The sequence below is a fragment of the Bombina bombina genome, chromosome 6 (genome assembly GCF_027579735.1).
Source record: "Bombina bombina isolate aBomBom1 chromosome 6, aBomBom1.pri, whole genome shotgun sequence".
NCBI lineage: Eukaryota > Metazoa > Chordata > Amphibia > Anura > Bombinatoridae > Bombina > Bombina bombina.
This window is the reverse complement of record NC_069504.1, coordinates 1150045177-1150189355: the sequence shown is the minus strand read 5'-3', so window position 1 is coordinate 1150189355 and position 144179 is coordinate 1150045177. Positions and strand designations below refer to the sequence as shown.

Below are 144179 nucleotides of genomic sequence, written 5' to 3'. Positions count from 1 at the left end.
ACATCATTCCCCACCTGGTTCATCCAGACCAGGTGGGTTTTATCAAAGGCAGGGAAGCCCCAGACAATATAAGAAAAGTTACCAACCTGATTCAGGTCCTAAGAGAGACACGAACGCCTTCTCTGCTCCTATCTTTGGATGCGGAGAAGGCGTTTGATCGAATAGATTGGGACTATATGTTCCTCACCTTACATAAGATGGGATTTGAGGGAGCTTTCATAAAGGCACTAAAAGTGATATACTCTTACCCAGAAGCACAGGTCTCAGCAATGGGATACAAATCACACTCCTTTCCAATTCGCAACGGTACAAGACAGGGGTGCCTCTTGTCTCCACTACTTTTTGCTCTTTGTGTGGAGCCTCTTGCGGTTGCCATCCGCTCGCAGGTGGATATACAGGGAGTAAAAATAGACACCTCAGAGTACAAGCTATACCTTTTCGCCGATGACGTCCTGTTAACTCTGACAAACCCATTAATATCTCTGCCCAATCTCTATCAAACAATAGAGAACTTTTCAATTACTTTGGGATTTAAAATAAACCCTGAAAAATGTGAAGCACTACCTATTGCAATAACCCGACAAACTCAGACATTATTAGAAACAAACTTTAACTTTAAATGGATGAAACACAATATAAAATATCTAGGAATACAAATCCCAACATGCCCCACACAATTATATAAAGCAAATTATACCCCACTATTTAGACAAATAAAACAGGATCTAGCGAAATGGAGGACATTCAAATTTTCATGGCTGGGTAGAGTGGCAGCTGTGAAGATGAATGCTATGCCAAGGATTTTATATTTATTTAGAGCTCTTCCCATCAAAGTCATAAAGGCAGACTTAGACGCAATGCAAAAAGAAATATTGATATTTATCAGAGGAGATAAAACAAATAGGATAGCAAAATCAACCTTAACCAGACATAGATCATTGGGGGGAATAGGAGTGCCAAACCTGATGGACTACTATAATTCAGCCAGACTAGCACAAGACACCCTACTCCTTAAAAGGTCCAGAGAAACTATATGGCCTACCCTAGAAGCAGAGATAGGTGGGGGGGAAGAGATAGACTCTATCATTTGGGACGCCGAGAGATCACAGAGAGAAAGGGAGAAATCCAAACCTTACACCACAAGCCTCTCGGTGGCATCTTGGAAACTAGCAAAAACAAAATACAAATTAATACAACAACACTCCATTTCTATTCCGATTAGATACATAGTACCAAGAGAAATCCTACCCCAACTCAAAAAATGGGAAAATAAGGGCTTATACAGAGTAGCAGACTACTTAACAGGAAAAAGCACACTCACATTTGGCCAACTACAGACAAAATTAGACCCGCTGAGATTACACTGGTATATATACCTCCAGATATCCTCAGCCATACAAACATACTTAAAACACTCAAGAAACGACACCGCCACACTATTAGAGACGCTTTGTAAAACAGAAGGCCGGGACAAACATACTATCTCCCTACTATATATAAACATACAAAGCACCCAAAATCCATCAAAAACCTCAACCATGCTAGCCTGGGAACAAGAATTGCTTATTAATAAAGACACAAAAGAATGGGAGCTACTATTTCAGAATGCTGGGAAGGGACTAATTAGTGTAGACCTCAAAGAAAATATTGATAAAACCATTCATCGATGGTACTTAACCCCCATGAGAACAGCCCACATGCATCCACAAGGTAGTAAATTATGCTACCGGGGCTGCGGAGAAACGGGGACTTACAGACACATGTGGTGGGATTGCAGAGAGATATCGGGAATATGGAAACAATTATATACTTTTCTCAGCCAGTCACTAGACGAAAATATCAACCTTACAATCCACCAAGCTCTGTTACATGAACGTATTAGTAAATTTAACAAACACATAAATACATTTATTAAGATCCTATGCACGGTTACGAGGATATGTATAGCCAGATACTGGAAAACAGGGACCCCGACCTGGACAGAGATACACAACAAAATCCAACACACATATACCATGTATGAAATAGCGTCACACACTCTAGACAACAAAGAAACGACTCAAGCAGTATGGTACTACTGGATAAGTAGAGGTTCCCTAACCCAATAGGACAATAGGAAAGCAAGACTTTACGTGGTCATTCAATTATGCAAATTCTAAACATATAGAAGTACATACAAGCTGACATAAGGAATGAAGTGTCGTCACACCCTTCTCCCCCCCTCTCCTCACCCTTATTACCCTACTTTACCCAAAGTTATTCAACCCTGTTTTCATCTAATAATGTGCTCTCTGATTTGAAAATATTTCTAAGTATGCAAGTCCATTTCCAGCCCGAGAACTTTGTTATCATGTATTTATGTAATATTTTAGAGAAACAAGATTTCAGAAAGAACGATACACCAAGGATTGGAGCTTATTGATGAAAACTATAATACTACAGTTAAGATGGAGCCCAAGAACCATCTTTAGTAAATATATATTTCTAGAAAACTGGATTGTAGCTAATTTATACTATGCTTAGGTGTAGTGGAGAGCACATTTGTTTGTTTGTTTATTTGTTTATCTGATTGTCATTTGTTTATCTGATTATCAACTGACTCTTTTTACTTTTTTTGTATCCTTATCTTTTCAAAATAATAAAAAATATTTAAACATAAAAATGACGAAATAGGTCTTAATAGTAAATAATGTGTATGTATAGATATACTGATGTATAGTTAAAACCTTCTGATAAATAAAATGTTGTCAGAACACACTAATGTTATCCATATGATAATATAGCTAAGTGATGCTTTCTTATTGTTACAAGTAATCACCATATCTAAGTTAAATAGACTAATGGATCCGTCTATATTATATATTGTGAGCTAATGGAGTGAGTCTGTATTGATACAAGAATGAAAGGATACGTATAGGATCTATCAGAGTGACGTAACAAAGTCCTAGGACCTTATTAATATATCTGAAAAGAGATTAGTAATGGAGTGTGGGTGTAAAGAACGAAGATAAATCAATAAACCAAATGTATAACTGTGATTCGTATAAAAGTGTAATATAAAAAACTGTGAAATGACTGCAGAGCTTAATGACAAAGCTCTGGTGTTAATATATATTAGTGTATTTAATTTGGTCTAAGTTATTAATGATTAGATCCTTCTAATAACGATAAGATGCTCATACCTAAATATCAATGTTAGAAAGATAAATGGTATCTAACTGGACCTAAAAGGGGTTACAAATTTGAAAGGAATAAGTGCAAAGCAGGAAATATTAAAATAATGGGCACGACTAAGAAATGTACTGGAATACTAAGGATAACCAATGTGTGTGTATTTATTTTAGGAAATTTAGTGTGTAGTAAATAATAATACCTAAAAAGGTAAAATATTTGACCCCGACTTATGAATGCCAGACTATAAAAAATAATGGATAATTATTTCAATTGAAGGCTGCTAAATCAAGATTAGCGTTCAAGCCTAATGGATAAAGAGTTTTAAGTTTGTATATCCAATAGGTCTCACGTTGTCTTAACTTTATTAGCCTGTTGTAATCTGAAGATTTGGGGATATGATCAATAGGCTGATATCTGAATATGTTTGAATTTCCATTGTGTTTATGTAAGCAGTGGTTAGGAATACTGTGTTTAATTTTGGTTTTCCTGCAATAGTGTTCGCCCCATCTGGTTCTAATGGTTCTGATATAACATTTTTGTCTGTAATGGATAGATTGTTGATAAATTGTAATAGATTAGAGCTATCCCTAATATATGATGGTAATGAGATTACAAATTTCTGCAGGAAATGGTCGATGTAGCTGGATAAATTGTATGTTAAGTTGTTAATACCAGCAATGAAGGGATGGCCCGGTGGGTTCTGTTTATTTTTATGAATTTTGGGTAGATGATAATAATGTGCTATTGTTGGGTTGGTAACTTTGAGATAATCTCTTTCGTGTTTGTTTAGAATACATAAATTTACCCCTTTTTCAATTAGTGCAGAGTAGGATTGGACAAATAGCATGGTGGGATCTCTAGGTAAGGTAATATAGTAATCTTCATCCCCCAATATTCTATCAGCCTCTTTTGTATAATCTTCGATATTCTGTATGATAATCCCTCCACCTTTGTCGGCATCGCAAATGATGATATTTTTATTTTTCTGTAAATTGAGTGAAGCTTTGTGATTATTATAATATAAATAACCTTTTTTGTGAGTGTGAGATTTAAACATAATGTCTAAGTCCTCTAATACCATGTTTTTATATAATTCTATGTATTCATTGGATGCGTTTGTAGGATTGAAGTTGGATTTGTTTTTAACAGGTGCATGTATATAATCATCAAAAAGATGATTAGTGAGGCCATCGATATAAGAAACAACACAGGGAGTGTTTCTGTCAGAAGACATATAATTAGTCAGTATTAGTTGTGATTCCCTAACTTCAATATTATTACTTTTGAGTTTTTTATTCGCAAAGTACTTCTGTAATGATCATTTTCGGAGAGATCCCATCCTTAAAAATATAGTACAAGAAAAACCCAAAATAATGTACAAGAGAGCACCGACCCTATATAATAAACTAGCTCCTAGTAAGAGAGTCAAACATGTTAACACTTCGAAGAGTACACATACTCCTAATACCAGAGGAATTTTTGGACTCCAAGGGGTCTACAAATGTGGCAAAATAGGTTGTGGTTCCTGCAAATTCATCAAATCTGGTGCAAAAACCTTTAGGTCCACAGTCACTAGTGAAACTTTCAACATTTCTGGCTTCCTAAATTGTGAATCCAATTATGTGGTCTATCTAATAGAATGCATTTGTGGCCTACAATATGTAGGCCGCACTATCAGAACCATTAGAACCAGATGGGGCGAACACTATCGTAACTGCAAAAATTGCAGGAAAACCAAAATTAAACACAGTATTCCTAACCACTGCTTACATAAACACAATGGAAATTCAAACATATTTAGATATCAGCCTATTGATCATATCCCCAAATCTTCAGATTACAACAGGCTAATAAAGTTAAGACAACGCGAGACCTATTGGATATACAAACTTAAAACTCTTTATCCATTAGGCTTGAACGCTAATCTTGATTTAGCAGCCTTCAATCGAAATAATTATCCATTATTGTTTATAGTCTGGCATTCATAAGTTGGGGCCAAATATTTCACCTTTTTAGCTACAAACTAAATTTCCTAAAATAAAAACACACACATTGGTTATCCTTAGTATTCCAGTACATTTCTTAACATCAGAGCTTTGTCATTAAGCTCTGCAGTCATTTCACAGTTTTTTATATTACACTTTTATACGAATCACAGTTATACATTTGGTTTATTGATTTATCTCCGTTCTTTACACCCACACTCCAAACACACTATATCACCTTACCTAGAGATCCCACCATGCTATTTGTCCAATCCTACTCTGCACTAATTGAAAAAGGGGTAAATTTATGTATTCTAAACAAACATGAAAGAGATTATCTCAAAGTTACCAACCCAACAATAGCACATTATTATCATCTACCCAAAATTCACAAAAATAAACAGAACCCACCGGGCCATCCCTTCATTGCTGGTATTAACAACTTAACATACAATTTATCCAGCTACATCGACCATTTCCTTCAGAAATTTGTAATCTCATTACCATCATATATTAGGGATAGCTCTCATCTATTACAATTTATCAACAATCTATCCATTACAGACAAAAATGTTATATGGATTACATGTGATGTTAGCTCCCTTTATTCCAACATTGCCCATGATCTGGGTTTATCAGCCGTAATATATTATTTAGAACAAGACCCTTACCTACCTGTTACACAAAGAACATTCATTTTGGAAAGCATACACTTTATATTAGATCATAATTATTTCATTTATCAAGACCGGTTTTATTTACAAGTCAAGGGTACGGCCATGGGGACCAAGTTCGCCCCGAGTTTTGCGAACCTTTTTATGGGTTATTTTAAAGAAAGATATATAATGAATAGTGATGTCGCGAACATAAAAATTTGGGTTCGCGAACGGCGAACGCGAACTTCCGCAAAAGTTCGCGAACGGGCGAACCGCCATAGACTTCAATAGGCAGGTGAATTTTAAAACCCACAGGGACTCTTTCTGGCCACAATAGTGATGGAAAAGTTGTTTCAAGGGTACTAACACCTGGACTGTGGCATGCCGTATGGGGATCCATGGCAAAACTCCCATGGAAAATTAAATCGTTGATGCAGAGTCTGGTTTTAATCCATAAAGGGCATAAATTACCTAACATTATAAAATATGAGGAAAAAATGGAAAAAAAACACACTTTTTCTAACTTTGACCCCCAAAATCTGTTACACATCTACAACCACCAAAAAACAACCATGCTAAATAGTTTCTAAATTTTGTCCTGAGTTTAGAAATACCCAATGTTAACATGTTCTTTGCTTTTTTTGCAAGTTATAGGGAATTAAATACAAGAAGCACTTTGCTATTTCAAAACCACTTTTTTTCAAAATGAGCGCTAGTTACATTGGAACCCTGATATCTGTCAGGAATACCTGAATATCCCTTGACATGTATATATTTTCTTTTAGAAGACATCCCAAAGTATTGATCTAGGCCCATTTTGGTATATTTCATGCCACCATTTCACCGCCAAATGCGATCAAATAAAAACAAATTGTTCACTTTTTCACAAACTTTAGGTTTCTCACAGAAATTATTTACAAACAACTTATGCAATTATGGCATAAATGGTTGTAAATGCTTCTCTGTGATCCCCTTTGTTCAGAAATAGCAAACTTATATGGCTTTGGCATTGCTTTTTGGTAATTAGAAGGCTGCTAAATGCCACTGCGCGCCACACGTGTTTTATGCCCAGCAGTGAAGGGGTTAATTAGGGAGCATGTAGGGAGCTTGTAGAGTTAATTTTAGCTTAAGTGTAGTGTAGTAGACAACCAAAAGTATTGATCTAGGCCCATTTTGGTATATTTAATGCCACCATTTCACCACCAAATGCGATCAAATAAAAAAAAATTGTTCACTTTTTCACAAACTTTAGGTTTCTCACTGAAATTATTTACAAACAGCTTGTGCAATTATGGCACAAATGGTTGTAAATGCTTTTTTGGGATCCCCTTTGTTCAGAAATAGCAGACATATATGACTTTGGCGTTGCTTTCTGGTAATTAGAAGGCCGCTAAATGCTGCTGCGCATCACATGTGTATTATGGCTAGCAGTGAAGGGGTTAATTAGGCAGTTTGTAGGGAGCTTGCAGGGTTAATTTTAGCTTTAGTGTAGAGATCAGCCTCCCACCTGACACATCAGACCCCCTGATCCCTCCCAAACAGCTCCCTTCCCTCCCCCACCCTACAATTGTCCCTGCCATCTTAAGTATGGGCAGAAAGTCTACCAGTACTAAAATAAAAGGTTTTTAATGGGGGTTTTTTTAAGCATATTTACATATGCTGTGGTGTAGCATCCCCCCTTAGCCCACAACCTCCCTGATCCCCCCAAAACAGCTCTCTAACCCTCCCCATCTGCATTATTGGTGGCCATCTTGGGTACTGGCAGCTGTCTGCTATTATTTCACAGTCAAAAAAGTGTTGTTTTTTTTTAGATGTACACCACTGTTACACCAGATATGAGTGGTGGCACTGGGCAAGTGGGCACAGTATACGCTGTGAGCCTGACACACACGCTGGCAGGCAGGCAACTGCAATTAGATTACACAGGGGAAAAAAAAAAAGCAGACTGATGTTCTAGCCCTAAAAAGGGCTTTTTGGGGTGCTGTCCTTACAGCAGAGATCAGATGAGTCCTTCAGGACTGTAGTGGACACTGAATACAATAGCCTAGCTATCGATTTCCCTATTAAATCAGCAGCAGCTACACTGTCCCTCCTCTCACTAAGAATGCAGCTTCAGAATGAATCTAAAATGGATGCTGTCCAAGAGGTGGGAGGGTCTGGGAGGGAGGGTCTGCTGCTGATTGGCTGGAATGTGTCTGCTGACTGTGAGGTACAGGGTCAAAGTTTACTCAATGATGACGAATAGGGGGCGGATCGAACATCGCATATGTTCGCCCGCCGCGGTGAACGCGAACAAGCTATGTTTGCCGGGAACTATTCGCCGGCGAACTATTTGCGACATCACTAATACTGAATGCTGGCTTTGGGGCGAACCTGGTCCTTATTTTCATTTGGGATGGTGATAGGGCATCAGCAGATCACTTTGCTTCCCATCTCAATTCCAACGATATGGATATTAATTTTATGGCAAATATTCAGTTACAAAGCATAGAATACCTAGATTTAATATTAAGCTTTGGGACCAATAAAACCATCACTTCAAAAACCTTTTTCAAAGATGTGGACAGTAACAGTTTCTTAGAATACAACAGCAATCACCATAAAAGTTGGATACATAACATACCTTTCAATCAATTTAGGAGAATCAAGAGAAATTGTACAGACTTTGATACCTTTAATGAACAAAGTCAAATACTTTGCAAAAAATTTATAGAAAAGGGTAATCCATCTTCCCTATTGGACAGAGCTCTCACTCGTACTAGAAACCTTGATAGATCTGAAATTTTACAAACTAATAAATCTACGACCCAACACAATTTGACACCCAATAATAAAGATATTTTATTTATAACTCAATACAATACCAATTATCAAAAAATTCAACAAATACTAAACAGACGCTGGCATGTCATTTTGAGAGATCCCATCCTTAAAAATATAGTACAAGAAAAACCCAAAATTGTGTACAGGAGAGCACCGACCCTACGTAATAAACTAGCTCCTAGAAAGAGAGTCAAACATGTTAACACTTCGAAGAGTACACATACTCCTAATACCAGAGGAATTTTTGGACTCCAAGGGGTCTACAAATGTGGCAAAATAGGTTGTGGTTCCTGCAAATTCATCAAATCTGGTGCAAAAACCTTTAGGTCCACAGTCACTAGTGAAACTTTCAACATTTCTGGCTTCCTAAATTGTGAATCCAATTAATTGGTCTATCTAATAGAATGCATTTGTGGCTTACAATATGTAGGCCGCACTATCAGAACCATTAGAACCAGATGGGGCGAACACTATCGTAACTGCAAAAATTGCAGGAAAACCAAAATTAAACACAGTATTCCTAACCACTGCTTGCATAAACACAATGGAAATTCAAACATATTCAGATATCAGCCTATTGATCATATCCCCAAATCTTCAGATTACAACAGGCTAATAAAGTTAAGACAACGCGAGACCTATTGGATATACAAAATTAAAACTCTTTATCCATTAGGCTTGAACGCTAATCTTGATTTAGCAGCCTTCAATTGAAATAATTATCCATTATTTTTTATAGTCTGGCATTCATAAGTCGGGGCTAAATATTTTACCTGTTTAGGTATTATTATTTACTACACACTAAATTTCCTAAAATAAATACACACACATTGGTTATCCTTAGTATTCCAGTACATTTCTTAGCCGTGCCCATTATTTTAATATTTCCTGCTTTGCACTTATTCCTATCAAATTTGTAACCCCTTTTAGGTCCAGTTAGATACCATTTATCTTTCTAACATTGATATTTAGGTATGAGCATCTTATCGTTATTAGAAGGATCTAATCATTAATAACTTAGACCCAATTAAATACACTAATATATATTAACACCAGAGCTTTGTCATTAAGCTCTGCAGTCATTTCACAGTTTTTTATATTACACTTTTATACGAATCACAGTTATACATTTAGTTTATTGATTTATCTCTGTTCTTTACACCCACACTCCATTACTAATCTCTTTTCAGATATATTAATAAGGCCCTAGGACTTTGTTACGTCACTCTGATAGATCCTATATGTATCCTTTCATTCTTGTATCAATACAGACTCACTCCATTAGCTCACAATGTATCATATAGACGGATCCATTAGTCTATTTAACTTAGATATGGTGATTACTTGTAACAATAAGAAAGCATCACTTAGCTATATTATCATATGGATAACATTAGTGTGTTCTGACAACATTTTATTTATCAGAAGTTTTTAACTATACATCAGTATATCTATACATACACATTATTTACTATTAAGACCTATTTCGTCATTTTTAAAGGTACATGTTACCATTCTAAAACTACATCTCAATTTTAAATTAATTTTTGTTTTTAAGCACATACGTGTAATTTTGATTTTATTTAGTATACACACACCTTAATACAAGCTTACAGTTGTCTAATAGAATTCTAGGTTTTACGATTTTACAGACCAGTATGCTAAAAATCATTTCAACCCCTTTGTGTTCTTTGGGACAGATGTAGATTTTCATCTCTTTTGAATGTGGTCAGTAACCACTTAATCGTCAAATTATTCTTTTTTATACACCCACTTTTTACACATACTTCATACACACATGTTTTTTATTTTACATCACATGCATTACACATATTTCAGCATACACTTCCTATCTTTATAGTACGTCCTTTGAGAAATCCTAGTACTCAATAGATAATTTCTCATAAAAAACAGAAATTACTCCTGTCGCCTTTAAGAGGCGATATTTTCCGTTAGATTTTCATTAGATTCATGATACTAACACATAGACTTACATCACTTTTTTAGTTATAAACAAGGATATAGACTAAGATATAATGTTTTAACCAAACCAATAGTACTTAATTATAGTACCGGTTGGTTTATTTCTGATTTTGATCAGGAGCTAAACACATTATCTAACGCTACTAAAAAGTTCAAAGAACATTCGTCTAGGTTATGATTTTTTATACAAAAGATTGTTTTTGTTTTTATTTATATTGATGATACTTGTTCGAGTATTTTGTGATATTGCGAAGTCTGACATTTGTAAACATATACAGTGGGGCAAAAAAGTATTTAGTCAGCCACCAATTATGCAAGTTCTCCCACTTAAGAAGATGAGAGAGTCCTGCAATTTTCATCATAGGTATACCTCAACTATGAGAGACAAAATGTGGAAACAAATCCAGACAATCACATTGTCTGATTTGGAAAGAATTTATTTGCAAATTATGGTGGAAAACATAATTTATGTAAGAACTTACCTGATAAATTCATTTCTTTCATATTAGCAAGAGTCCATGAGCTAGTGACGTATGGGATATACATTCCTACCAGGAGGGGCAAAGTTTCCCAAACCTCAAAATGCCTATAAATACACCCCTCACCACACCCACAATTCAGTTTAACGAATAGCCAAGAAGTGGGGTGATAAAAAAGTGCGAAAGCATATAAAATAAGGAATTGGAATAATTGTGCTTTATACAAAAATCATAACCACCCCAAAAAAAGGGCGGGCCTCATGGACTCTTGCTAATATGAAAGAAATGAATTTATCAGGTAAGTTCTTACATAAATTATGTTTTCTTTCATGTAATTAGCAAGAGTCCATGAGCTAGTGACGTATGGGATAATGATTACCCAAGATGTGGATCTTTCCACGCAAGAGTCACTAGAGAGGGAGGGATAAAATAAAGACAGCCAATTCCTGCTGAAAATAATCCACACCCAAAATAAAGTTTAATGAAAAACATAAGCAGAAGATTCAAACTGAAACCGCTGCCTGAAGTACTTTTCTACCAAAAACTGCTTCAGAAGAAGAAAATACATCAAAATGGTAGAATTTAGTAAAAGTATGCAAAGAGGACCAAGTTGCTGCTTTGCAAATCTGATCAATCGAAGCTTCATTCCTAAACGCCCAGGAAGTAGAAACTGACCTAGTAGAATGAGCTGTAATCCTTTGAGGCGGAGTTTTACCCGACTCAACATAGGCAAGATGAATTAAAGATTTCAACCAAGATGCCAAAGAAATGGCAGAAGCTTTCTGGCCTTTTCTAGAACCGGAAAAGATAACAAATAAACTAGAAGTCTTTCGGAAAGACTTAGTAGCTTCAACATAATATTTCAAAGCTCTAACAACATCCAAAGAATGCAATGATTTCTCCTTAGAATTCTTAGGATTAGGACATAATGAAGGAACCACAATTTCTCTACTAATGTTGTTAGAATTCACAACCTTAGGTAAAAATTCAAAAGAAGTTCGCAACACTGCCTTATCCTGATGAAAAATCAGAAAAGGAGACTCACAAGAAAGAGCAGATAATTCAGAAATTCTTCTGGCAGAAGAGATTGCCAAAAGGAACAAAACGTTCCAAGAAAGTAATTTAATGTCCAATGAATGCATAGGTTCAAACGGAGGAGCTTGAAGAGCCCCCAGAACCAAATTCAAACTCCAAGGAGGAGAAATTGACTTAATGACAGGTTTTATACGAACCAAAGCTTGTACAAAACAATGAATATCAGGAAGATTAGCAATCTTTCTGTGAAAAAGAACAGAAAGAGCAGAGATTTGTCCTTTCAAAGAACTTGCGGATAAACCTCGGAATTCTAAAAGAATGCCAAGAAAAATGATGAGAAAGACACCAAGAAATATAAGTCTTCCAGACTCTATAATATATCTCTCTGGATACAGATTTACGAGCCTGTAACATAGTATTAATCACAGAGTCAGAGAAACCTCTTTGACCAAGAATCAAGCGTTCAATCTCCATACCTTTAAATTTAAGGATTTGAGATCCTGATGGAAAAAAGGACCTTGCGACAGAAGGTCTGGTCGTAGCGGAAGAGTCCACGGATGGCAAGAGGCCATCCGGACAAGATCCGCATACCAAAACCTGTGAGGCCATGCCGGAGCTACCAGCAGAACAAACGAGCATTCCTTCAGAATCTTGGAGATTACTCTTGGAAGAAGAACTAGAGGCGGAAAGATATAAGCAGGATGATACTTCCAAGGAAGTGATAATGCATCCACTGCTTCCGCCTGAGGATCCCGGGATCTGGACAGATACCTGGGAAGTTTCTTGTTTGGATGAGACGCCATCAGATCTATTTCTGGAAGCTCCCACATTTGAACAATCTGAAGAAATACCTCTGGGTGAAGAGACCATTCGCCCGGATGCAACGTTTGGCGACTGAGATAATCCGCTTCCTAATTGTCTATACCTGGGATATGAACCGCAGATATTAGACAGGAGCTGGATTCCGCCCAAACCAGAATTCGAGATACTTCTTTCATAGCCAGAGGACTGTGAGTCCCTCCTTGATGATTGATGTATGCCACAGTAGTGACATTGTCTGTCTGAAAACAAATGAACGATTCTCTCTTCAGAAGAGGCCAAAACTGAAGAGCTCTGAAAATTGCACGGAGTTCCAAAATATTGATCGGTAATCTCACCTCCTGAGATTCCCAAACTCCTTGTGCTGTCAGAGATCCCCACACAGCTCCCCAACCTGTGAGACTTGCATCTGTTGAAATTACAGTCCAGGTCGGAAGCACAAAAGAAGCCCCCTGAATCAAACGATGGTGATCTGTCCACCACGTTAGAGAGTGTCGTACAATCGGTTTTAAAGATATTAATTGAGATATCTTTGTGTAATCCTTGCACCATTGATTCAGCATACAGAGCTGAAGAGGTCGCATGTGAAAACGAGCAAAGGGGATCGCGTCCGATGCAGCAGTCATAAGACCTAGAATTTCCATGCATAAGGCTACCGAAGGGAATGATTGTGACTGAAGGTTTCGACAAGCCAAAATCAATTTTAGACGTCTCTTGTCTGTTAAAGACAGAGTCATGGACACTGAATCTATCTGGAAACCCAGAAAGGTTACCCTTGTCTGAGGAATCAATGAACTTTTTGGTGAATTGATCCTCCAACCATGATCTTGAAGAAACAACACAAGTCGATTCGTATGAGATTCTGCTAAATGTAAAGACTGAGCAAGTACCAAGATATCGTCCAAATAAGGAAATACCACAATACCCTGTTCTCTGATTACAGACAGAAGGGCACCGAGAACCTTTGTAAAAATTCTTGGAGCTGTAGCTAGGCCAAACGGCAGAGCCACAAACTGGTAATGCTTGTCCAGAAAAGAGAATCTCAGGAACTGATAATGATCTGGATGAATCGGAATATGCAGATATGCATCCTGTAAATCTATTGTGGACATATAATGCCCTTGCTGAACAAAAGGCAAGATAGTCCTTACAGTTACCCTTTTGAATGTTGGTATCCTTACATAACGATTCAATATTTTTAGATCCAGAACTGGTCTGAAGGAATTCTCCTTCTTTGGTACAATGAAGAGATTTGAATAAAACCCCATCCCCTGTTCCAGAACTGGAACTGGCATAATTACTCCAGTCAACTCTAGATCTGAAACACAATTCAGAAATGCTTGAGCTTTCACTGGATTTACTGGGACACGGGAAAGAAAAAATCTCTTTGCAGGAGGTCTCATCTTGAAACCAATTCTGTACCCTTCTGAAACAATGTTCTGAATCCAAAGATTGTGAACAGAATTGATCCAAATTTCTTTGAAAAAACGTAACCTGCCCCCTACCAGCTGAGCTGGAATGAGGGCTGCACCTTCATGTGGACTTAGAAGCAGGCTTTGCCTTTCTAGAAGGCTTGGATTTATTCCAGACTGGAGATGGTTTCCAAACTGAAACTGCTCCTGAGGATGAAGGATCAGGCTTTTGTTCTTTGTTGAAACGAAAGGAACGAAAACGATTATTAGCCCTGTTTTTACCCTTAGATTTTTTATCCTAAAAAAGTTCCTTTCCCACCAGTAACAGTTGAGATAATAGAATCCAACTGAGAACCAAATAATTTGTTGCCCTGGAAAGAAATGGAAAGTAGAGTTGATTTAGAAGCCATATCAGCATTCCAAGTTTTAAGCCATAAAGCTCTTCTAGCTAGAATAGCTAGAGACATAAACCTGACATCAACTCTGATAAATATCAAAGATGGCATCACAGATAAAATTATTAGCATGCTGAAGAAGAATAATAATATTATGAGAATCATGATCTGTTACTTGTTGCGCTAAAGTCTCCAACCAAAAAGTTGAAGCTGCAGCAACATCAGCCAATGATATAGCAGGTCTAAGAAGATTACCTGAACACAGATAAGCTTTTCTTAGAAAGGATTCAATTTTCCTATCTAAAGGATCTTTAAACGAAGTACCATCCGACGTAGGAATAGTAGTACGTTTAGCAAGGGTAGAAATAGCCCCATCGACTTTAGGGATTTTGTCCCAAAATTCTAATCTGTCAGACGGCACAGGATATAATTGCTTAAAACGTTTAGAAGGAGTAAATGAATTACCCAATTTATCCCATTCTCTGGAAATTACTTCAGAAATAGCATTAGGAACAGGAAAAACTTCTGGAATAACCACAGGAGATTTAAATACCTTATCTAAACGTTTAGAATTAGTATCAAGAGGACCAGAATCCTCTATTTCTAAAGCAATTAGTACTTCTTTAAGTAAAGAACGAATAAATTCCATTTTAAATAAATATGAAGATTTATCAGCATCAATCTCTGAGACAGAATCCTCTGAACCAGAAGAGTCATCAGAATCAGAATGATGATGTTCATTTAAAAATTCATCTGTAGAGAGAGAAGTTTTAAAAGATTTTTTATGTTTACTAGAAGGAGAAATAACAGACATAGCCTTCTTGATGGATTCAGAAACAAAATCTCTTATGTTATCAGGAACATTCTGCACCTTAGATGTTGAAGGAACTGCAACAGGCAATGGTACATTACTAAAGGAAATATTATCTGCTTTAACAAGTTTGTCATGACAATTAATACAAACAACAGCCGGAGGAATAGCTACCAAAAGTTTACAGCAGATACACTTAGCTTTGGTAGTTCCAGCACTAGACAGCGATTTTCCTGAAGTATCTTCTGACTCAGATGCAACGTGAGACATCTTGCAATATGTAAGAGAAAAAACAACATATAAAGCAAAATTGATCAAATTCCTTAAATGACAGTTTCAGGAATGGGAAAAAATGCCAATAAACAAGCTTCTAGTAACCAGAAGCAAAGAAAAAATGAGACTGAAATAATGTGGAGACAAAAGCGACGCCCATATTTTTTGGCGCCAAATAAGACGCCCACATTATTTTGGCGCCTAAATGCTTTTTGGCGCCAAAAATGACGCCACATCCGGAACGCCGACATTTTTGGCGCAAAAGGACGTCAAAAAATGACGCAACTTCCGGCGACACGTATGACGCCGGAAACAGAAAAGATTTTTTGCGCCAAAAAAGTCCGCGCCAAGAATGACGCAATAAAATGAAGCATTTTCAGCCCCCGCGAGCCTAACAGCCCACAGGGAAAAAAAGTCAAATTTTTAAGGTAAGAAAAAATGATTGATTTAAATGCATTATCCCAAATATGAAACTGACTGTCTGAAAATAAGGAATGTTGAACATCCTGAGTCAAGGCAAATAAATGTTTGAATACATATATTTAGAACTTTATAAATAAAGTGCCCAACCATAGCTTAGAGTGTCACAGAAAATAAGATTTACTTACCCCAGGACACTCATCTACATGTTTGTAGAAAGCCAAACCAGTACTGAAACGAAAATCAGCAGAGGTAATGGTATATAAATAAGAGTATATTGTCGATCTGAAAAGGGAGGTAAGAGATGAATCTCTACGACCGATAACAGAGAACCTATGAAATAGACCCCGTAGAAGGAGATCACTGCATTCAAATAGGCAATACTCTCCTCACATCCCTCTGACATTCACTGCACGCTGAGAGGAAAACCGGGCTCCAACTTGCTGCGGAGCGCATATCAATGTAGAATCTAGCACAAACTTACTTCACCACCTCCATAGGAGGCAAAGTTTGTAAAACTGAATTGTGGGTGTGGTGAGGGGTGTATTTATAGGCATTTTGAGGTTTGGGAAACTTTGCCCCTCCTGGTAGGAATGTATATCCCATACGTCACTAGCTCATGGACTCTTGCTAATTATGGTGGAAAATAAGTATTTGGTCAATATCAAAAGTTCATCTCAATACTTTGTTATATATCCTTTGTTGGCAATGACAGAGGTTAAACGTTTTCCGTAAGTCTTCACAAGGTTGTCACACACTGTTGCTGGTATGTTGGCCCATTCCTGCATGCAGATCTCCTCTAGAGCAGTGATGTTTTGGGGCTGTCGCTGGGCAACACGGACTTTCAACTCCCTCCAAAGGTTTTCTATGGGGTTGAGATCTGGAGACTGGCTAGGCCACTTCAGGACCTTGAAATGCTTCTTACGAAGCCACTCCTTCGTTGCCCGGGTGGTGTGTTTGGGATCATTGTCATGCTGAAAGACCCAGCCACGTTTCATCTTCAATGGCCTTGCTGATGGAAGGAGGTTTGCACTCAAAATCTCACGATACATGGCCCCATTCATTCTTTCATGTACACGGATCAGTAGTCCTGTTCCCTTTGCAGAGAAACAGCCCCAAAGCATGGTGTTGCCACCCCCATGCTTCACAGTAGGTATGGTGTTCTTTGGTTGCAACTCAGCATTCTCTCTCCTTCAAACACGACGAGTTGTGTTTCTACCAAACAGTTCTACTTTGGTTTCATCTAACCATATGACATTCTCCCAATCCACTTCTGGATCATCCAAATGCTCTCTAGCATACTTCAGACGGGCCTGGACATGTACTGGCTTAAGCAGGGGGACACGTCTGGCACTGCAGGATCTGAGTCCCTGGCGGCGTAGTGTGTTACTGATGGTAGCCTTTGTTACGTTGGTCCCAGCTCTCTGCAGATCATTCACTAGGTCCCCCCGTGTGGTTCTGGGATGTTTGCTCACCGTTCTTGTGATCATTTTGACCCCACGGGGTGAGATCTTGCATGGAGCCCCAGATCGAGGGAGATTATCAGTGGTCTTGTATGTCTTCCATTTTCTAATTATTGCTCCCACAGTTGATTTCTTCATACCAAGCTGCTTGCCTATTGCAGATTCAGTCTTTCCAGCCTGGTGCAAGTCTACAATTTTGTTTCTGGTGTCCTTTCACAGCTCTTTGGTCTTCACCATAGTGGAGTTTGGAGAGTTTGAGGTTGTGGACAGGTGACTTTTATACTGATAACAAGTTCAAACAGGTGTGATACAGGTCTGAGAGAGCCAGAAATCTTGATTGTTTGTAGGTGACCAAATACTTATTTTCCACCATAATATGCCAATAAATTCTTTCCAAATCAGACAATGTTATTGTCTGGATTTGTTTCCACATTTTGTCTCTCATAGTTGAGGTATACCTATGATGAAAATTACAGGCCTCTCTCATCTTCTTAAATGGGAGAACTTGCACAATTGGTGGCTGACTAAATACTTTTTTGCCCCACTGTATTTTCCATATGTGGCCGTTCTTGTTTGCCAATTAAATTGCTTATATCATTTTGTACACCTTAACAGCTCTAATACGGTTACCTTTAGATCTTTTTGTTACCTTTGTTTTTATCCACCTCTGACAACTTCCGTTTTTAACCTTTCAAGGGAATTTAATCTTAGTAATTACTGTGGAGTTATAAAATCATGATTAGAATAAATTATAAAATCATGATTAGAATAAATATACAATTTCAAAGAAGAATTACACATTAATTATGTTCTTCATAGATAAAACATTTAGATATAAATTAAGATATAGAATATGGAATAAAGAGTTATAAATTAACTTAGATAGGATTAGTCAGAGTTTAGTTAGTAATGGGTTAAATGCTGTTTTTAGGACAATGTATTTAGAACTGTGACATCTACATTCAGTTGCTGTTGTCAATCAAAACACCTATACTGCTAGCTAGACATAGTATTATTAACACTCTAATGCACTGCGCATGAACAAGTTAAAATAGTATTTTCTATTTGTCAGCCAAAATTATAAAGTCTTTTAAGGAAGTTAAAATATACAAAGATAGCCTTTTCATTTATGGTATGCTTTGATTTCAATGGCTCAAAATTTGTATATAAGCTTTACATTTGTATGAGGCTATTGTTATCTTCTACCTTCAGATCTCAAGGTATGTATTAATCTTGTGATTAATAAATGATTTATGTCAATTAATACTTGATAAATATGAGTATTAATTTAATCTGTTAGATAACCCAGATTAAATATTTGTCTATAGTTAGGGTTTTCCTGTCTAACCAAGGCACATAATAAGTCATATTAAAGAATAATTCTTACAAGTATCTAATTTTTATCCTCTTTTGCGAGAATCATATATATATATACATCTGTTGCTAAAACACTCATTTAGTTACAGCCCTTAGACAGGAGGTATATACAACACTTTGGGGGCATCGTCCTTTTGGAATTTGAAACCCTTGGACCATAGTGCATTCTTAAGCTGGACTTTGAGCACTGTTATTTGTACTCTATTCGCTTTTTTTACCTGCCTGATGAAACGACTAGTTGTAGTCGAGAAACGCGTTGCATTCTATTAAAGCGTTTATATATTTTATCCTTGTGGAAGTTGTTGGATTTATTTGCAGCCGCAGTTGTATTTTCATGCAATCGAATTAACGACAAGCCGTATACCACAGTTGATCGTGGAACAGTGAACTAGCCGCTGTAAAGAGCTAGACTGCCAGAGAGAGCTGGTCACAGTACAGTGCATTAAAGTCCGGTAAGCCTTCATTCACCATACTCCTATATTCGTAGACATAGGATATATTACACTATGAGGCGCCCTCTTTTTGCTTTAATCTAATAGATCTACCTCACACCGGGTCAAGGGGAGCTGCCTAAGTCATTATCTCCGACACCGATCCTAAACTGAGATCCCTGCAATCAAACCGGATCCGTTGATTGGTGAAAAGAGACTTTATAGTAACATTTTTTAACCATATGTGAACATTGGTTCCCGCAATTTTATACATCCATTGTGCTTTATTTTATTTACATTCCTTTTACAGAGAGCGCACCTTTTCTGAGATCCCCTCCTGGGTTCTACATTCAACTTTAGTATAGTGGCGGCGACGTTGGGTGCGGCAGATTAGGTTTAAATAAATGTAGGTAGGTGTTGGCGATGTTAGGGACGGCAGATTAGGGGTTAATAATATTTAACTAATGTTTGCGAGGCGGGAGTGCGGTGGTTTAGGGGTTAATATATTTATTATAGTGGCGGAAATGTCCGGTTCGGCAGATTACGGGTTAAAAATTTTATTTTAGTGTTTGCGATGTGGGAGGGCCTCGGTTTAGGGGTTAATAGGTAGTTTATGGGTGTTAGTGTACTTTTTAGCACTTTAGTTAAGAGTTTTATGCTACGGCGTTGTAGTGTAAAACTCTTAACTGCTGACTTCAAAATGTGGTACCAGTGTTGACAGGAGAGGGTCTACCGCTCACTTTTTGGCAGACTCGTAATACCGGCGCTATGCAAGTCCCATTGAAAAAATAGGATACGCAATTTACGTAAGTGGATTTGCGGTATTTTCAAGTCTGGCCAAAAAAGTGAGCGGTAGACCTGTACCTGCAAGACTCGTAATACCAACGGCGTTAAGAAGCAGCGTTGGGACCGGCCAATGCTGCTTTTTAAGCCTATCTCAAGACTCGTAATCTAGCCGATAGTTATTACCAACAATGGATTATATTTCATATATCAGAGTATTATGTTATCTAGCGTTACATTATGTGAAGCTGTGCATTACATGAAACAAACACGCTTCATAGATAACAATATAGCACATACTCTATTTTTTTAAAAAGGAAATTTATGCTTACCTGATAAATTGATTTCTTCTACGATACGACGAGTCCACGGATTACATCCTTACTTGTGGGATATTATCCTCCTGCTAACAGGAAGTGGCAAAGAGCACCACAGCAGAACTGTATATATAGCTCCTCCCCTCCCCTCCACCTCCAGTCATTCGACTGAAGGTTATAGGAAGAGAAAGGAAAAGCTAAAAAGGTGCAGAGGTGACTGAAGTTGTAAATAATAAAAAATATAATCTGTCTAAAATTAACAGGGAGGGCCGTGGACTTGTCGTATCGTAGAAGAAATCAATTTATCAGGTAAGCATAAATTTCCTTTTCTTCTATAAGATACGACGAGTCCACGGATTTCATCCTTACTTGTGGGATAAAATACCAAAGCAACATGACACGGATGAAAGGGAGGGACAAGACAGAGACCTAAACGGAAGGCACCACTGCTTGAAGAACCTTTCTCCCAAAAACAGCATCAGAAGAAGCAAAAGTATCAAAAAAACGTGTAGTGTGCCTTTAAAAAATAAAAAGTGAACAATTTTTTCAAAAGTGAGCAAAAACGTTAATTTGTCTTCAAAATTAACACAATTCCAAATAAGGCTTCCAAAAATTATTGCACCCTAAATATGAAGGGAAGGATTAACTGCTAAACAGTATTTATAGCCATATATAATAAGTCAGCACAAAAATACCCTCTGCACCTCGCCACGGCTCTGCTGTGGCGCCTACCTGCCCCCAGGGTACTTCGAGAAGACTCGACAACAATCCGGAGAGGAAAGAACTGTTTAAGCCCCACCGGGGCTAAAGTCTGCTGCCTCCTAGCCAGAATACAGAGCGCATCTGAGCGTGCAAAAATAAGCCCCGCCCATCAGGGCCGATGACCGTGTAGGCCCAAACCACCGCATGGAGTAGCGGTTACAACACTAGCCATGTGGAAACGATTACCCCTCAAGCACAAGCTACGGTCATAATGTGTATACACTAACCGCAATAAACAACTCCCAGTGTCTAATAATGATCTTCCAGCAAACAGCCCTCTATCATTATAAGCTTGCCCACTAAAAATGTCAACATCATAAAATAAATAAATAAATAGGTTTCAGTAACACCCTTAAGATAAGTCCACTGCTTACCCCTTCCCTAACAGGGAATACATTTTCAGAAATTTTCTGACATACCAAGTCTCTGCAAAATAAAAAGGCTGCACATACCTCAATGCTGCTTGCAGCATGAAACGGTCTCCACACTGAAGATGTCTCCTGTATTACCTTCAGATCTGTGGTAACCAACATGGATCTTAGTTACAGCTGCTAAGATCATCAACCTCAGGGCAGAATTCTTCTTCCAAATACTCCTGAGGAAAACAGTACTCACCGGTACCATTTAAAATAAAAAACTTCTTGATTGAAGAAACTAACACTAACACCTCACTTTACCTCTTCCTAGTATAACACAGGCAAAGAGAATGACTGGAGGTGGAGGGGAGAGCTATATATACAGCTCTGCTGTGGTGCTCTTTGCCACTTCCTGTTAGCAGGAGGATAATATCCCACAAGTAAGGATGAAATCCGTGGACTCATATCTTGTAGAAGAAATATAACTATCGGCTAGATTTGGAGTTTTTTCGGTAACGACCCGAAAAACTAACGCCGGCTTTTTTCTGGCCGCACCATAAAAATAACTCTGGTATTGAGAGTCCACAGAATGGCTGCGTTAGGCTCCAAAAAAGGAGCGTAGAGCATTTTTAACGCAGCTTCAACTCTCGATACCAGAGTTGCTTACGCAAGCGGCCAGCCTCAAAAACGTGCTCGTGCACGATTCCCCCATAGGAAACAATGGAGCTGTTTGAGCTGAAAAAAAACCAAACACCTGCAAAAAAGCCGCGTTCAGCTCCTAACGCAGCCCCATTGTTTGCTATGCGGTAACCCTTCCTACGTCTGCACTTAACACTCTAACATGTACCCCGAGTCTAAACACCCCTAACCTTACACTTATTAACCCCTAATCTGCCGCCCCCGCTATCGCTGACCCCTGCATATTATTATTAACCCCTAATCTGCCGCTCCGTAAACCGCCACTACTTACATTATCCCTATGTACCCCTAATCTGCTGCCCTAACATCGCCAACCCCTATATTATATTTATTAACCCCTAATCTGCCCCCCACAACGTCGCCTCCACCTGCCTACACTTATTAACCCCTAATCTGCTGACCGGACCTGAGCGCTACTATAATAAAGTTATTAACCACTAATCCGCCTCACTAACCCTATAATAAATAGTATTAACCCCTAATCTGCCCTCCCTAACATCGTCGACACCTAACTTCAATTATTAACCCCTAATCTGCCGACTGGAGCTCACCGCTACTCTAATAAATGTATTAACCCCTAAAGCTAAGTCTAACCCTAACACTAACACCCCCCTAAGTTAAATATAATTTACATCTAACGAAATTAATTAACTCTTATTAAATAAATTATTCCTATTTAAAGATAAATACTTACCTGTAAAATAAATCCTAATATAGCTACAATATAAATTATAATTATATTATAGCTATTTTAGGATTAATATTTATTTTACAGGTAACTTTGTATTTATTTTAACCAGGTACAATAGCTATTAAATAGTTAAGAACTATTTAATAGCTAAAATAGTTAAAATAATTACAAATTTACCTGTAAAATAAATCCTAACCTAAGTTACAATTAAACCTAACACTACACTATCAATAAATTAATTAAATAAACTACCTACAATTACCTACAATTAACCTAACACTACACTATCAATAAATTAATTAAATACAATTCCTACAAATAAATACAAATAAATAAACTAGCTAAAGTACAAAAAATAAAAAAGAACTAAGTTACAAAAAATAAAAAAATATTTACAAACATAAGAAAAATATTACAACAATTTTAAACTAATTACACCTACTCTAAGCCCCCTAATAAAATAACAAAGCCCCCCAAAATAAAAAAATGCCCTACCCTATTCTAAATTACTAAAGTTCAAAGCTCTTTTACCTTACCAGCCCTGAACAGGGCCCTTTGCGGGGCATGCCCCAAAGAATTCAGCTCTTTTGCCTGAAAAAAAAAACATACAATCCCCCCTCCAACATTACAACCCACCACCCACATACCCCTAATCTAACCCAAACCCCCCTTAAATAAACCTAACACTAAGCCCCTGAAGATCATCCTACCTTGTCTTCACCTCACCAGGTATCACCGATCCGTCCTGGCTCCAAAATCTTCATCCAACCCAAGCGGGGGCTGGCGATCCATCATCCGGTGGCTGAAGAGGTCCAGAAGAGGCTCCAAAGTCTTCATCCTATCCGGGAAGAAGAGTAGATCCAGACTGGCAACCATCATCTTCCAAGCGGCATCTTCTATCTTCATCCGATGAGGACCGGCTCCATCCTGAAGACCTCCGACGCGGACCCATCTTCATCCGGCGAGGTCCAACTGAAGAATAAAGGTTCCTTTAAGGGACGTCATCCAAGATGGCGTCCCTCGAATTCCGATTGGCTGATAGGATTCTATCAGCCAATCGGAATTAAGGTAGGAATATTCTGATTGGCTGATGGAATCAGCCAATCAGAATCAAGATCAATCCGATTGGCTGATCCAATCAGCCAATCAGATTGAGCTTGCATTCTATTGGCTGATCGGAACAGCCAATAGAATGCAAGCTCAATCTGATTGGCTGATTGGATCAGCCAATCGGATTGAACTTGAATCTGATTGGCTGATTCCATCAGCCAATAAGAATTTTCCTACCTTAATTCCGATTGGCTGATAGAATCCTATCAGCCAATCGGAATTGAGGGGACGCCATCTTGGATGACGTCCCTTAAAGGAGCCTTCATTCGTCGTAGTCCGTCGGTGAAGAAGGAGGTTCTGCGTCGGTGGAAGGAAGATTCAAGACCCGGCTTGGAAGATGACATCGCCCGGATAGAAGATCTCTTCAGCGCCTCTTTGAAGATGACATCGGCCGGATCGAAGACTTTTCTTCAGCGCCGCCTGGATGATGACTTAATCGGATGGAAGATTTCTTCAGCGCCGCTTGGAGGATTAACTTCTTCCGCTCCGGATGTCCACTTCGGTTCCATCGCTGCTCGGCTGAGTGAAGACAAGGTAGGATGATCTTCAGGGGATTAGTGTTAGGTTTTTGTAAGGGGGGTTTGGGTTAGATTAGGGTTATGTGGGTGGTGGGTTTTAATGTTGGGGGGGGTTGTATTTTTCTTTTACAGGCAAAAGAGCTGTTTTCTTTGGGGCATGCCCCACAAATGGCCCTTTTAAGGGCTGGTAAGGTAAAAGAGCTTTGAACTTTATTTAATTTAGAATAGGGTAGGGCATTTTTTTATTTTGGGGGGGTTGTTATTTTATTAGGGGGCTTAGATTAGGTGTAAGTAGCTTAAAATTGTTGTAATATTTTTAACATGTTTGTAACTTATTTTTTTATTTTTTGTAACTTAGCTTTTTTTATTTTTTGTACTTTAGTTAGTTTATGTAATTGTATTTAATTGTAGTTATTTGTAGGTAGTTTATTTAATTAATTTAATGATAGTGTAGTGTTAGGTTTAATTGTAACTTAGGTTAGGATTTATTTTACAGGTAATTTTGTATTTCTTTTAGCTAGGTAGTTATTAAATAGTTAATAACTATTTAATAACTAGTCTAACTAGCTAAAATAAATACTAAGTTACCTGTAAAATAAATATAAATCCTAAGATAGCTACAATATAATTATTAATTATATTGTAGCTATATTAGGGTTTATTTTAAAGGTAAGTATTTAGTTTTAAATAGGATTCATTTAGTTAATAATAAAAATATTATTTAGATTTATTTAATTAATATTTAAGTTAGGGGGGCGTTAGGGTTAGGGTTAGACTTAGGTTTAGGGGTTAATAATTTTATTACAGTGGCGGCGGCGTAGTGGGGGGCAGGATAGGGGTTAATAAATTTATTATAGGTGGCGACGGTGTAGGGGGGCAGGATAGGGGTTAATAAATTTATTATAGGTGGCGACGGTGTAGGGGAGGCAGATTAGGGGTTAATAAATTTATTATAGGTGGCGACGGTGTAGGGGAGGCAGGATAGGGGTTAATAGGTTTAATATAGGTTGCGGCGGGTTCAGGGAGCGGTGGTTTAGGGCTTAAACTATTTATTTAGTTGCGGAGAGGTGCGGGATCAGCAGGATAGGGGTTAATACCTTTATAATAGAGGGCGACGGTTACTAGGTATACTGTAGGTGGCAGCGGTGTCCGGGAGCGGCGGTTTAGGGGTTAATACATTTATAAGACTTGCTGCGGGGTCTAGGAGCGGCGGTTTAGGGGTTAGTAACTTTATTGAGTTGCGGGAGGCTCCGGGGGCGCCGGTATAGGGATAGAACAGTGTAGTTTAGTGTGAGTGCTTAGTGACAGGCTAGCAATAAAGCTGGGAAAAAGCCGAAGGGCAGCGAGATTGGATGAGTGATAACTGTCACAGTCCGCTGCTCATCGCCCCGCGGCTTTTTGACAGCTTTATTTGATAACTTAGGCGTATTTTTTCAGGTCCGCGGCGGCGATGTGAGGCGAGCTTAGGCGGGCGTATTGGGCCGGCGAAGCCAGAAAAGTAGACGGCTTGATAACTACCCCCCTTGGAATGGGCTTTACAGCTATCTTTTCAATATAGATAACCCGATTTTCTTTGAAAGTGTTTAAAGCTTTTTCATATTGATTTTGATATCAGTATATGTTAATCTTGTGGTTTCTAGTAGTGCCTATTACATGCAGTTCTCTTAAAAAGATTGTATACTGTCCCTTTAATGCAAATGTTGATTGTTGTATCATGTATGAGTTCCACATTGGTTAATCTCCAAATATATTATTGTGAGCATATATTTGTTTAGTCACTCCTAAAAGGACTTTAAACCATATTCCTTGTTAAAACAAATGTCTTTCTAAAATAAATCAAACACAATAATGTCTCTTTAAGAAAATAGACTTTATTTAACACGTCAATAGAAATCTTTTTCCAATATTTCTTGTTTGAACAAGTACATGTAGATATACCAACAATCACCAAATATTAGTATATGTTAGCATATGTAATTTTTTAAAGGGAGAGTCTAGAAAACAAATAATGATTTGCATTATTAAAAAAGCAATTTTTGAAATAAAAATAATATCAAATGTTTCTCACCAATTAATCATTTTTCTCTGGTTATTTTTATTTGCTAGCTAAACCTATGAGGTTCGTGTGCTCATTTCTTAGAGCTTGAAGAGTGCATGTAATCAGAATGCATTTTGACCACTAGAGGGCATTTTGATAGCATTTGGATATTGAAAACCTTGAGCTCATACAGCATATTTACCCTGTATTGATCATTGATTGTCTAAAATGTTGTTATGTCAGAACAACAAATAAGTGGTTCTGTTTTCATAGGCATAGATACAAGGGTAAGCACATAAGTCACACGTATTTCTCCATGTTTTTGTTTCCAACTTGATAATGCGTAATAAAGTGTTTTCTTTGTAAACAATAATGTTCTGACTGTCCCTTTAAGCTGTGTTATTGTCATTCAAACAGTAATATGCCATCATGGATAATTGTAATGGTCATTTTGTTTGAGATTAGGGAAACAGTTTGGACATCACATCACAGAAACCAATCAATATCATGAACAAGGATAGGTATGTGATGATGTGGTGTGCACACACTTATAACCCACACTCTGCAAACAATCTGCCTCCATGGACCCGGTCCCATAGAAGCAGATTATATACAGAGTGTGGTCCACAAGTGTATGAAAACCACATCATCACATAGCTATCCATTACACATTAAATAAATACAAAACCAACATATCTCAACTAAATACTTACTTCCTCTTCCTTCCCCTCTTCCCATGAGGCTGAGGCTCTGGGAGGGGCAACTGCCCCCTCCGACGAGTTCTCATCGGAGACGTTGTGGGAAGAGTGGAAGGAGGAGTACTGGGATGACCAACTGAGGAGATGGCCCAGGAGGAGATGGCCCAGGAGGAGATGGCCCAGGAGGAGATGGCCCAGGAGGAGATGGCCCAGCAGGAGATGGGCCAGCAGGAGATGGCCCAGCAAGAGATGGGCAAGCAGGAGATGGCCCAGCAGGAGATGGCCCAGCAGGAGATGGCCCAGCAGCAGATGGCCCAGCAGCAGATGGCCCAGCATGCGCCTCCCGGAAGAAATTTAACATAGCTTCTTGTAGCTGTAAACTCCGGTTTTGTCCTTTTTCTATTCTTGTAAGGATCTCTATAATTTGTGTTTGTCCTTCTCTAATGCCACGAAACTCTTCGATAATCCGACTTCTCCCTTGGATATTTTCCATCCGGGAGGTACGCATCTGTTCAATGTAGTCGAGTAACACCCGCACCTCGGCTATCTCCTCCTGTTGTGCACGGCGGGCTGCCGTGCACGGCGGCCTGCTGGTGCACGGCAGCCTGCTGGTGCTTGAGGGGCCTCTTCCTCTGCTTCAGGGGCCTCTTCCTCTGCTTCAGGGGCCTCTTCCTCTGCTTCAGTTTGGGCCTCTGCTTCAGGGGGGGGGGCCTCTGCTTCTTGTGCAGGGGGGGCCTCTTCTCTCCGGGGTGGTGATTCATCCCCACCACTCTCATACCGGGGAAAAGGAGGAGCCTGTAGTTGGTGTGCTGCCTCCTCCCCAGACTCTGTATATTGCAAAAAGAAAGAAATGTATATATTAGCATATTTCAAAATAAAGATGTAAATTATTTTGCTTACGATACAATTACAAATGCAGCCTCATTAATCCACTTTGAAATCTAACAATCAATACGATTTCCGCATTTTCCAAACTGTGTTTGTGATATCTCTCTGGTCAATCTGGGACGCAACATTTCCTCCCATCGGGAGTACTCAACGGTCAGTGCAGGCCCGCCACCGGTTCCTGTGGCATGTTGGTACTCCCTGGTTATTTTTCTTTTTAAGCTCCATCTTGCAGTCCCCGTAGCGATGTTTAATAGAGTCCATATCTCTGTTCCGGCCCCCCACTGCATTAACTGCATCCCTTATCTCCCGCCAGAGCTTCCGCTTGTCACTCGGGGTGGTCTTCTTAGCCTGCAGCCTCCTATACCTGCCCATATAGGCTTCTACGAGGACCTCCTTCTCCTCCATAGTAAACCTCGCCTCCCTAGTCGCCTTGGCCTTCCCCTGTGATGATGCCCTCTGTTTCCCAGACTGTGAAGCCCTACTCTGTCCGCCACTGGGCCCAGCCACTTGTTCATCTTGAACAAAGTGGCTGGGTCCACCCACCGCTTCCACCCCCGCTTCCTGCCCCCTTCCTGTCCTGTTCCTCTCCCCCCCTCTCCCTCTCCTCCCCCCTCTACCTCTCCCCTGACTAATCTCCTGCCTGCCCTCCTCCTCCATCTCTTCCCTAAACTAAACCCCAACTAATCCAACAAAAAGTGAGTGTGCCCAAATGAAAGGGGGTCAAAATAAAGAACTAAAAAGAACAAAAAAGTGCTGAAAGTGTGAAAGGGATATAAATAAAAGAGGGTAAGGAGTATTTAATCAAACAAAATGTATAAGAAGACTAAAAGGAGGATATGTAAACTAAATGTAACTAGGGGATGGGATTAGAGGGAATGGGGTATGGGAATAGAGGAAATGGGATGAAAGGGAATGGGACTACAGGGAATGGGGTATGGAGTGTAGTATGAGAGGGTATGGGGTATGGAGTGTATGTAGTGTAATTGATAAGTGTATGTATGTATTGAATGTGTTTGCGTGTAAATGTGTTAAGTATACAGAAAAAGCACTCGCACACTTACCCAAACCAACTGTCGCTCACTAACGCTCCCACTAACTCACGCTCCAACTAACTCACGCTCCCACTAACTCACGCTACCACTAACTCACGCTACCACTAACTCACGCTACCACTAACTCACACTACCACTAACTGACTCTGTCACACTACCACTAACTCTGAATAACTCACACTACCACTAACTCCCACTAACTCACTCACGATAACACTAACTGACTCTCTCACACTAACACTAACTGACTCTCTCACACTACCACTAACTCTGAATAACTCACGCTACCACTAACTCACACTACCACTAACTCACACTAACTCACTCACGATAACACTAACTGACTCTCTCACACTAACACTAACTCACAATAAGGCACTAAATCTCTCTGTAATCTCCAAAAACCCACCAGCAACACAGTCAAAGAAGCCATGCTTGTGTGGTGCTTATATACCCTGTGTAAATGTTTAATGATGTACCGGTTTGCCTTGTAAATTATGTTCAGGTGTGCTTTATTAGCAATTAATATTATTGCAATGTGTATTAAGTGTGTGAATTTGCGCATGCTCATTTCGAGTTAGTATTTGTGGAATGTGTAGAATGCGATGATGTCATAGTGCTCGTTTTCTATAACATTGTCCAATAGTATTATGTGTTAATGTTAATTTGCGATGGTGTCGTATTTGTGAAGTGTTGTATATGTTTGTTTGTCCTAATATTTCGTAATGTTGAATGCGAGTATTTTGCTTGTGTATGAGTGTGCATTTATTTTTCCTTTTTTTTATTTTCCGTATTGCCGAATCGTAAAGTATATGCGTATTCCCTTTATTTATTTATTTTTTTTCCCCCCGCTTGTGAATGTGTAATGCATGTGTGCTTTGTTTTGTGATTGTTGTTCTGACATTTGCGGTGTGTTATTGTTGTGCATTATGTGGTATACGTCATATGACCGAGCAGTGTGTATTTCTCGCGAGATCGAGTGTTAGGTGAAAAAAGCGTGTTTGTTTGCTTTTCCATTGATCTCTATGGGAGACTGTCTAACGCGGGTGTGATTCCGCGTGTGAAATACACGCGTTAGGAGTATCGTTAGAAGGTTGTTTATAAACTCTAAATACCAGCATAAAAAACTCTGTGCGTTAGAAATAAACCATGCGTAGCTAACGCACCCCCTCTAACGCAAAACTCTAAATCTAGGCGTAAGAAAGAAAAAGAGAAAGAGAGAGAAAAAAAGAGAGAAAGAAAAAGAGGGAGAAAAAAAAAGAGAGAAAGAAAAAGAGAGAGAAAAAGAGAGAGAGAAAGAAAAAGAGAGAGAGAAAGAAAGAGAAAGAAAAAGAGAAAGAGAGAAAGAGATATTCTGTTATGTAAAGAAAGAATGTGAAATATTTACAGTAAATACACATTATTAAATATGAATATTACATAAATATGTTTTTTCATGTTTTCAGCTACTTAACTGTAAAGGGTTGCAAAGCACTTATATATATATGTGTGTGTGTGTGTGTGTCTATATATGTATACATATGTATTTATGTGTTTATATGTCTGTAAATACATACATACACATATAAATACATATGTATAATTATACAGACATATATAAACATACATAAACATCTGCAGATATAAACGTGTATGCATCTCTATGTTAAAGGTCGTTGAAGCCTTTTTTTTACTAACACCTGAGACCTCATCTCTTTGAGCCCTTATAACTTTTTTGTGCAAAATTTTGCTTGAATAATTTTATTAGACAGTGTTTCTATAAGGGTAACTGTACTTAGTATTATTGATGTGTTTTGTGACACTTATTTGTTTTGCAAAACAGTTAAAAAGAGCTCTGAGATCGCGGTAATCATTTTAGCATAAATAATGAGTGCGCTCAAGCATTCATGTTTACTTTCAACTTGTAATAACAGCAGTAAAATCGATATAAGCAAACACCAGTGATAAAGCCCTTTTCGCTTGCACGTAACTGTTAATGCGTAATCTGGCCATTATTAATTTAGTGTATCCTTGGTCTTTTATTTTACTTGTTTTCTTTATTTATTGAAAATGCACTAAAATCTATTGCCACTAGTCATAAATATTACATACATCAGCATCCATTATTATCTGAAATGTAAAAGGAAATAAATGTATATCTGTACCATAATGGCATATTATTAGTTATTAATAACATTTCAGCAATTTAGCACATCTGTTATAAGTAAATCACAGGATTTATTCATCTAAAATATTTCAAGATTGGAAAAAAAATATTAACAAGACAATATTTCAGCTTAAGAGTAAAAATTATTCTTTTTTTAATAACTAAAGAGATATAAAGAGTTTGCAACCCTCTGAGGCAAATAAAGAGTTAAAAGGCTTCATTAAGATTGCATTTATTTTCCTGTAATTGTTGGGAAAGTGTTTGCCCCTGTGTTATAAGGTCAAACTGTCCCCTCTCATTGTAATATGATAAATGTGTGCAGAGTGACAGAAAGGGAATCTCACCCTGGGAGCTTGCCCATTCTCACACACAGATCCTCCTGACGTCAGCCCTCACAGGTGCCAAGCTTTATAAGCTGCCGACTTCTCAGATATGAAGGGGATTCCGGAGAGCAGACGCCCAGAGGCACTGCCCTTAGAGCGAGCTACTGGGTGTTTCACATCTCAGCATCTCTGACAGTGACTTTGCTTACAAAAAGAAACTTCCTTGTCCCGGAGACTTGAACAATCCTCCACGTTCGGCACACAGGTAAATACTTTTTTCTATATCGCAGAGCTGAAGCAATTACATATAGCAAACATGTCACATTTCATTCCTTTAAATGTCTGCGTAAATGACACTTAGGAACCAGGCAATGCAATTAGTATTCACACATGTGCATCAGGTGCGTATTTTATTGTAGAAAATGAAATTATTGCTCTATCTTTCCTTCCAGCAGACTGTAAGACAAGGATGTGTCACTTACCTGCCCTCCTCCTCATTCTCTCAGTAACCGTGAGCTGCAGCGAAGCGGTGCCAATTCACAGGCAAGTGCCATGTTACTGTACTGACGTGTGGTGATAGTAATGTTTAGCTTACAGTTTTCTGTATTTTATAGATTGCATTCTGAGGACATTTCTCACTTCACACCTGCAAAGAGATGGAGTTTATCAACGCAAAGCAAGCAAATATTACTGGGACCCACACGTGAAATGTCACAGGTGCAAAGCCCAAACACACAAAGGTACCGTCTGCTTATTACTAGTGCTACATTTAAATACAGTTTTTTAACTTGTACAGTAGCAACACTGCTTAATCTGCTTACTTCTATGCTATTCTGTAAATAATATGCTTCTGTTACACATAGAATTTAATTCACAGTCAGAAAATGCAAACATAGCATATAGTAATCATACGGAAATATAGCAGCATGTAAAATAATAACACAGTGACATACACACCACATACAGTAATCACACAGTGACACACACAGTACATACAGTAATCACACAGTGACATACACACCACATACAGTAATCACACAGTGACACACACAGCACATACAGTAATCACACAGTGACACACACAGCATATACAGTAATCACACAGTGACACACACAGTACATACAGTAATCACACAGTGACATACACAGCACATACAGTAATCACATAGTGACATACACACCACATACAGTAATCACACAGTGACATACACACCACATACAGTAATCACATAGTGACATACACAGCACATACAGTAATCACATAGTGACATACACACCACATACAGTAATCACACAGTGACATACACACCACATACAGTAATCACAGTGACACACACAGCATATACAGTAATCACATAGTGACACACACAGTACATACAGTAATCAAAAAGTGACACACACAGCATATACAGTAATAACACAGTGACACACACAGTGACATACAGTAATCACACAGTGACATACACACCACATACAGTAATCACAGTGACACACACAGCACATACAGTAATCACATAGTGACACACACAGCACATACAGTAATCACACAGTGACACACACAGTACATACAGTAATCACACAGTGCATATACAGCACATACAGTAATCACACAGTGACATACACACCACATACAGTAATCACAGTGACACACACAGCACATACAGTAATCACATAGTGACACACAGAGCACATACAGTAATCACACAGTGACATACACAGCACATACAGTAATCACACAGTGACACACACAGTGACATACAGTAATCACACAGTGACATACACAGCACATACAGTAATCACACAGTGACACACACACAGTACATACAATAATCACACAGTGACACACACAGCACATACAGTAATCACACAGTGACATACACAGCCCATACAGTAATCACACAGTAACATACACAGCACATACAGTAATCACAGTTACATACACAGCACATAAAGTAATTACACAGTGACACACACAGCACATACAGTAATCACACAGTGACATACACAGCACATACAGTAATCACAGTGACATATACTACACATACAGTAATTACACAGTGACATACAAAGTACATACAATAATCACACAGTGACACACACAGCACATACAGTAATCACACAGTAACATACACAGCACATACAGTAATCACACAATGAAACACACAGCACATACAGTAATCACACAGTGACACGTACAACACATACAGTAATTATACAGTGACATACACAGCACATACAGTAATTACACAGTGACATGTACAGTACATACAGTAATCACACAGTGACACACACAGCACATACAGTAATCACAGTGACATACACAGCACATACATTAATAACACAGTGACATACACAGCACATACAGTAATTACACAGTGATACACACAGCACATACAGTAATCACAGTGACATACACAACACATACAGTAATCACACAGTGACATACACAGCACATACAGTAATCACACAGTGACATACACAGCACATACAGTAATCACACAGTGACACACAGTACATACAGTAATCACACAGTGACATACACAGCACATACACTAATCACACAGTAACATACACAGCACATACAGTAATCACACAATGACATACACAGCACATACAGTAATCACACAGTGACACACACAGCATATACAGTAATCACACAGTGACATACACAGCACATACAGTAATCACACAGTGACACACACAGTGACATACAGTAATCACACAGTGACATACACAGCACATACAGTAATCACACAGTGACACACACACAGTACATACAATAATCACACAGTGACACACACAGCACATACAGTAATCACACAGTGACATACACAGCCCATACAGTAATCACACAGTAACATACACAGCACATACAGTAATCACAGTTACATACACAGCACATAAAGTAATTACACAGTGACACACACAGCACATACAGTAATCACACAGTGACATACACAGCACATACAGTAATCACAGTGACATATACTACACATACAGTAATTACACAGTGACATACAAAGTACATACAATAATCACACAGTGACACACACAGCACATACAGTAATCACACAGTAACATACACAGCACATACAGTAATCACACAATGAAACACACAGCACATACAGTAATCACACAGTGACACGTACAACACATACAGTAATTATACAGTGACATACACAGCACATACAGTAATTACACAGTGACATGTACAGTACATACAGTAATCACACAGTGACACACACAGCACATACAGTAATCACAGTGACATACACAGCACATACATTAATAACACAGTGACATACACAGCACATACAGTAATTACACAGTGATACACACAGCACATACAGTAATCACAGTGACATACACAACACATACAGTAATCACACAGTGACATACACAGCACATACAGTAATCACACAGTGACATACACAGCACATACAGTAATCACACAGTGACACACAGTACATACAGTAATCACACAGTGACATACACAGCACATACACTAATCACACAGTAACATACACAGCACATACAGTAATCACACAATGACATACACAGCACATACAGTAATCACACAGTGACACACACAGCATATACAGTAATCACACAGTGACATACATAGCACATACTGTAATCACACAGTGACATACACAGCACAAACAGTAATCACACAGTAACATACACAGCACATACAGTAATCACACAGTAACATACACAGCACATACACTAATCACACAGTAACATACACAGCACATACAGTAATCACACAATGACATACACAGCACATACAGTAATCACACAGTGACACACACAGCATATACAGTAATCACACAGTGACATACACAGCATATACAGTAATCACACAGTGACACACACAGCATATACAGTAATCACATAGTGACACATACAGTAATCAAACAGTGACATACACAGCACATACAATAATCACACAGTGACATACACAGCACATACAGTAATCACACAATGACATACACAGCACATACAATAATCACACAGTGACATACACAGCACATACAGTAATCACACAATGACATACACAGCACATACAATAATCACACAGTGACATACACAGCACATGCAGTAATCACACAATGACACACACAGCACATACAGTAATCACCCAGTTACATACACAGCACATACAATAATCACACAGTGACATACACAGCACATACAGTAATCACACAATGACATACACAGCACATACAATAATCACACAGTGACATACACAGCACATACAGTAATCACACAATGACATACACAGCACATACAGTAATCACACAGTTACATACACAGCACATACAATAATCACAGTGACATACACAGCACATACAGTAATCACACAGTGACATACACAGCACATACAATATTCACAGTGACATACACAGCACATACAGTAATCACACAGTGACATATACAGTAATCACGCAGTAACATACACAGCACATACAGTAATCACACAGTAACACACACAGCACATACAGTAATCACACAATGACATACATAGCACATACTGTAATCACACAGTGACATACACAGCACATACAGTAATCACACAGTGACATATACAGTAATCACACAGTAACACACACAGCACATACAGTAATCACACAGTGACATACACAGCACATACAGTAATCACACAGTGACATATACAGTAATCACACAGTAACATACACAGCACATACAGTAATCACACAGTAACACACACAGCACATACAGTAATCACACAATGACATACATAGCACATACTGTAATCACACAGTGACATACACAGCACATACAGTAATCATACAGTGACATATACAGTAATCACACAGTAACATACACAGCACATACAGTAATCACACAGTAACACACACAGCACATACAGTAATCACAGTGACATAGACAGCACATACAGTAATAACACAGTGACACACACACAACACATACAGTAATCATAGAGTGATATATACAACACATACAGAAATCACACAGTCACATGTTTAGCACATACAGTAATCACACAGTGACATACACAGCACATACAGTAATTACACAGTAACATACACAGCACACAAACACAGGTGCTTCACTCCGTGTGTAGCCAGATAGCAAGCAAAGGTAGGCAGGGAAATAATCCACAATGTCAGATCAGCGATATTACACACAACAATCAGGAGCCGTACACAAACATATGCAGCGTCAGTGTTTTAGGATTAGACAGTAAAGCCCACTCACAGGGCACTCACCACTCAGGATCGGATGCCTCTATCTTGCGCTATCAGGCGTGAGGTCTTACCCGTACCGATGAGTCAATCGTCCTTTGTCTCCACAACACCTCCACAATTCGCAGACGCTGCTTCCAATGATAAATCCCGGTTCCGGTTGGTTACGCTGTCATGTACTTCCTAGGTGTATTTTCTCAGCCTGCCGCTCAGGGTCTACTAGGACCCAAATAGCGAGCTCCTCCTCGCTCACAAGAAGTAAATCGTAGAAAGAAACACAGGTCTGGTCCAGTAGATAAAATCAGTAGTAAACTTTATTCTTAACTTTTCCATAAAATAAGGAGAATACACACATAGTAATGGTGTATGCAGGTTTGGTCTTACGCATTTCGGCGGTAAACTTATGCCTTAATCATAGACCATACCTGAACCTCATATACCTGAAGCTTATAACAAGACGCTTATGCCCTCCCTCTTACTTTTCTTTTACTCAGAAATATCATGTTACAAAGCTCTTAAAGGGATATTTTCACCTGTTAATACTTCTTAAGGTTAATGTACATTTTTAACATATTTACTTGTCATATATTGTATTCCTTATTAGAAAACCATAAACCTTATAAGATAATAGTTTCATGAAGAAATCTCAATTTGTCACATTGTGAAACTTAGGTTTCAATTGTAAAACATTTTTTACATAATAGTTTTTCTGTCTACTATATCAAATATTTATCATTTCCTCAATCTATATATGTTGACACATATTATTAGAACAAAGATAGAAGGAGGAGAATGTCTACTCTGTTTTTTAGATACCAGATATATTTAAGAATTTCTTTACAGAATAGGGGATAAAAGGACATTGTTAAACTGGCTTTGTTGTAGATATAAATCATATTAATTGTGCTTTGATATAGATGTATTACACCAACAGGTATAAAAATATCTAAATAACAAGCAGCAACAATGATAAAAGGAAATCTGGTTGTAATAAACAGATTAGTGGTAGAGAACCTAAGCATAGGGTTATTTATTCTTTATGTTGTTTATGTAAACAGATATTATGACCAGCAGTTAATAATATCGTGTTCAGAATTAAACCCAAGTGGAACCAGAGTCTTGAACAGAAAGATCCAATAGGCTTCCTGTTTTTTCAGAATATTTAAGCGATCACCTCCTCTATGGGACCTTGGTATGTGTTCAATAGCAGACCAACTGAAAAAATGTAGTTCTTGATTATGCTCTTCAATGAAATGAGTAGCAAGAGCAGAGCAAGCAATATTTTTTTCAGTATTATACATATGTTCGCGAATGCGAGTTCTCACGTCCCTGGTGGTCATTCCAATATATCGTTTCCTGTGCTCTCTGCACTCAGTGAGATACACCACATGGTCAGTTGAACACTTGATGCATCCCTTAATATTGTATTCCATATCTGTCACATAAGATTTACATTTTTGAATGGTTTTAATATATCCACAGGCCCTACATCTTTTAATTCCACATTTATATGTGCCATTTGTCTGTAACCATGCACTTCTCTCTCTATCATCTTTCAGCTTATTTGTCTTTAACTCACTTGGGGATACAATATTAGCCAGTGACCTACCTTTCCTATATACAAATTTACAACCCTTTTCAACCACAGCTTTAATATTTCATCTCCATAGATTATTGGCAGATATTTTTTAACCATCTCACAGATCTTATTATATTGATTAGAATACTGGGTTATGAACATGGGTCTGTCATCCTTACAGATATCCTTTGGTTTATCAAGAAGAAGACTTGCTCTCTCTAGTCTATCACCTTTTTTACTGACACTCTTAATTTGATTAACATTATAACCCCTATTCTTCATTCTCTCGGTTAACTCAGTTTTTGCTCTCTCATAGCTGTCAGTCTTTGAACAGTTTCTTTTAGCACGGATCAGCTGACCCTTGATAATGCCTTTTGTAACATGTTTAGGGTGATTACTTTTTGAGTGCAACAATGCATTTCCAGCAATAGGTTTTCTATACAGATCTGTCTCTACTTTATAGTTTTCATCAGCTATTAGAACCAGATCCAAATAATTGATTTTTTCCAGATTCCAATCGGAGGTAAAACTCATACAGAAATCATTTTTATTTAGATATGATAAGAATAGGTCTTTCTCTTTTTCATCCCCATCCCCATCTATAAATCTCTTATAGAGTCGAATGTGTGGTCTGTATGGGTTATTATCATTGGTGATTATGGTCTTTTCAAGCCAACCCATAAAAAGGTTTGCATATGAGGGCGCAAACCGTGCCCCCATTGCAGTATGATTAAGGCATAAGTTTACCGCCGAAACGTGTAAGACCGAACCTGCATACACCATTACTATGTGTGTATTCTCCTTATTTATGGAAAAGTTAAGAATAAAGTTTACTACTGATTTTATCTACTGGACCAGACCTGTGTTTCTTTCTATGAGTAACATACACAGCACATACAGTAATCACACAGTGACATACATAGCACATACAGTAATCACACAGTGGTACACACAGCACATACAGTAATCGCACAATGACATACCCAGCACATACAGTAATCACACAGTGACATAGACAGCACATACAGTAATCACACAGTGACACATACAGTAATCACAGTGACATACACAGGATATACAGTAATCACACAGTGACATACACAGAACATACAGTAATCACACAGTGACACATACAGTAATAATACAGTGACATACACATCACATACAGTAATCACACATTGACACGTACATCACATACAGTAATTACACAGTGACATACACATCACACACAGTAATCACACAGGAACATACACAGCACATACAGTAATCGCACAGTGACATGTACAGCACATACAGTAATCACACAGTGACACATACAGCACATACAGTAATCACACAGTGACACACCCAGCACATACAGTAATCACACAGTGACACACACAGCACATACAGTAGTCACACAGTGACATACACAGCACATACAGTAATCACACAGTGATACACACAGCACATACTGTAGTCACACAGTGACATACAAAACACATACAGTAATCACAGAGTGACATACACAGCACATACAGTAATCACACAGTGACACACACAGCACATACAGTAATTGCACAGTGACATACACAGCACATACAGTAATCACACAGTGACACAATTAGCACGTACAGTAATCACACAGTGACATATACAGTAATCACACAGTGACACACAGTGCATGCTGTAATCACACAGTGACATACACAGCACATATAGTAATCACACTGACATACACAACATATACAGTAATCACACAGTGACACACACACAGTACATACAGTAATCACACTGACATACACAACATATACAGTAATCACACAGTGACACACACACAGCACATACAGTAATCACACAAAGACACACAGAGCACATACAGTAATCTCACAGTGACACACACAGCACATACAGTAATCACACAGTGACAAACACAGAACATACAGTAATCACACAGTGAATACACAGCACATACAGTAATCACACAGTGACATACACAGCACATACAGTAATCACTCAATGACACACACAGCACATACAGTAATTACACACTGAAACACACAGCACATACAGTAATTACACACTGAAACACACAGCACATACAGTAATCACACAGTGACATACACAGCACATACAGTAGTCACACAATGACACACACAGCACATACAGTAATCTCAAAGTGACACACACAGCACATACAGTAATCACACAATGACACACACAGCACATACAGTAATCTCACAGTGACACATACAGTAATCACACAGTGACACACACACAGCACATACAGTAATCACAGATTGACACACACAGCACATACAGTAATCACACAGTTACATACACAGCACATACAGTAATCACACAGTGACATACACAGCACATACAATATTCACAGTGACATACACAGCACATACAGTAATCACACAGTGACATATACAGTAATCACACAGTGACATACACAGCACATACAGTAGTCACACAACAACATACATAGCACATACAGTAATCACACAGTGACACACACAGCACATACAGTAATCACACAGTAACATACACAGCACATACAGTAATCACAGTACATACAGTAATCACACAGTGACAGGCACAGTACATACAATAATCACAGTGACACACACAGCACATACAGTAATCACACAGTGACAGACACAGCACATACAGTAATCACAGTGACACACACAGTACATACAGTAATCACACAGTGACAGACACAGCACATACAGTAATCACAGTGACACACACAGTACATACAGTAATCACACAGTGACAGACACAGCACATAAAGTAATCACACAATGACACACACAGCACATACAGTAATCTCACAGTGACACACACAGCACATACAGTAATCACACAATGACATAAACTTCACATACAATAATCACACAATGACACACACAGCATATACAGTAATCACACAGGGACACATGCAGTAATCACACAGTGACACACACACAGCACATACAGTAATCACACATTGACACACACAGTACATACAGTAATCACACAGTTATATACACAGGACATACAATAATCACACAGTGACTTACACAGCACATACAGTAATCACACAGTGACATACACAGCACATACAATATTCACAGTGACATACACAGCACATACAGTAATCACACAGTGACATATACATTAATCACACAGTGACATACACAGCACATACAGTAGTCACAAAGCAACATAAATAGCACATACAGTAATCACACAGTGACACACACAGCACATACAGTAATCACACAGTAACATACACAGCACATACAGTAATCACAGTGACACACACACACAGTACATACAGTAATCACACAGTGACAGACACAGTACATACAATAATCACAGTGACACACACAGCACATACAGTAATCACACAGTGACAGACACAGCACATACAGTAATCACACAGTGACACACACAGTACATACAGTAATCACACAGTGACAGACACAGCACATACATTAATCACACACTGAAACACACAGCACATACAGTAATCACACAGGGACACATACAGTAATCACACAGTGACACACACAGTACATACAGTAATCACACATTGACACACACAGCACATACAGTAATCACACAGTGACATACACAGCACATACAATATTCACAGTGACATACACAGCACATACAGTAGTCACACAACAACATACATAGCACATACAGTAATCACACAGTGACACACACAGCACATACAATAATCACACAGTAACATACACAGCACATACAGTAATCACAGTGACACACACAGTACATACAGTAATCACACAGTGACATACACAGAACATACAGTAGTCACAAAGCAACATTTATAGCACATACAGCAATCACACAGTGTCAGACACAGTACATACAATAATCACAGTGACACACACAGCACATACAGTAACCACACAGTGACAGACACAGCACATACAGTAATCACACAGTGACATATACAGTAATCACACAGTGACATACACAGCACATACAGTAGTCACACAACAACATACATAGCACATACAGTAATCACACAGTGACACACACAGCACATACAGTAATCACACAGTGACATACACAGCACATACAGTAGTCACAAAGCAACATACATAGCACACACAGTAATCACACAGTGACACACACAGCACATACAGTAATCACACAGTAACATACACAGCACATACAGTAATCACACAGTGATACACACAGCACATGCAGTAATCACACAGTGACATACACAGCACATACAGTAGTCACAAAGCAACATACATAGCACATACAGTAATCACACAGTGACACACACAGTACATACAGTAATCACACAGTGACATACACAGCACATACAGTAGTCACAAAGCAACATACATAGCACACACAGTAATCACACAGTGACAGACACAGTACATACAATAATCACAGTGACACACACAGCACATACAGTAATCACACAGTTACACACACAGCACATACAATAATCACACAGTGACACACACAGCACATACAGTAATCACGCAATGACAACCACAGCACACACAGTAATAACACAGTGACATACACAGCACATACAGTAATCCCACAGTGACATACACAGCACATACAATATTCACAGTGACATACACAGCACATACAGTAATCACACAGTGACATACACAGCACATACAGTAATCACACAGTGACATACACAGCACATACATTAGTCACACAACAACATACATAGCACATACAGTAATCACACAGTGACACACACAGCACATACAGTAATCACACAGTAACATACACAGCACATACAGTAATCACAGTGACACACACAGTACATACAGTAATCACACAGTGACAGACACAGTACATACAATAATCACAGTGACACACACACAGTACATACAGTAATCACACAGTGACAGACACAGTACATACAATAATCACAGTGACACACACAGCACATACAGTAATCACACAGTGACAGACACAGCACATACAGTAATCACAGTGACACACACACAGTACATACAGTAATCACACAGTGACATACACAGCACATACAGTAATAACACAGTGACACATACAGTAATCACACAGTGACATACACAGCACATACAGTAATCACACAATGACATACACAGCACATACAGTAATCAGACAATGACACACACAGCACATACAGTAATCACACAGTGACACACACAGCACATACAGTAATCACACAGTGACATACACAGCACATACAATAATCACACAATGACCCACACAGCACATACAGTAATCACACAGTGACATACACAGCACATACAGTAATCACAGTGACATACACAGCACATACGGTAATCACACAGTGACACACATAGTACTTACAGTAATCGCACAGTGACACACACAGTACATACAATAATCACAGTGACATACACAGCACATACAGTAATCACACAGTAACATACACATCACATAGAGTAATCACACAGTGACACACACAGCACATAGAGTAATCACACAGTGACACACACAGCATATACAGTAATCACGCAATGACATTCACAGCACATACAGTAATCAGACAATGACATACACAGCACATACAGTAGTCACACAGTGACATGTACAGCCCAAACAGTAATCACACAGTGACACATTTAGCACATACAGTAATCACACTGTGACACACACAACGCATACAGTAATCACACAGTACCATGTACAACACATTCAGTAATCACACAGTGACACATACAGCACATACAGTAATCACACAGTGACACACACAGCACATACAGTAATCGCACAGTGACACACACAGTATATACAGTAATCACACAGTGACATACACAGCACATACAGTAATCACACATTAACATACACAGCACATACAGTAGACACACAGTGACATGTACAACACATTCAGTAATCACACAGTGATACACACAGCACATACAGTAATCACACAGTGACACACACAGCACATACAGTAATCACACAGTGAATATACAGCACATACAGTAATCACACAGTGACACACACAGTACATACAGTAATCACACAGTGACATACACAGCATATAAAGTAATCACACAGTGACACACACAGCACATACAGTAGTCACACAGTGACACACACAGCACATACAGTAATCACACAGTGACACACACAGCACATACAGTAATCACACAGTGACACACACAGCACATACAGTAATCACACAGTGCATATACAGCACATGCAGTAATCAAACAGTGACACACACAGCACATACAGTAATCACACAGTGACACACACAGTACATACAGTAATCACACAGTGACACACACAGTACATACAGTAATCACACAGTGACAAACACAGTACATACAATAATCACAGTGACATACACAGCACATACAGTAATCACAGAGTAACATACACAGCACATAGAGTAATCACACAGTGACACACACAGCACATACAGTAATCACACAGTGACACACACAGTACATACAGTAATCACACAGTAACATACACAGCACATAGAGTAATCACACAGTGACACACACAGCACATACAGTAATCACACAGTGACACACACAGCACATACAGTAATCACACAGTGACATACACAGCACATACAGTAATCACACAGTGACACACACACAGTACATACAATAATCACACAGTGACACACACAGCACATACAGTAATCACACAGTGACACACACAGCACATACAGTAATCACACAGTAACATACACAGCACATAGAGTAATCACACAGTGACACACACAGCACATACAGTAATCACACAGTGACACACACAGCACATACAGTAATCACACAGTGCATATACAGCACATACAGTAATCACACAGTGACACATTTAGCACATCTAGTAATCACTCAGTGACACACATATCACACACAATAATCACACAGTAACATACAAAACACATACAATAATCACACAGTGACATGTACAACACATTCAGTAATCACAGTGACACACACAGCACATACAGTAATCACACAGTGACACACACAGTACATACAGTAATCACACTGACATACACAGCATAAACAGTAATCACACAGTGACACACACAGCACAAACAGTAATCACACAGTGACATAAACAGCACATACAGTAATCATACAGTTACACATAAGGGATTAAATGCCATATCCTCCTCTGTGGAAAGAATAACTTATAACTATATACATTCTTGGTTTAACATAAACTCAACTTAGTTTCTAAACGTAGAAATAAATAACACAACAAAATAACGACACAACAACTTTTTATGGTTAGAGAAAACCCGCAGGTCACGTTTATTGTGGCAACACAAGAACTAACGACCGTCTGAATAAACATGGCCCAGGGGGGCAGCAATCAGGTACTAGCTAAACGTAGTAACCCATGCTAACAAGATGGGCAGTACCAGGGCGCAGGAGAAGAAGCAGAGCGTAGCTCAATACTATAAAAACAGGGAATTCTCGGCATCGGAATCACACGGGCAGGGAACACCCCAGACGCGCGTCTGGGGACTTCACCCCTGGCCGGAAGTGCCGTCACTCTACCTCGATCACATCCTGCCCCCGGACACTGTCCACCCGCCAGCCCAGGGTGCAAACCACCACTCCGTACCAGTAAGGGCCAGGATCAAAAAGGTGCGTAAACCAGATTGAAATACCTGGGGAGCTGAAACTTAACGTCCTTGGACTTACAGAAATAGGCTGGTTAGCCCTCATCATGCCTTCGGATAGCCCTAGTCCCTGGGGACCACCATAAGGACGGATCCCCCTACTGATTGCAAAATAATAAACAAAGGGAGGGAAGGGTGGGGAAAAACTTTGAGAAAAACAGCAGAAAGAGGACATGTGCTTCCTGTACTGGGCTTAAAAAGGTAAGCTGGAACCCCTCCTCTCTTTCTGCAACATTGTTTCACACACACAACACAACACTCCCCTCCTCCGTCTTGGCCTTAACCCTTATGTGCATTCCAGGCAATTTGCCTTACATTTCCTCACATCACATACAGTAATCACAGAGTAACATACACAGCACAACAGTAATCACACAGTGACATAAACAGCACATATAGTAATCACACAGTTACACACACAGCACATACAGTAATCACACTGACATACAAGACATATACAGTAATCACACAGTGACATCTACAGCACATACAGTAATAACACAGTGACACACACAGCACATAAAGTAATCACACAGTTACACACACAGCACATACAGAAATCACAGTGACATACATAGCACATACAGTAATCACACAGTGACATACATAGCACATACAGTAATCACACAGTGACACACACAGTACATCTAGTAATCACACAGTGACACACACAGTACATCTAGTAATCACTCAGTGACACACACAGTACATCTAGTAATTACACAGTGACACACACAGTACATCTAGTAATCACTCAGTGACACACACATCACACACAGTAATCACACAGTAACATACAAAATGCATACAGTAATCACACAGTGACATGTACAACACTTTCAGTAATCAGAGTGACAAACACAGCACATACAGTAATCACACAGTGACACACACAGTACATACAGTATTCACACAGTGACACACACAGTACATACAGTAATCACACAGCACATACAGTAATCACACAGTGACACACACAGCACATACAGTAATCACACATTAACATACACAGCACATACAGTAATCACACAGTGACATACACAGCACATACAGTAATCACACATTAACATACACAGCACATACAGTAATCACACAGTAACATACACAGCACATAGAGTAATCACACAGTGACACACACAGCACATAGAGTAAGCAAACAGTGACACACACAGTACATACAGTAATCACACAGTGACATACACAGCACATACAGTAATCACATAGTAACATACACAACACATACAGTAGTCACACAGTGACACACACAGCACATACAGTAATCACACAGTAACACACACACAGCACATACAGTAATCACACAGTGCATATACAGCACATACAGTAATCACACAGTGACACATACAGTAATCACACAGTGACACACACAGTACATACAGTAATCACACAGTGACACACACAGTACATACAGTAAGCACACAGTGACACACACAGCACATACAGTAATCACACAGTGCATATACAGCACATACAGTAATCACACAGTGACACATTTAGCACATACAGTAATCACACAGTGACACACACAGTACATCTAGTAATCACACAGTGACAAACACAGTACATCTAGTAATCACTCAGTGACACACACATCACACACAGTAATCACACAGTAACATACAAAACGCATACAGTAATCACACAGTGACATGTACAACACATTCAGTAATCACAGTGACACAAACAGCACATACAGTAATCACACAGTGACACACACAGTACATACAGTATTCACACAGTGACACACACAGTACATACAGTAATCACACAGCACATACAGTAATCACACAGTGACATACACAGCACATACAGTAATCACACTGACATACACAGCATAAACAGTAATCACACAGTGACACACACAGCACATACAGTAATCACACAGTGACATAAACAGCACATGCAGTAATCATACAGTTACACACACAGCACATACAGTAATCACAGTGACACACACAGCACACACAGTAATCACACAGTGACACACACAGCACATACAGTAATCACACAGTGACATAAACAGCACATGCAGTAATCATACAGTTACACACACAGCACATACAGTAATCACACAGTGACACACACAGTACATACAGTATTCACACAGTGACACACACAGTACATACAGTAATCACACAGCACATACAGTAATCACACAGTGACATACACAGCACATACAGTAATCACACAGTGACATACACAGCACATACAGTAATCACACTGACATACACAGCATAAACAGTAATCACACAGTGACATAAACAGCACATACAGTAATCATACAGTTACACACACAGCACATACAGTAATCACAGAGTAACATACACAGCACAACAGTAATCACACAGTGACATCTACAGCACATACAGTAATAACACAGTTACACACACAGCACATACAGTAATAACACAGTTACACACACAGCACATACAGAAATCACAGTGACATACATAGCACATACAGTAATCACACAGTAACATACATAGCACATACAGTAATCACACAGTGACACACACAGTACATCTAGTAATCACACAGTGACACACACAGTACATCTAGTAATCACACAGTGACACACACAGTACATCTAGTAATCACACAGTGACACACACAGCACATACAGTAATCACAGAGTAACACACACACAGTACATCTAGTAATCACTCAGTGACACACACATCACACACAGTAATCACACAGTAACATACAAAACGCATACAGTAATCACACAGTGACATGTACAACACATTCAGTAATCACAGTGACACACACAGCACATACAGTAATCACACAGTGACACACACAGTACATACAGTATTCACACAGTGACACACACAGTACATACAGTAATCAGACAGCACATACAGTAATCACACAGCACATACAGTAATCACACAGTGACATACACAGCACATACAGTAATCACACTGACATACACAGCATGAACAGTAATCACACAGTGACACACACAGCACATACAGTAATCACACAGTAACATACACAGCACATACAGTAGTCACACAATGACATGTACAAAACCATTCAGTAATCACACAGTGACACACACAGCACATACAGTAATCAAACAGTGACACACACAGCACATACAGTAATCACACAGTAACATACACAGCACATACAGTAGTCACACAATGACATGTACAAAACCATTCAGTAATCACACAGTGACACACACAGCACATACAGTAATCAAACAGTGACACACACAGCACATACAGTAATCACACAGTGCATATACAGCACATACAGTAATAACACAGTGACACACACACAGTACATACAGTAATCACACAGTGACATACACAGCACATACAGTAATCACACAATGACATACACAGCACATACAGTAATCACACAGTGACAAGTACAACACATTCAGTAATCACAGTGACACACACAGCACATACAGTAATCACACAGTGACATACAAAACACATACAGTAATCACACAGTGCATATACAGCACATACAGTAATAACACAGTGACACACACACAGTACATACAGTAATCACACAGTGACATACACAGCACATACAGTAATCACACAGTAACATACACCGCACATACAGTAGTCACACAGTGACACACACAGCACATACAGTAATCACACAGTGACACACACAGCACATACAGTAATCACACAGTGCATATACAGCACATACAGTAATCGCACAGTGACACACACACAGCACATACAGTAATCACACAGTGACACACACAGCACATACAGTAATCACACAGTGCATATACAGCACATACAGTAATCACACAGTGACACATTTAGCACATGCAGTAATCACACAGTGACACACACAGTACATCTAGTAATCACACAGTGACTCGCACAGTACATCTAGTAATCACTCAGTGACACACACATCACACACAGTAATCACACAGTAACATACACAGCACATACAGTAATCACACAGTGACATACACAGCACATACAATAATCACACAATGACACACACAGCACATACAGTAATCACACAGTGACATGTACAACACATTCAGTAATCACACAGTGAGAGATTTAGCACATACAGTAATCACACTGTGACACACACAACGCATACAGTAATCACACAGTGACATGTACAACACATTCAGTAATCACACAGTGACACACAGCACATAAAGTAATCACACAGTGACATATACAGCACATACAGTTATCACAGAGTGAAATACACAGGATGTACTGTAATCACACCGTGACATACACAGCACATACAGTAATAACACAATTACACACACAGCACATACAGTAATCACACAGTAACACACACAGTACATACAATAATAACACAGTTACACACACAGCACATACAGTAATCACAGTGACATACACAGCACATGCAGTAATAACACAGTTACACACACAGCACATAAAGTAATCACACAGTGACATACATAGCACATACAGTAATCACACAGTGACACACACAGCACATACAGTAATAACACAGTGACACACACAGCACATACAGTAATCACACAGTGCATATACAGCACATACAGTAATCACACAGTGACACACACAGTACATTCAGTAATCACACAGTGACATACACAGCACATACAGTAATCACACAGTAACATACACAGCACATACAGTAGTCACACAGTGACACACACAGCACATACAGTAATCACACAGTGCATATACAGCACATACAGTAATCACACAGTGACACACACAGCACATACAGTAATCACACAGTGACACACACAGCACATACAGTAATCACACAGTGCATATACAGCACATACAGTAATCACGCAGTGCATATACAGCACATACAGTAATCACACAGTGACACACACAGTACATCTAGTAATCACTCAGTGACATACACAGTACATCTAGTAATCACTCAGTGACACACACAATGCATACAGTAATTACACAGTGACACACACAGCACATACAGTAATCACACAGTGACACACACAGCACATACAGTAATCACACAGTGACATGTACAACACATTCAGTAATCACACAGTGTCACACACAGCACATACAGTAATCACACTGTGACATAAACAGCACATACAGTAATCACACAGTGACATGTACAACACATTCAGTAATCACAGTGACACACACAGCACATACAGTAATCACACAGTGACATACACAGCACATACGGTAATCACACTGACATACACAGCATAAACACTAATAACACAGTGACACACACAGCACATACAGTAATCACAGAGTAACATACACAGCACAACAGTAATCACACAGTGACATAAACAGCACATACAGTAATCACACAGTTACACACACAGCACATACAGTAATCACAGTGACACACACAGCATATAAAGTAACCACACAGTGACATATACAGCACATACAGTAATCACACAGTGACACACACAGCACATACAGTAATAACACAGTGACACACACAGCACATAAAGTAATCACACAGTGACACACACAGCACATACAGTAATCACACAGTGACACATACAGCACATAAAATAATCACACAGTTACACACACAGCACATACAGTAGTCACAGTGATATACATAGCACATACAGTAATCACACAGTGACACACACAGCACATACAGTAATCACACAGTGACATACACAGCACATACAGTAATCACACAGTGACACATACAGTAATCACACAGTTACACACACAGCACATACTGTAATCACACAGTGACATCTACAGCACATACAGTAATAATACAGTAACACACACAGCACATACAGTAATCACACAGTGACATACATAGCACATACAGTAATAACACGGTTACACACACAGCACATACAGTAATCACACAGTGACACACACAGCACATAAAGTAATCACACAGTGACATACATAGCACATACAGTAATAACACGGTTACACACACAGCACATACAGTAATCACACAGTGACACACACAGTACATACAGTAATAACACAGTTACACACACAGCACATACAGTAATCACACAGTGACACACACAGTACATACAGTAATAACACAGTTACACACACAGCACATACAGTAATCACACAGTGACACACACAGTACATACAGTAATCACACAGTGACATACATAGCACATACTGTAATCACACAGTGACATACACAGCATATACAGTTATCACACAGTGACACACACAGTACATATAGTAATAACACAGTGACATACATAGCACATACAGTAATCACACAGTGACATACACAGCACATACAGTAAGAACACAGTGGCACACACAGCACATACAGTAATCACACAGTGACACACACAGCACATACAGTAATAACACAGTGACATACACAGCACATACAGTAAGAACACAGTGGCATACACAGCACATAAAGTAATCACACAGTGACATACACAGCACATACATTAATCACACAGTGACATACACAGCACATACAGTAATCACACAGTGACACACACAGCACATACAGTAAGAACACACTGACATACACAGCACATACAGTAATCACACAGTGACACACACAGCACATACAGTAATCACACAGTGACACACACAGCACATACAGTAAGAACACAGTGACATACACACCACATACAGTAATAACACAGTGACATACACAGTGACATAAAGTAATCACACAGTGACGTACACAGCACATACAGTAATCACAGTGACATACACAGCACATACAGTAATAACACAGTTACACACACAGCATATACAGTAATCACACAGTGACACACACAGCACATACAGTAATCACACAGTGACATACACAGCACATACGGTAATCACACAGTGACATACACAGCACATACAGTAATCACACAGTGACATACAAAACACATACAGTAATCACACAGTGACATGTACAACACATTCAGTAATCACACAGCACATACACACCACATACAGTAATCACACAGTGACATACAAAACACATACAGTAATCACACAGTGACATGTACAACACATTCAGTAATCACACAGTGACACACAGTACATACAGTAATCACACAGTGACACACACAGTACATACAGTAATCACACAGTGACATACACAGCACATACAGTAATCACACAGTGACACACACAGCACATACAGTAATAACACAGTGACACACACAGCATATAAAGTAATCACACAGTGACATACAGTAATCACACAGTGACATACATAGCACATACAGTAATCACACAGTGACACACACAGCACATACAGTAATAACACAGTGACACACACAGCATATAAAGTAATCACACAGTGACATATACAGCACATACAGTAATCACACAGTGACACACACAGCACATACAGTAATAACACAGTGACACACACAGCATATAAAGTAATCACACAGTGACACACACAGCACATACAGTAGACACACAGTGACATATACAGCACATACAATAATCATAGAGTGACATACACAGGACTTACTGTAATCACACAGTGATATATACAGCACATACAGTAATCACACACACCTAATCACACACACCTAGATTACGAGTTTTGCGTTAGAGGCTGTGCGGTGCTAACGAGCAGTTTCCCCCTCACCGCTCATTTACCTACAGCGCTGGTATTACGAGTTTTTAGAAACCCATCGTTAAAAGACAAGAAGTGAGCATTGAGCAACATTTTGCTCATTACCGCATTCCAATACCAGCGCGGCTTAAGTCATCGGTGAGCTGGTGCAACGTGCTCGTGCACGATTTCCCCATAGGAATCAAAGGGGAGAGCCGGCTGAAAAAAAGTCTAACACCTGCCAAAAAGCAGCGTAAAACTCCTTAACGCAGCCCCATTGATTCCTATGAGGAAATAAAAGTTATGTCTACACCTAACACCCTAACATGAACCCCGAGTCTAAACACCCCTAATCCTACACTTATTAACCCCTAATCTGCCGCCCCCGACATCGCCGACACTTGCATTATATTATTAACCCCTAATCTGCCGTTACGGACACTGCCGCCATCTACATTATATGTATTAACCCCTAATCTGCTGCCCCCAACTTCGCCGCCACCTACATTATATTTATTAACCCCTAATCTGTCGCCCTGATGTTGCCGCCACCTAACTACACTTATTAACCATTAATCTGCCGCCGCCAGTATAATAAACATATTAACCCCTAAACCACAGCACTCCCGCTTCGCAAACATTAGTTAAATATTATTAACCCCTAATCTGCCGTCCCTAACATCGCCGCCACCTACCTACATTTATTAACCCCTAATCTGCCGCCCCCACTATATTAAAGTTATTAACCCCTAAGTCTAACCCTAAACCTAACACCCCCCTAACTTAAATATAATTTAAATAAATCTAAATAAATATTCCAATCATTAACTAAATTATTCCTATTTAAAACTAAATACTTACCTATAAAATAAACCCTAAGATAGCTACAATATAACTAATAGTTACATTGTAGCTATTTTAGGATTTATTTTTATTTTACAGGCAAGTTTGTTTTTATTTTAACTAGGTAGAATAGTTATTAAATAGTTAACTATTTACTAACTACCTAGCTAAAATAAATACAAATTTACCTGTAAAATAAAACCTAACCTAAGTTACACTAACACCTAACACTACACTATAATTAAATAAATTAACTAAATTAAATACAATTACCTAAGTTAAATTAAATTAGCTAAAGTACAAAAAAAACAAACACTAAATTACAGAAAATAATAAACAAATTACAGATATTTAAACTAATTACACCTAATCTAATAGCCCTATTAAAATAAAAAAGCCGGGCAAAGTGGTCCTCCAGACGGGCAGAAGTCTTCATCCAAGCCAGGCAGAAGTGGTCCTCCAGACGGGCAGAAGTCTTCATCCAGACGGCATCTTCTATCTTCATCCATCCGGCGTGGAGCGGGTCCATCTTCAAGACATCCGACGCGGAGCATCCTCTTCTGTCGAGGACTAAAACAGAATGAAGGTACCTTTTAAGTGACGTCATCCAAGATGGCGTCCCTTAGATTCCGATTGGCTGATAGAATTCTATCAGCCAATCGGAATTAAGGTAGAAAAAATCCTATTGGCTGATGCAATCAGCCAATAGGATTGAACTTCAATCCTATTGGCTGATTGCATCAGCCAATAGGATTTTTTCTACCTTAATTCTGAATTGCTGATAGAATTCTATCAGCCAATCGGAATCTAAGGGACGCCATCTTGGATGACGTCACTTAAAGGTACCGTCATTCTGTTTTAGTCGTCGCCAGAAGAGGATGCTCCGCGTCGGATGTCTTGACGATGGACCCGCTCCGCACCGGATGGATGAAGATAGAAGATGCCGTCTGGATGAAGACTTCTGCCCGTCTGGAGGACCACTTCTGCCAGCTTGGATGAAGACTCCTGCCTGTCTGGAGGACCACTTCGCCAGGCTTAGATGAAGACGTCTCCCAGTAAGTCGATATTCAGGGGGTTAGTGTTAGGTTTTTTTAAGGGTGTATTGGGTGGGTTTTATTTTTTAGATTAGGGTTTGGGCGGCAAAAGAGCTAACTGCCCTTTTAAGGGCAATGCCCATCCAAATGCCCTTTTCAGGGCAATGGGAGCTTAGGTTTTTTTAGATACTATTTTATTTGGGAGGTTGGTTGTGTGGCTGGTGGGTTTTACTGTTGGGGGGGTTGTTTGTATTTTTTTTACAGGTAAAAGAGCTGATTACTTTGGGGCAATGCCCCGCAAAAGGCCCTTTTAAGGGCTATTGGTAGTTTAGTTTAGGCTAGGGGTTTTTTTTGTTTTTGGGGGGAGGTTATCTTAATAGGGCTATTAGATTAGGTGTAATTAGTTTAAATTTCTGTAATTTGTTTATTATTTTCAGTAATTTAGTGGGGGGGGGTTTTGTACTTAAGTTTTAAATAGGAATAATTTAGTTAATGATAGGAATATTTATTTAGATTTATTTAAATTATATTTAAGTTAGTGGGTGTTAGGTTTAGGGTTAGACTTAGGTTTTAGGGGTTAATAACTTTAATATAGTGGCGGCGACGTTGAGGGCAGCAGATTAGGGGTTAATAAATGTAGGTAGGTGGCATCGACATTGGGGGTGGCAGATTAGGGGTTAATAAATATAATGTAGGTGGCGGCAATGTTTGGGTCAGCAGATTAGGGGTTAATAATATTTAACTAATGTTTGCGAGGCGGGAGTGCTGCGGTTTAGGGGTTAAATATGTTTATTATAGTGACGCCGACATTGGGGGTGGCAGAATAGAGGTTAATAAGTGTAGGTAGGTGGCAGCGACATTGGGGGTGGCAGATTAGGGGTTAATAAATATAATGTAGGTGGCGGCAATGTTTGGGTCAGCAGATTAGGGGTTCATAAATATAATGTAGGTGGCGGCGGTGTTGGGGTCAGCAGATTAGGGGTTCATAGATATAATGTAGTCGGCGGCGGTGTCCGGAGCGGCAGATTTGGGGTTAACATATTTATTTTAGTATTTGTGATACGGGAGGGCCTCGGTTTAGGGGTTAACAGGTAGTTTATGGGTGTTAGTGTACTTTTTAGCACTTTAGTTATGAGTTTTACGTTACAGCGTTGTACCCTAAAACTCTTAACTACTGACTTTTAAATGCGTTAGGGATCTTGACAGGGTAGGGTGTACCGCTCACTTTTTGGCCTCCCAGGACAGACTCGTAATACCGGCGCTATGGAAGTCCCATAGAAAAAAACTTTACAAAGTTTACGTAAGTCGTTTTGTGGTAAGGCCAAAGAAGTGTGCGGTGACCCTAAACCTTCAAGACTCGTAATAGCAGCGGGCGTAAAAAAGCAGCGTTAGGACCTCTTAACGCTGCTTTTTTACCCTAACGCACAACTCGTAATCTAGCCGACAGTGACACACACAGTATATACTGTTACATAGCCAATACAACTTGAGTTTTTGATCAGATTTACATTAACTTGTATGTGTTGTGACAAAGAAATGTGTGAGCCAGCAATGTGCACCTAAGGCAAATATCTGATGTTAATTGCTCCATTTCTGGCATTAAAAAAGTTTTTCTGTGTTCTAGAACGTTTTTATGGACATTCTGAAAATCTAATAATGTTACCATGGGAAATGATAATTATAACATTTGTTTTATATTCACAGTGTAAAAAGTGTTGCATTTTAAGTGTTGCTTAAGATCATAATACAAATGATTAGCTACAGCCCAAATAACAGGTGATTTTTGTGCCACTTGGCGTGGTGATAGAATGTATATTCAGGATGGGCCTTTTTAGCTTATGTGAGTAGTTTAAGCAAATAGAAAGCTCTAGGGAAGAAGATTTGTATTAAAAGCTTGTTTGTGGACACATTTTATTAGCGATGTTGGAGGCCTCTTATGAATATATGAGAGGTAGGAGAGCGTGCTGGCATTGTTGTTTAAATCCCAATAATCGCAACGCATACATTTTCTGTGTCAATTTAACCTTTGTATGTAACATAAATAGTCTAAATGTTTGCTCTCTCTATATGAATGTTAGATCTATATTTAAACATGTATATGTAAGTAAATATACATTATAGCCCTTTGCAGTTATTAACCCTTAGACTTATATGAATCATTTTTATCGGATAGTGTTTGTTTGAATATAACTGTATTTTAAAATGTATTTATGTTGTGTTTTATGCAACTAACATTCGTGCTAATGAACACTGGCGACACGATAACACGCTGATAGAAACGTTAACAAACCATTTTTTTTTGCTTAAAGAGAGATAAACGTGTAATAAATATAAATATAGCATTTTGTTATTACACTACTGATTGCATAATATAACTACTGTAAGTATTAAATACCTGTAAAGTAGGTCATTTGAATGATAAAAACGTATATGATGTTACAGCTGAAGATGAGAACTTTCACAAACTCAGCAACACTAGAACATTTTTTTAACATCCAGTGCAGACACATTGGGGCATATGTATCAAGCTCTGTAAGGAGCTTGACGGCCCGTGTTTCTGGCGAGTCTTCAGACTCGCCAGAAACAGCAGTGATAAAGCAGCAGTCACAAAGACCGCTGCTCCATAACCTGTCCGCCTGCTCTGAGCAGGCGGACAGACTTCGCCGGAAATCAACCCGTTCGAGTACGATCTGGTTGATTGACAACCCCCTACTGGCGGCCGCGAGTCTGCAGGGGGCAGCGTTGCACCAGCAGCTCTTGTGAGCTGCTGGTGCAATGCTGAATATGGCGAGCGTATTGCTTGCCGTATTCAGCGAGGTCTGGCGGACCTGATCCGCATTGTCAGATCAGGTCCGCCAGACCTTGATAAATAGGGGCCATAGCATGTTTTTACTTTTAACATTCAGTGCAGACACATAGCATGTTGTTACTTTTAATATCCAGTGCAGACACATAGCATGTTGTTACTTTTAATATCCAGTGCAGACACATAGCATGTTGTTACTTTTAATATCCAGTGCAGACACATAGCATGTTGTTACTTTTAATATCCAGTGCAGACACATAGCATGTTTGTACTTTTAATATCCAGTGCAGACACATAGCATGTTTGTACTTTTAATATCCAGTGCAGACACATAGCATGTTTGTACTTTTAATATCCAGTGCAGACACATAGCATGTTTTTACTTTTAATATCCAGTGCAGACACATAGCATGTTTTTACTTTTAATATCCAGTGCAGACACATAGCATGTTGTTACTTTTAATATCCAGTGCAGACACATAGCATGTTGTTACTTTTAACATCCAGTGCAGACACATAGCATGTTGTTACTTTTAATATCCAGTGCAGACACATAGCATGTTTTTACTTTTAATATCCAGTGCAGACACATAGCATGTTTTTACTTTTAATATCCAGTGCAGACACATAGCATGTTTTTACTTTTAATATCCAGTGCAGACACATAGCATGTTTTTACTTTTAATATCCAGTGCAGACACATAGCATGTTTATACTTTTAACATCCAGTGCAGATACATAGCATGTTGTTACTTTTAATATCCAGTGCAGGCACATAGCATGTTTATACTTTTAATATCCAGTGCAGACACATAGCATGTTTTTACTTTTAATATCCAGTGCAGACACATAGCATGTTGTTACTTTTAATATCCAGTGCAGACACATAGCATGTTTTTACTTTTAATATCCAGTGCAGACATATAGCATGTTTTTACTTTTAATATCCAGTGCAGACACATAGCATGTTTTTACTTTTAATATCCAGTGCAGACACATAGCATGTTTATACTTTTAACATCCAGTGCAGATACATAGCATGTTGTTACTTTTAATATCCAGTGCAGACACATAGCATGTTGTTACTTTTAACATCCAGTGCAGACACATAGCATGTTTATACTTTTAATATCCAGTGCAGACACATAGCATGTTTTTACTTTTAATATCCAGTGCAGACACATAGCATGTTTTTACTTTTAATATCCAGTGCAGACACATAGCATGTTTTTACTTTTAATATCCAGTGCAGACACATAGCATGTTGTTACTTTTAACATCCAGTGCAGACACATAGCATGTTTATACTTTTAATTTCCAGTGCAGACACATAGCATGTTTTTACTTTTAATATCCAGTGCAGACACATAGCATGTTTTTACTTTTAATATCCAGTGCAGACACATAGCATGTTTTTACTTTTAATATCCAGTGCAAACACATAGCATGTTTTTACTTTTAATATCCAGTGCAGACACATAGCATGTTTTTACTTTTAATATCCAGTGCAGACACATAGCATGTTTTTACTTTTAATATCCAGTGCAGACACATAGCATGTTTATACTTTTAACATCCAGTGCAGATACATAGCATGTTGTTACTTTTAATATCCAGTGCAGGCACATAGCATGTTGTTACTTTTAACATCCAGTGCAGACACATAGCATGTTTATACTTTTAACATCCAGTGCAGACACATAGCATGTTGTTACTTTTAACATCCAGTGCAGACACATAGCATGTTGTTACTTTTAACATCAAGTGCAGACACATAGCATGTTTTTACTTTTAATATCCAGTGCAGACACATAGCATGTTTTTACTTTTAACATCCAGTGCAGACACATAGCATGTTTGTACTTTTAATATCCAGTGCAGACACATCGCATGTTTTTACTTTTAATATCCAGTGCAGACACATAGCATGTTGTTTCTTTTAATATCCAGTGCAGACACATAGCATGTTGTTACTTTTAACATCCAGTGCAGACACATAGCATGTTTTTACTTTTAACATCCAGTGCAGACACATAGCATGTTTGTACTTTTAATATCCAGTGCAGACACATCGCATGTTTTTACTTTTAATATCCAGTGCAGACACATAGCATGTTTATACTTTTAACATCCAGTGCAGACACATAGCATGTTTGTACTTTTAACATCCAGTGCAGACACATAGCATGTTTGTACTTTTAATATCCAGTGCAGACACATAGCATGTTTGTACTTTTAACATCCAGTGCAGACACATAGCATGTTGTTACTTTTAACATCCAGTGCAGACACATAGCATGTTGTTACTTTTAACATCAAGTGCAGACACATAGCATGTTTATACTTTTAACATCCAGTGCAGACACATAGCATGTTTGTACTTTTAATATCCAGTGCAGACACATAGCATGTTTGTACTTTTAATATCCAGTGCAGACACATAGCATGTTGTTACTTTTAACATTCAGTGCAGACACATAGCATGTTTGTACTTTTAACATTCAGTGCAGACACATAGCATGTTTGTACTTTTAACATCCAGTGCAGACACATAGCATGTTGTTACTTTTAACATCCAGTGCAGACACATAGCATGTTGTTACTTTTAACATCCAGTGCAGACACATAGCATGTTGTTACTTTTAACATCAAGTGCAGACACATAGCATGTTTATACTTTTAACATCCAGTGCAGACACATAGCATGTTTGTACTTTTAATATCCAGTGCAGACACATAGCATGTTTGTACTTTTAATATCCAGTGCAGACACATAGCATGTTGTTACTTTTAACATTCAGTGCAGACACATAGCATGTTTGTACTTTTAACATTCAGTGCAGACACATAGCATGTTTGTACTTTTAACATCCAGTGCAGACACATAGCATGTTGTTACTTTTAACATCCAGTGCAGACACATAGCATGTTGTTACTTTTAACATCAAGTGCAGACACATAGCATGTTTATACTTTTAACATCCAGTGCAGACACATAGCATGTTTGTACTTTTAATATCCAGTGCAGACACATAGCATGTTTGTACTTTTAATATCCAGTGCAGACACATAGCATGTTGTTACTTTTAACATTCAGTGCAGACACATAGCATGTTTGTACTTTTAACATTCAGTGCAGACACATAGCATGTTTTTACTTTTAACATTCAGTGCAGACACATAGCATGTTTTTACTTTTAACATTCAGTGCAGACACATAGCATGTTTGTACTTTTAATATCCAGTGCAGACACTCAGGCCTAGATTTAGAGTTCGGCGGTAAAAGGGCTGTTAACGCTCCGCGGGTTTTTTTCTGGCCGCACCATAAATTTAACTCTGGTATCGAGAGTTCAAACAAATGCTGCGTTAGGCTCCAAAAAAGGAGCGTAGAGCATTTTTACCGCAAATGCAACTCTCGATACCAGAGTTGCTTACGGACGCGGCCGGCCTCAAAAACGTGCTCGTGCACGATTCCCCCATAGGAAACAATGGGGCTGTTTGAGCTGAAAAAAAACCTAACACCTGCAAAAAAGCAGCGTTCAGCTCCTAACGCAGCCCCATTGATTCCTATGGGGAAACACTTCCTACGTCTGCACCTAACACCCTAACATGTACCCCGAGTCTAAACACCCCTAACCTTACACTTATTAACCCCTAATCTGCCGCCCCCCGCTATCGCTGACCCCTGCATATTTTTTTTAACCCCTAATCTGCCGCTCCGTAAACCGCCGCAACCTACGTTATCCCTATGTACCCCTAATCTGCTGCCCTAACATCGCCGACCCCTATGTTATATTTATTAACCCCTAATCTGCCCCCCACAACGTCGCCGACACCTACCTACACTTATTAACCCCTAATCTGCCGAGCGGACCTGAGCGCTACTATAATAAAGTTATTAACCCCTAATCCGCCTCACTAACCCTATCATAAATAGTATTAACCCCTAATCTGCCCTCCCTAACATCGCCGACACCTAACTTCAATTATTAACCCCTAAACTTCCGATCGGAGCTCACCGCTATTCTAATAAATGGATTAACCCCTAAAGCTAAGTCTAACCCTAACACTTACACCCCCCTAAGTTAAATATAATTTTTATCTAACGAAATAAATTAACTCTTATTAAATAACTTATTCCTATTTAAAGCTAAATACTTACCTGTAAAATAAATCCTAATATAGCTACAATATAAATTATAATTATATTATAGCTATTTTAGGATTAATATTTATTTTACAGGCAACTTTGTAATTATTTTAACCAGGTACAATAGCTATTAAATAGTTAAGAACTATTTAATAGTTACCTAGTTAAAATAATAACAAATTTACCTGTAAAATAAATCCTACCCTAAGATATAATTAAACCTAACACTACCCTATCAATAAAATAATTAAATAAACTACCTACAATTACCTACAATTAACCTAACACTACACTATCAATAAATTAATTAAACACAATTGCTACAAATAAATACAATTAAATAAACTAGCTAAAGTACAAAAAATAAAAAAGAACTAAGTTACAGAAAATAAAAAAATATTTACAAACATAATAAAAATATTACAACAATTTTAAACTAATTACACCTACTCTAAGCCCCCTAATAAAATAACAAAGCCCCCCAAAATAAAAAATTCCCTACCCTATTCTAAATTAAAAAAGTTACAAGCTCTTTTACCTTACCAGCCCTGAACAGGGCCCTTTGCGGGGCATGCCCCAAGAATTTCAGCTCTTTTGCCTGTAAAAAAAAACATACAATTACCCCCCCCCAACATTACAACCCACCACCCACATACCCCTAATCTAACCCAAACCCCCCTTAAATAAACCTAACACTAATCCCCTGAAGATCTTCCTACCTTGTCTTCACCATCCAGGTATCACCGATCCGTCCTGGCTCCAAGATCTTCATCCAACCCAAGCGGGGGTTGGCGATCCATAATCCGGTGCTCCAAAGTCTTCCTCCTATCCGGCAAGAAGAGGACATCCGGACCGGCAAACATCTTCTCCAAGCGGCATCTTCGATCTTCTTCCATCCGGTGCGGAGCGGGTCCATCTTGAAGCAGGCGACGCGGATCCATCCTCTTCTTCCGATGTCTCCCGACTAATGACGGTTCCTTTAAGGGACGTCATCCAAGATGGCGTCCCTCGAATTCCGATTGGCTGATAGGATTCTATCAGCCAATCGGAATTAAGGTAGGAATTTTCTGATTGGCTGATGGAATCAGCCAATCAGAATCTAGTTCAATCCGATTGGCCGATCCAATCAGCCAATCAGATTGAGCTCGCATTCTATTGGCTGATCGGAACAGCCAATAGAAGGCGAGCTCAATCTGATTGGCTGATTGGATCAGCCAATCGGATTGAACTTGATTCTGATTGGCTGATTCCATCAGCCAATCAGAAAATTCCTACCTTAATTCCGATTGGCTGATAGAATCCTATCAGCCAATCGGAATTCGAGGGACGCCATCTTGGATGACGTCCCTTAAAGGAACAGTCATTAGTCGGGAGACATCGGAAGAAGAGGATGGATCCGCGTCGCCTGCTTCAAGATGGACCCGCTCCGCACCGGATGGAAGAAGATCGAAGATGCCGCTTGGAGAAGATGTTTGCCGGTCCGGATGTCCTCTTCTTGCCGGATAGGAGGAAGACTTTGGAGCACCGGATTATGGATCGCCAACCTCCGCTTGGGTTGGATGAAGATCTTGGAGCCAGGACGGATCGGTGATACCTGGATGGTGAAGACAAGGTAGGAAGATCTTCAGGGGATTAGTGTTAGGTTTATTTAAGGGGGGTTTGGGTTAGATTAGGGGTATGTGGGTGGTGGGTTGTAATGTTGGGGGGGGTATTGTATGTTTTTTTTTACAGGCAAAAGAGCTGAAATTCTTGGGGCATGCCCCGCAAAGGGCCCTGTTCAGGGCTGGTAAGGTAAAAGAGCTTGTAACTTTTTTAATTTAGAATAGGGTAGGGAATTTTTTATTTTGGGGGGCTTTGTTATTTTATTAGGGGGCTTAGAGTAGGTGTAATTAGTTTAAAATTGTTGTAATATTTTTATTATGTTTGTAAATATTTTTTTATTTTCTGTAACTTAGTTCTTTTTTATTTTTTGTACTTTAGCTAGTTTATTTAATTGTATTTATTTGTAGCAATTGTGTTTAATTTATTTATTGATAGTGTAGTGTTAGGTTAATTGTAGGTAATTGTAGGTAGTTTATTTAATTAATTTATTGATAGGGTAGTGTTAGGTTTAATTATATCTTAGGGTAGGATTTATTTTACAGGTAAATTTGTTATTATTTTAACTAGGTAACTATTAAATAGTTCTTAACTATTTAATAGCTATTGTACCTGGTTAAAATAATTACAAAGTTGCCTGTAAAATAAATATTAATCCTAAAATAGCTATAATATAATTATAATTTATATTGTAGCTATATTAGGATTTATTTTACAGGTAAGTATTTAGCTTTAAATAGGAATAAGTTATTTAATAAGAGTTAATTTATTTCGTTAGATAAAAATTATATTTAACTTAGGGGGGTGTTAGTGTTAGGGTTAGACTTAGCTTTAGGGGTTAATCCATTTATTAGAATAGCGGTGAGCTCCGATCGGAAGTTTAGGGGTTAATAATTGAAGTTAGGTGTCGGCGATGTTAGGGAGGGCAGATTAGGGGTTAATACTATTTATGATAGGGTTAGTGAGGCGGGTTAGGGGTTAATAACTTTATTATAGTAGCGCTCAGGTCCGCTCGGCAGATTAGGGGTTAATAAGTGTAGGCAGGAGTCGGCGACGTTGAGGGGGGCAGATTAGGGGTTAATAAATATAATATAGGGGTCGGCGGTGTTAGGGGTAGCAGATTAGGGGTACATAGGGATAACGTAGGTGGCGGCGATTTGCGGTCGGAAGATTAGGGGTTAATTATTTTAAGTAGCTTGCGGCGACGTTGTGTGGGGCAAGTTTGGGGTTAATAAATATAATATAGGGGTCGGCGGGGTTAGGGGCAGCAGATTAGGGGTACATAAGGATAACGTAGGTGGCGGTCGGCAGATTAGGGGTTAAAAATTTTAATCGAGTGGCGGCGATGTGGGGGGAGCTCGGTTTAGGGGTACATAGGTAGTTTATGGGTGTTAGTGTACTTTAGGGTACAGTAGTTAAGAGCTTTATAAACCGGCATTAGCCCAGAAAGCTCTTAACTCCTGCTATTTTCAGGCGGCTGGAATTTTGTCGTTAGAGCTCTAACGCTCACTGCAGAAACGACTCTAAATACCGGCGTTAGAAAGATCCCATTGAAAAGATAGGCTACGCAAATGGCGTAGGGGGATCTGCGGTATGGAAAAGTCGCGGCTGAAAAGTGAGCGTTAGACCCTTTAATCACTGACTCCAAATACCAGCGGGCGCCCAAAACCAGCGTTAGGAGCCTCTAACGCTGGTTTTGACGGCTACCGCCGAACTCTAAATCTAGGCCATAGCATGTTGTTACTTTTAACATTCAGTGCAGACACATAGCATGTTTGTACTTTTAACATTCAGTGCAGACACATAGCATGATTGTACTTTTAACATTCAGTGCAGACACATAGCATGTTTTTACTTTTAACATTCAGTGCAGACACATAGCATGTTTTTACTTTTAACATTCAGTGCAGACACATAGCATGTTTTTACTTTTAACATTCAGTGCAGACACATAGCATGTTTGTACTTTTAACATTCAGTGCAGACACATAGCATGTTTTTACTTTTAACATTCAGTGCAGACACATAGCATGTTTGTACTTTTAACATTCAGTGCAGACACATAGCATGTTTTTACTTTTAACATTCAGTGCAGACACATAGCATGTTTTTACTTTTAACATTCAGTGCAGACACATAGCATGTTTGTACTTTTAACATTCAGTGCAGACACATAGCATGTTTTTACTTTTAACATTCAGTGCAGACACATAGCATGTTTGTACTTTTAACATTCAGTGCAGACACATAGCATGTTTTTACTTTTAACATTCAGTGCAGACACATAGCATGTTTGTACTTTTAACATTCAGTGCAGACACATAGCATGTTTTTACTTTTAACATTCAGTGCAGACACATAGCATGTTGTTACTTTTAACATTCAGTGCAGACACATAGCATGTTGTTACTTTTAATATCCAGTGCAGACACATAGCATGTTTTTACTTTTAATATCCAGTGCAGACACATAGCATGTTTGTACTTTTTTTTTTTTTTTTTCAAAATTGGCATACAAACAGTATAAATATGCAAAAAGAAAAGATGTCATATAGTTAGTTGCTACATAATATCCAAGGGAAAATATGCAATCCAGCTTAGTTTAACAACAATGAGATAAACCTTCTATATAATTCGTTAGAAAAATACTACACAGTTAGAGGCATCAAAGTTAATAAGTAGTGCCTATACAAAAGGGAACCTTCCCTAACCAACAAAAGAGGTCACTCTTGGACCTAAAACAAGGGAACATACAGGGAGTGCAGAATTATTAGGCAAATGAGTATTTTCACCACATCATCCTCTTTATGCATGTTGTCTTACTCCAAGCTGTATAGGCTCGAAAGCCTACTACCAATTAAGCATATTAGGTGATGTGCATCTCTGTAATGAGAAGGGGTGTGGTCTAATGACATCAACACCCTATATCAGGTGTGCATAATTATTAGGCAACTTCCTTTCCTTTGGCAAAATGGGTCAAAAGAAGGACTTGACAGGCTCAGAAAAGTAAAAAATAGTGAGATATCTTGCAGAGGTATGCAGCACTCTTAAAATTGCAAAGCTTCTGAAGCGTGATCATCGAACAATCAAGCGTTTCATTCAAAATAGTCAACAGGGTCGCAAGAAGCGTGTGGAAAAACCAAGGCGCAAAATAACTGCCCATGAACTGAGAAAAGTCAAGCGTGCAGCTGCCAAGATGCCACTTGCCACCAGTTTGGCCATATTTCAGAGCTGCAACATCACTGGAGTGCCCAAAAGCACAAGGTGTGCAATACTCTGAGACATGGCCAAGGTAAGAAAGGCTGAAAGACGACCACCACTGAACAAGACACACAAGCTGAAACGTCAAGACTGGGCCAATAAATATCTCAATACTGATTTTTCTAAGGTTTTATGGACTGATGAAATGAGAGTGAGTCTTGATGGGCCAGATGGATGGGCCCGTGGCTGGATTGGTAAAGGGCAGAGAGCTCCAGTCCAACTCAGACGCCAGCAAGGTGGAGGTGGAGTACTGGTTTGGGCTGGTATCATCAAAGATTAGCTTGTGGGGCCTTTTTGGGTTGAGGATGGAGTCAAGCTCAACTCCCAGTCCTACTGCCAGTTTCTGGAAGACACCTTCTTCAAGCAGTGGTACAGGAAGAAGTCTGCATCCTTCAAGAAAAACATGATTTTCATGCAGGACAATGCTCCATCACACGCGTCCAAGTACTCCACAGCGTGGCTGGCAAGAAAGGGTATAAAAGAAGAAAATCTAATGACATGGCCTCCTTGTTCACCTGATCTGAACCCCATTGAGAACCTGTGGTCCATCATCAAATGTGAGATTTACAAGGAGGGAAAACAGTACACATCTCTGAACAGTGTCTGGGAGGCTGTGGTTGCTGCTGCACGCAATGTTGATGGTGAACAGATCAAAACACTGACAGAATCCATGGATGGCAGGCTTTTGAGTGTCCTTGAAAGAAAGGTGGCTATATTGGTCACTGATTTGTTTTTGTTTTGTTTTTGAATGTCAGAAATGTATATTTGTGAATGTTGAGATGTTATATTGGTTTCACTGGTAAAAAAATAAATAATTGAAATGGGTATATATTTGTTTTTTGTTAAGTTGCCTAATAATTATGCACAGTAATAGTCACCTGCACACACAGATATCCCCCTAAAATAGCTATAACTAAAAACAAACTAAAAACTACTTCCAAAACTATTCAGCTTTGATATTAATGAGTTTTTTGGGTTCATTGAGAACATGGTTGTTGTTCAATAATAAAATTAATCCTCAAAAATACAACTTGCCTAATAATTCTGCACTCCCTGTATATGAAGGTAAGTGTAGGTAAGGTGAAATACAGAGACCACTCTTGGATCTCAGAATTATGACCTCAAATTTTATCATTTAGTTAGTAAATACTATTCAAGCAGACCTACTGGTCTGCGTAAAATAGGTGGATTCCATACTACGGTGTTATGTAAAGTAGGAGGAAATACTAAGGGAATGATGAAAAGAGCGGTATAGGTGAGAGAAACCGCTTATTTAGTTCTCCTATGACTAGGAGACATATTATAAAGAGGGGGGGGGGAGGTGGAAAAATGAATATGATGGGTAGAATAGATGCCAAAGGAAGCTTTTAAAGTGCAGGGTATCGATTATATACCAATGTGATGTTGAGGAGTAGACCGAGTGGAGCTGTAAAGAAGACAGGGTGTGTATAAGGGTTATAGTCTCAGCTGGCTAGTATTAGAGATCAGTCCTGCTGACCTGAATAGAGTAGGTGAGTCAGTGTTATGGAATTAAAAGTAAATACTGAGGGGGTAATTAGGTTGTGGCATAATCAAGAAGAACCACACATATAGTCCTCCTGAACTGAAAGATTCAATCTGTCTGCTAAGGGGGAGAGAGAGGTAGTGGGTCTTTGAGAGCGGTGGGATATTAGAATTACTTTGCATCTAGGGTAAAAAGGATTTACTAGGGAGACTGTACCACTGATAAATGATTAGCCTATGTTACTAAATATAGACCTCATTAAGCTTTGGGGGGATCAAAGTCATTGTGGAGCAGAATTAAAGAACACTAAGAATTTTAGGTCTGGGAGTTAGTCTTATGGAACGCAGAATGAGAAGTTAATCTTTGTGGGGGAGCTAAAGGTTGTGTAAGTCATTCTGAGACCTTAAGATAGTGCATGATATTGGGAAGATATAATTGCATATATACAGTATTCTAAACAGTTTAAAACAAAAGTGCAATTATAATAACACTGCTTCTATGAGAATGTGGAATAGGGGCATAAATCAGCTTTTGTGGTAGTAATATTTCTTAATAACCTTGCCAATTGGACATGGGCCCTATATCCAACAACAGGTTGGTGTGTCAAAAAGTAGAAATCTACCATGTCGCAGAGCAACGCACATCACTTGGAATAAAGTTGATGAGACATTGAAAATAGTAAAAGTTTAACTACGTAATAAGATATTTATCGTATATGCTAACAAGTGAATGAGACAATAATCCCCCCCCCCCCCCCCGCTAGGCTGAATACTTCAGAATCTGTAAGGTACAAGATAATTATTTTCAGTGTGGAAATTAGTAGAGGTGGCTATAAGTTAGTTATCCCTTTCCTGTGTATATAATAGATGGGCAGCTATCAGTTTCTCTACATGTCTGTAGAATTTTAAAGCTTGCATGGTATAAGGTTTTAACTATTTAACTAAACATTACAGAGATAAAATGAACATTTATAACTAAGGCAACCTTGGTCTCAGCTCTCACACCCCCCAATAAGGTATATGTGGGATACCAGGACTAATCCCGCTACCCCACAAGTAGATCATAATACACTCCTACCCCCGTCACTACTTATGAGCACAAATAAGTAAAGCAAAAAATACTCAGCATTTAAAATGTCCTTTCTGCAAGTCGATGCAAGCTACTCCGTCCACACTAGAGGCCAAAATTAGTTAACTCTTAACTATGTACATAATTTTATGGGGAGCGACTGGTTGTTAGATACAGAAAATTTGAGGCATTAGAAGATAGTAAGTGCTATGCCCTGCAAATAAGATAGGATACAACAATACAGACCTAAGTCGCAGAGTTTTAACAATAACTCAGTTCAAATGTCTATAGAGACCAAACACGGTATTATTATGTCCTTAATTCATATGGAGGCTTCATAAGGTGTTCGCAGAATAGCTAGGATTGCGCATAAAGAAATAGACATTCCTCAGCCCAAAATCCGCTAGCTTGCAACTGTGAACATATTATGATAATAAGCGGCTAGCTGCTAAACATAAGACACCCGAGACATCATAAGACACAACAGTTTGCCATTGGTTCAGTACAAGCAGCTTAACAAGCATAACAATTATATAGTTCAGCTATATCAGTAAAATACTTAAGCATGTGTAACTTACGCCATTCACAGCAAGCTAATATATAGGTAAGCAGGGTTTGATAGATACTATGGGGCCTAGTTATCAAGCCGTCTACCTCAAATATGCTGGAATTCCGCAGCGTATTTGTGGCGAGGCTGATTTACCTTAGTTATCAAAGGCTACACACCGGCAAAAGTAGAATTTTGTGACGTAAGCTTCGATCCGCCGGACTCAGTCCGACACAGATCGATTGCGGCACAATCTGACTACTTTTGCTAGTTATCAAAAAACTAGCAGATACGCTCGGCACTTTTCCGGCCCAGCGTACCTGGTTTTCAATCCGCCGCCCTCAAGGCGGCGGATCCCATAGGAATCAATGGGAGTCTGACCATAGCGAAAGTACAAGTTCGCTGCTGCCAGACATCCCATTGATTTCTATGGGAAATGTCTGCACCTAACACCCTAACATGTACCCCGAGTCTAAACACCCCTAATCTGTCCCCCCCTACACCGCCGCAACTAAATAAAGTTATTACCCCCTAAACCGCCGCTCCCGGAGCCCACCGCAAGCTACTCTATACATATTAACCCCTAAACCGCCGCTCCCAGACCCCACCGCAACTATAATAAATGTATTAACCCCTAAACCGCCGCTCCCAGACCCCGCCGCCACCTACATGATACCTATTAACCCCTATCCTGCCCCCCCTATACCGCCGCCCTCTATAATAAAGTTATTAACCCCTATCCTGCTGATCCCGCACCTCGCCGCAACTAAATAAATAGTTTAACCCCTAGACCACCGCTCCAGGACATCGCCGCAACCTATATTAAACTTATTAACCCCTAATCTGCCCCCCCACACCTATAATACATTTATTAACCCCTATCCTGCCCCCCTACACCACCGCCACTGTAATAAAATGATTAACCCCCAAACCTAAGTCTAACACTAACCCTAAAACCCCCCTAACTTAAATATTCATTAAATAAATCTAATTAATTATAAGTTAATCCTATTTAAAACTAAATACTTACCTTTAAAATAAACCCTAATATAGCTACAATATAAATAATAATTATATTGTAGCTATCTTAGGATTTATTTTTATTTTACAGGTAACTTTCAATTTATTTTAACTAGGTACAATAGCTATTAAATAGTTATTAACTATTTAATAGCTACCTGTAAAATAAAAACTAACCTAAGTTACAATTACACCTAACACTACACTATACTTAAATAAATTATTCCTATTTAAAACTAAATACTTACCTGTAAAATAAACCCTAAGATAGCTACAATATAATTAATAATTACATTGTAGCTATTTTAGGATTTATATTTATTTTACAGGTAACTTTGTATTTATTTTAGCTAGTTAGAATAGTTATTAAATAGTTATTAACTATTTAATAACTACCTAGCTAAAAGAAATACAAAATTACCTGTAAAATAAATCCTAACCTAAGTTACAATTAAAACTAACACTACACTATCATTAAATTAATTAAATAAATTAACTACAAATAACTACAATTAAATACAATTACATAAACTAACTAAAGTACAAAAAATAAAAAAAGCTAAGTTACAAAAAATAACAAAAATAAGTTACAAACATTTAAAAAATATTACAACAATTTTAAGCTAATTACACCTAATCTAAGCCCCCTAATAAAATAACAAAGCCCCCCAAAACAAAAAAATTCCCTACCCTATTCTAAATTAAAAAAGTTCAAAGCTCTTTTACCTTACCAGCCCTTAAAAGGGCCTTTTGTGGGGCATGCCCCAAAGAAAACTGCTCTTTTGCCTGTAAAAGAAAAATACAACCCCCCCCAACATTAAAACCCACCACCCACATACCCCTAATCTAACCCAAACCCCCCTTAAATAAACCTAACACTAATCCCCTGAAGATCATCCTATCTTGAGTCGTCTTCACTCAGCCGACCCACCGATGGAGCCGAAGAGGAGATCCGGAGCGGCAGAAGTGATCCTCCAAGGGGCGCTGAAGAAGTCTTCCATCCGATGAAGTGATCCTCCAGGCGGCGCTGAAGAAGTCTTCCATCCGATGAAATGATCCTCCAGGCGGCGCTGAAGAAGTCTTCCATCCGAGCGATGTCATCTTCCAAGCGGTGCTGAAGAAGTCTTCCATCCGGGCGATGTCATCTTCCAAGCGGGGTCTTCAATCTTCTTTCTTCAGGATCCATCTTCAACGCGGAACATTCTTCTTTCCCGACGGACTACCGACGAATGAAGGCTCCTTTAAGGGACGTCATCCAAAATGGCGTCCCTTCAATTCCGATTGGCTGATAGGATTCTATCAGCCAATCGGAATTAAGGTAGGAAAAATCTGATTGGCTGATTGAATCAGCCAATCAGATTGAAGTTCAATCCGATTGGCTGATCCAATCAGCCAATCAGATTGAGCTCGCATTCTATTGGCTGTACGGATCAGGCAATAGAATGCGAGCTCAATCTGATTGGCTGATTCAATCAGCCAATCAGATTTTTCCTACCTTAATTCAGATTGGCTGATAGAATCCTATCAGCCAATCGGAATTGAAGGGACGCCATCTTGGATGACGTCCCTTAAAGGAGCCTTCATTCGTCGGTAGTCCGTCGGGAAAGAAGGATGTTCCGCGTCGGCGGGATGAAGATGGATCCTGAAGAAAGAAGATTGAAGACCCCGCTTGGAAGATGACATCGCCCGGATGGAAGACTTCTTCAGCGCAGCTTGGAAGATGACATCGACCGGATGGAAGACTTCTTCAGCGCCGCCTGGAGGATCACTTCATCGGATGGAAGACTTCTTCAGCGCCCCTTGGAGGATCACTTCTGCCGCTCCGGATCTCCTCTTCGGTTCCATCGGAGGGTCGGCTGGCTGAAGACAACTCAAGGTAGGATGATCTTCAGGGGGGTAGTGTTAGGTTTATTTAAGGGGGGTTTGGGTTAGATTAGGGGTATGTGGGTGGTGGGTTTTAATGTTGGGGGGGGTGTATTTTTCTTTTACAGGCAAAAGAGCTGTTTTCTTTGGGGCATGCCCCACAAAAGGCCCTTTTAAGGGCTGGTAAGGTAAAAGAGCTTTGAACTTTTTTAATTTAGAATAGGGTAGGGAATTTTTTTTATTTTGGGGGGCTTTGTTATTTTATTAGGGGGCTTAGATTAGGTGTAATTAGCTTAAAATTGTTGTAATATTTTTTAAATGTTTGTAGCTTATTTTTTTTTTATTTTTTGTACTTTAGTTAGTTTATGTAATTGTATTTAATTGTAGTTATTTGTAGTTAATTTATTTAATTAATTTAATGATAGTGTAGTGTTAGTTTTAATTGTAACTTAGGCTAGGATTTATTTTACAGGTAATTTTGTATTTCTTTTAGCTAGGTAGTTATTAAATAGTTAATAACTATTTAATAACTATTATAACTAGCTAAAATAAATACAAAGTTGCCTGTAAAATAAATATAAATCCTAAAATAGCTACAATGTAATTATCAATTATATTGTAGCTATCTTAGGGTTTATTTTACAGGTAAGTATTTAGTTTTAAATAAGAATAATTTATTAAAGTATAGCATAGTGTTAGGTGTAATTGTAACTTAGGTTAGTTTTTATTTTACAGGTAAATTTCTCTTGATTTTAGCTAGGTAAGCTATTAAATAGTTAATAACTATTTAAAGGGACAGTTCACCCAAAAACTTTCTCCCCTTTAAGTTATTCCCAATGATCCTTTTTACCTGCTAGAGTGTATTAAATTGGTTGCAAGTAGCTCCTTTACTCATATTTCAGCATTTGAAATAGCTGATTTAGCTTGTGGTTTCCCAACCTATACTGAAAGTTTTGATACTGGCGTATACGCTATTGACAAGCCTAAGTATACACAGTCAGCAGAAGAGATTACACTTCCAGTGGAATGCAGGATAGCTAAGTAATAAAATGATAATTTGCCATTGTTCTCTCTATGTATTGAGTTGGTGTTCCAGACAAATATAAGATAAGGAAGCAAGTCTGTGCACATAAAAGTGATAACATAATGAGATCTGATATTACCTGAAGCTCAACCCATTGTAATAGGCTGTGGTTTCAAAGCACAAAACCAGCTACTTCAGATACACAAATAAACCCGAAAATGCAATTTCTCAAATATTTTATACCCTGCAGTTGGTATAACAAGTCATTTAAAATACATTTATGGAAAAACAATTTTACAGTGTACTGTCCTTTTAATAGCTATTGTACCTAGTTAGAATAAATTGAAAGTTACCTGTAAAATAAAAATAAATCCTAAAATACCTACAATATAATTATTATTTATATTGTAGCTATATTAGGGTTTATTTTAAAGGTAAGTATTTAGTTTTAAATAGGATTAATTTAGTTAATAATAGAAATATTATTTAGATTTATTTAATTAATATTTAAGTTAGGGGGGTTTTAGGGTTAGTGTTAGACTTAGGTTTAGGGGTTAATAAATGTATTACAGTGGCGGCGGTGTAGTGGGGGGCAGGATAGGGGTTAATAAATGTATTATAGTTGGCGACGGTGTAGGGGGGCAGATTAGGGGTTAATAAGTTTAATATAGGTTGCGGCGGGGTCCGGGAGTGGCAGTTTAGGGGTTAATACATTTATAAGAGTTGCGGCGAGGTGCGGGATCAGCAGGATAGGGGTTAATAACTTTATTATAGAGGGCGACGGTATAGGGGGGGCAGGATAGGGGTTACTAGGTATAATGTAGGTTGCGGCGGTGTCCGGGAGTGGCGGTTTAGGGGTTAATACATTTATAAGAGTTACGGCGGGGTCTAGGAGCGGCGGTTTAGGGGTTACTAACTTTATTTAGTTGCGGGAGGCTCCGGGGGCACCGGTATAGGGGGTAGAACAGTGTAGTTTAGTGTGAGTGCTTAGTGACAGGCTAGCAATAAAGCTGTCAAAAAGCCGAAGAGCAGCGAGATCGAATGAGTGATAACTCTCACAGTCCGCTGCTCATCGCCCCATACTTGGTGCGCGGCTTTCTGACAGCTTTTTGATAACTTAGGCGAAATTTTGCAGGTCCGCAGCGGCGAAGGTAGGCGAACTTAGGCGGGCGTATTGGACCGGCGAAGGCAGGTAAAGTAGACGCGTTGATAACTAGGCCTCTATGTCTGTAACTCAAAATATAATCACTCAGTACATTTCAATGCTATGTGCCTGGCTCTAAGAATACAGTCACAAGGATTAACGGTGGCCTTAATAGCATGGGGCATTGTTGAAACGCAAATACTTGAAGTAGTAAAAGGAAAGTGAGTGGCATACAGTTCCAAAGCAGTGTTCTATGTTTTCACACTCTTTCCTTGAGGAAAACAGGGCAAAAAGAAGAGAAAAATGCTCCTAAAAAGAAACTGTCTGTTAGGGATTCAGTCAGATAGATACTTTAGATCAAGCTAGGTCCTTGCTATGAAGACCCCTTTGAGCTGTCATAGTAAATTCAACCGAGACCAGATTTATATAGTTCGTCTGAAGCAATTTTCTGCTGCAATGTACATACGGGAAGAGGCGACTGGACCACAAAGTATGGTAGAATCGCAAGACGTGGGGTCCACTTCCAAACATAAACGTCAGTATAGATTGTAGAATAATAACGGTAAGATAGTACTATAATAATCTTTGGGAGGCTACAGAACATATTGGAGGATAAGGGTGAGCAGGTAATGCAGAGGAATAAGGACATAGACATTTAAGTCAGCGAGGAGAGCATGAGTGGTATATAGTTCCAAAGCCATGATAAATAAGTTTACCCCACTCCGGTGGTCAATAATACAGAACAGTCTCTAGTCCTGTGAACCACAACTCCAGACTGTAAGGGCTCTCCAGTGTTTGTTTCTGCACAATCAGTTATTCTAAATTGGGATCCTGAAGGGGTTACCGCAAGGTGCCCCGCTCTGATGGTATCGCTGCTACAGTCGCCATTTGCTGAAGACGCAAGAAGATAGTATCTCACCGTATTGATTTCTCTGTAATCACTCTCCGGTTCACTGAATGCGGTCGTACCAGGTGAAGCCTCCACGCAATGCAGAGATAGGCTGTTAACAGGTGCTCGCTTTGTAGCTGCACCCTGCTCCGGTTCGAAATCAGCTTTGTCAGTTGTCTTCCCATCCATCTCTACATCCCCGGCTCTCAAAATTTGGTCAATCCTAGAAGCCTGCACGGTATGCTGCGTCTCTCGCACCCCCTGCAGTGTCCCTGCAGATGCGGCACCAACATCCTCTGTCTGCTGGAAAGGCAATGTAGTTATATTCTGCAGCGGTCGTAATAATAGGGCAGAAACCCACGAGGCAAGGTGTATCTCAAGGCTCTGGAAGTACTCGTCAATGAGCTGCCGCCCATGTCGTTCCCCGGCCTCCATATCAATGCTGCGTTAAAAGTGTAATAGGTGAATTACTTGTTAAGGGAGCCACCGCTGTTCTGAAAGCTGCAGAGTGACCATGGCTAAGTTGGCCCGTGTGACTGGGGAGGATAAATATTGTATTCCTCTGGATCCACATGCGATATTTGTCTCCACTGCCCCAGGGCTTAGCGATTAAAGTGGTAGTGTTCACCACATGGCTAGGTTGAGGAGCCAAAAATTTTATGTGCGACCCCTGTATAGAGCTCTCGCCTGCCTTGTGTCCTGAAGTGAATGACTCATCACTAGGATAGTAAAATAAGGGATTGGAGGGTAAAATTTCTAGGTATATCCCATGCTATAGTCTATATGCCAGGAGCTCTGCTCAGGCACGTCTGGTCTCTCCGGCAGTTGGCTCCGCCCCCCATGTTTGTACTTTTAACATTCAGTGCAGACACATAGCATGTTTGTACTTTTAACATCCAGTGCAGACACATAGCATGTTGTTACTTTTAATATCCAGTGCAGACACATAGCATGTTTGTACTTTTAATATCCAGTGCAGACACATAGCATGTTTGTACTTTTAACATTCAGTGCAGACACATAGCATGTTTGTACTTTTAACATTCAGTGCAGACACATAGCATGTTTGTACTTTTAACATCGAGTGCAGACACACAGCATGTTTGTACTTTTAACATCCAGTGCAGACACATAGCATGTTGTTACTTTTAACATCCAGTGCAGATAGATAGCATGTTTGTACTTTTAATATCCAGTGCAGATACATAGCATGTTTGTACTTTTAACATTCAGTGCAGACACATAGCATGTTTTTACTTTTAACATCCAGTGCAGACACATAGCATGTTTTTACTTTTAACATCCAGTGCAGACACATAGCATGTTGTTACTTTTAACATTCAGTGCAGACACATAGCATGTTTTTACTTTTAACATCCAGTGCAGACACATAGCATGTTTTTACTTTTAACATTCAGTGCAGACACATAGCATGTTTTTACTTTTAACATCAAGTGCAGACATATAGCATGTTTGTACTTTTAATATCCAGTGCAGACACATAGCATGTTTGTACTTTTAATATCCAGTGCAGGCACATAGCATGTTTTTACTTTTAACATCCAGTGCAGACACATAGCATGTTTTTACTTTTAACATCCAGTGCAGACACATCGCATGTTTTTACTTTTAACATCCAGTGCAGACACATAGCATGTTTGTACTTTTAATATCCAGTGCAGACACAGCATGTTTTTACTTTTAACATCCAGTGCAGACACATAGCATGTTTTTACTTTTAACATCCAGTGCAGACACATAGCATGTTTTTACTTTTAACATCCAGTGCAGACACATAGCATGTTTTTACTTTTAACATCCAGTGCAGACACATAGCATGTTTGTACTTTTAACATCCAGTGCAGACACATAGCATGTTTTTACTTTTAACATCCAGTGCAGACACATAGCATGTTTTTACTTTTAACATCCAGTGCAGACACATAGCATGTTTGCACTTTTAACATCCAGTGCAGACGCATAGCATGTTTGTACTTTTGATATCCAGTGCAGACACACAGCATGTTTGTACTTTTAACATCCAGTGCAGACACATAGCATGTTTGTACTTTTAACATCCAGTGCACAAATAGCATGTTGTTACTTTTAACATCCAGTGCAGATAGATAGCATGTTTGTACTTTTAATATCCAGTGCAGATACATAGCATGTTTGTACTTTTAACATCCAGTGCAGACACATAGCATGTTGTTACTTTTAACATCCAGTGCAGGCACATAGCATGTTTGTACTTTTAATATCCAGTGCAGATACATAGCATGTTTGTACTTTTAACATCCAGTGCAGACACATAGCATGTTGTTACTTTTAACATCCAGTGCAGGCACATAGCATGTTTGTACTTTTAATATCCAGTGCAGATACATAGCATGTTTGTACTTTTAATATCCAGTGCAAGCACATAGCATGTTGTTTCTTTTAATATCCAGTGCAGACACATAGCATGTTTTTACTTTTAACATCCAGTGCAGACATAGCATGTTGTTACTTTTAATATCCAGTGCAGATACATAGCATGTTGTTACTTTTAATATCCAGTGCAGATACATAGCATGTTGTTACTTTTAATATCCAGTGCAGACACATAGAATGTTGTTACTTTTAATATCCAGTGCAGATACATAGCATGTTTTTACTTTTAATATCCAGTGCAGACACATAGCATGTTTGTGCTTTTAACATCCAGTGCAGACACATAGCATGTTTTTACTTTTAATATCCAGTGCAGACACATAGCATGTTTTTACTTTTAATATCCAGTGCAGACACATAGCATGTTTTTACTTTTAATATCCAGTGCAGACACATAGCATGTTTTTACTTTTAATATCCAGTGCAGACACATAGCATGTTTGTGCTTTTAACATCCAGTGCAGACACATAGCATGTTTTTACTTTTAATATCCAGTGCAGACACATAGCATGTTTTAACTTTTAATATCCAGTGCAGACACATAGCATGTTGTTACTTTTAATATCCAGTGCAGATACATAGCATGTTGTTACTTTTAATATCCAGTGCAGATACATAGCATGTTTTTACTTTTAATATTCAGTGCAGATACATAGCATGTTTGTACTTTTAACATCCAGTGCAGACACATAGCATGTTGTTACTTTTAATATTCAGTGCAGATACATAGCATGTTTGTACTTTTAACATCCAGTGCAGACACATAGCATGTTGTTACTTTTAATATTCAGTGCAGATACATAGCATGTTTGTACTTTTAACATCCAGTGCAGACACATAGCATGTTTTTACTTTTAACATCCAGTGCAGGCACATAGCATGTTTGTACTTTTAATATCCAGTGCAGAAACATAGCATGTTTGTACTTTTAATATCCAGTGCAAGCACATAGCATGTTGTTTCTTTTAATATCCAGTGCAGACACATAGCATGTTTTTACTTTTAACATCCAGTGCAGGCACATAGCATGTTTTTACTTTTAATATCCAGTGCAGATACATAGCATGTTGTTACTTTTAATATCCAGTGAAGATACATAGCATGTTGTTACTTTTAATATCCAGTGCAGACACATAGCATGTTGTTACTTTTAATATCCAGTGCAGATACATAGCATGTTGTTACTTTTAATATCCAGTGCAGACACATAGCATGTTGTTACTTTTAATATCCAGTGCAGATACATAGCATGTTTTTACTTTTAATATCCAGTGCAGACACATAGCATGTTTGTGCTTTTAACATCCAGTGCAGACACATAGCATGTTTTTACTTTTAATATCCAGTGCAGACACATAGCATGTTTTTACTTTTAATATCCAGTGCAGACACATAGCATGTTTTTACTTTTAATATCCAGTGCAGACACATAGCATGTTTTTACTTTTAATATCCAGTGCAGACACATAGCATGTTGTTACTTTTAATATCCAGTGCAGACACATAGCATGTTTTTACTTTTAATATCCAGTGCAGATACATAGCATGTTTTTACTTTTAATATCCAGTGCAGACACATAGCATGTTTGTGCTTTTAACATCCAGTGCAGACACATAGCATGTTTGTACTTTTAATATCCAGTGCAGACACATAGCATGTTTTTACTTTTAATATCCAGTGCAGACACATAGCATGTTTTTACTTTTAATATCCAGTGCAGACACATAGCATGTTTGTGCTTTTAACATCCAGTGCAGACACATAGCATGTTTGTACTTTTAATATCCAGTGCAGACACATAGCATGTTTTTACTTTTAATATCCAGTGCAGACACATAGCATGTTTGTGCTTTTAACATCCAGTGCAGACACATAGCATGTTTGTACTTTTAATATCCAGTGCAGACACATAGCATGTTTTTACTTTTAATATCCAGTGCAGACACATAGCATGTTTTAACTTTTAATATCCAGTGCAGACACATAGCATGTTGTTACTTTTAATATCCAGTGCAGATACATAGCATGTTGTTACTTTTAATATCCAGTGCAGATACATAGCATGTTTTTACTTTTAATATTCAGTGCAGATACATAGCATGTTTGTACTTTTAACATCCAGTGCAGACACATAGCATGTTGTTACTTTTAATATTCAGTGCAGATACATAGCATGTTTGTACTTTTAACATCCAGTGCAGACACATAGCATGTTGTTACTTTTAATATTCAGTGCAGATACATAGCATGTTTGTACTTTTAACATCCAGTGCAGACACATAGCATGTTTTTACTTTTAACATCCAGTGCAGGCACATAGCATGTTTGTACTTTTAATATCCAGTGCAGAAACATAGCATGTTTGTACTTTTAATATCCAGTGCAAGCACATAGCATGTTGTTTCTTTTAATATCCAGTGCAGACACATAGCATGTTTTTACTTTTAACATCCAGTGCAGGCACATAGCATGTTTTTACTTTTAATATCCAGTGCAGATACATAGCATGTTGTTACTTTTAATATCCAGTGAAGATACATAGCATGTTGTTACTTTTAATATCCAGTGCAGACACATAGCATGTTGTTACTTTTAATATCCAGTGCAGATACATAGCATGTTGTTACTTTTAATATCCAGTGCAGACACATAGCATGTTGTTACTTTTAATATCCAGTGCAGATACATAGCATGTTTTTACTTTTAATATCCAGTGCAGACACATAGCATGTTTGTGCTTTTAACATCCAGTGCAGACACATAGCATGTTTTTACTTTTAATATCCAGTGCAGACACATAGCATGTTTTTACTTTTAATATCCAGTGCAGACACATAGCATGTTTTTACTTTTAATATCCAGTGCAGACACATAGCATGTTTTTACTTTTAATATCCAGTGCAGACACATAGCATGTTGTTACTTTTAATATCCAGTGCAGACACATAGCATGTTTTTACTTTTAATATCCAGTGCAGATACATAGCATGTTTTTACTTTTAATATCCAGTGCAGACACATAGCATGTTTGTGCTTTTAACATCCAGTGCAGACACATAGCATGTTTGTACTTTTAATATCCAGTGCAGACACATAGCATGTTTTTACTTTTAATATCCAGTGCAGACACATAGCATGTTTTTACTTTTAATATCCAGTGCAGACACATAGGCCTCTATTTATCAAAGTCTGGTGGACATGATCCGACAGTGCGGATCAGGCCCCCCCAGATCTCGCTGAAAACGGAGAGCAATACGCTCTCCATATTCAGCATTGCACCAGCAGCTCACAAGAGCTGCTGGTGCAACGCCGCCCCCTCCAGAATCAGCAGGGAGGTGTCAATCAACCCGATTGTACTCGATCGGGTTGAATTGCGACGATGTCTGTCTGCCTGCTCAGAGCAGGCGGACAGGTTATGGAGCAGTGGTCTTTAGACCGCTGCTTCATAACTGGTGTTTCTGGCGAGTCTGCAGGCTCACCAGAAACACAGGGCCTCAAGCTCTATCCGGAGCTTGATAGATATGCCCCATAGCATGTTTTTACTTTTAACATCCAGTGCAGGCACATAGCGGCCTAGATTTGGAGTTTGGCGGTAGCCGTGAAAACCAGCGTTAGAGGCTCCTAACGCTGGTTTTAGGCTACCGCCGGTATTTGGAGTCAGTCAGGAAAGGGTCTAACGCTCACTTTTCAGCCGCGACTTTTCCATACCGCAGATCCCCTTACGTCAATTGCGTATCCTATCTTTTCAATGGGATTTTTCTAACTCCGGTATTTAGAGTCGTGTCTGAAGTGAGCGTTAGACATCTAACGACAAAACTCCAGCCGCAGGAAAAAGTCAGTAGTTAAGAGCTTTCTGGGCTAACGCCGGTTCATAAAGCTCTTAACTACTGTACTCTAAAGTACACTAACACCCATAAACTACCTATGTACCCCTAAACCGAGGCCCCCCCACATCGCCGCCACTCGGTTCAATTTTTTTAACCCCTAATCTGCCGACCGCCACCTACATTATACTTATGTACCCCTAATCTGCTGCCCCTAACACCGCCGACCCCTATATTATATTTATTAACCCATAATCTGCCCCCCTCAACGTCGCCTCCGCCTGCCTACACTTATTAACCCCTAATCTGCTGAGCGGACCGCACCGCTACTATAATAAAGTTATTAACCCCTAATCTGCCTCACTCCCGCCTCAATAACCCTATAATAAATAGTATTAACCCTTAATCTGCCCTCCCTAACATCGCCGACACCTAACTTCAATTATTAACCCCTAATCTGCCGACTGGAGCTCACCGCTATTCTAATAAATGTATTAACCCCTAAAGCTAAGTCTAACCCTAACACTAACACCCCCCTAAATTAAATATAATTTTAATCTAACGAAATTAATTAACTCTTCTTAAATAAATTATTCCTATTTAAAGCTAAATACTTACCTGTAAAATAAATCCTAATATAGCTACAATATTAATTATAATTATATTATAGCTATTTTAGGATTAATATTTATTTTACAGGTAACTTTGTATTTATTTTAACCAGGTACAATAGCTATTAAATAGTTAAGAACTATTTAATAGCTAAAATAGTTAAAATAATTACAAATTTACCTGTAAAATAAACCTAACACTAGACTATCAATAAATTAATTAAATAAACTACCTGCAATTACCTACAATTAACCTACCACTACACTATCAATAAATTAATTAAATACAATTGCTACAAATAAATACAATTAAATAAACTAGCTAAAGTACAAAAAATAAAAAAGAACTAAGTTACAAAAAATAAAAAAATATTTACAAACATAAGAAAAATATTACAACAATTTTAAACTAATTACACCTACTCTAAGCCCCCTAATAAAATAACAAAGCCCCCCAAAATAAAAAAATCCAGCGCGGATCAATCTTCTTCCGACAACGTCCAACTGAAGAATGACGGTTCCTTTAAGGGACGTCATCCAAGATGGCGTCCCTCGAATTCCGATTTGCTGATAGGATTCTATCAGCCAATCGGAATTAAGGTAGGAAAATTCTGATTGGCTGATGGAATCAGCCAATCAGAATCAAGTTCAATCCGATTGGCTGATCCGATCAGCCAATCAGATTGAGCTCGCATTCTATTGGCTGTTCCGATCAGCCAATAGAATGCAAGCTCAATCTGATTGGCTGATCGGATCAGCCAATCGGATTGAACTTGATTCTGATTGGCTGATTCCATCAGCCAATCAGAATTTTCCTACCTTAATTCCGATTGGCTGATAGAATCCTATCAGCCAATCGGAATTTGAGGGACGCCATCTTGGATGATGTCCCTTAAAGGAACCGTCATTCTTCAGTTGGACGTCGTCGGAAGAAGATTGATCCGCGCTGGAGGTCTTCACGATGGAGCCGTTCCTCATCGGATGAAGATAGAAGATGCCGCTTGGATAAAGATGGTTGCCGGTGTGGATCGCCTCTTCTTCCTGGATAGGATGAAGACTTTGGAGCCTCTTCTGGACCTCTTCAGCCGCAGGATTATGGATCGCCAGCCCCCGCTTGGGTTGGATGAAGATTTTGGAGCCAGGACCGATCGGTGATACCCGGTGAGGTGAAGATAAGGTAGGAAGATCTTCAGGGGCTTAGTGTTAGGTTTATTTAAGGGGGGTTTGGGTTAGATTAGGGGTATGTGGGTGGTAGGTTGTAATGTTGGGGGGGTATTGTATGTGTTTTGTTACAGGCAAAAGAGCTGAATTTCTTGGGGCATGCCCCGCAAAGGGCCCTGTTCAGGGCTGGTAAGGTAAAAGAGCTTTGAACATTTTTAATTTAGAATAGGGTAGGGCATTTTTTTATTTTGGGGGGCTTTGTAATTTTATTAGGGGGCTTAGAGTAGGTGTAATTAGTTTAAAATTGTTGTAATATTTTTCTAATGTTTATAAATATTTTATTATTTTTTGTAACTTAGTTCTTTTTTATTTTTTGTACTTTAGTTAGTTTATTTAATTGTAGTTATTTGTAGGTATTGTATTTAATTTATTTATTGATAGTGTAGTGTTAGGTTTAATTGTAACTTAGGTTAGGATTTATTTTACAGGTAATTTTGTAATTATTTTAACTATTTTAGCTATTAAATAGTTCTTAACTATTTAATAGCTATTGTACCTGGTTAAAATAAATACAAAGTTACCTGTAAAATAAATATAAATCCTAAAATAGCTATAATATAATTATAATTTATATTGTAGCTATATTAGGGTTTATTTTACAGGTAAGTATTTAGCTTTAAATAGGAATAATTTATTTAATAAGAGTTAATTTATTTCGTTAGATTTAAATTATATTTAACTTAGGGGGGTGTTAGGGTTAGGGTTAGACTTAGCTTTAGGGGTTAATCCATTTATTACAGTAGCGGCGAGATTCGGTCGGCAGATTAGGGGTTAATAATTGAAGTTAGGTGTCGGCGATGTTAGGGAGGGCAGATTAGGGGTTAATACTATTTATTATAGGGTTATTGAGGCGGGAGTGAGGCGGATTAGGGGTTAATAACAGAATTTATGCTTACCTGATAAATTTCTTTCTCCAACGGTGTGTCCGGTCCACAGCGTCATCCTTACTTGTGGGAATATTCTCTTCCCCAACAGGAAATGGCAAAGAGCACAGCAAAAGCTGCCCATATAGCCCCTCCTCAGGCTCTGCCCCCCAGTCATTCGACCGACGGTTAGGAGAAAAAAAGGAGAAACTATAGGGTGCCGTGGTGACTCTAGTGTATAGAGAAAGAAATTTTTCAAACCTGATTAAAAAACCAGGGCGGGCCGTGGACCGGACACACCGTTGGAGAAAGAAATTTATCAGGTAAGCATAAATTCTGTTTTCTCCAACATTGGTGTGTCCGGTCCACGGCGTCATCCTTACTTGTGGGAACCAATACCAAAGCTTTAGGACAAGGATGAAGGGAGGGAGCAAATCAGGTTACCTAAACAGAAGGCACCACGGCTTGCAAAACCTTTCTCCCAAAAATAGCCTCCGAAGAAGCATAAGTATCAAATTTGTAAAATTTGGCAAAAGTATGCAGAGAAGACCAAGTCGCTGCCTTACATATCTGATCAACAGAAGCCTCGTTCTTGAAGGCCCATGTGGAAGCCACAGCCCTAGTGGAGTGAGCTGTGATACGTTCAGGAGGCTGCCGTCCGGCAGTCTCATAAGCCAATCGGATAATGCTTTTCAGCCAGAAAGAAAGAGAGGTAGCAGTAGCTTTTTGTCCTCTCCTCTTACCAGAGTAAACGACAAACAAGGATGAGGTTTGTCTAAAATCCTTTGTTGCTTCTAAATAGAACTTTAAAGCACGGACTACATCTAAATTGTGTAACAAACGTTCCTTCTTTGAAACTGGATTCGGACACAGAGAAGGAACAACTATTTCCTGGTTAATATTCTTGTTGGAAACAACTTTTGAAAGAAAACCAGTCTTAGTACGCAAAACGACCTTATCTGAATGGAACACCAGATAGGGTGGATCACACTGCAAAGCAGATAATTCAGAAACTCTTCTAGCAGAAGAAATAGCAACCAAAAACAGAACTTTCCAAGATAGTAACTTGATATCTATGGAATGTAAAGGTTAACTGGGCAAAGACCTCCGGGTGGAGTTCCCACTCCCCCGGATGGAAAGTCTGATGACTCAAATAATCCGCCTCCCAGTTGTCTACTCCTGGGATGTGAATTGCAGATAGGTGGCAGGAGTGATCCTCCGCCCATTTGATGATCTTGGATACCTCTCTCATCGCCAAGGAACTCTTTGTTCCTCCTTGATGGTTGATGTAAGCTACAGTCGTCATGTTGTCCGACTGGAATCTTATTAATCCGGCCTTCGCTAGTTGAGGCCAAGCCCGGAGCGCATTGAATATCGCTCTCAGTTCCAGGATTTTTATCGGGAGAAGGGACTCTTCCCGAGACCATAGACCCTGAGCTTTCAGGGAGTCCCAGACCGTGCCCCAGCCTAATAGACTGGCGTCGGTCATGACAATGACCCACTCTGGTCTGCGGAAACTCATTCCCTGAGACAGGTGATCCTGAGTCAACCACCAACAAAGTGAGTCTCTGGTTACCTGGTCTACTTGAATCTGGGGAGACAAGTCTGCATAGTCCCCATTCCACTGACTGAGCATGCACAGTTGTAATGGTCTTAGATGAATTTGAGCAAAAGGAACTATGTCCATTGCTGCAACCATCAAACCTACTACTTCCATGCACTGAGCTATGGAAGGATGCAGAATAGAGTGAAGAACTTGACAAGCGTTTAGAAGCTTTGACTTTCTGACCTCTGTCAGGAAGATCTTCATTTCTAAAGAATCTATTATTGTTCCCAAAAAGGGAACTCTTGTTGACGGAGACAGGGAACTCTTTTCTATGTTCACCTTCCACCCGTGAGATCTGAGAAAGGCTAGAACAATGTCTGTATGAGCCTTTGCCTTGGAAAGAGACGACGCTTGAATTAGAATGTCGTCTAGATAAGGTGTCACTGCAATGCCCCTCGGTCTTAGAACCGCTAGAAGGGACCCTAGCACCTTTGTTTAAATTTTGGGAGCAGTGGCTAAACCGAACGGAAGAGCCACGAACTTTCCCTCTTTTTTGGGAACTACAAACAGGTTTGAGTAAAACCCCTGACCTTGTTCCGCTGTTGGAACTGGGTGTATCACTCCCATCTTTAACAGGTCTCCTACACAATGTAAGAATGCCTGTCTCTTTATCTGGTCTGAAGATAAGCGAGACATTTGGAACCTTCCCCTTGGAGGAAGTTCCTTGAATTCTAGAAGATAACCCTGAGAGACTATTTCTAGTGCCCAGGGATCCGGAACGTTTCTTGCCCAAGCCTGAGCGAAGAGAGAGAGTCTGCCCCCTACTAGATCCGGTCCCGGATCGGGGGCTACCCCTTCATGCTGTCTTGGTAGCAGCAGCAGGCTTCTTGGCCTGTTTACCCTTGTTCCAGCCTTGCATTGGTTTCCAAACTGGCTTAGCCTGGGAAGCGTTACCCTCTTGTCTAGAGGCTGCAGAGTTAGGAGACGGTCCGTTCCTGAAGTTACGAAAGGAACGAAAATTGGACTTATTCTTAGCCTTAAAAGGTCTATCCTGTGGGAGGGCATGGCCCTTTCCCCCAGTGATGTCTGAAATAATTTCCTTCAATTCTGGCCCAAAAAGGGTCTTACCTTTGAAAGGAATATTAAGCAATTTTGTCTTGGAAGATACATCCGCCGACCAAGACTTTAGCCAGAGCGCTCTGCGCGCCACAATTGCAAACCCTGAATTTTTCGCCGCTAACCTCGCCAATTGCAAAGCGGCATCTAAAATAAAGGAATTAGCTAACTTAAGTGCGTGAATTCTGTCCATGACTTCCTCATATGGAGTCTCCTTATTGAGCGACTTTTCTAGTTCATCGAACCAAAAACACGCCGCCGTAGTGACAGGAATAATGCACGAAATTGGTTGGAGGAGGAAACCTTGCTGAACAAAAATCTTTTTAAGCAAACCCTCCAATTTTTTATCCATAGGATCTTTGAAAGCACAATTATCCTCAATGGGAATAGTCGTGCGTTTGGCTAGCGTAGAAACTGCCCCCTCAACCTTAGGAACTGTTTGCCATGCGTCCTTCCTTGGGTCGACCATGGGGAACATTTTCTTAAATATAGGAGGTGGGACAAAAGGTATGCCTGGTTTCTCCCACTCCTTAGTCACTATGTCCGCCACCCTTTTAGGTATTGGAAAGGCATCAGGGTGCACCGGGACCTCTAGAAATTTGTCCATTTTGCACAATTTTTCTGGAATGACCAAAGAGTCACAATCATCCAGCGTAGTTAGTACCTCCTTAAGTAAGGCGCGGAGATGCTCTAACTTAAATTTAAACATCACAACATCAGTTTCTGCCTGTTGAGAAATTCTTCCTGAATCAGAAATTTCTCCCTCCGACAAACCCTCCCTCACTGCCAATTCTGACTGGTGTGACGGTATGACAGATAAATTATCGTCAGCGCACTCTTGCTCTACTGTATTTAAAACTGAGCAATCACGCTTTCTTTGAAATGCTGGCATTTTGGATAAAATATTAGCTATAGAATTATCCATTACTGCCGTTAATTGTTGCATAGTAACAAGCATTGGCGCGCTAGATGTACTAGGAATCGCCTGCGCAGGCATAACTGGTATTGACACAGAAGGAGAGGATGATGAACTATCCCCACTACCTTTATTAGAGGAATCATCTTGGGCAACCTTATTAAATGTGACAGTACTGTCCTTACTTTGTCTGGACGCCATGGCACAATTATCACATACATTTGAAGGGGGGGCCACCTTGGCCTCCATACATACAGAACATGATCTATCTGAAGGTACAGACATGTTAGACAGGCTTATACAGGCTATTAATGCAATAAAACCGTTTTTAAACAAAACCGTTACTGTCTCTTTAAATGTTAAACAGAGCACACTTTATTTCTGGATATGTGAAAAACTATGAAGGAAATATCCGATCTTTACCAAATTTGCACCCTAGTGTCTTAATGCCTTAAAAGTATTGCACCCCTATTTTTAAGTTTGTAACCCCTTAAATGAGGAAACCGGAGCTGTTTTATCAATTAGCAATTTTAAACCCACTACAGTCCCAGCCACAGCGTTTGCTGCGGCTTCACCTGTCCTTGGGGGTTATTCGTCACAAAAATAAGCCTTCCAGGAACGTTTTTAATGGCCACCAGACCCTCTCACATGAAGCTGCATGCACTGCATCCAAAAGAAACTGCGCAATTATGGCGCAAAAATGAGGCTCTGCCTACTAGAGTGAAAGGCCCTTCCTGACTGGAAAGGTGTCTAAACGACTGCCTGGCGCCTAAAAACGTTACCCAATTATTCTCAGGTTTTAAAAACACTTCAAACCACATATAAATATCGAATAAAGCAATCAATTTAGCCCACAAAAGTGTCAACCAGTAAATAGCCCATTAATAAGCCTTCATTCTGTTATGAGTCTAAGAAAATGGCTTACCGATCCCAAAGAGGGAAAATGACAGTCTTCTAGCATTACTCAGTCTTGTTAGAAAATGGACTAGTCATACCTTGAGCAGAAAAGTCTGCAAACTGTTCCCCCCAACTGAAGTTCTCTGGGCTCAACAGTCCTGCGTGGGAACAGCAATTGATTTTAGTTACTGCTGCTAAAATCATACTCCTCTTTTAAACAGAACTCTTCATCCTTTTCTGTTTTAGAGTAAATAGTACAAACCGTCACTATTTTAAAATAACAAACTCTTGATAGAAGAATAAAAAACTACAACTAACACCACATACTCTTCACCATCTACGTGGAGATGCTACTTGTTCAGACCGGCAAAGAGAATGACTGGGGGGCGGAGCCTGAGGAGGGGCTATATGGGCAGCTTTTGCTGTGCTCTTTGCCATTTCCTGTTGGGGAAGAGAATATTCCCACAAGTAAGGATGACGCCGTGGACCGCACACACCAATGTTGGAGAAAACTTTATTATAGTAGCGGTGCGGTCCGCTCGGCAGATTAGGGGTTAATAAGTGTAGGCAGGTGGAGGCGACGTTGAGGGGGCAGATTAGGGGTTAATAAATATAATATAGGGGTCGGCTGTGTTAGGGGCAGCAGATTAGGGGTACATAGGGATAATGTAGGTAGCGGCGGTTTACGGAGCGGCAGATTAGGGGTTAATTATTGTAGGTAGCTGGCGGCGACGTTGTGGGGGGCAGGTTAGGGGTTAATAAATATAATATAGGGGTCGGCGGTGTTAGGGGCAGCAGATTAGGGGTACATAAGTATAACATAGGTGGCGGTCGGCAGATTAGGGGTTAAAAAAAATTAATCGAGTGGCGGCGATGTGGGGGGACCTCGGTTTAGGGGTACATAGGTAGTTTATGGGTGTTAGTGTACTTTAGAGCACAGTAGCTAAGAGCTTTATAAACCGGCGTTAGCCCAGAAAGCTCTTAACTACTGACTTTTTTCTGCGGCTGGAGTTTTGTCGTTAGATTTCTAACGCTCACTTCAGCCACAACTCTAAATACCGGAGTTAGAAAGATCACATTGAAAAGATAGGATACGCAATTGACGTAAGGGGATCTGCGGTATGGAAAAGTTGCGGCTGAAAAGTGAGCGTTAGACCCTTTAATGACTGACTCCAAATACCAAAGGGCGGTAAAAACCAGCGTTAGGAGCCTCTAACGCTGGTTTTGACGGCTACCGCCCAACTCTAAATCTAGGCCATAGCATGTTGTTACTTTTAACATCCAGTGCAGGCACATAGCATGTTGTTACTTTTAACATCCAGTGCAGGCACATAGCATGTTGTTACTTTTAACATCCAGTGCAGGCACATAGCATATTGTTACTTTTAACATCCAGTACAGACACATAGCATGTTGTTACTTTTAACATCCAGTGCAGACACATAGCATGTTGTTACTTTTAACATCCAGTACAGACACATAGCATGTTGTTACTTTTAATATCCAGTGCAAACACATAGCATGTTTTTACTTTTAATATCCAGTGCAGACACATAGCATGTTGTTACTTTTAATATCCAGTGCAAACACATAGCATGTTTTTACTTTTAATATCCAGTGCAGACACATAGCATGTTGTTACTTTTAACATCCAGTGCAGACACATAGCATGTTGTTACTTTTAACATCCAGTGCAGACACATAGCATGTTGTTACTTTTAACATCCAGTACAGACACATAGCATGTTGTTACTTTTAACATCCAGTAAAAACACATAGCATGTTGTTACTTTTAACATCCAGTGCAGACACATAGCATGTTGTTACTTTTAACATCCAGTGCAGGCACATAGCATGTTGTTACTTTTAACATCCAGTGCAGGCACATAGCATGTTTTTACTTTTAATATCCAGTGCAGGCACATAGCATGTTGTTACTTTTAACATCCAGTGCAGGCACATAGCATGTTTTTACTTTTAATATCCAGTGCAGACACATAGCATGTTGTTACTTTTAACATCCAGAGCAGGCACATAGCATGTTGTTACTTTTAACATCCAGTACAAACACATTGCATGTTGTTACTTTTAACATCCAGTGCAGACACATAGCATGTTGTTACTTTTAACATCCAGTACAAACACATAGCATGTTGTTACTTTTAACATCCAGTACAGACACATAGCATGTTGTTACTTTTAACATCCAGTACAGACACATAGCATGTTGTTACTTTTAACATCCAGTGCAGACACATCGCATGTTGTTACTTTTAACATCCAGTGCAGGCACATAGCATGTTGTTACTTTTAACATCCAGTGCAGGCACATAGCATGTTTTTACTTTTAATATCCAGTGCAGACACATAGCATGTTGTTACTTTTAACATCCAGAGCAGGCACATAGCATGTTGTTACTTTTAACATCCAGTACAAACACATAGCATGTTGTTACTTTTAACATCCAGTGCAGACACATAGCATGTTGTTACTTTTAACATCCAGTGCAGACACATAGCATGTTGTTACTTTTAACATCCAGTACAGACACATAGCATGTTGTTACTTTTAACATCCAGTACAGACACATAGCATGTTGTTACTTTTAACATCCAGTGCAGACACATCGCATGTTGTTACTTTTAACATCCAGTACAGACATAGCATGTTGTTACTTTTAACATCCAGTGCAGGCACATAGCATGTTTATACTTTTAATATCCAGTGCAGACACATAGCATGTTGTTACTTTTAACATCCAGTGCAGGCACATAGCATGTTTTTACTTTTAATATCCAGTGCAGACACATAGCATGTTGTTACTTTTAACATCCAGTGCAGGCACATAGCATGTTTTTACTTTTAATATCCAGTGCAGACACATAGCATGTTGTTACTTTTAACATCCAGTGCAGACACATAGCATTTTGTTACTTTTAACATCCAGTGCAGGCAAATAGCATGTTGTTACTTTTAATATCCAGTGCAGGCACATAGCATGTTTTTACTTTTAACACCCAGTGCAGGCACATAGCATATTATTACTTTTAATTTCCAGTGCAGGCACATAGCATGTTTTTACTTTTAATATTCAGTGCAGACACATAGCATGTTTGTACTTTTAATATCCAGTGCAGACACATAGCATGTTTGTACTTTTAATATCCAGTGCAGGCACATAGCATGTTTGTACTTTTAATATCCAGTGCAGGCACATAGCATGTTTGTACTTTTAATATCCAGTGCAGACACATAGCATGTTTTTACTTTTAATATTCAGTGCAGACACATAGCATTTTTGTACTTTTAATATCCAGTGCAGACACATAGCATGTTGTTACTTTTAATATCCAGTGCAGGCACGTAGCATGTTTTTACTTTTAATATCCAGTGCAGGCACATAGCATGTTTTTACTTTTAATATCCAGTGCAGACACAGCATGTTGATACTTTTAATATCCAGTGCAGACACATAGCATGTTTGTACTTTTAACATCCAGTGCAGACACATAGCATGTTGTTACTTTTAATATCCAGTGCAGACACATAGCATTTTTGTACTTTTAACATCCAGTGCAGACACATAGCATGTTGTTACTTTTAATATCCAGTGCAGACACATAGCATGTTGTTATTTTTAACATCCAGTGCAGACACATAGCATGTTGTTACTTTTAATATCCAGTGCAGACACATAGCATGTTTGTACTTTTAATATCCAGTGCAGGCACATAGCATGTTTGTACTTTTAATATCCAGTGCAGACACATAGCATGTTGTTACTTTTAATATCCAGTGCAGACACATAGCATGTTTGTACTTTTAACATCCAGTGCAGGCACATAGCATGTTTTTACTTTTAACATCCAGTGCAGACACATAGCATGTTTTTACTTTTAATATCCAGTGCAGACACATAGCATGTTTGTACTTTTAACATCCAGTGCAGACACATAGCATGTTTTTATTTTTATTATCCAGTGCAGACACATAGCATGTTGTTATTTTTAACATCCAGTGCAGACACATAGCATGTTGTTACTTTTAATATCCAGTGCAGACACATAGCATGTTTGTACTTTTAATATCCAGTGCAGGCACATAGCATGTTTGTACTTTTAATATCCAGTGCAGACACATAGCATGTTTTTACTTTTAACATCCAGTGCAGATCCATAGCATGTTTGTACTTTTAACATCCAGTGCAGGCACATAGCATGTTTGTACTTTTAACATCCAGTGCAGACACATAGCATGTTTGTACTTTTAACATCCAGTGCAGACACATAGGCCTAGATTTAGAGTTTGGCGTTAGCCGTGAAAACCAGCGTTAGAGGCTCCTAACGCTGGTTTTAGGCTACCGCCGGTATTTGGAGTCACTCAAAATAGGGTCTAACGCTCACTTTCCAGCCGCGACTTTTCCATACCGCAGATCCCCTTACGTAAATTGCGTATCCTATCTTTTCAATGGGATTTTTCTAACTCCGGTATTTAGAGTCGTTTCTGAAGTGAGCGTTAGACATCTAACGACAAAACTCCAGCCGCAGGAAAAAAGTCAGTAGTTAAGAGCTTTCTGGGCTAACGCCGGTTTATAAAGCTCTTAACTACTGTGCTCTAAAGTACACTAACACCCATAAACTACCTATGTACCCCTAAACCGAGGTCCCCCCACATCGCCGACACTCGAAAAAAAATGTTTAACCCCTAATCTGCCGACCGCCACCTACGTTATCCTTATGTACCCCTAATCTGCTGCCCCTATTACCGCCGACCCCTATATTATATTTATTAACCCCTAATCTGCCCCCCACAACGTCGCCTCCACCTGCCTACACTTATTAACCCCTAATCTGCCGACCGCAAAGCGCCGCCACCTACGTTATCCTTATGTACCCCTAATCTGCTGCCCCTAACACCGCCGACCCCTATATTATATTTATTAACCCCTAATCTGCCCCCCACAACGTCGCCTCCACCTGCCTACACTTATTAACCCCTAATCTGCCGACCGGACCTGAGCGCTACTATAATAAAGTTATTAACCCCTAATCCGCCTCACTAACCCTATCATAAATAGTATTAACCCCTAATCTGCCCTCCCTAACATCGCCGACACCTAACTTCAATTATTAACCCCTAATCTGCCGACCGAATCTCGCCGCTATTCTAATAAATGTATTAACCCCTAAAGCTAAGTCTAACCCTAATACTAACACCCCCCTAAGTTAAATATAATTTAAATCTAACGAAATTAATTAACTCTTATTAAATACATTATTCCAATTTAAAGCTAAATACTTACCTGTAAAATAAATCCTAATATAGCTACAATATAAATTATAATTATATTATAGCTATTTTAGGATTTATATTTATTTTACAGGTAACTTTGTATTTATTTTAACCAGGTACAATAGCTATTAAATAGTTAAGAACTATTTAATAGCTAAAATAGTTAAAATAATTACAAATTTACCTGTAAAAGAAATCCTAACCTAAGTTACAAATAAACCTAACACTAGACTATCAATAAATTAATTAAATAAACTACCTACAATTACCTACAATTAACCTAACACTACACTATCAATAAATTAATTAAATACAATTGCTACAAATAAATACAATTAAATAAACTAGCTAAAGTACAAAAAATAAAAAAGAACTAAGTTACAAAAAATAAAAAAATATTTACAAACATGAGAAAAATATTACAACAATTTTAAACTAATTACACCTACTCTAAGCCCCCTAATAAAATAACAAAGCCCCCCAAAATAAAAAAATACCCTACCCTATTCTAAATTACTAAAGTTCAAAGCTCTTTTACCTTACCAGCCCTGAACAGGGCCCTTTGCGGGGCATGCCCCAAGAAATTCAGCTCTTTTGCCTGTAAAAAAAAACATGCAATACCCCCCCCAACATTACAACCCACCACCCACATACCCCTAATCTAACCCAAACCCCCCTTAAATAAACCTAACACTAAGCCCCTGAAGATCATCCTACCTTGTCTTCACCATACCAGGTTCACCGATCGGTCCAGAAGAGCTCCTCCGATGTCCTGATCCAAGCCCAAGCGGGGGGCTGAAGAGGTCCATGATCCGGCTGAAGTCTTCATCCAAGCGGGCCAGAAGAGGTCTTCCATCCGATTGAAGTCTTCATCCAAGCGGCATCCATCCGGAGCGAAGCGGCAGCATCCTGAAGGCCTCCACCGCGGAACATCCATCCTGGCCGACGACTGAACGACGAATGACGGTTCCTTTAAATGACGTCATCCAAGATGGCGTCCCTCGAATTCCGATTGGCTGATAGGATTCTATCAGCCAATCGGAATTAAGGTAGGAATATTCTGATTGGCTGATGGAATCAGCCAATCAGAATCAAGTTCAATCCGATTGGCTGATCTGATCAGCCAATCAGATTGAGCTCGCATTCTATTGGCTGTTCCGATCAGCCAATAGAATGCAAGCTCAATCTGATTGGCTGATCGGATCAGCCAATCGGATTGAACTTGATTCTGATTGGCTGATTCCATCAGCCAATCAGAATATTCCTACCTTAATTCCGATTGGCTGATAGAATCCTATCAGCCAATCGGAATTTGAGGGACGCCATCTTGGATGACGTCATTTAAAGGAACCGTCATTCGTCGTTCAGTCGTCGGCCAGGATGGATGTTCCGCGGTGGAGGTCTTCAGGATGCTGCCGCTTCGCTCCGGATGGATGCCGCTTGGATGCCGCTTGGATGAAGACTTCAATCGGATGGAAGACCTCTTCTGGCCCGCTTGGATGAAGACTTCAGCCGGATCATGGACCTCTTCAGCCCCCCGCTTGGGCTTGGATCAGGACATCGGAGGAGCTCTTCTGGACCGATCGGTGAACCTGGTATGGTGAAGACAAGGTAGGATGATCTTCAGGGGCTTAGTGTTAGGTTTATTTAAGGGGGGTTTGGGTTAGATTAGGGGTATGTGGGTGGTGGGTTGTAATGTTGGGGGGGTATTGTATGTTTTTTTTTACAGGCAAAAGAGCTGAATTTCTTGGGGCATGCCCCGCAAAGGGCCCTGTTCAGGGCTGGTAAGGTAAAAGAGCTTTGAACTTTAGTAATTTAGAATAGGGTAGGGCATTTTTTTATTTTGGGGGGCTTTGTTATTTTATTAGGGGGCTTAGAGTAGGTGTAATTAGTTTAAAATTGTTGTAATATTTTTCTTATGTTTGTAAATATTTTTTTATTTTTTGTAACTTAGTTCTTTTTTATTTTTTGTACTTTAGCTAGTTTATTTAATTGTATTTATTTGTAGCAATTGTATTTAATTAATTTATTGATAGTGTAGTGTTAGGTTAATTGTAGGTAATTGTAGGTAGTTTATTTAATTAATTTATTGATAGTCTAGTGTTAGGTTTATTTGTAACTTAGGTTAGGATTTCTTTTACAGGTAAATTTGTAATTATTTTAACTATTTTAGCTATTAAATAGTTCTTAACTATTTAATAGCTATTGTACCTGGTTAAAATAAATACAAAGTTACCTGTAAAATAAATATAAATCCTAAAATAGCTATAATATAATTATAATTTATATTGTAGCTATATTAGGATTTATTTTACAGGTAAGTATTTAGCTTTAAATTGGAATAATGTATTTAATAAGAGTTAATTAATTTCGTTAGATTTAAATTATATTTAACTTAGGGGGGTGTTAGTATTAGGGTTAGACTTAGCTTTAGGGGTTAATACATTTATTAGAATAGCAGCGAGATTCGGTCGGCAGATTAGGGGTTAATAATTGAAGTTAGGTGTCGGCGATGTTAGGGAGGGCAGATTAGGGGTTAATACTATTTATGATAGGGTTAGTGAGGCGGATTAGGGGTTAATAACTTTATTATAGTAGCGCTCAGGTCCGGTCGGCAGATTAGGGGTTAATAAGTGTAGGCAGGTGGAGGCGACGTTGTGGGGGGCAGATTAGGGGTTAATAAATATAATATAGGGGTCGGCGGTGTTAGGGCAGCAGATTAGGGGTACATAGGGATAATGTAAGTAGCGGCGGTTTACGGAGCGGCAGATTAGGGGTTAATAATAATATGCAGGGGTCAGCGATAGCGGGGACGGCAGATTAGGGGTTAATAAGTGTAAGGTTAGGGGTGTTTAGACTCGGGGTACATGTTAGGGTGTTAGGTGCAGACGTAGGAAGTGTTTCCGCATAGCGAACAATGGGGCTGCGTTAGGAGCTGAACGCGGCTTTTTTGCAGGTGTTTGGGTTTTTTTCAGCTCAAACAGCCCCATTGTTTCCTATGGGGGAATCGTGCACGAGCACGTTTTTGAGGCTGGCCGCGTCCGTAAGCAACTCTGGTATCGAGAGTTGAAGCTGCATTAAAAATGCTCTACGCTCCTTTTTTGGAGCCTAACGCAGCCTTTATGTGGACTTTCGATACCAGAGTTATTTTTATGGTGCGGCCAGAAAAAAGCCGGCGTTAGTTTTTCGGGTCGTTACCGACAAAACTCCAAATCTAGGCCTTAGCATGTTTGTACTTTTAACATCCAGTGCAGACACATAGCATGTTTGTACTTTTAACATCCAGTGCAGACACATGACTTTTCCTTTTTTAAGATAATAAAGGCAAATTGCATTTCTTTTTCTTAAACAAGCAATGCAAATACACGGCATTTTTCTTTCTATAAGGCAGGGAGAGTCCACAACTTCATTCCTTACTGTTGGGAAATACAACACCTGACCACCAGGAGGGGGCAAAGACACCCAGCCAAAGGCTTAAGTGAAGGTAAAGTTAAAGCGTTCATTTTGCAGTATTGTATTTTTAAGCATATGAAATACAGAGTCGCTAAGTTATTTTTTTAAAAATATTAATTATTTATATAATATTGGGCTTTGATTTTTTCCCTACCGTCCCATTAGCCATTTCCTGAGTTTTGATATTGTGATGTATAGAGCGGTCCCACCCCGCTCTATACGTGTCTACAAGGCTTGTGCACGGCGAGTATACAAACTGCGCATGCGCATCAACTCGCTGATGCTCAACAATGTGCATGCGGTAATCCCGTCCTGTGTGTTTTACAGCACAGTTTGTATTAAGCATGCGCAAAACGGGGCCGCACTCGCCTTGTCAGTGTGAGCAAAAAAACTAACACATGCGCATATTGACCTAGATCATGCTGACGTCAAATGACAACCACCTAACGGCCAGAAAGTCAATTGGCTGGTGAAAAAACGTGACCAGCAGGTAGAAAAACAAACAAACAAAAAAACGGGTTGATTTATGAGATAGCGAGCTGCAAAATAAAAATGGAGATAACAAAGGATCAAAGTAAAAATATAAATGTTAATGAATGAAAGTGCCATTTATTTGTATTGAATATGTATAGGATTTCGTTCAAAATGATCGAACTTTACATTCACTTTAAATATCTCTCCCACTTCCCCTATCCTCCCAGTCATTGTTTGCCATTCGTCACTAGAGGAGTCAGCGCTGCGGATTCTGTTGGCGCTCTACAAATACCTGATAATAATAATAAATAATAGAGGAGGATGGCAGAGAAGTATCAGAAGATTCGGATAGTCCTTAATGGGTATGTTCCCTTCAAAAGAGGACTGGAGTATTCAGCAATCATATAAACCTCTCAGTGAGAGTATTGATGACAGTAAGAGTATGGAGATGCAGGGAAGGTTTTTCTGAAAAGCCATCCAGCCTGTTTATCTAACAACTCCTGAGCAATCAGTGTTAATGAGTATCACTGCTTGCTTTTCCACACTCAGGTCCCTGTCAGAGCACCGCTACAAGCCTGTCACACTTGAGAGGCTGTATCTGTTCCACAGCATGGATCCTGGAGGGTAAGTCTGTGTTATTTTCATATAGCAGGGACACCTTATATAGGGTCACAGTGTGACTCCTCTATATCTCAGTGGGATCAATGGTTACTATCTCCTCAGTGGGAGTTTGTTGGGAACAGTTTGGGGAGTTTATATACTGCTTTAACATTTGTGAAAAACGTTTTCAGGCCTCATTTAGACTTTGTACTTTTGGCTGGAACAGGCAGGTTTCACTTTAACTTTTGTGAGTTGCGCAGCTCCTAATAGCTTTGCGCACTTTTTCCTAGCAGGGGAGGTCCTGCCTTGTGCATCATGTGCCTGGGTGCAGCTTCATTCACTTACTTACTATCCTGCTGTAGACAGCTCTCCTGAGGAGCTCTAAACCCGAGCAGCCCAAGAGCACTTGGAAGCCTGCTCAGTCCAGGAACAAGTCCAAGCAAAAGAAGCCCACCGATAACAAATCGGCATGAAGGGGTGGCCCCCGATCCGGGATCAGATCGAGTAGGGGGAAGATTGTCGGTTTTCTCAGATGCTTGGTTTCTGGATGTTCAGGATCCTTGGATTCTGGAGGTCGTATCTCAGGGATACTGGATAGGATTCAAATCTTATCCGCCCAGTGGCAGTTTCCTATTCTCCAGACTGTCTAAAAGACCAGAGAAGAAGACAGCCTTTTTAGATTGTGTAAGGGATCTATCCTCCTTAGGAGTAAAAGTCCCAGTACCTGCACCAGAAAAAGGTCTGGGGTTCTATTCAAACCTCTTTGTGGTTCCCAAAAAGGAGGGAACTTTTCGTCCAATTCTGGACTTGAAGTGCCTAAACAAATTTCTAAGTGTCTCCTTCTTTAAGATGGAGACTATAAAATCAATCCTTCCCCTGGTTCAGGACTACCATAGATCTGAAGTTCCTGAGATTCGCCTTTCTGGATCAACACTGCCAGTTCATAGCACTTCCGTTTGGCTTAGCTACTGCTCCAAGGATATTTACGAAAGTTCTGGTGGCTCTTCTAGTGGTTGCCAGAACCTGAGCTATAGCAGTAGTTTCTTACCTGGACGATATCTTGGTACAGGCACCATCTTTTCATCTAGCAAGGGATCATTCAGACTTTCGTCTAAGTCTTCTTCGATCACATGGATGGAAGATAAACTTGGAAAAGAGTTTGCTTACTCCAAATACCAGAGTGAATTTCCTGGGAACAGTTATAGACTCGGTGTCCATTAAGATCTTTCTAACAGATCAGAGACATTGCAAGTGAACAACAGCATGTCTTGCCCTCCAGGCCTCCGTGAGACCTTCGGTGGTCCAATGTATGGAGGTGATTGGTCTCATGGTATCTTGTATGGACATCATTCCCTATGCCAGATTCCATCTCAGACCTTTACAGCTATGCATGCTGAGACAATGGAACGGCGACCATTCAGATCTGTCACAACAGATAGCTCTGGACAGCCTGTTGAGAGACTCACTCTCTTGGTGGCTCTGTCAAGATCACCTGTCCCAAGGCACGTGCTTCTTGAGACTGACCTGGGAGATTGTAACTACGGACATCAGTCTATCCAGCTGGGGAGCCGTTTGGGGTGCGAGGAAGGCACAGGGGCTGTGGACTCAGGAGTCGTCCACTCTTCCGCTCAATATCTTGAAACTCCGGGCAATCTTCAATGCTCTGAAGGCTTGGTCCCTCCTGGGTTCGTCCCAGTTTATCAGATTCCCATCAGACAATATAACTTCGATAGCCTACATCAACCATCAGGGAGGAACGAGAAGTTCCTTAGTGATGAGAGAAATAGCTCAAATCCTTGAATGGGCGGAGGCCCCCAACTGTACGCTGTTAGTGATCCACATTTCGGGTGTGGACAACTGGGAAGCGGACTTCCTCAGCAGGAAATGGTCTCTCCACCCGAGGTCTTTGCAGAGATATGCAGCAGATGGGGGATGCTGGAGCTAGACCTCAAGGCCTCCCATCTCAATGCCAAACTACCCAAGTACGGGTCGATCCTCAAGCTGTACAGGGATCCTCAAACTGTTCTAATAGATGCCCTAGATGGAGATTCAGACTCATATATCTCTTTCCTCCATTACCTCTTCTCCCTCGTGTGGTGGCCCGCATCAAACAGGAGCAAGCATCTGTGATTCTTATTGCTTCATCCTGGCTGCGAAGGACTTGGTTCGTGGTTCTGGTGGGGATGTCCTCATCTCCTCCGTGGAGGTTACCTTGTCGCAAGGACCTGCTGGTACAGGGTCCCTTCCTTCATCAAAATCTAGATTCACAGACTGACTGTGTGGAGATTGAATGCTTAGTCATAGCCAGGAGATGTTTTTCTGAGAGTGTCATCGACACTTTGATTCAAGCTCGTAAACCAGTTATTCCACGCAACTATCATAAGGTGTGGCGGACTTACCTGCACTGGTGTGAGGAGCATCATTTTTCTTGGCATAAGGTTAAAGTTTCCAGAATTTTGTCTTTTCTTCAGGATGGTCTGGGGAAGGGTCTATCTGCTAGTTCCCTGAAGGGACAGATATCAGCCCTGTCGGTGTTGCTGCACAAGAGATTAGCTGAGCTTCCGGATGTGCAGTCCTTCGTTAAGGCTCTGACTAGGATCAGACCTGTGTTTAGAAAGATGGCTCCGCAATGGAGTCTCAATCTTGTTCTTTGTGTGTTGCAGCAGGCTTTGTTTGAGCCCATGCATAATGTTGACATTAAACTGTTATCTTGGAAGGTTTTGCTTCTTTTGGCTATCGCCTCTGCTCTCAGAGTCTCAGAGATTTCTGCCTTGCATTGTGACCCCCTTACCTTGTTTTTCATGCCGATAAGGCAGTTTTACGTACTAAGTTAGGTTTCCTTTCTAAGGTGGTGTTAGATTGCAACATTAATCAAGACATTGTTGTTCCTTCCTTGTGTCCCAATCCTTCTTTGGCAAAGGAACGTTTGCTTCACAATCTAGATGTGGTTCATGCCTTGAAGTTCTACCTTCAGGCTACTAAGGAGTTCAGACAATCTTCATCTTTGTTTGTCATCTATGCGGGTAAGTGTAGGGGTCAGAATGCCACTATGTCTTCCCTTTCTTTCTGGTTGAGAAGTGTCATCTGCTTAGCTTATGAGACGGCAGGACAACAGCCTACTGAGAGGATTACGGCTCATTCCACTTCCTGGGCTTTTAAGAATGAAGCCTCAATGGATCAGATTTGTAAGGCAGCTGCCTGGTCCTCCTTACACACTTTTTCTAAATTTTACAAGTTTGATGCGTTTGCTTCAGCTGAAGCAGCTTTCAGGAGAAAGGATTTGCAGGCTGTGGTGCCCTCAGATTAAGTTCCGTCTCTTTTTTGTTGCCACCCGTTATTTCTTCAGTGTCCCTTGGAGCTTGGGTATTGTTTTCCCAATAGTAAGGAATGAAGTTGTGGACTCTGCCTGCCTTATGGAAAGAAAACAAAATGTATGCTTACCCAATAAATTCCTTTCTTTCCTGGCAGGGAGAGTCCATGACCCCGCCTATAAGTTATTCTTTGTTTGGGCAGCTCCCTTTTTGTTTTTCTTCTGGCACCTTTATACCATGTTTCTCCTACATTTTCTCGTTCCCTCGGCCGAATGACTGGAGGGATAGGGGAAGTTGGAGGGATATTTAAGCCTTTGGCTGGGGTGTCTTTGCCTCCTCCTGGTGGCTAGGTGTTGTATTTCCCAACAGTAATGTATGAAGTCGTAGACTCTCCCTGCCAGGAAAAAAAGGAATTTATCTGGTAAGCATAAATTTTGTTTTTATGCAGGCATGTAGACTTTATGTTCTTGTTTTTTAATGCCCAGTGTAGGCACATGGCATATATTTTTATAACAGCCAATAATTTTAATTTTCTTAGCAATAAACATGGGCACATGAAAGAGGTAGCTTCATGTTCCAATGTTGCTCAGTGTGCAAAAAAATGCGACTTTTTTGTTTTGTTTGTTTTTTTACTCTGAATAAAAACTTTACTTTATTTATGGTTACCTATAATCTTTATATAATTATTTTACAGAATATATATGGGTGCCACACGCATTTGATAACCGGAGGTACCCTTAAAAAAAATGGCAGGGGTGCCCTAATGTAATGTAAACAAAGTCTATTGTAAATAAAGTTATTCTATTGTAAATAACAAACTATCACCTAGATTACGAGTTTTGCATTACGGTTTTAACGCTGAAAAAATAGCCATTTCAGCGTAAAAAACAGTAACGCAGCCATTACGAGTCTTGTCGGTATAGCTATACCACAAGCATTTTAGCCTGTAACGCAATGTCAATCCCGCACTAAAAAAAATTATGTTTTAGCGTGGAATTTCCATAGCTCTGGTATTACAAATTGTGCGGTGAGGCTAAAATGCTTGCGTTTTAGCCTGTACTGACACGATCCATTCCGCCATTTAAAAGCAGTAGTTATGAGTTTTGTGAAACAAAAATGTTTCACAAAACCCATAACTAAAGTGTTACAAAGTACACTAACACGCATAAACTACCTTTTAACCCCTATTCCGCCGCCCTCTCGCATCGCAAACACTATTTAAAACTTATTAACCCCTAACCTGCCGCTCCCGACATCGCCACCACTAATAAAAGTTATTAACCCCTATTATGCCGCTCCCCAACATCGCCACCACTATAATAAAGTTATTAACCCCTATTCCCCCGCACCCCAACATTGCCGCCACTATAAAAAAGCTATTAACCCCTATTCCGCCGCTTCCTAACATTGCTGCCACTAAACAAAGGTGTTAACCCCTAAACCTTTGGCCTCCCACATCACCGCCACTAAACAACTATTAACCCCTAAACCGCCAGCCCCCCACATTGCAAAAAACTAAAGTAAACTATTAACCCCTAAACCTAACAACCCCCTAGCTTTAAATTTAAATTACATTATCCCTATCTTAAAATAAATAAAAACTTAAATGTGAAATGAAAAAGAAACTAAGTTTAAACTAACAATTAACCTAACATAACTATTATACTAAAATTAAAATAACTACCAATTAAATAAACCAAATTAGACATTAAAACAACCTAAAACTACTAAGAAAATTTAAGTCTAAAATTACAAAAAATAAAAAATACTAAATTACGAAAAATAACAAACAAAATTATCCAAAATAAAAACAATTACACCTAATCTAATAGCCCTATAAAAATAAAAAAGCCCCCCAAAATAAAAAAACCGTAGTCTACAATAAACTACTAATAGCCCTTAAAATGGTCTTTTGTAGGGCATTGCCCTAAAGAAATCAGCTATTTTACCTGTAAAAAAATACAAAGACCCCCCAACAGTAAAACCCACAACCCCCCAAAATAAAAAACCTAACTCTAACAAAAATCTAAGCTACCCATTGCCCCAAAAAGGGCATTTGTATGGGCATTGCCCTTAAAAGGGCATTCAGCTCTTTTACATTGCCCTTAACATAATTTATGTAAGAACTAACCTGATAAATTAATTTCTTTCATATTGGCAAGGGTCCATCAGCTAGTGATGTATGGGATATACATTCCTACCAGGAGGGGGCAAAGTTTCCCAAACCTCAAAATGCCTATAAATACACCTCCCACCACAACCACAACTCAGTTTAACGAATAGCCAAGTAGTGAGGTGATAACAAAAGGAGTAAAAAAAGCATACAAAAAGAGGAACTGGAAATATAATTGTGCTTTTATACAAAATAAACATAACCACCATAAAAAGGGTGGGCCTCATGGACTCTTGCCAATATGAAATAAATGAATTTATCAGGTAAGTTCTTACATAAATTATGTTTTCTTTCATGTAATTGGAAAGAGTCCATGAGCTAGTGACGAATGGGATAGAAATACCCAAGATGTGGAAGTCAACATAAGAATCACTAGAGAAGGAGGGATAAAATAACAACAGCTATTTCCACTGCAAAATTAAATCCACACAAAAATTAAGTTTTTCCTGAAAAAAATTAAATCAAAAGCTGTAGAATCAAACTGAGACAGCTGCCTGAAGAACTTTTCTACCAATGACTGCTTCAGAAGAAGCAAATACATAAAAATGGTAAAAACAATAAAAGTATGCAAAGAAGACCAAATTACTGCTTTGCAAATCTAATCATCTGAAGCTTCATTCTTAAAAACCCCAAGAAATGGCAACTGAACTTAGTAGAATGAGCTGTAAATCTCTGAGGCGGAGCCTGCCCTGCCTCCAAATAAGCCTTGAGAAACAAAAGAAATGGCAGAGGCTTTCTAACCTTTTCTGGAACCAGAAAAACAACCAATAGACTAGAAGTCTTCTGAAATTCTAGTAACTTTGATATAGAATTATAACGTTCTTACCGCATCCAAAGGATGTAAAGAACTCTCAAAGAATTCTTTAGGATTAGGACACAAAGAAGAAACAACAATTTCTCTACTAATGTTGTTCAAGTTCACAACCTTAGGAAGAGTCCACAAAACAACTTATTTAGATGAAAAATCAGATGAGACACACGAGAGAGAGCTGATAAATGATAAACTCTTCTAGCAGAAGAGATAGCCAAGAGAAACAACACTTTCCAAGAAAGTAAATAATCCTCAAAGAAAATATAAGCTCAAAAGAAAGATCTTAAAAAAGCCTTAAACCAGATTAAGACTCCAAAAAAGGAGAAATTAATAATTTAACAGGCTTGATACAAACCAGAGCATGAACAAAACAGTAAATATTAGGAAATAAACAGAAAGAACAGAGATTTGTCCCTTCAAAAAAATTGTAGACAAACTTAATCAAAACCATCCTGAAGAAACTGTAAAATTCTTGGAATTCTAAAAGAATGCCAAGAGAATTTATGAAAAGAACACCATGAAATATAGGTTTTCCAAACCTGATAATACATGTTCCTTGAAACAGACTTATAAGCCTGCAACATAGTGAAAAAAACTGAGTCAGAGAAACCTCTATGACTAAACACTAATCAATTTCCTCACCTACAAATTAGTAATTTGAGATCCCGATGGAAACAACAGCCCTTGAAACAAGAGGGCTGGCCAAAGAAAAAGCAGCCAAGGATGGCAACTGGACATCTGGACAAGATCCACATACCAAACTTGTGAGGCCATGTTGAAGCTATTAGAAACACATGAGACTGTTATATATGATATGATCTTGGAGATCACCCATGGAAGAGAAAAACCAGAGACGAAAACCTGTAGCCAGGTTGTAAAACCAAGACACTGCTAATGCATCTACTATCTCCGCCGGAGGATCCCTGGACCTGAAAAGGTACCTTGAAAACTGAGAAAACACATCTGTATAAAGATACCACTCTCCCAGATGTAAAGTCTGACGGCTGAGATAATCCACCTCCAAAAATGTCTAAACCTGATATATGAATTGTAGAGATTAGACAGGAGATGAATTCCATCTAAGAACGTATTCAAGATACTTCTCAATTGCTAAGGAACTGCAAGTCCCTATTGATGATTGACATATGCCACAGTTGTGAAATTGTCTGTCTGAAAGCAAAATGAAAAGTTCTCATAAAAGAGGCCAAGCCTGAAAAAGCTCTGAAAATAGCATGGAGTTCTAAAATATCGATTGATAACCTCGCCTCTTGAGGTTTCCAAACCCCTTGTGTTGTCAAAGACCCTCAGACAGCTCCCCAATTTGTAAGACTTGTATCCAATAAGAAAACAATCCAGGAAGGACGAACAAAAGGAGGCCCCCTGAAAAAAATGATGATAATCTAATCACCAAATCAGAGAGAACTTCTAGCTTAGGGTTTATTTTTATTTTACAGGCAAGTTTGTATTTATTTTAAATAGGTACAATAGTTATTAAATAGTTATTAACTATTTAATAACTACCTAGCTAAAATAAAGACAAAAGTACCTTTAAAATAAAACCTAACCTAAGTTACAATTACACCTAACACTATACTATAATAAAATAAATTAACTAATTTAACAACAATTAAATACAATTAAATAAAATTATCCAAAGTACAAAAAAAACACTAAATTACAGAAAGTAATAAACAAATTACAAGATTTTTAAACTAATTACACCTAATCTATTCCCCCTAACAAAATAAAAAAGCCCCCCAAAATAAAAAAAGCCCTACCCTACACTAAATTACAAATAACCCTTAAAAGGGTCTTTTGCAGGGCATTGCCCCAAAGTAATCAGCTCTCTTACCTGTAAAAAAAATTACAAATCCCCCCCAACATTAAAATCCACCACCCACACAACCAACCCTACTCTAAAACCCACCCAATACCCCCTTTAAAAAACCTAACACTAACCCCTTGAAGATCACCTTACAGGGAGAAGTCTTCACCCAACTGGGCCGAGGTCCTCAACGAAGCTGGGAGAAGTCTTCATCCAAGCCGGCAGAAGTGGTCCTCCAGACGGGCAGAAGTCTTCATCCAGACGGCATCTTCTATCTTCATCCATCCGGCGCGGAGCGGGTACATCTTCAAGACATCCGACGTGGAGCATCCTCTTCAGTCGACGGCTAACACAGAATGAAGGTACTTTTCGGTGACGTCATCCAAGATGGCGTCCCTTCAATTTCCGATTGGCTGATAGAGTTCTATCAGCCAATCGGAATTAAGGTAGAAAAAATCCTCAGCCAATAGGATTGTAGTTGAATCTTATTGGCTGATCCAATCAGCCAATAGAATGCGAGCAAAATCCTATTGGCTGATTGGATCAGCCAATAGGATTGAACTTCAATCCTATTGGCTGATTGCATCAGACAATAGGATTTTTTCTACCTTAATTCTGATTGGCTAATAGAATTCTATCAGTCAATCGGAACTGAAGGGATGCCATCTTGGATGACGTCACTTAAAGGTACCTTCATTCTGTGTTAGCCGTCGATTGAAGAGGATGCTCCGCTTCGGATGTCCTGAAGATGGACCCGCTCCGCGCTGGATGGATGAAGATAAAAGATGCCATCTGGATGAAGACTTCTGCCCGTCTGGAGGACCACTTCGCCCCGGCTTGGATGAAGACTTCTCCTGGCTTCGTTAAGGACTTCGGCCCGGTTGGGTGAAGACTTCTCCCGGTAAGGTGATCTTCAAGGGGTTAGTGTTAGATTTTTTTAAGGGGGTATTGGGTGGGTTTTAGAGTAGGGTTGGTTGTGTGGGTGGTGGGTTTTAATGTGGGGGGGGGATTTGTAATTTTATTTACAGGTAAGAGAGCTGATTACTTTGGGGCAATGCCCCATAAAAGGCCCTTTTAAGGGCTATTTGTAATTTAGTGTAGGGTAGGGCTTTTTTATATTTTGAAGGGGGGCTTTTTTATTTTGTTAGGGGGATTAGATTAGGTGTAATTAGTTTAAAAATCTTGTAATTTGTTTATTAATTTCTGTAATTTAGTGTTTGTTTTTTTTTGTACTTTAGATAATTTTATATAATTGTATTTAATTTAGGGAATTAATTTAATTATAGTGTAGTGTTAGGTGCTAGTGTAAATTAGGTTAGGTTTTATTTTACAGGTACTTTTGTATTTATTTTAACAAGGTTGTTATTAAATAGTTAATAACTATTTAGTAACTATTCTACCTAGTTAAAATAAATACAAACTTGCCTGTAAAATAAAAATAAACCCTAAGATACATACAATGTAACTATTAGTTATATTGTAGCTAGCTTAGGGTTTATTTTACAGGTAAGTATTTAGTTTTAAATAGGAATAATTTAGTTATAGTAATTTTATTTAAATGTATTTTAATTATATTTAAGTTAGAGGGTGTTAGGTTTAGGGTTAGACTTAGGTTTAGGGGTTAATAACTAATATAGTGGTGGCGACGTTGGGGGGGCAGATTAGGGGTTAATGAATGTAGGTAGGTGGCAGCGACATAGGGGGCGGCAGATTAGGGGTTAAAAAATATAATGTAGGTGGTGCCGGTGTCCAGAGTGGCAAATTAGGGGTTAATAATATAATGTAGGTGGCGACAATGTCAGGGGCGGCAGATTAGGGGTTAATAAGTGTAAGATTAGGGGTGTTTAGGCTCAGGTTCATGTTAGGGTGTTAGGTCGGTGTAGACATAAAATGTATTTCCCCATAGGAATCAATGGGGCTGCGTTAAGGAGCTTTACGCTGCTTTTTGGCAAGTGTTAGACTTTTTTTCAGCTGGCTCTCCCTGTTGATTCCTATGGGGAAATTGTGCACGAGCACATTACACCAGCTCACCGCTAACGTAAGCAGCGCTGGTATTGAAGTGCAGTAAGGAGCAAAATTTTGCTCAACGCTCACTTCTTGTCTGGGTTGTAAAAACCTATAATACCAGCGCTGTCTGTAAGTGAGCGGTGAGCATAAACTGCTCGTTAGCACCGCACAGCTCAAAACGAAAAACTTGTAATCTAGCCGTATATTTTTTATGGGGGGTTAATATCAGAATTCCTAGTTTTTTTACTATTTGATTGCCAACTTTTTCTCTATAACTTCATCACACACAGACATTTCTTTATCCCGACAATATACCAACACATATATATATTTCAGATCTCTATATATGAAATAAAGGTAACTGTTTATATTCTTTTTCCATCTCTATATTATGGATCACAACATTTAATAAAAATTTGATAGCTAAAGATTTTATTCTTGCCTATGGTGCATCAGCAGCGCAAGCCAAGTGTGCACACAAGCAACATTATATGTAGCTTGGATACGTGGATATTGCCTTATTTTGATACATATTAATCACATTAATTAGTTGTAGCTGGTTAAGTATTCAGATCTGTACTGGAAAATACTTTTGTAAAAACCTTTAAAATATACCAGGTTTTTTGTTATAAGGTATACATAATACATAGGGGCCAATTTACTAAAGTGTGGACGGACATGATACAATGTAGCGTATCATGTCCACCGCACATCGATAAATGCCGACAGTATACGCTGTCGGCATGTATCATTACACAAGCAGTTCTGGTGAATTGCTTGTGCAATGCCGCCCCCTGCAGATTTGTCGCTAGCAGGGGGTGTCAATCAGCCCGATCGTATAGCATCAGGCGGATTGAAGACCGCAGCCTCAGAGGCAGCGGACAAGTTATGGAGCAGCGGTCTTTAGACCGCTGCTTCATAACTACTGTTTTGGGCATCAAGCTCCATTCAGAGCTTGATAATTCGGCCTCATAGTATTTAACCCTTACATTCTCCAGTCCTTCTTGCAGTTTGAATTAATCATTGGGATACAAAGTTTAGGCTGCTTTAAATCTCAGGTATACAATATCAACAATATTTAACCATTAGTTGTATAAATAAGGAAAACAAAATTTATGCTTACCTAATAAATGGATTTATTTCTTGACACGGTGAGTCCACGGATAATCAATTACTGTTGGGAATATCACTCCTGGCCAGCAGAAGGAGGCAAAGAGCACAACAGCAGAGCTGTTAAGTATCACTTCCCACAAACCCCAGTCATATGACCGAAGGAAAGGAGAGAAAGGAAATAACACAAGGTGCAGAGGTGCCTGAGATTAATAAAAAAAAACTGTCTGCAAAAACAGAGTGGGCCGTGGACTCACTGTCTCAAGAAATTAATAAATTTATCAGGACAGGTAAACATAAATTTTGTTTTCTTTCTAATGACACGGTGAGTCCACGGATCATCAATTACTGTTGGGAATCAATAGCTAGGGGATACAGGTGATATGGGAGGGCAAGACAGGTAACCCAAACAGAAGGCACCACTGCTTGCCAAACCTTTCTTCCAAAGGAAACTTTAGCCAAGGTAAAAACATCTAATATAAAGATTTTAGAAAAAACATGCAAAGAAGGCCAAATCTCCACCTTACAATCTGTTCTACAGTGACCTCGTTCTTGAAGGCCCCAGAAGACACCGCCCTAGTGGAGAGAGCTGTAAATCTCTCAGGAGGCTGCTGTCCATCAGACTCATAAGCCCTACACAAAAAACTTCTCAATCAGAGAGAAAGAGAAGTGGCAGTAACTTTATGGCCTTTACATATACCAGAAAGAAAAAAAAATGCAGAAGACTGATGAAAATCCATTGTATAAATAAAAATAGAAAAGCGCTCAACCTGGGAACGAACAATAGCATAATAGCTTGCTCTATGGCTAGTTACCACCCTAGAAGCAGCCTCTTTTTGCTCAATATGTGCCTTTCATAGAGAAGAACTTTCCTGTAGCATATCAGTCTGATCCTGACTTCACAGTACAGTCCAGCACCGAAATACCAGGCAATCCCTCTCTGAACGAGAGAAACGGCAAAACCCCAGACGTACGTTTCGGCCTATTGTGGGCCTTGTCAGTGAGGTGCAGCCATATCCCTCTAGGCACACTGAGCAATGGGTCCACATCTGGATTCCCGCATCACACTTAGGGAGACTTCCCTAAGTGTCATAATTTTCATAAATAAAAAGAGAGAAGTGCTCAACCTGGGAAAGAACAATAGCATAATAGCTTGTTCTATGGCTAGTTACCACCCTAGAAGCAGCCTCTTTTTGCTCAATATGTGCCTTTTACAGAGAAGAACTTTCCTGTTGCATATCAGTCTGATCCTGACTTCACAGTACAGTCCAGCACCGAAATACCAGGCAATCCCTCTCTGAACGAGAGAAATGGCAAAACCCTGGACGTACATTTCGGCCTAGTGTGGGCCTCGTCAGTGAGGTGCAGCCATATCCCTCTAGGCACACTGAGCAACAGGTCCACGTCTGGATTCCCGCATCACACTTAGGGAGACTTAGGGAGATTTTAGAAAAAACATGCAAAGAAGGCCAAATTGCTGCCTTACAATCTGTTCTACAGAGACCTCGTTCTTGAAGGCCCCAGAAGAAGACACCGCCCTAGTGGAGAGAGCTGTAAATCTCTCAGGAGGCTGCTGTCCATCAGACTCATAAGCCCTACACAAAAAACTTCTCAATCAGAGAGAAAGAGAAGTGGCAGTAACTTTCTGGCCTTTACATATACCAGGAAAAAAAATGCAGAAGACTGATGAAAATCCATTGTAGTCTGTAGATAAAATTTAAGGGCCTGCACAACATCTAAGTTGTGCAACAGACATTCCTTATGAGAAGAAGGATCAGGACAGAGAGCAAGAACAACAATTTTTGTCCAAATCAACCTTAGGAAGAAAACCAAACTTGGTACAGAGAACTGCCTTATCTAAATGAAATATGAGATAAGGGGAGTCACACTGCAAGATAAGAGTTCAGAACTCTTCGAGCAAAAAAAATAGCAGTAAGAAACAATCTTCCAAGATAAAGACTTAATATATATGAAATGCATAGGCTCAAATGGAGCCTGTTGAAAATACTATAATAACAGGGTTAAGGCTCCAAGGAGGAACAACTGACTTAAACACAGGCCTGATTCTGACTAGGGCATGAAAAAAAGGATTGTACATCCGGCACGTCTGCCAGATGCTTGGCAGCAAAATAGATAGACCAGAAATCTGACCCTTGAGAACACTAACAGATAATCCTTCTCAAGGCCTTCCTGGAGAAAGGATAAGATCCTTGGGATCCTGCCATATCTTATAGTAAATCTCTCTAGTGATAGGCTACAAGCCTAAATCATGGTCTCAATGAAAGATTCGGAAAACCCCACACTTAGCTAAAATCAAGAGTTCAATCTCCAAGCAGTCAGCTTCAGAGAAAAACAATACTTGGGTGAAATTTCCACGGAGGTAGAGATGAGATCTCTACTAGATCCACCTACCAGATCTTGCGAGGCCAAGCAGGACCTATAAAAAAAAAAACAATGCTGTCTCCTACTTGATCTGAACGAAGACTCACGGAAGGCGAACAAACCGAGGAAAAAGATAAGTCAACCTGAGGTTCCAAGGAACTGCCAGAGTATCTATTAGAAAGGCTTGAGGATCTCTACACCTCGACCCAACTAGGGAACTTGGTGATCTGACGAGACGCCATCAGAACCGATTCTGGGAAGCCCCAATTGGTTGCTAACCTGAAGAACACTTCCAGATGGAGGTCCCACTCCCCGGGATGGGAAATCTGTCTGCTCAGAACTCCGCTTCCCAGATGTCCACTCCAGAAATGTGGATAGCAGATAGACAGAACTGTGAGTACCCACCTACAGAAAAATTCTGAAACACTTCCTTCATGACTAAGGAACTCAGAGTGCCTCCCTGGAGGTTGATGTAAGCCACAGAGGCTAAATTGTGCCAGATTTGAACCCGTAACCTTCTGCTTGTGAGCCCATTGCACTAACCACTAGACCACACAGTGCTGACTAGGACCTGATAAACTGGGCTAAAGACAACTGAGCATAGAAAATCATTCTCAACTCCAATGACGAAGAGGAGCGCATACTTCACCCAGGACCTGCGCCTTCAATGAGTACTAGACTCCTCCCCAGACCAGCAGGCTGGTGTCCACGGTCACAAAATGCCCAGGAAGGTCTCCGAAGCATGTGTCCTGAGACTGAAGTTCTTAAGAAAAACACCATGGGAAGAGACTCTTGTCGATTGATCCAGACCTATTCTCTGAGACAATCCGGATAATCCCCATTCCACTGACTGAGCATGCACAACTGCAGAGCTCTCAAACAAAATTGAGCAAGGGATGATGTCCATGGAAGTCACCATCAGACCAATTACTTCCATACACTGAACCACTGATGTTGAACAGTAGACTGAAGAGGGAGGCAAGAGGAAAGATTTTGGCTTTTCTTGTCAGAAAGATCGATAGGGAATCAATTATAGTCCCTAAGCAGACTACCCTGTAGCTGGGACAAGGGAGCTCTTTACCAGCTACACTTCCAATCATCATAATGAGATTTTGCTTGTGGAAAGATGGCATCTGAACCAATAGGTCATCCAGGCAGGCCGCCACTGTAAAACCCGGAACTGAATCATGGCCCAGAAGAACCTTGAGAAAACTCTGGGAGCTGTGGCAAAGCCATTGTTGAACCACAAACTGAAAAAGCTTGGTCAGAAAAGAAAAACTGAGATGATCCCTTTGAATGGGAACCTGAGGGTATGCATCCTTTAGGTCATTATAAACTGACCCTCTTGCCCAAGGAAGAATGGAGCGAATAGTCTCCATCTTGAAAGACGGTTGAGCAACTGTTTAGACATTTTGGAACCACAAACAAAATGAAAAAGAAACTAAGCCCTGTTCCTAAACTGGAACTGGAACAATCACTCCCAGGGAGGAAGATCATGAACACATTACAAGAACGCCTCACCTCTTACCTGGGCTACAGATAATCTTGAGAGGTGGAACCTTTTCCTGGGAGGAGGGAGTTGAATTCCAATTCGTAACCCTGGAATACTATATCTACAGCCCTTTAGGGATCTAGGAAAATTTGTATCCAGGCAAGAGAAAAAAACTGAGAAAGATCGGATCCTGGTCGGGGGTAAACCCTACATGCTGAATGAGAGTTAGCTGCGGGGTTTTTTATAACTACCCCCTGATCGAAGACTGACTGGGTATCCAAGAGGACTTGAACTACTCCTGCTTGGAAGACAAAGGGGAAGAGCTTCTTGAAGTTATGAAGGAACGAAAAGAAGCAACAGAAATAAAAAATTGGCCCAACAGCCTTTCTGTGGAATCAGACCATCTATCTTAACCCGAATAGAAAAGGCCCCTACTACTCTAAGTACCACGCACTATGATATTTAAAGGAGACAGCTTATTACAGACAGGAGATGGGGAAACGATTCTTTGAATTCTCCCATACCTGAGAAAACTCTCCTAGCACAGTCGAGAACAGGAGAACTTTTACAGAGGAATCCTAGTAAATATAAAATTTACTAGATTCCTAAGGATTGACAACGACAGGAGAGTCAAAGTCTACCAAATAGCCAACTTCTCCTAAATAATACACAAAGGTGTACAGGCTTGAATCTAAAGTGAACTACTTCAGCACCAGATAAAGGAATTATACTGTCCAAATCTGATATTTAACCCTCGGATGCAACCGACTATCCTCCTTATCAGACTTATTTCAGGGAAATATATGTAGTAGCAAGCGGAGCAGAAACCTTACTATCTGATTCATTAATTTTCCTCTTGCGATTTCCCTTTAAGAAAGGAAAAGCAGATAATGCCACAGATACCAAAAGACACCTGGGCAGACAATACTGCAACAAATAACTCCACCAGGAGATTGAGAGGAACCGCAGGGCACTGCATGTGACGCCATAAAAAGGCTTGGGACGATTGAGGAGAAGCTGTGGTATTAGCCTAGATAGCATCATCCAGGGAGACATGAGGCTAAAAAAAATATTGGAAATTAAATTAATTAAAAATATTTAAAAATATTTGTTATTTAAAATATTTAAAATGACACTGTCACTTTAAGATTATATTGGCTTGTTTTAAATTATTAAAATATATTTAGGAACAGACCTCTGTTCCATTCTTTAGCAAAACAATTATTCATTGGATTATGATAATATTCCAAGGGTTATGTATGTGGAACCTATGTAACATAGCATAAAATACAGTCCAATCCCACTCCAAGTATAAGCAGGACGTTTATTTACACATTTAGAATAAAAACATAAATATTCCACAAGCCTTGTTAATCAGAAATCAAGACTCTGTAAAACTAAATTTTAATAAGCCCAACAGACTGTAACTCTATACAGGCTGCCGTCTGCATAATTACAGAGGAAGAGCCTGATTTGTGGAAACTATGAATGAAAATCTGCTAAACTCTGCCTCACAGTACCATCATCTCTCAGGACTGTTCAGAATAGCAACACCGCTCCGCTCTCTCGGTCGGAGAACGAGGCGGGTCATCAAAATAAAGAAACAGTCCAAGATGGCGCTTCTCCTACATTAGAAGAAAGGAGGCAGGGTCACGAAGACGGCATGGAGATGAAGCGCGCAACATCATGCTTTATCCTGCCGCATAAAAAAACACTGAACTACAACATACAAATTTGTGCAGGATACAGTAAAAAAGTATAAAGAGCATTGCTCCGCTTCCTAAAAAAGCGGAATAGAATTACCCCAACTTAGTGATATTGGCCCCTAGTTATCAAGCCGTCAACCTCTAATATGCTGGAATTCCGCCGCGTATTTGTGGTGAGGCTGATTCGCCTTAGTTATCAAGCCCTGCTGCCCGGCAAAAGTAGAATTTTGTGACGTAAGCTTCGATCCGCCGGACTCAGTCTGACACAGATCGATTCTTACGTCACTTCAGATGTTCCGCACACAAGTTCGGCACAATCTACTGTTTGCTAGTTATCAAATGACTAGCAGGTACGCTCGGCACTTTTCCGGCCCAGCGTACCTGGTTTTCAATCCGCCGCCCTGGAGGCGGCGGATCCCATAGGAATCAATGGGAGTCTGACCAAAAAAGTTCATGTTCGCTGCTGCCCGATATCCCATTGATTCCTATGAGAGATGTCTGCACCTAACACCCTAACATGTACCCCGAGTCTAAACACCCCTAATCTGTCCCCGCCTACACCACCGCAACTAAATAAAGTTATTACCCCCTAAACCGCCACTCCCGGAGCCCACCGCCACTCTAATAAACTTATTAACCCCTAAACCGCCGCTCCTAGACCCCACTGCAACTATAATAAATGTATTAACCCCTAAACTGCCACTCCCGGAGCCCACCGCCACCTACATTATACCTAGTAACCCCTATCCTGCCCCCCTATACCACCGCCACCTATAATAAATTTATTAACCCCTATCCTGCTGATCCCGGACCCCGCTGCAACTAAATAAATTGTTTAACCCCTAAACCGCCGCTCCCGGACCCCGCCGCCACCTATATTAAATTTATTAACCTCTAATCTGCCCCCCCTACACTGTCACCACCTATAATAAATTTATTAACGCCTATCCTGCCCCCCCTTAACCGTCGCCACCTATAATAAATTTATTAACCCCTATCCTGCCCCCCCTACACCGTCGCCACTATAATAACATTTTTAACCCCTAAACCTAAGTCTAACCCTAGCACCCCCCTAACTTAAATATTAATTAAATACATCTAAATAAATATTATTCTTATTAACTAAATTAATCCTATTTAAAACTAAATACTTACCTATAAAATAAACCCTAATATAGCTACAATATAACTAAATATTATATTGTAGCTATTTTAGGATTTATTTTTATTTTACAGGCAAATTTCAATTTATTTTAACTAGGTACAATAGCTATTAAATAGTTATTAACTATTTAATAGCTACCTAGTTAAAATAAAGACAAATTTACCTGTAAAATAAATAAAAATGAAAACTAACCTAAGTTACAATTACACCTAACATTACACTATCATTAAATAAATTATTCCTATTTAAAACTAAATACTTACCTGTAAAATAAACCCTAAGATAGCTACAATGTAATTAATAATTGAATTGTAGCTATTTTAGGATTTATATTTATTTTACAGGTAACTTTGTATTTATTTTAGCTAGTTAGAATAGTTATTAAATAGTTATTAACTATTTAATAACTACCTAGCTAAAAGAAATACAAAATTACCTGTAAATTAAATCCTAACCTAAGTTACAATTAAACCTAACACTACACTATCATTAAATTAATTAAATAAATTAGCTACAAATAACTAAAATTAAATACAATTAAATAAACTAACTAAAGTATAAAAAAAAAAAAAAAAAAAAAAGTTACAAACATTTAAAAAATATTACAACAATTTTAAGCTACTTACACCTACTCTAAGCCCCCTAATAAAATAACAAAGCCCCCCAAAATAAAAAAATGCCCTACCCTATTCTAAATTATGAAAGTTAACAGCTCTATTACCTGACCAGCCCTTAAAAGGGCCTTTTGCGGGGCATGCCCCAAAGTATTCAGCTCTTTTGCCTGTAAAAAAATACAACCCCCCCAACATTAAAACATTAAAACCCACCACCCACACACCCCTACTCTAACCCAAACACAGCCAATAGAATGCAAGCTCAATCTGATTGGCTGATTGGATCCTACCTTAATTCCGATTGGCTGATAGAATCCTATCAGCCAATCGGAATTCGAGGGACGCCATCTTGGATGACGTAACTTAAAGGAACCGTCATTCGTTGGGAAGTCGTCGGTGGAAGAATATGGCTCCGCGTCGGCTCGTCTGAAGATGACTCCGCTCCGGATGGATGAAGATTGAAGACGCCGCCTGGATGATGACTTCAATCGGATGGAAGACTTCTTCAGCGCCCCTTGGATGATGACTTCAATCGGATGGAAGACTTCTTCAGCACCCCTTGGATGATGACTTCGGCCGCTGCGGATGTCCTCTTCTGTTCCATCGGTGGTCGGCTGGCTGAAGACGGGTAAAGGTAGGATGATCTTCAGGGGGGTAGTGTTAGGTTTATTTAAGGGGGTTTGGGTTAGAGTAGGGGTGTGTGGGTGGTGGAATTTAATGTTGGGGGGGGTTGTATTTTTTTTTTACAGGCAAAAGAACTGAATACTTTGGGGCATGCCCCGCAAAAGACCCTTTTAAGGGCTGGTAAGGTAATAGAGCTGTTAACTTTCGCAATTTAGAATAGGGTAGGGCATTTTTTTTTATTTTGGGGGGCTTTGTTATTTTATTAGGGGGCTTAGATTAGGTGTAAGTAGTTTAAAATTGTTGTAATATTTTTTAAATGTTTGTAACTTTTTATTTTTTGTAACTTAGTTTTTTTATTTTTTGTACTTTAGTTAGTTTATTTAATTGTATTTAATTGTAGTTATTTGTAGCTAATTTATTTAATTAATTTAATGATAGTGTAGTGTTAGGTTTAATTGTAACTTAGGTTAGGATTTATTTTACAGGTAATTTTGTATTTCTTTTAGCTAGGTAGATATTAAATAGTTAATAACTATTTAATAACTATTCTAACTAGCTAAAATAAATACAAAGTTACCTGTAAAATAAATATAAATCCTAAAATAGCTACAATGCAATTATTAATTACATTGTAGCTATCTTAGGGTTTATTTTACAGGTAAGTATTTAGTTTAAATAGGAATAATTTATTTAATGATAGTGTAGTGTTAGGTGTAATTGTAACTTAGGTTAGGATTTATTTTACAGGTAAATTTGTCTTTATTTTAACTAGGTAGCTATTAAATAGTTAATAACTATTTAATAGCTATTGTACCTAGTTAAAATAAATTGAAATTTGCCTGTAAAATATAAATAAATCCTAAAATAGCTACAATATAATTATTAGTAATATTGCAGCTATATTAGGGTTTATTTTAAAGGTAAGTATTTAGTTTTAAATAGGATTAATTTAGTTAATAAGAGTTATAATATTTATATGTATTTAATTAATATTTAAGTTAGGGGGGTGTTAGGGTTAGACTTAGGTTTAGGGGTTAATAATTTTAATTTAGTGGCGGCGGTGTAGGGGGGTGGGATAGGGGTTAATAAATTTATTATAGGTGGCGACGGTGTAGGGGGGGCAGGATAGGGGTTAATAAGTTTAATATAGGTGGCGGCGGGGTCCGGGAGCGGCGGTTTAGGGGTTAAAGAATTTATTTAGTTGCGGCGGCGTCCGGGATCGGCAGGATAGGGGTTAATAAATTTATTATAGATGGCGGCGGTATAGGGGGGCAGATTAGGGGTTAATAAGTTTAATATAGGTGGTGGCGGGGTCCGGGAGTGGCAGTTTAGGGGTTAAACAATTTATTTAGTTGCGGCGGGGTCCGGGATCGGCAGGATAGGGGTTAAAAAATTTATTATAGGTGGTGGCGGTATAGGGGGGGCAGGATAGGGGTTACTAGGTATAATGTAGGTAGCGGTGGGCTCCGGGAGCGGCGGTTTAGGAGTTAATACATTTATTATAGTTGCGGCGGGGTCTAGGAGTGGCGGTTTAGGGGGTAGAACAGTATAGTATAGTGTGGGTGCTTAGTGACAGCTTATCAATAAAGCTGTAGAAAAGCCGAAGAGCAGCAAGATCGGATGAGTGATAACTATCACAGTCTGCTGCTCATCGCCCCGTACTTGGTGCACAGCTTTTTGACAGCTTTTTTGATAACTTTGGCGAGATTATTCAGGTCCGCGGCGGCGATGGTAGGCGAGCTTAGGCGGGCGTATTGGGCCGACGAAGGCAGGTAAGTAGACACGTTGATAACTAGGCCTCATTGTGTCTCTGGTAGGGCAAAGTGTGTTCCTCCAGCTATGCAGCTACTTAGAAATGGCGTAATATGCACTTTCTCCTGAGCTAGACCATCTCAGTCACTACCAGAGGAGGCTGCCCAAGTCCAGAATAGAAAACAAACAAGTACTAAAATTAGATCTAAGCCCCAAGGTGGTTAACCCCTTCCTTGCTATGAAGGAGATTAACCCCTAAGTCTCCAAGTCTCATGACTAATGTGCCTGCACACTGTCCTAAGTATCCATAAGGACAGGGATTCAGACCAAAATCACGAAACAGCTGTCCTGGGATTGGTCTGAATCACTGTACTAACCCTAGCTAAGCTTAAAAGCGGTTTAATACGGTGATGCTATGGCGTAAAGGGAAGTCTGCCTTAAAAAGCAGGCTAAAAGTAAAAAAGTGAGTCATTGTGAACCTCATTTGTATATCTTACCCAGAATCATTTGCTGCATTGGAAACAATGTATTCAGAGAGTTTATGTGGGAAAAGCAAGTCTTCTGACTTGTCTAGATTTGGAAATAGTTTACAAAATGAGTTATTTTCCCTACATTTTGTATTTAGTGGAGGATTTTAAACTCACTTTTCGCCTCCCCACAATTTTAATTGTTACATACAGTATATATATATATATATATATATATATATATATATATATATATATATATATATATATATATATATATATATATATATATGTATATACACATACACACACATACATATCCATCTTTAGACATGTATGTTTCTCTATGTTAAAGCCCTTTGCCTGTCTTTTTTTCTAACACCTGAGATGATATCTTTGACCCTTTATAAAACTTTTTTGTGCAATATTTTTTTAAATATATAACTCATACATGTAATACAATTTATTTAGCTTATAACCAGTGCTACACTGCAGATCTGTTATACTCTAACTCAGTGTCAGTTACCACGAGAGTTGCCAAATCTGGGCAACTAGAAAAAAATAAGTTAAATTAGAGGACATCTGTAAAAACACAAAAAAGCTTTTTTTTTTTTTAACAACACAAACAATGTTACAATGATCCATAGTTTGATGCGATTCTCTTCTATATAGTTTGATCAGGTGCCTTTCTACATAGTATGTTTAGTCTTTTCAAAATAACTGTAACCTGCAGACATTCATTAGATGTTTTATCATCTATCAATCTGCTCACTTCTGACTAGCAGTAATGAAACCTACTCCTATCATTTAAGCCCATAATAGCTTACAGGTGGGCGGCAATACAATTGTGATGCTCTCAGGTTTATACTGTCACAGCTGAAATTATAGCTACTTAATATTCTGTTTTTCTTTACAGTCACCACCTGGAAAAGAGGAAATGCAACACCGCTACGTGTGTGACACAACGTCTGGCTGACTTCTTGGTGCGATCAAACCATCACATCGGGGCAATTTATTCCCCAACTAATGTGGGCTCCTACGCCTACGGAAAGAGGGACATTGTTGGCCTTTTAAGCAGGGAATCGTTTGATTATCTTCAGCATTAATGTGCAGTTTGATGCGTTTCATTCTTAGGATATATTTCTTATGTAAATGATCATTCTTCTCAGTTCCGGTACACTTGACCAGTGCCTTGTTTCCTTTGCTTGTGTATGTTTGATGCTTTTGATTGTTTCATTCTGACATGTAAAATCGTTGACTTCAGCTGAAAGAAATTTCTTCAGACTGAGTGACATCATCACTTGTAAAAAGTTATACATAACAGAGGCTACAAATAAACTGATCTGATTGCTGCAAGTTTTTTTTATTAAAATATTGAAACCGTATTTTGGTCTCGATATTTTTGCAATTCTAAAAACTATCTTTTTTTGCACAAAGATATTTGCTACAAATACATCAGTAAGGGAAGTGATTCATTTCTGCTCAAAGATCTCTGGCAACATAGGGGTTAAAATAAAGTGTTTTATACATTTTATGGCATCAGGTGGATTTATACCGGAATCTTGTACAAATCACTGAAATACATTATATGTTCTTATTTATAAGTTTAATATTAGTGTCTTTATATGGGCAGTAATTCATATGAATGAAGTCATTAAACAGTCTAATCAACTGGCAAAATGCAATTGTTTAAAGGGACACTGAACCCAAATTTCTTCTTTTGGGATTCAGATAGAGCAGCAATGTTAAGCAACTTTCTAATTGACTCCTATTATCAAATTGTCTTCATTCTCTTGCTATCTTTATTTGAAATGCAAAAATGTAAGTTTGGATGCCGGCCCATTTTTGGTGAACAAAACTGGGTTGTTCTTGCTGATTGGTAGATAAATTCATCCACCAATAAACAATTGCTTTCCATGGTTCTGAACCAAAAAATAGCTTAGGTGCCTTATTTTTCAAATAAAGAAAGCAAGAGAACGAAGAAAAATTGATAATAGGTGTAAATTAGAAAGTTTATTAAAATTGCTGCTCTATCTGAATCACAAAAGAAAAAATTTGGGTTCAGTGTCCCTTAAATGATTCACCAAGGACAATTTTAAACAACTTTCCAATTTACTTTCATCATCAAATTTGCTTTGTGCTCTTGGTATTATTTTTTTGAAAGCTAATTTCTAAGCCCTTGAAGTCCACCTCTTATCTCAATGCATTTTGACAGTTTTTCACAACTAGACAGCGCTAGTTCATGTGTGTCATATAGATAACAGTGTGTTCACTCCTGTGGAGTTATTAATGAGTCTGCACTGATTCGCTAAAATGCAAAAGCACTGAGATAAGGAGGTCTTTTAATGAAAGCGTCAACCGAAAATAAGCTGGAATTCCGCATCATAATTGTTGCGAGATTGATCCGACCTAGTAATCAAAGCATCAAGATCAGCAAATGTTGAAATTTGTGACGTAACATATGATCCCGCGATCTCAATCCAACGCAGATCGATGCTTACCTCATTAGATGTTCCGAATAGACGTTCGACTCTATTTGACACTTTTTCCAATTTATCAAACATTTAACAGGTACGCTCAAGGCTATTCTGACGCAACATACCTGGTTTTCAAACCGCCAACCTTGAGGCCGCGGATGCCATAGAAATCAATGGGAGTCTGAAAGCACCGAAAGCTTATGTTCGATGCTGCAAGCAAATTAAATATACCCCACTGATTTCTATGGTTGAAAAAAAGTTAAGTTTACACCTAACACCCTAACATAAACCCTGAGTCTAAACACCCCTAATCTGCCGCCCCCGACATCGTCGACACAAATAAAATGTATTAACCCCTATTCCGCCGCTCCCCGACACCGCCGCCACTAAATAAACTTATTAATCCCTAAACCTCTGGCCTCCCACATCACCACCACTAACTAAACCTATTAACCCCTAATCCGTCAGCCCCCCACATAGCCAAAAACTAAATTAAGCTATTACCCCCTAAACCTAACAACCCCTTAACATTAAATTAAAATTACAAGATCCCTATCTTAATTTAAATTAAAAGTTACCTGTAGAATTAAAATAAACTAATTTTAAACTATAAATTAACCTACCCTAACTATTATACTAAAATTAAATTAAACTAAATTACATATTAAAAAACCTAACACTATTAAAATTATTTAAATATACAATTAAACATTATTACAAATTACTAAATTACAAAAACAAACACTAAGTTACAAGAAATAACAAACACTAAATTATGAAGAATAAACAAAATTATCAAATTTTTTTTTTTTTTACACCTAATCTAATAGCCCTATCAAAATAACCCCCCTCCCCCAAAAAAATAAAAAAAACCCTAGCCTAAAATAAACTACCAATGGCCCTTAAAAGGGCCTTTTGTGGGGCATTGCCCCAAAGATATCAGTTTTACCTGTAAAAAAAAATTAGACCCCCCAACTGTAAAACCCACCACCCAACCAACTCCCCTAAATAAAAACCCTAACTCTAAAAAAAATCCTAAGCAACCCATTGCCATGAAAAGGGCATTTGGATGGGCATTGCCCTTAAAAGTAAATGTAACTCTTTTACAAGCCCAAACTCTAATCCAAAATAAAAACCGACCCCAAAAATGTAAGAAAATCCTAACACTAACCCTTGAAGATCCACTTACAGTTCTGAAGTCCCAATATCCAGGTGGAGATGTCTTCATCCAGGCGGCGATGTCTTCATAAATCCAGGCAGAAGAAGTCTTAATCCAAGCAGCATCTTCTATCTTCATCTCTGCGGCGCGAAGTGGGTCCATTGTGAAGCCATCCGATGCGGAGCTCCTCTTCTTACGGTCACTGCCATAAACTGCAGCTTCAATGCAAGGGACGCGATTCAAGATGTCGTCCCTTGCATTCCTATTCGTTGATTTGAGTGTAAAATTCAAATCAGCCAATAGGAGGTGAGCTTCTGAAATTCTATTGGCTGTTCAAATTAGCCAATAGGATGAGAGCTAGTGAAATCCTATTGGCTGTTCAAATCAGCCAATAGGATAAGAGCTAGTGAAATCCTCTTGGCTGTTCAAACCAGCCAATAGGATGAGAGCTACTAAAATTCTATTGGCTGATTTGAACAGCCAATAGAATTTCACTAGCTCTCATCCTATTGGCTGATTTGAACAGCCAATAGGATTTCAGAAGCTTGCCTCCTATTGGCTGATTTGAATTTAACACTCAAATCAGCCAACAGGAATGCAAGGGACGCCATCTTGAATCGCGTCTCTTGCATTGCAGCTTCAGTTTACGGCGGCGACCCTAAGAAGAGGAGCTCCGCATTGGATGGCTTCAGGATGGACCCGCTATGCGCCGCAGGGATGAAGATAGAAGATGCCGCTTGGATGAAGACTTCTTCTGCCTGGATGGGTGAAGACCTTGCCGCCTGGATGGATGAAGACATCGCCGCCTGGATGAAGACTTCTACGTCTGGAAGTCGGGACTCCAGAACTGTAAGTGGATCTTCGGGGGTTAGTGTTAGGATTTTCTTAATTTTTTTGGGTGGGTTTTTTATTTTAGATTAGGGTTTGGGCTTGTAAAATAACTAAATGCCCATTTAAGGGCAATGCCCATCCAAATGCCCTTTTCAGGGCAATGGGTAGCTTAGGTTTTTTTAGAGTTAGGGTTTTCATTTGGGGGGGTTGGTTGGGTGGTGGGTTTTACTGTTGGGGGGTCTTTGTATTTTTTTTTACAGGTTAAAAGAGCTGATATCTTTGGGGCAATGCACCACAAAAGGCCCTTTTAAGGGCCATTGGTAGTTTATTTTAGGCTAGGGTTTTTTTAATTTGGTGGGCTTTATAATTTTGATAGGGCTATTAGATTAGGCGTGAAAAATATTTTGGATAATTTTGTTTGTTATTTTTCGTAATTTAGTGTTTGTTATTTTTTGTAATTTAGTACTTTGTAATAATGTTTAATTGTATATTTAAATAATTTTAGTAGTGTTGGGTTTTTTAATATGTAATTTAGTTTATTTAATTGGTAGTTTAATTTAATTTTAGTATAATAGTTAGGGTAGGTTAATTTATAGTTTAAAATTTGTGTATTTTAATTCTACAGGTAAGTTTGAATTTATATTAAGATAGGGATCATGTAATTTTAATTTAAAGTTAAGGGGTTGTTAGGTTTAGGGGTTGATAGCTTCATTTATTTTTTGGCGATGTGGGGGGCTGACGGTTTAGGGGTTAATAGGTTTAGTTAGTGGTGGTGATGTGGGAGGCCAGAGGTTTAGGAGTTAATAAGTTTATTTAGTAGCAGCGATGTCGGGAAGCGACAGAATAGGGGCTAATATTTATATTAGTGGCGGCAATGTCAGGAGCGGCAGATTATGGGTTAATAGGTTTATTATACTTGCGGCTATGCAGGAGGGCGGCGGTTTAAGGGTTGATAGGTAGTTTATGGGTGTTAGTGTATTTTGTAGCAGTTTAGTTGGTATAAATAAAGTTGGGAAAAACCAGAATAACAGTGTTATAAATATATTTCTTTTTAGAGACCATGAGTCTATGGATCATCTTAATTACTAATGGGATATTCACCTCCTGGTCAGCAGGAGGAGGCAAAGTGCACCACAGCAGAGCTGTTAAATAGCTCCTCCCTTCCCTCCCACTCCCGTCATTCGACCAAAGTTAGGAAGAGAAAGGAAAAGCCAAGGTGCAGAGGTGTCTGAAGTTTATAATAACCAACAACCTGTCTAAAAGAACAGGGCGGGCCGTGGACTCATCTTGTCTAAAAGGAAATAAATTTATCAGGTAAGCATAAATGAGTCCACAGATCATCTTAATTACTAATAGGATACAATAACCAAGCTAGAGTACACAGATGATATGGGAGGGACAAGACAAGGAACCTAAATGGAAGGCATCACTGCTTGAAGAACCTTTCTCCCAAAAGTGGCCTCAGTCGAGGCATAAGTGTCAAATTTATAGAATTTAGAAAAAGTATGAAGAGAGGACCAAGTTGCAGCCTTGCAAATCTGTTTCACAGAAGCTTCATTTTTGAATGTCCATGAGGAAGCAACAGCCCTCGTGGAATGAGCCGTAAATCTCTCGGGAGACTGCTGTCCTGCAGTCTAATATGCAAAACAGATGATACTCTTCAGTCAAAAAGAAAGAGAAGTAGCCGTAGCTTTCTGTCAGTTATGATTTCCAGAGAAAATTACAAACAAAAAAGACTGACGAAAGTCCTTAGTCACATGCAGGTAATACTTTAGAGCACGCTGACCAAATTGTGCAGAAGACGTTCTTTCTGAGAAGAAGGATTAGGACACAAAGAAGGAACAACAATCTCCTGATTAACTTTCCTATCTGAAACAACCTTAGGAAGAAAACCTAGTTTAGCACGTAAAACTACCTTATCTAAATGGAAAATAAGGTAAGGAGAATCGTACTGCAATGCCAAGAGCTCAGACACTCTACGAGCTGAAGAAATAGCAGCAAGAAATAAAACTTTCCAAGATAACAACTTAATATCTAAGGAATGCATAGGTTCAAACGGAGCCCCTTGAAGAACCTTGAGAACTAAATTAAGACTCCATGGAGGAGTAACTGGTTTGAAAAATCAGAAAATATCAAAGCGCCAGCGAACCGGCAGGGTTCAGAATGTGAAACCAATTTCTTCACAATTGGGTTAAAACAAAGTGGTTTATTCAAAATATTAAAACATAAGTTCTTGACAATACTTTGAAGGTTTAAAACAATTAGTGTCCAAATTTGGTATATATATATATATATATAGTGGATTTAACTAACATGGATCCACATAATGCTTTATGACAATATAAGGTGCCTTCTAAATAATAAAACAATTGGTCCTACAACAGTGTTTATCTGTAGTACCTGCAATAATTATGGATTTCTCAAGTTTCGTAAGTTTGTGTAACTAAATAGATAAAGCCGAGATCTGACCCTTTAGGGAACTTGTTGATAAACCCTTCTCCAAACCTTCTTTGAGAAAAGACAAAATTCTAGGAATCATAACCCTACTCCATTAGTAGCCCTTGGATTCACACCAATAAAGGTATTTACGTCAAATGTTATGGTAAATCTTTCTAGTCACAGGCTTATGAGCCTGAATCATGGTCTCTATGACCGATTCAGAAAACCCCCGCTTGGACAAAATTAAGCGTTCAATCTCCAAGCAGTCAGCTTCAGAGAAACTAGATTTGGGTGAAGGAATGGCCATTGAATCAGAAGGTCCTTCCTCAACGGAAGTCTCCAAGGTGGCAGAGATGACATGTCCACCAGATCTGCATACCAAATCCTGCGAGGCCAAGCCGGAACAATAAGAATCACAGATGCCCTCTCCTGTTTGATTCAAGCAATAACCCGAGGAAGAAGCGCAAACGGAGGAAAAAGGTATGCTAGGCTGAAGGACCAAGGAACCACCAGAGCATCTATCAGTTCCGCCTGGGGGTCCCTGGACCTCAACCCGTATTTTGGGATCTTGGCATTCTGTCGAGATGCCATGAGATCTAACTCCGGCCGACCCCATTTGAGAATCAGGCTGGAGAACACTTCCGGATGGAGTTCCCACTCTCCCGGATGAAATGTCTGCCTGCTCAGAAAGTCCGCCTCCCAGTTGTCCACCCCTGGGATGTGGATCGCTGACAGATAGCAAGAATGGGTCTCCACCCACCGAATTATCTTGGCTACCTCGGTCATCGCTAAGGAACTCCTCGTTCCTCCCTGATGATTGATGTAAGCCACTGAAGTAATGTTGTCCGACTGGAATCTGATAAACTGGGCCGAGGCTAACTGAGGCCAGGCCAGAAGAGCATTGAAGATCGCTCTCAGTTCCAGGATGTTTATAGGAAGAACAGCCTCCACCTGAGTCCACACTCCCTGAGCCTTTAGGGAACCCCAAACAGCTCCCCACCCTAGAAGGCTGGCGTCTGTTGTCACAATAACGCAGGACGGTCTGCGAAAGCAGGTTCCCTGGGATAGATGATCAAGAGACAACCACCACTGAAGAGGGTCCCTCGTCTCCTGTTCCAGGGTTATTCGAGGAGACAAGTCTGCATAATCTCCATTCCATTGCCTGAGCATGCTTAACTGCAGAGGTCTGAGGTGGAACCGAGCAAACGGAATGATGTCCATTGCCGCCACAATCAGCCCGATTACTTCCATGCACTGGGCCACTGACGGCCGAGGAGTGGACTGAAGGGCTAGATAAGTATCGATAATCTTTGATTTTCTGACTTCTGTCAGAAAAATCCTCATAGATATAGAATCGATTAGAGTTCCCAAGAAAATCACCCTTGTATTCGGGATTAAGGAACTCTATTCCAAATTTGCTTTCCACCCGTGAGCTCTCAGGAAGGATAGCACCACATCGGTATGAGATCTTGCTTGTTAAAAAGATGGTGCCTGGATTAGAATATCGTCCAGATAAGGCGCCACGCAATGCCCCATGGCCTTAAAACCGCCAGCAGAGACCCCAGAACCTTTGTGAAAATTCTGGGGGCCGTGGCTAGCCTGAAAGAGCCACAAACTGAAAGAGTTTGACTAGAAAAGCAAACCTCAGGAACCTGTGATGATCTCTGTGGATAGGAATATGTAGATATGCATCCTTTAAATCCACTGTTGTCATATATTGACCCTCCTGGATCAATGGAAGAATGGTACGAATAGTTTCCATCTTGAATGACAGAACCCTGAGAAACTTGTTTAGACTCTTGAGGTCTAAAATAGGTCTGAAGGTTCCCTCCTTTTTGGGAACCATGAACAGATTTGAATAAAAACCCTGCCCCTGTTCCTGTACTGGAACGGGAACAATCACTCCCAGGGTAGATAGGTCTCTTACACAATGTAAGAACGCCTCTTTTTTTATCTGGTCTGCAGATAATCTTGAAAGAAGAAACCTGTCTCAGGGATGTCAGTATATTTATAAGAATCTTAGCATTTACTCTCCAAATAATATTTTAGTATATAGCAGGGTTATAACTGATATATTTAACAATCGTTCTTTAAAGTAAACCCACAATCAAATATACATTTGCTAAGACAATAAAATTAATATAAATACCTGAATTCTTTTTATTAGTAAATATTTATGAGCACATTGAAATATATATTTGTAAGAATCCGAATAAGAGTCAATACTATATGCGTTAAAACAAAAACTATTTAAAATATGCTATGTAGAGTTCATGCAAATTTATCTCATTCACAGTAAAAATTTCAACCAGTTAATACGAGACTTAAAATCTTTAACTACTAACATCCAAATAATACAACTCTAATAGTGTTTAGTAAACAATAGAGCAATATATAGATATATATACTCAGCTATTTAGCTGCAATTGATTCTAATACAATTCTAATTAAAAACAACAGAAATTGCACAGATAAATTATTTAGCATGCAAGATATAAACTTAGCCTTATACAAGATTATGAACACAGTTAAAATACTGAGTTTTCTTTAAATTTATTTGCTATAGCAATCTCTTAATACATTACCAAGATGATATTCAGCTTCAAAACTTGTCCCACATCATATAAAAATAAGTGTAATTGCAATTGTTAAGAGAAAGTATGGCCTACTTTTCTTATAGCATGACTGTATCCCACACACAATTTTGAGTCAGTTTTTGCCAAGAAAAATCTGCAGCCAGTCCCTTCCCCTATCCTGCATACAACTTATATTCTTTAATCATTGTGTGGAATATGGGTGGCCCTTCGGAACCTGCTTTGTTATTGGCCCTTACGAAGCTGATCATCCCATTGGTTCAGTATATATTGTCGCTATGGAAACGCATCCTTTAAACAGTTAAGTCTCTTAACTGCTGTACCGGGTTCTGGCCCTTCGGTGGCAGCGTTGCAACACAAACAAATTTACATTTAACCATTTCTACACATTTTACAATATTTCTTTCTCATAACTTCCTGCATCAATCACTTATGATATTAATTTTAGATAGGGTAGTATCTTATGAATTTTCTGATCCTTTCTATACCAAATACCATTATATTATATTAAAGCCATTTATACTGCTAACTATTCAAAATTGATAGCATTTATGCATCTGTTATATTTTCAGAGCTGTGTCTAAACTTTCACAAACATCTAGTATATAATCATATGACATGATTCGGATATCCCATGCAGGCACTCCATCTGAAAAATAGAAAAATTATGTTATATATAATTAAACAATGGGATTATTACAGTTTTGAATCTATTTTTCATATATCTATTCACTGCAGTAATTTTTTTATTAATATAATATGTTGTCTGAATATATGTATATGTATATATATACACACATGTATTAATTTATCTGCTGTCTTTTAACAATGGGTTTATTTCAATTTTAATCTATTACAAACATTTTAATTCATTTTCCATATATATTCATGTGTTTATATTTAATATCACATAAATAGACTCATATCCATTAATATATATATATATATATATATATATATATATATATATATATATTATCCTAGAAGTATATTTTACTTGAAATTTAAATACAGTTGTTCCTATAATTTTCATTAGATTTCTGAAGAACAGAGAGAATAAAAAGAATGTTTTTATTTATTTTTTTGTAGTCCATGGTTCAGTGCTTGTATATTTGACACAGCAGGGATTACTTAACAAGTCTATGTTAATTATCAGTTCCTAGGGATTTTGACTAGCTTATCTAGTTTATGCTCAGAACTTTGTCTCCATCCATTCTCTGTTTGCTACCCCCCTATACGGCTGTTGGCTTTAAAGACTATGTTATCTTTTAATTAGGATAAACAGGTTTTCATTCAGCTAAAACTATTTGGCAAGGGGGGTTTTATAGTAAATAGAATTGTTGTTATCCAAAACTTATGAGACATAAAATACAGATGGTTTTAGAGTAGAGATAGGGGTCAGCGATTATCTGATGGAGATTTTAAATTCACACCTCAGTGGGACATCTTTTGGGAACAGTGCTTTCTTTGAAATGATTTAATGGCCCTATCCTATATCCACAGTTTAAACTCTGATCTTCCTCCAAGATAGAGGATAATTAGACCAAAAGTTTTATTGGATGCATTCTAAATTTTGTATACTGAATAGGGGAGGATGGGACAGGAGTCTCAAGTAAACTTTTCTGAATGAATTGAATCATTTTCTACTGACCAGTCAAACATATGATCAAAATATGTATATACATTTATTAATCTTTACATAAACCTTGACAGGGAGGAACATTTTTGAACTCCAATTTGTATCCCTGAGACACTATTTCTACTGCCCAGGGAACCTGAATGTCCCAAACCCAAGCCTAAATGAAGAAGGAAAGTCTGCCCCCTACCAGATCTGGTCCCGGGTTAGGGGCATGCCCTTCGTGCTGTTCTAGATTCAACAGCAGGCTTCTTGGATTGCTTACCCTTGTTCCAAGACTGGTTGTGTCTCCATGTGGGCTTAGATTGTTCCTGCTTAGCGGAGGAAAAGGAAGAATTTCCCTTGAAATTCCGAAAGGAACGAAAATTACTTTGTCCTTTTTGTTTGTTTCTCTTATCCTGAGGGATGAGATGACCCTTACCTCCCGTGATATCAGAGATAATTTCCGTCAGGCCAGGTCCAAACAAGGTCTTCGCTAGAAGCTTAGACTTAGATGACACGTCCGCAGACCAATGTTTTAACCATAAGGCTCTGCGGGCTAGGACAGAGAACCCCAAAGCCAGTTTAGTAATTTGCAGAGAAGCGTCCGAAATAAAAGCATTAGCTAACTTCAGAGCTTTAATCCTGTCTTGGATCTCCTCTAAGGAAGTCTCAGTCCTGAGAGACTCAGACAGAGCATCAAACCAATATGCTGCCGCACTAGTGACAGTAGCAATGCACACAGCTGGCTGCAATAGCAGACCCTGGTGAACATAAATCTTTTTAAGCAGACCCTCCAACTTCTTGTCCATAGGATCTTTGAAAGCACAACTATCCTCAATGGGAATAGTAGTTCGCTTGGCTAAGGTGGAAACAGCCCCTTCCACCTTAGGAACTGTTTGCCAAGCCTCCTTGAAAGAGTCAGCTATGGGAAACATCTTTTTAAAAATAGGAGAGGGAGAGAAGGGAATACCTGGTCTCTCCCATTCCTTAGAAACAATCTCCGAAGCTCGCTTTGGCACTAGAAAAACGTCTGAGTAAGAGGGAACTTTGAAATATCTGTCCAATTTACTCGACTTCGCAGGAGCGACCACTACTGTGGAATCACAGTTGTCTAAAGTAACCAAAACCTCCCTGAGCAACAGGCGGAGATGTTCTAGTTTAAACCTGAAAGTTACAACCTCCGAATCAGTCAGAGGCAATGAACTTTCTGAGTCTGAAATTTCGCCTTCTGATGGAACCTCAATACCCTCCACCTCAGTCCCCTGGGAGGGTACATCCGAGATTGTCACCATTGCATCAGAAACCTTACTTCATGTTTGTCTTTCCTCTTACGTTTGCCTTGCAGCATTGGAAAAGCAGACAACGCATCAGAAATTCTGGAAGACATAAGCGCAGCTATGTCTTTTAAGGTAACTCCAGCGGGCGCTAGAGCAGAAGTACAGGGCACTGCTTGAGCGGGCGTTAAAGTTTGGGACGCTTTGGGAGAAAGCTGCGGCATACTCTGAATCTCGTCATTAGACTCCTGAGAAGCATCCACTTTTGAAAAATTTTGCTCAGGAAAAATCTTTTCCCTATAACATAAAGCCCTCTCAATACATGAGGGACAGAAAGGGATGGCTGGTTCCACATTTGCATCCAAACACATGGAGCAAGTAACATTTTGCACGGCTCCTATGTCCATACTGAAGCACAATAAGAAGTCAATGTAATAAAAAATTACTTTTACCCCCAAAAATTTTTTAACAATAAAACGTTACTGTCCCTTTAAAATTTAAAAGGTAACATTTTTACTACATGAGGAAATGTGCTCAAAAAAGGTAATAAGTTAATCAAATTACTTTAATCTAAAAAAAAAAAAATATTACATAAACAGTTACTGTGTCTTTGAAATTTAAAAGGTACCTCATCAGCTAATCAAGGAAAAATTCAGACACCCTTACACCTCAGCAACTCTGCTGAGGCGCCTACCTGCCAACCGGACTCACTCCCTGATCTTATTTTTTGGAACTGGAACGTTCCGGATCTTCAGGACCCCAATAGCGCTACAACCGCTTGCTTAAATTAGTAAAAAAACATGCGTATTAGTGCCACGATGTGCAGATGTCCATGCGATGCTAGAACGGCTGAAAACTGCTCAGCTAACAGGAAGCGCACAAAATTGATAGCCCCGCCCATCGTGGGCATTACAGAAAAACTCATTACCCGATCGGCTTATATGTGAACATAAACCGTTAGGGAAATAACCACCATAGTCAAAATTTGAGCATAACTCCCAGCCCCAGTGCCTGTACTTATGGCTGTCCAATACCCTCCAAATAAGAGAGCTTGATGTCCCAACATAAAGAGCCCCTTGTCAGAGCCTTATATGTTATCCAGTGATAAAATTAAAGTGCCCACTTTCCTCTGAGTTTTATTTCTTTCCCAGAATAAACAAAGTCAGCACTTACCTTTAATTCTGTTCGACAGCAGGACAGTCCAGCAAGTTTAAGAGGTCCTCTTCCTCCCATAGCCCTGTGGAAAATGATAAAGCCTGAGTTAAGTTTGCTTAGGCCATCAGGATAAGGGCAGCATAAATGTATGGGAGGCACAGGGAGAATTATGTCCCACAAGTTCCCATTGCTCTAAAGCCACCAAAGCCCTACTGAAGAGACTGATATGGACTACGGCTACACCAGGAGGTGAATATCCCATTAGTAATTAAGATGATCGGTGGACTCATTGTGTCTTAAAAAAGAAAGTATATTAATATAACAGTGTTGGTTATGCAAACCTGGGGAATGGGTAATAAAGGGATTATCTATCTTTTCAACCCCTTTATGACCAGTGATGTACCCTGTATGTCGCTGGACTTTCTATGGGGGTCTTTTTCAATAGCACAGTCTCATCTCTATTTTAGCAAGCCTGCAGGAGGGAGGGAAGGTATGATAGCACTATCTTGTCGCTCGCGGCAAGACCCGCACTATTATACAAGGACAATCCCTTAACGTCATTAAAGGGTTAAACAACTACATTTTCAAGTAGACTGTCCCTTTAATACCTCTCGTATCTTTCTTAGGACACCATACTGCAGTTTTCTGCAGTTTACAGACACTGCGACATACTACACAGTAATTAATCAGAGCAGGAACTGTCCATAATTGGTCAGAAACAATGGGATTACAGCCTAAATGGTAGTGCACGGAGTTCTGATACTATGTTGCAATGGCAATGTCTCTGTAAGTAATATGCAATATTTCGGTAATAACATATTTTCTGAAATTACATGTAAACTGTAAACATTTTAAGCAACATATATAGTATGATAGAAAGTCTCATTCGATCTTCGCGGTGAGTGTATGTGCTATTGACATAGTAAAACATTTTTCAAGCACTGACAAGAAGTAAAGTTACCTTGTGTGTCAACACCGCTTAACCGACCCGATTAGAGACTCCTTGCTGACAGGTTGGGAGAAACTCCCCTGACTCCCAGGAGAAAAAGGCAATGAGCAATGGAAGAAATGTACCTGTATAGCAAGGAATGAATCATCACAATCCATGTGCAAGTAAAAGCAGACTTTAATGATAAGTCATTACAAACTTACAAGGTACAGTCAAGCTCAGGAGGGATCCAGAAACAAACAATCCAACGCGTTTCCTGCCCATAGGAACTTCGTCAGGGACTACACATAGTGAAACATTCAGTTCTTAAAAAGGCACTACCCACTTTGTGAGAGCAATAACACCTGGTGTTAATTCTTAAAGGTATAGGCGGTTCCTACCGTAACATTCACACATTACCGTCATGTAGAAGTTCAAATATAAGTAACAACATAGGGTTACAATGTATATATATCTTGTATCAAACTGAACTCTATACGACGAAGTGCAATAAATGTAATGAAATGATAGGAATCATCCATACCAAAAAACTAGTGCCTTTAAAAATATAATGTAAAACATAATAAAAAGTTTCTAACAACTTCGGAACTCAGCTGGTTAACATTGTGACAGTACTTAAGATGAAAAAAACCACAACAGCGATGGTGATATAACAAATGATAATAATAATTCCATAACCATTTCAAACTAATAAATAATATTAAGGCATACTTGAAATAATGTCAGTGTATCACAGACATAATGCAAATCCATATTGCTACGTGTATATATTGTTGTTAGGCCTGGGTTCAACCACTGTGTTTTATAATGAAAAGGTTTGCCTAAAGTGTGAAACTGGTGAAGTGAATGTGTGAATGAATAAGCATTAAATCTTGTCAATTTAAGCTTTTAACAATTGTCAGTATCTTAAAATTACTAAATTATGTAAAGGATGAATATATATGAGAAAAATGTGAGAAAAAAGTTGTGCCGCTTCTTAAAATATTATAGAATAAAATGAATAAAATATATATTGCTGGTAGTGTAAAATAAATACAACAACATTCTTGTCTAATCTCTCCAGAGAAGTGTGTGCTTATTGGATGTGAATTACATATGCACATAATAAACTACAGTTTTATTATTAAGATCCCAGTGTTATTCACATTTCACAATATTTGAGCACTCACATTAAATCTATATATGACAATATGCAAGTGTAATGAATAACACTTAACAATATAAAAAATGACATATTTGGGAAACCAAGGGATAATATGGTGAGCAGTGTTAATCGACAAAGTATCTTAAGGCAGTAATTTCATTTATTCCAGAGGGGTTACCCGTTGAAAGGGTGAAGATCCAGAAGGCCTCTTTCTTATTAAGAGCAGTTAATCTGACCCCCCCTTTAATACTTTTGTGTACTATGTCTATGCCCTGAAACCCAAACATGGTAATAAGATTACTGTTATTAATAGGTAAATTTAGAGAAAAAAAAATGAAAAGCAAAATGTTTTGCAACAGAGGTTATTGGGGGGTCTTGTTTTACAGATAGTAAGTACTCCCTGATACGATCCTGTAATAAACTAGTGGTTCTACCTACGTATTGTTTATTACATAGAAAACATGTGATAAGATAAACCACAAAATTCGAGTTACAGGTTAATCTATGTCTGATATCAAATAACCTTCCTGTCGCTGTGGACCTGAATTGTGTACTTGAAATGACAGTCACAACTTTTACAAGGATTCCTCCAGCATCTAAAAGAACCTACAGTGGGTTGGAGCCAAGAGCATGTGTCTTTTCTAGAGAAAACTCTAAATGATTAATTTCCAATAGTTTTGGCTTTCTTACTCACATATCGTACTCCATTTTTTATTAAGGTCTGACTTAGTAATTTGTCTCTTTCTAAAATAGGTATATACTTACGAATAATATTGTCGGACTAAATTGAATTGATTACTGTAAGACGTAACAAAAGTAATTGGTGAATCTCGTGTAGAGTTTATTTTGGGATTGTCAACCAGAAGATCTGTCCTATTCATGTTTTCAACTTCATTGCTCACTCTCTTAAGTAGGGTGCTGTCATAGCCTCTAATAGTTAGGCGCCCAGTTAAGGAGTTAGCTTGCTCCCTATATGTATCTACATTGCTGCAATTGCTCCTAAGTCTCATGTAATGTCCCTTGGGGATAGCCCTTTTTAAATGAACTGGATGATGGGAATCTGCTCTCAATATTGAATTCCCTGATGTGTATTTCCTAAATGTTGCTGTACTTATTTTGTGAGAAGCCAAATTTAAAGCTATAACAACATTCAAGAAAGTGATTGGGCGCCAAGAAAACGTCACCTCTTAGCCAAAAAATGATTTAGCTGTGGGCTGCTGTAGCAGCTAAGAGTGGCGATCAATTGAATCAAATAAAGGAGCTTTCTACATGAAGTATCTTATACTTCATGAATGAAAGTCCCATTTATTTGTTTAAATAGTAAATCCTAGCGTTTGTACAACGCAAGGATTTACTTTCACTTTAAGTGTAAGTGTCCGAGTAAACTTGTTAAAGTCAATCAAGTTTTGAAAACGATTGAAATCCTTGCTAGGGGCAAACCCCAGACCCTTGGATAGAACGGCAATTTCAGCTGTACTTAGAGATGTGGAGGAGAGATTCACAACATTGAGATCTTCACCTCCACCATTGATTGCCCTTGTTACTTCTTCTTGGCACTCGATCCTCTGGTCCTTGTTGGATTTATGCTTGGGTATCTTGCTGGAGTGGTTGTGCCTTCCACTAGGGATTGTCCATTTTTTTAAAATATTTCCATTATTCCTCTTATCAGCTTGGTTTTCATCTGCATTTGCTGTGATCTGTGTGTTGACCCTTTTAGATTTGACTGCTTCATCTGACTGTTGAGAGACCTCACTGTCTCTAATGGGAGTAGATGCTCTTGGGTTGTCATCCAAGGTGTCACTTTTTTACCATCTATTTTCTTTTTGTTTTTATTTCTTGCATTACATATAATATTTTAAGAGGTGGCACATCTTTTTTCTCAGATTTTTCTCATTTATATTCATCCTTTACATAATTTAGTAATTTTAAGATACTGACAATTGTTAAAAGCTTAAATTGACAAGATTTAATGCTTATTCATTCACACATTCACTTCACCAGTTTCACACTTTAGGCAAACCTTTTCATTATAAAACACAGTGGTTGAACCCAGGCCTAACAACAATATATACACGTAGCAATATGGATTTGCATTATGTCTGTGATACACTGACATTATTTCAAGTATGCCTTAATATTATTTATTAGTTTGAAATGGTTACATAATTATTATTATCATTTGTTATATCACCATCGCTGTTGTGGTTTTTTTCATCTTAAGTACTGTCACGATGTTAACCAGCTGAGTTCCGAAGTTGTTAGAAACTTTTTATTATGTTTTACATTATATTTTTAAAGGCACTAGTTTTTTTGTATGGATGATTCCTATCATTTCATTACATTTATTGCACTTTGTCGTATAGAGTTCAGTTTGATACAAGATATATATACATTGTAACCCTATGTTGTTACTTATATTTGAACTTCTACATGATGGTAATGTGTGAATGTTACGGTAGGAACCGCCTATACCTTTAAGAATTAACACCAGGTGTTATTGCTCTCACAAAGTGGGTAGTGCCTTTTTAAGAACTGAATTTTTCACTATGTGTAGTCCCTGACGAAGTGCCTACGGGCAGGAAACGCGTTGGATTGTTTGTAGGTTTCTGGCTCCCTCCTGAGCTTGATTGTACCCTGTAAGTTTGTAATGACTTAACATTAAAGTCTACTTTTACTTGCACATGGATTGCGGTGATTCATTCCCTGCTATTCAGGTAAATTTCTTCCATTGCTCATAATTGGTCAGAGTAGAGGAGATAAACATTCTCAAGAGGATTTTCGAGTGGTGTGCTCCTAGCATCATAACCTTGTAGATTGTACTAACAAAAGATTACAAAACATGTATTTCTGCATGCAGATTGCTTATACATTAAGCATTTTTAAAAATTATTAAAAAGAAAAAGTGATAACTTGCAATAAATCACAACATAAGTGAATAACAAACAATGTGATGAACCACTGGTTTAAAGATATAAAACCCCAAGGTCTTCAATGGTAAAAGTCTCTATGAAAGGGAGAAAAAAGCAACAATGAAGTCTTGAAGGGAAGGCGTACAGGATGTGACATATATCGTACTCACACTCAGTAGAGCTATAATTCAGCTCTAAGTTAAAACCCCCAAGTATGAATCCTCAAACTAAAGAGGCACCGGGGAATATCAGGGCGGTTTAAAAGTATTTATTAATCAACTCACAAAAATTATTTTAATATCCTATTTAAGGGCCATAATAGTTGAAAAATGACATTCTCTTATTCGTTAGAGCATGTAACCCCAGGGCAAAATACAGATAAGCACAACTTGCGCAGAATAAATCACAATGATCCTTTACACGACCTGTGTAACGTACATCACATGACTACATGCGCTTCTCAGATTCCAGAACCCTGTAATACATTACAAAAAGTGGTTAACGCACAGCTTAAAAGGATAGTACACCCAGATGTTTTCTTTCATGATTCGGATATAGCATGCAATTTTAAGCAACTTTCTAATATACTCCTTTAATCACATTTTCTTTGTTCTCTTGCTATCTTTATTTAAAAAGGCAGGAATTAAAGTTTTGGAGTCGGCCTATTTTTTGTTCAGTACCCTGGATAGGGCTTGCTGATTGGTGCCTGCATTAAGCCACCCAATCAACAAGTGCAAGCCAGGTTCTCACCCTAAAATGGGCTGGCTCCAAAGCTTTTATCCCTGCTTTTTCAAATAAAGATACCAAGAAAACAAAGAAAATTTATAATAGAAGTAAATTAGAAAGCTGCTTAAAATTGCCTGCTCTATCCGAATCATGAAAGAAAACATTTGAGTTTAGTGTCCCTTTAAGTTCAACCTTACATTACCAAACGTATTAAGAAAAAGTGACAGCAGTCCCCAGCCTCGTGGGAAAAACAGACTTTATCTCTAAGAAATAACTAAACATATTCATGTTCTGATCATTAGGAGTTCAGTTACAATTGTAGATCCTCATGTAACTGACTGTATTTTGCATTATTTAAAGCAATATGAAATCTGTTATGATTCAGACAGAGTATACACTTCTATTATAAAATGTGCTTTGTTCCAATGATATTCTGTGTTACAGAGATACCTAGGTAGCATCTGGAGCACTACATGGTAGGAAATAGTGCTGCCATATAGTGCTCTTAAAAAAGGATACCATTCTTGCAAAACTGCTGCCATAGAGTGCTCCAGAAATGGGCCAGCTCCTAAGCTTACAGCCCTGTTTTTCCATAAAAGATACCAAGAGAATGAAGAAAAGTTGATAAGCTCTATTTGAATCAAGGATGAAAAATGTGGGTTTTATATCTCTTTAAATCCTTATTTATGGATACACCTTCCCAATTAAAGGGGCAATGTACTCAGACTAGCAGTTGATAGGACAAACTGTTTGTCTCTTTCCCATCCTCCATTGGGTTTTGCTGCTGAGTCTTGTTTACGTAGCTTTTTATGTAGCTGAGGAAGTGTAATGTGAAACGCGACCGCGTCAGGGGTTCTGTGTGTATTTTAACAAGCTCTCTGCTCGGATTGTGTCCAGTCTTAAAATTATATGTTATATGTTTTGTTCATCCAAAAATGGGAAAGGGTTATAAGGGAGGATTTTGTTGGTAAATTACTTAGTGATCCAAATCACTCTAGCTAGTACTAAGATTTGAGACGTTGGTCCAGACTATGGGGCCGAATTATCATTGTGCGAGCGGACATGATTTAATATTGCGGATCATGTCCGCCGCACATCGATAAATGCAGACAGCATACGCTCTCTGCATTTATCATTGCACCAGCAGTTCTTGTGAACTGCTGGTGCAATTACACCCCTGCAGATTTGCAGACAATCGGCCGCTAGCAGGGGGTGTCAATCAACCCGATCGTACTCGATCGGGTTGATTTCTGGCGATGTTGTTAGAATTCACAACCTTAGGTAAGAACTTAAATGAAGTCCGCAAAACCACCTTATCCTGATGAAAAAGCAGAAAAGGAGGTTCACAAGAAAGAGCAGAAAGCTCAGAAACTCTTCTAGCAGAAGAGATGGCCAAAAGGAACAACACTTTCCAAGAAACTAGTTTAATGTCCAAAGAGTGCATAGGCTCAAATGGAGGAACCTGTAACGCCCTCAAAACCAAATTAAGACTCCAAGGAGGAGAAATTGATTTAATGACAGGCTTAATTCGAACTAAAGTGTGAACAAAACAGTGAATATCAGGGAGAGTAGCAATCTTTCTGTGAAATTAAACAGAAAGAGCAGAGATTTGTCCCTTCAAAGTACTTGCAGACAAACCTTTATCCAAACCATCCTGAAGAAACTATAAAATTCTAGGAATTCTAAAAGAATGCCAAGAGAATTTATGAGAAGAACACCATGAAATATAAGTCTTCCAAACTCGATAATAAATCTTCCTAGAGACAGATTTACGAGCTTGTAATATAGTATTAATTACGGAGTCAGAGAAACCTCTATGACTTAGCACTAAGCGTTCAATTTCCATACCTTCAAATTTAATGATTTGAGATCCTGATGGAAAAACGGACCTTGAGACAGTAGGTCCAGCCTTAACGGAAGTGGCCAAGGTTGGCAACTGGACATCTGAACAAGATCCGCATACCAAAACCTGTGGGGCCATGCTGGAGCCACCAGCAACACAAATGATTGTTCCATGATTATCTTGGAGATCACTCTTGGAAGAAGAACTAGAGGCGGGAAGATATAAGCAGGTTGATAACACCAAGGAAGTGTCAGTGCATCTACTGCTTCCTCCTGAAAATCCCTGGACCTGGACAGGTATCTGGGAAGTTTCTTGTTTAGATGAGAAGCCATCAGATCTATTTCTGGAAGCGCCCACATCTGAACAATCTGAGAAAACACATCCGGATGGAGAGACCACTCCCCTGGATGTAAAGTCTGACAGCTGAGATAATCCGCCTCCCAATTGTCTATACCTGGGATATAAACCGCAGAAATTAGACAGGAGCTGGATTCCGTCCAAACAAGTATCTGAGATACTTCTTTCATAGCTTGGGGACTGTGAGTCCAACCCTGATGATTGACATATGCCACCGTTGTGATATTGTCTGTCTGAAAACAAATGAACGGTTCTCTCTTCAACAGAGGCCAAAACTGAAGAGCTCTGAGAATTGCACAGAGTTCTAAAATATTGATTGGTAATCTCACCTCTTGAGATTTCCAAACCCCTTGTGCTGTTAGAGATCCTCATACAGCTCCCCAACCTGAAAGACTTGCATCTGTTGTGATCACAGTCCAGGTTGGCCAACAAAAGAGGCCCCTTGAACTAAACGCTAGTGATTTAACCACCACGTCAGAGAGTGTCGAACATTGGGATTTAAGGATATTAATTGTGATATCCTTGTATAATCCCGGCACCATTGATTCAGCATGCAAAGCTGGAGGGGTCTCATGTGAAAACGAGCAAAAGGAATCGCGTCCGATGCTGCAGTCATGAGGCCTAAAACTTCCATGCACATAGCCACTGAAGGGAATGACTGAGACTGAAGGTGCCAACATGCTGCAACCAATTTCAAACGTCTCTTGTCTGTTAGAGACAGAGTCATGGACACTGAATCTATCTGGAAACCTAAAATGGTGACCTTTGTCTGAGGAATCAAGAAACTTTTTGGTAAATTGATCCTCCAACCATGTTTTCGAAGAAACAACACTAGTTGATTTGTGTGAGATTCTGCAGAACATAAAGACTGAGCTAGTACCAAGATATCGTCCAAATAAGGAAACACCGCAATACCCTGTTCTCTGATTACAGAGAGTAGGGCACTCAGAACCTTTGAAAAGATACTTGGAGCTGTTGCTAGGCCAAATGGAAGAGCAAAAAATTGGTAATGCTTGTCTAGAAAAGAGAATCTCAAGAACTGATAATGTTCTGGATGAATCGGAATATGAAGGTAAGCATCCTGCAAGTCTATTGTAGAAATATAATGTCCTTGCTGAACAAAAGGCAGAATATTCCTTATAGTCACCATCTTGAAAGTTGGTACTCTTACATAACGATTCAAAATTTTCAGATCCAGAACTGGTCTGAATGAATTTTCTTTCTTTGGGACAATGAATAGATTTGAATAAAACCCCAGACCTTGTTCCTGAAAAGGAACCGGCATGATTACCCCTGAAACCTCCAGGTCTGAAACACACTTCAG

At 39.1% G+C, this 144179-nt stretch overlaps 1 protein-coding gene across 2 annotated transcripts; it reads left to right on the top strand.

Annotated features, from left to right (window-relative positions):
- The first annotated feature begins 32060 nt into the window (after positions 1–32060).
- Positions 32061–122765, top strand: IAPP (islet amyloid polypeptide). 2 transcript variants are annotated; one of them, XM_053716273.1, is made up of 4 exons: positions 32061–32182; positions 32373–32460; positions 32532–32657; positions 122297–122765. In XM_053716273.1, the coding sequence occupies exons 2-4, from the start codon at positions 32387–32389 to the stop codon at positions 122484–122486; spliced, it is 390 nt and encodes a 129-aa protein (XP_053572248.1). In that variant the 5' UTR covers positions 32061–32182; positions 32373–32386; the 3' UTR covers positions 122487–122765. The 2 variants fall into 2 exon arrangements, with proteins under 2 accessions (XP_053572248.1, XP_053572247.1); XM_053716272.1 differs by having other exon boundaries at positions 32063–32182; positions 32370–32460.
- The last annotated feature ends 21414 nt before the right edge of the window (positions 122766–144179 follow it).

Excerpts from the sequence above, each read along its gene's own strand:
- IAPP (XM_053716273.1), top strand. The coding sequence starts at position 32,387 with ATGTGTCACTTACCTGCCCTCCTCCTCATTCTCTCAGTAACCGTGAGC. Across the intron at positions 32,461-32,531 it reads GAAGCGGTGCCAATTCACAG|ATTGCATTCTGAGGACATTT; the intron begins GCAAGTGCCATG and ends TGTATTTTATAG. Across the intron at positions 32,658-122,296 it reads CAAAGCCCAAACACACAAAG|TCACCACCTGGAAAAGAGGA; the intron begins GTACCGTCTGCT and ends TTTTCTTTACAG.